The sequence below is a fragment of the Chiloscyllium plagiosum genome, unplaced genomic scaffold (assembly GCF_037043375.1).
Source record: "Chiloscyllium plagiosum isolate Xiang-an unplaced genomic scaffold, Cpla_swu_hap1 HiC_scaffold_30, whole genome shotgun sequence".
NCBI lineage: Eukaryota > Metazoa > Chordata > Chondrichthyes > Orectolobiformes > Hemiscylliidae > Chiloscyllium > Chiloscyllium plagiosum.
In genome coordinates, this window is record NW_028270168.1 from 35788736 (window position 1) to 35912901 (window position 124166).

At 41.7% G+C, this 124166-nt stretch overlaps 2 protein-coding genes across 4 annotated transcripts; both read right to left on the bottom strand.

The window, feature by feature from the left end:
* Positions 1-16170: 16170 nt before the first annotated feature.
* LOC122563717 (transmembrane protein 35B-like) lies at positions 16171-78223 on the bottom strand. Of its 2 annotated transcripts, none has more exons than XM_043717845.2 (3): positions 77999-78216; positions 44925-45105; positions 16171-18492 (listed from the first exon to the last, which is right to left on the bottom strand). In XM_043717845.2, exons 1-3 carry the CDS (start codon positions 78104-78106, stop codon positions 18362-18364), a joined length of 420 nt encoding a protein of 139 aa, XP_043573780.2. In that variant the 5' UTR covers positions 78107-78216; the 3' UTR covers positions 16171-18361. The 2 variants fall into 2 exon arrangements, with proteins under 2 accessions (XP_043573780.2, XP_043573779.2); XM_043717844.2 differs by lacking the exon at positions 16171-18492 and adding an exon at positions 21865-23490 and having other exon boundaries at positions 77999-78223.
* Positions 78224-98652: 20429 nt separating this feature from the next.
* On the bottom strand, positions 98653-115177 carry LOC122563718 (splicing factor, proline- and glutamine-rich-like). 2 transcript variants are annotated; one of them, XR_006315702.2, is made up of 11 exons: positions 114439-115177; positions 113078-113379; positions 112732-112827; positions 111241-111437; positions 110695-110779; positions 110448-110562; positions 109048-109084; positions 108755-108900; positions 99956-100006; positions 99305-99414; positions 98653-98753 (listed from the first exon to the last, which is right to left on the bottom strand). XR_006315702.2 is itself a non-coding variant. In XM_043717846.2 (9 exons), exons 1-9 carry the CDS (start codon positions 115048-115050, stop codon positions 106290-106292), a joined length of 1725 nt encoding a protein of 574 aa, XP_043573781.1. In that variant the 5' UTR covers positions 115051-115177; the 3' UTR covers positions 105896-106289. The 2 variants fall into 2 exon arrangements, 1 of the variants encoding a protein (XP_043573781.1); XM_043717846.2 differs by lacking the exons at positions 98653-98753; positions 99305-99414; positions 99956-100006 and adding an exon at positions 105896-106424.
* Between the last annotated feature and the right edge of the window lie 8989 nt (positions 115178-124166).

Consider the following 124166-nt stretch of genomic DNA (forward strand, 5'->3'; position numbering starts at 1 on the left):
AACATTTAAATAAGTGCATGAATAGGAAAGGTTTGGAGGGATATGGGCTAAATGCAGGCAAGTGGAACTAGATTAGTGTGGGGACACGGTCAGAATGGATTAGTTGGGCTGAAGGTTGTGTTTCCATGTTGTATGACTCTATCGCAGGGATGCAACAGTAGCAGAACAGAGATGAGTTCTCTTACTATTGCACCCCAGTTTTTGTGATTTCAACAGCTCCTTTCTCTGACTCTCAACTCCTGCAATTTGAGGGTTAGTGTTTAGCTCTACTAATTCTGCCAAAGTAAGGCTGGTCCGACATTGTAAAGTATCATTTCACTGAGTTGTGAATAGTATGTGCAAGGCAAGGGCAGCAGAGCTTGGCATATAATAGTGTAAAGAGGTACACATACTTTGTTTGAGATTTTCTGTTTTATGCTACAAGTTAATTTAAGAAGACAAGTCAGATCAAAACATATATTTTCCGTTTAGAAACCTTTCTAATTAGTAAGAACAAATAATCATCATGTTGGAGCTTAAATTTGGTACGTCTTGGTCAATAAACTAATGAAGATAATGATCATTATCTTCGATCATGTTGCACTGTTTCATAGATTTGTCTCTGATATCACTGCAGAGGGAACACTGACTGCAGCATTCAGTGAGTAGAAAAGCCTTTGTCAGACTGAGGCATAAGATTGGCTTGACCATTTAGCCACAGTCTCTTCATATCTGCTGATATAATGTGGTTTTTGTCCCACAGTCTTTTACCACATCCTGAAGGCTTTTATTTTATTGTCTTTTCAGAAGAGCACCCATCATTACAAAAAAAGGGTAATGCATTTAATCAGGCACCAAAAGAAGCTGAGAAATACTGATCTCGTACTTACGCCATTACCTCGTTGTGACTTTCATAAAAGTATTTTACCTTTTGGAAATATTTGTGCCAATACATGAACATTTCTACGGAGCGATTCTTGACATCAGATGCCCCAAGGCCCTTTTAGTATCACATGATATTGCTGGCACCAATTTGTAACAGAGAGGTGGATGGCATGCACGGAAAATGCAAATGATCATGCTGGCGCAATAGAGGGTGCCGTCCTGAGCAGGGGATGGTAGCACATTGTTGGCACAGAGTTGGTGATATTTACCAATGCCATATCGGGTGTGGCACTGTATAACTGAAATGGGAATTGCTTTATGCCCAGCATAAACATTCTTTACTTCAAAGATTAACAAAGCATGAAGAGATGGGTCAGGGTGATGGGTCTTCTTATTTAAAGTGATCCTCATTTCGAGGAAGACTCATTAATGTTTCAATGCAACAGCATTCTGCAGTAATTGTGACATGGAAGTGAAATTTCAGTAACCTAACAAAAGAATATTAAATCTACAAGTGAATGAAGGAATTGTGATAACTTCAACATCAGTTCAACAGTTCTTTCTGTTTATTTTTTAATCCAATTCCTTTGTAAAAAAAAATCACAGAATGCCTGTCTAAAAGATCTGTACCAGACGTAATAAAGGTTTGACACTATATGAAACTATAAAGCAGTCAGGACATTTAGGTGACATAATAAATTGTAGGAGCGATGCTTGAGTAGTTTATGAAAGTCATTTGGGTCCTGAATTGGTGCTGCATGCTCAACACACTGTAAACCAGCTCTGCTGATATATAGCTCAGATACTTCAGTGGTAATCAACCACAACTTGTGACTCAAGAAACTTGCAGTAATGTCGCAGCAATTGTTAAGGTTTCAGTGCACACATTAGCAAGCATCACTGATGCTGACAGCTACTGCCAACAGAGAAAAAAAAAATTCTATCAAGAACTACATGAAGCAAATCTTCTGCAAGAATTTATAAAGTATCCAATATGTTCCTGCTTATAACGCTCTCATCAAGAAAACGTGTTTGCTTATTCCCCAACTAGCCACATTTAAACAGTTGCTCACTAATTCAAGTAATTATGTGCAAATGCAGAAGAGATGCTGGGGGAGATTGTGCTGTAAGAGCGGGAGTATAGGAGTATTAGTGGGCTAATTGGATCATTGAGTCTGCTTCACATTCAACAAGTCCACACCGACCCACCGAAGCACAACCCACCCACACCTATTCCCCTATACCTAACACTATGGGCAATTTAGCATGGCCAATTCACCTGACCTGCACATTTTTGGACTGTGGGAGGAAACCCACACAGACACAGGGAGAATGTGCAAACTCCACACAGTCAGTTGCCTGAGGCGGGAATTGAACCCAGGTCCCTGGCGCTATGAGGCAGCAGTGCTAACCACTGTGCCATCCATTTTTTAAATGGATGCCCAGTTACCATTCCTAGACCTAGATAAGATGTAGATTTGAATGGCCAATTCACCTGACCTGCACAACTTTGGACTGTGGGAAGTAACCCACGCAGACATAGGGAGAATGTGCAAACTCCACAAAGGCAGTCGCCCAAGGCTGGGATCGAACCTGGGTCCCCGGCACTGTGAGGCAGCAGTGCTAACCACTGAACCACCATGCCGCTCAAATGTGGAATGAACTTCCTGACAAAGTGGTGGATGAGGGTAAAATTATAGCATTTAAAAAACATTTGGACAGATATATGAACAGGAAAGATTTGGAGGGATGCGGGCCAGGAGGATGCAGATGGGACCAGTTCAGTTTGGGATTATAATCAGCATGGACTGGTTGGACAGGAGGGTCTGTTTCCATACTGTATGACTCTATGCCTTGCCTGTGTTTATTCCATATCCCTCCAAATATTTCCAATTAATGTACTTATCCAAATGTAGGGTTGACCAAAAATCCCCATCATCCAAAATACTGAAGAAGACCCTAGACCTTTCTAACCTCTCAAATAAAATGACAGAATCCTGGGCTCAGAACACACAAAGCCAGAATGGTTTCTGTATGGGGCAACTGTACAGCCTGGAATTCCAAAATACACCTCCACTCTAAGAGAACATCCAACCAAACCTAACACTCTCGACTAAAACTAACTGTTACACCTTGGGCTACCCAGCACAGACAGTATGGGGCCTATAGAGATATCAGGCATTCAACTTCAATCAAAATCCATTCATACATACTCATAACCATCAGGAAACCAGAAATACAATCGCAAGAAATGATTTGGTGCAAAGATAAGGGAGCCTGCAATCAGTATAATTACAGGTCCCCACCTCACCTGAGGAAGCGATCCTCGAGAGCTATCTCCAGCCGGGTTCCAGGTAGCTATTCCTGAAGGACTGTTCCAAAGAGCTATCTCCAGAAGAAGAATTCTAACAGCTGATATTTCCAAGAGCTATTTCCAGAAGGGGGATCCCAACAGCAATTCCAAAAGCTACCGACACAGGCCTGTTCCAAACCAGGGGAATCAATGGCAATCCGACCTAAGAACCGACAAACTGCGAAACCACTGACCCAACCGACACCACAAGGTCTCAGACACATTCTGAGGTGAGAACCGGCCCTGCAAAAGCACCAGAAAGTAAGAAAAACCAAGTACTCACCCAATAAATCCACCACACGTCCTACCATTTCAGCAGACTCAACCCCAACTGAACTCAATCTACATTGTCCAAAGTCTTCATCCAGGTACGGCAAGCGGGAATAGCCAGCTGTATTTCAAAATTGTGTTTTTCTCCATTGGTGAGCTCAAACTCGAGATCCCCAAAATTTCCAACCTAGCTAGCAGGGAGGGGAAGGCAGATGGTGACAGGGCATGGAACCCCAAAGGTAGGAAGCCTGACTCAAGTTTCTCTGATTAAAACGGTTGTCTTTAGGTTCTAATAGTGTTTAATCTAGCTAATAGTGTATTTAATAGCATTACTGTCCACTGTATAAGTGATTGTGGTAATTTTGTTGTTTATTGCGTTTACCTTTATTTCTTGGATCATACTTACCTTTTATCTTGTACATAAACGCAGAAATTTTTTTGCCCTGAAACAGATGTTGACTGCCTTCTTCATTTCACCTTTCCTAAATAATAGTGTCTAGAACCAAGGATCTAGGGGTAATTCGAACCATTTAAAACCCAGAAAATTACTGATTGTAAACCAGAACCCTCCACAAATATCTTTTAAACATTGTAGCTGTACTTGCATCCATCACTTCCTCAGGCAGTACCTTCCACATGTGTACTATGCTCTGCATAAAAAAAAGTTGCCCCCATGGCCTTTTTAAATATTTCTCCTCTCAGCTTAAAAATATGCTCCCTAGGTTTGCACTCTCCCATCTTAGGGAAAAGACCTTTGCTATTCATCTTATCTATGCCCCTCGTGATTTTTAGATTAGATTACCTACAGTGTGGAAACTGGCGTTTCGGTCCAACAAGTCCACACCGACCCACCGAAGCGCAACTCATCCATACCCCTCCACTTACCCCTTCACCTAACACTACGGGCAATTTAGCATGGCCAATTCACCTGACCTGCACATCTTTGGACTGTGGGAGGAAACTGGAGCACCGGGAGGAAACCCACGCAGACACACAGGGAGAATGTGCAAACTCCACACAGTCAGTCGCATGAGGCAGGATATAATCATCTAAAAGATCACCCCTCATTTTTACACTCCAGTGAAAAATTCCAAGTCTATCCAGCTTTTAACTCAAACTTTCCTCAAAAAACTCAATCAAGTTTGTGAAACAGGATTTCCCTTGCACAAACCCATGCTCATTATCCCTAATCATTCCTTGCCTCTCAAATGCATGTAAATCCTATCTTTCAGAATCAACTTCAACAACTTACCCACCATCGCTTTCAGACTCATAGGTCTCTGGTTCCCCAACTTCTCCTTAGATCTTTTCTTAAATAAAGGCACAACATTAGCCATGCTCCAGTCCTCCAGCACCTCACCCATGAGTGTAGATGATACAAGTAACTCTGTTAGGGTCCTCACAATTTCTTCCCCAACTTGCCACAACATCGTGGGATACACTTGATCAGGTCCCAGAGATTTCTCCACCTTTATGTTTTCTAAGACCTCCAGCACTTCCTCTTGTGTAATGAAAACTGTTTTCAAAGCAGCAATATTTATTTCCTTGAGTTCTCTCGCTTCCATTTCTTTTGCTCCAGTAAAAACCAATGCAAAATATTCATTATCTCTCCTATCTCCTGAGGTACAACATGCAGATGACTCATTAATCTTTAAGGGGTCCCTACTCCCTCCCTAATTACTCTTTTGCTCGTAACGTACTTGTAGAATTTCTTCGGATTTTCTGTAACCTTACTGGCCAAACCTATCTCATATTCCCTTTTTCCTTTTGTGATTTCCCTCTTAAATATGCCCCTGTACCCCTTATACTCTTCAGGAGATTTATTTGATTCCAGTTGTTTATAGGAGAAAGTGAGGACTGCAGATGCTGGAGATCAGAGCTGAAAACGTGTTGCTGGAAAAGCGCAACAGGTCAGGCAGCATCCAAGGAGCAGGAGAATCGATGTTTCGGGCATGAGCCCTTCTTCAGGAACCTGAAGAAGGGCTCATGCCCGAAACGTCGATTCTCCTGCTCCTTGGATGCTGCCTGACCTGCTGCGCTTTTCCAGCAACACATTTTCAGCTCCAGTTGTTTATATCAAATATATAATTTTTTAAATATTCTTGACTAACTCCTCAATAACTTTATTCATCTATTGTTCCCTAATCTTACAGCCTTACCTTTCACTCTAACAGGAACATACTGCCTCTGAACTCTCGTTACCATACTTTTGAAAGCCTCCCACATCAGTCATCCCTTTACCTGTGAACAGTCTACTGCAATCAACTTTTGAAAGTTACTGTCTCTTACCATTAAAATTTGTCTTACTTCAATCAAGAACTTTAACTTTAATGGAAGGCCTATCCTTTTCCATAACTGTTTTATAATTCATAGAATTATGATCATTCGTCCTAAAGTGTTCTCCTACCAACATTTCAGTCGCTTGTCCTGCCTTATTCTTAAGAGAAGGTCAAATTTTGCCACTTCTCTGGTAGGTACGTTTACATATTGATGAAGAAAATTATCTTGAACATGTAATAAATCCATCACCATCCAAGTCCTTAGCATTATGGCAGTCTCAGTCAATGTTTGGAAAATTAAAATCCTCTACTATTACAACCCTATTATTCTTTCATATATCTGAGATCTCTCTACATATTTGAATCAGGCAGTTAATGCTTTTGAATCATTACCTGATTCTGTCTACAGATGGGAATAAGTTGTGCTCCTGGGTTCTCCTTACTACGGCCCCCAATTTCCTTCTAATTCCACTGTGGCTTTGAGGGGTGGAAATCAGTCGAATTCTCCCAGGTGGCATCTGTCTCAATATTCTTGGGACGTTGGAGGATCTCATCCAAGCATTGAAAGCTGACTGTTATATCCCCACATCAGTGATAATAGACAATAGACAATAGGTGCAGGAGTAGGCCATTCTGCCCTTCGAGCCAGCATCATCATTCATTATGAGTATGGCTGATCATCCTCAATCAGTATCATGTTCCTGCCTTATCTCCATAACCCTTGATTCCACTATCTTAAGAGCTTTATCCAACTTTTTCTTGAAAGTATCCAGAGACTTGGCCTCCACAGCCTTCTGGGGCAGAGCCTTCCATACACCCACCCACTCTCTGGGTGAAGAGGTTTCTCCTCAACTCTGTTCTAAGTGGCCTACCCATTAGTTTTAAACTGTGTCCTCTGGTTCGGGACTCACCCGAATGTCAGTTAAAAACTGAGGATGGTGTTGAGGATGTGAAGGAAGAATCATGCCAATGTCAATCAGGGCAAAAGAATGCCAGTGATTGAAGAGGAGTACCCGTTTGAACTGAGAGGAGAGGCAACATCTCACTGCCAACTGAAGGAAAGGAAATGGCAGCACATATTGGTAGGAGGGGGATGTTGTCTCCAAGAACAAGAGAAGAGGGGGAGAGTGCTAGACAGAGTGAGGAAAGTAAGAGAAAAACACCAAGAGGGTGAATAAGAGCTGATTGCCATTTTGAATTTAAAAATTTGAATTCTGTTTCATATTCTGAACAGTATGTCTGACATTGGAAAAAAGAATTATGATATTGTAAAATTACCAAGAGTATATATTACCTCCCATTATCATACCACTACATCACAGATGGTGGAGTTAATAAATGAAATATGAAGTGGTGAATAAAATGTGCGCTGGTATGATTTTCAAAAGCAAATTGTATATGCAGAAGAAAACCATTTGACTCACTGTGTCTGTGCCGTTCATGTTAATGTTTGTTCGAACTCCGAAATGTTACCTAAAACGTGTGCTTGAGTTTCAGTGCACATTTGGTGAAATATTTCTAAAATCACCCTTCCATAGAATAGAATCCCTACAGTATGGAAACAAACCATTCAATGCACACCAACCCCCCTCCAAAGAATATCCCACCCAGACCACCCATTCCTGTAACCCGACATTTCCCCACACAGACCACAGGGAGAATGTGCAAACTCCACACCAACAGTCACCCAAGGGTGGAATCAAACTCAGATCCCTGGCAGTGCGAGGCAGCAAACAGCTGAGCCACTGTGCTGTTCAGAAAATAAGATAAGAATTGAAAACAAAGCACTGTCTCAGCACTATTATAACCTTCTGCCATTTATGACAATAATTTTACTTCAAAGGTCTCCTTGGCAGCTGTGTTCAGCATCAATGTTCTCATTCCTAGCAGTTTTTCCAAAGAAAGTTAGAGTCTTCAATATTTATACACAGCAAGTGTTACTTCCCTACATTTCTTCCGCTAAGAGGTGAACTGAATAATGTTAGCTGCTAATATTCACTTCACTACGCATGATTTTACGAGCAAATAGAAATGTTTGCCTCGTAATTCCATGCCAAAGCTTTTATTGTGTGATTCTCTACTGCAGTAACCTGACACCTCAGTTCAACACAGTCGGACAGTGAAGGTTAAACATTACAAGGTTTCAGTTTTCTTTGGTTTGTAGTACTCTCAGTTTCACTGCCCATGATATATGCTATCATTTGCACCAATTGTGCACCAGATTTACCTGGACATCCTGCATAGTACCGTTTAGGTTTGAAGTACAGGACAAAATGATACTAACTCATTGACACATCTTAGCTGAATCTCAAATATCCTTCACTGCGCTACAGTATTGAGGCCAACGCAGGGTTGACAGCAAGTACAATAAGGAAGGAACACACAGGAGCCATAGAACAACAGGCTTGAGTGGACAGGTGTACGACCTGTGGACAGGCCCCATTGATTTAAGAGCACAGCTGTCATTGCACATGCCGCTGTGCGTGATGTGCACTTTCCCACAGGAGGTTTGCTGTTATTAATCCCTTGGAGCGAGGTGCAATCACAATAGGGAAAGTTTTGAAAGTACAAAGAAGTGATTGTTGGGAGCAGGCATTTGTGTCGATTGCAATCACATTAAATGCATGGAACTGGCAGTAGCCAACTCCTAAAGACAGGTGGTTTCTTAATTCAGGATTATTGCCGATGGATATGAAGGAGACTACGTTCAGACAAGAAAGCCTGAACAGACCATTTACTGTGCTTGAGGTACAAATCCTCCAAAATGCAATTATATTTTCTACCACTACACAATTCAAACTTTACTTTGGCATTGTGTATTGATTTCAGAAGCAGGCCGGCTTTCAGGAACGGCCTTAACTGTAACATTAATATTCCAGTCCAGAATTACCACCTGGTTAACAGATGGAAGCAGGAATTTAGAGGAAAGTCAGTCAGTATTGGGGGGAACTGGTCCAGAGGCAGTTGGGGTGGGGGTGAGCTGCCGCTGCAATTTGAGATCAGGGGAGCTGAGGACTGGTGGGGGTCGAGGCTGTTTCGAGGTATCGAACACAATGTGTGTTGACTTGTCAGCAGGCACCTCCTATCATGATGCTGCTGGTGGATTCCACATAGTAGAGACTGGCACTGAACTAATCGTGTCACCCCGCTAATGAATAGGCCTGTCCATGACTGCTGAATTTAAAATACGCTAGCTGCATACTCATAGTGGGGACCCAGGTGCTTGAAACCCAGCTAAGATAAGACCCTATCCAGTGAAAAGAGAATATCCTCAGGATAGTCAGTGGGTGCACCACCATCCTGACTGGGTGAGGAAAATTAAAATTAAACTAAAGATCTCATCATTACGTCTGAGGTACTCGAACTCTCCAGATTATAGAATCCCTACAGTATAGACAGAGGTCTGCATCAACTCTACAAAAAGTGTCTCCTCCTAGACAATCATCCACAGCTAGAATTAAACCCAGATCTCTGGTTCTATGAGGCAGCAGTGCTAACCATTATGCCACCGCATGACATTAAATATGCTGGCTGTCCAAAGAGATTTAAGGATTCAGATGTTCACATTTTTAAATGCCATAAGTAGGCACAGAAAATAATCAAGAAAGTTAATGGAATGCTGGCCTTTATATCTATAGGACTGGAGAACAAGTTATGCTGCAATTATACAAAACCCTGTATACTTGGAGAACTGTGAGCAGTTCTGGGTACCACACTTTAGGAATGACAGACTGGCACTGGAGGGAGTACAACATAGGTTTACAAGAATTATATCTGGACTTCAGGGGTTAATTTACGAGGAGAGATTATGTGTTCTCTAGAATTTAGAAGGTTAAGAGATGATCTGCTCAAAGTCTTCAAGATATTAACAGGGAAAGGCATGGTAGATAAAAAAATAAATTATTTCCACTGGTTGGGGTTTCTAGAACTAGGGGGCATACTCTGAGAATTACAGTCAGACTGGTCGGGAGAGATGATAGGACGCACTTTAATACACAAAGGGTGGAAGATGTTGGAATTCTCTTCCACAAACGACAGTGGATTAATGATCAGTTGCTAATTTTAAATTTAAAATTTGAGATGGATTTTCTTTGAAAACTAATAAATTGTTTTTTTTATTATTTATAAAGCATTAGTAACTAATTGCTGTGCAAATACATATCCAGAGGACCATATTTATTATTGCTATGTAGTTGTAGTTGCTGAGCAACGATGTATAAATATAAGGCATGTGGAAAACTCAATAAATTTGGCATCAGGAAGTGTGATTATCACGAAGTTCTAAGAACTAGAAGATTTAATAAATCAAAATTAGTGATTCATAAAGAATCACAATGCCTTATGAGTGTAGTGACTAAGATCATGAACTTATTCCCTTACGCAATTCATGTATTAAAGGGGAATCTTATATGTGTAAAGTATAAACTTCCATTTCTGAAATATTGATGTCGTCTCAATTTTTGTTGAATTATGGGCAGTTTAGTCACTCTCAATATTAGACAAGATCGCTCCAATTATTTTGTTTCAAACTTTCACAGCTATAAGAGAGATCATGTCCCCTCATTTGACTAAAACAAGACTCCAGGTGAGGGGGTCATCAAAGATCAGAGTTTGTTTTTAAAACTGGGATGAGCTCATGAGGCAACAGCAATTGTTATGATACCTAGAGTCAACAAGGTCAACAAAGGACAGACTGTTGCCGTATCAGGCAGAATGAAATGATTGAAGGAGGAAAAAGAAGTAGTCATCAGATGTGACCACACGGACTTATTTCTGTTACAGTTGATTAGCAAATCAGTAAAATCAAACTGAAAAGTGTGTGCGACAGCATGAAAATGACTAGATCAAGATAGATACGCAATTACTTTATTACACGTATACAACTTTGAAGGAAGTGATAAATTGTCTCAAACCTGAAAAGATTTTCTTTTGCGTGAGATACTGTCTTGTGTGTGAAATTTGCTACAAGCTATTTCCTGTGCAATCTATCTGGAGATCTGTGAGGACAAGTAGGTGCATTCCCAGCATGTGTTGGAAAACTTATTCAGTGCTATTCCAAAATTACATAGCTTAACTGACAGACATGGAGTCAGGATCCTGAATGATTAAGAAACAGAAGGATACAGCAAGACCATTCAGCCTGCCATTGCTTATGCTGGTTCTTTGCAAAAGTAATTCACCCCACAAACTTTTCCCCTCAGCCCTTCAACATGTTCTTCCCCAGAAAATGATCCAACTTCACTTTTAAAGTCCCAATTAAATCTGTGTCTACCACATCCTCAGGCAGTATATTCCAGATCCTAACAATTCACTCTATTAAAAGGTCTGTGCCCCGTCCTTCGTGGTGCTTCCACCAGTTTGGACTGAAGTCACATTCTTTTTTGCACTCAATCCAATCAATGTGTAAAAGATATTTCTAAAATTCGCAAATAGCACTCAAAGATTTCAATAAACAGCTGCAAGAGTTTGCAAGCATAACCCAGCAAAAATCTGAATCAAGGGAGATAGAGGAATAGAAAGAGATCTGGGCAAAACTTCTGGTCATGCAAAAATGTAGTAATTAGGATAGTTTGATTTTGAATCTTTCTTTTATTCAGCTGTCCACATGTTTAATGTATGTTGGCTTAGTTCAGGTTGCAACCAGATCCAGTTGTTAATATAAAAACTGAAAGAACTGCGGATACTGGAAATCAGAAACAAAAGCAGAAATTGCTGGAAATGCTCAGCAGGTCTGGCAACATTTGTGGAGAGAATTCAGAGTTAACATTTCGGGTCCATTTATTAATATATTGATATGGATGGAATGGTCTAATGTTTAGCACAGCACAGATCTGAAGTACCAAATGAAGAACCAGGGGACACCTAGGAAACTATGCAAGCAAGTTTGGCAGTTTTCATCAATACAACAAGAGTTAAGCTATAATTGGGTCCACTTAGCTGTGTGTGTGTAATGGATGTCTTAAGGAACAGACTCTGAAGCTGCTTAAAGGTCACATCTATGTCTAAATTACAGATGGCTGGAGGAGGAATTTAAGCAAGATTATCCAGCCATAGGCAGCTAGATGGTTAGCTATGTGGCTGGTTAACAGCCTCAAGATCAAGTAAAGCAGTGAGAATTTGCAGTTGGCCTCTGGATTGCCACAATTGGTGGAGACCAGCTTCAGTGTTTCCTGGCACCTGACTGAGTGGTAAGTGCTCCATGGACATGTCCAAAGGCCCTCCCTGACAGCTGGTTGCTGGTGCTGCCACTGCAACAACCCCCACCACCGCCCCCCCCAATTAAACTGGAGTGAAAATCTCCTTCGTTCTTTGTTACCTACCTTTAGAACCTACTGTACCTTCCAAGTTGCAAGGCATCTGATTGGCCCTCCAGCTTTGCGAACCCACTACCATCTTTCATTGCTCTGTGGCCAATAGTGGGCCACCTTGGAGAAGATCACAATAGTGACTGTTACCCCTGTAAGTCAGGGTTTCTGTCTCTTGGTTCAGCCTGACAACAGAGTTCAGAATGCCACAGGAGAAATCCTAAACTGGTACTTCAAAGTGAACAAAACATGTCTATTTTACATAATTACTCAATGTGTTCATTTTGGTCCCTGGCGGTGGGAGGCAATCACAAACCTCTAGAATGTCCTGAGAGGATAATCCTTTTCTGTTACTTCTCCTTGCCATGCGTGGCACAGTGGTTAGCACTGCTGCCTCACAGTGCCAGGGTCCCAGGTTCAATCCCAGCCTTGGGCATCTGTCTGTGTGGAGTTTGCACATTCTCCTCGTGTCTGTGTGGAGACACAGGTTGACTGGTTGATAGGGTTAGGGCTAGGGTTAGGTCGGTTGATTTGGCAGGTGAACTGAAAGTAACATTGTCAGACAGAGCAGAAAGAGATAATTTAGATACTATCATAGTACTTGGGCTCAGAGGAAATATAAAAGAGGCTGAGTACATCAGGCTGAGGCTGAGTGACAAGTCAGAATTGGGTGATACCCAGTTCCAACTGAAGTGTTTGGTCTATGAAAAGAGAAGGAAAATACTGGAGATGGAATTCCTAAATGAAGAAAAAGACCAAGGAAAGTGCAAAGGAAGAGAAGGAAAGGGGAATAGAGCCAAAAAAGAATGGAAATGAAAAAAACAAATTTGAATTAGAATTACAAAGATAAGAAAAAGCAAGAGAATTTAAGATAAATTTGAAATGATACAGCTAAAACAGGAGATGGAAGATACTGATGCAGGCTTTCATGGAGAGAATCAGAGTCATAATTTGAAATTCTGTTAGGAAATGTTTCAGTTTCCACAGGCCCGTCCACAATACATTATAACAGAAACTTGAACTGTAACCTTTTCAACAATTTCCTGATTCTAGCCAAAATAGAAATACTGTCTTTGATTATTTTATTGGAACTAATCTTACTCAAATCTTAATGAGGTGATTTTGTTCAACTTTTTCACAGGTGCTAGATTAAAAAATGATACTGCAGGCAAATTCATTTTATGCAAATAGCAATAAAATCTGCTAAATTAGGGCTAGTTGACAACTTGCCACAGATTCATTTTACTATGATACAATAACACTTGTAAACTCTTTGGTTAAATCTTCAATCTTGCATGCTTAATTTATCTTCAAAATGTTTTCACTTACCCCATGGCTCAGCATTAACAGTTTTAAACATGTGCGCTTTGAGTCAAATTGTGACTAGCAAGAAAATTGGGTAGGAATTGATTGATGTACCAGAGGATTCTGAAATGATATGAATTATGGGCTAATGGAGCCTATTTTGTCCAAATCAGTTTCATAATATGATGGCTATCTCTTCTCTCCAAGTATTCTAATGAAGGGTGCAAATAGAAATGTGAACTTGTGCTTCAATTTGCTCCGCTGACTGCGCTACTGTGTATTTCTAGCATCTTCCTACGTTTAATATTCTTCTTGTAACTGCTGTAAAATAAGCTAATTCCTCAAATATGTTAATCATTCAGTCCTGCTGTATGATTCATTCAAGGAACAAAGCTAGCAATTTTCATTAAGTAAAATAGCATAAGGCTACAGGTTTTTTTCACCAACTGCTGATTCAAATTCACATAATGTAGGTCATAAAATATGCCTGAGAGTGACTTTGCTGCTGGAGGAAATCCCCTTTGACAATCACTTCCTGTTCTCAGAGTCTACGATAATCACTATGGTAACCTTCCAGTAACAAGATGTTAAAGAGAGTTGATAATTATAATACAAAGACAGTGAACCATGTGAAGTACAGAATGAGCAACCTCAGCGCTGGTTATGTCACATATTAGGCTATCATTCAGCTTTCAGACAGTCAATGGTTTCTTGAAATACAAAAAAAAACAATAGTGGGGTTTGGGAGGAGGGAGATTCATTAAGTTTGAAATTGGTTTTACAGTAAGAAAGATGGTCCCTTTGCCAGTAAAGAAAATTCTGAAAAATGCAGTATAAAACATACATTTAAAATAGCCCTCGATCCTGAAACAAGAACATTGAAACCTCTGAAGATAGGTTCCAAAACTTTGGGGCTAGTTGAGTGGGTATGATGGTGTTAATTTAACATTTTGTCCAAATCAGTTTCATAATATGATGCAGATATAGGATGCTAAGGGTATGGAACCAAAAGCAATTAGGTGGGAAAATAAGTTACAGGTCAGCAAAGGTCAAATGGAACAGTTTAGCAAGCTTAAGTGTTTGAATGGTCTGCTCTAGTTACTATAAATTAGAGGACGTTGTCTTGAAATGATTCAGTGCTCTGGTTAGAGCAGTGCCAGGTTCAGTAAGTTCCATTTCACCCAAGTGGACATTTCTGAGTCAGGAAAATAACCTAGAGCCTAGATGATGTCAGCAGGTTCTTGGGTGTTTCCTGTTCTCCTGTCAGGAAACCCACCTCAGGGAGCAAGGAAAATCTCCACAACTAGGCACAGCTAGCATCCTAGCCAGCTGCCACCTTTTGAAGACAAGTATTGATTGAATTTTTAATTGTAACTTGGCCATATGGTGAACTATTGGGCCTATAAAATTTCAAAGCCCACCAACACAAAGCATAGCAACACTGCACTACAGAAGTGCTCATATTTGCATTTGTACAAATCCCCAGAGCAGAAGATGCTTTCCTGTCATTTACATTCCCTTTGTATACATCCACATATATTTGAGAAGATGCTTTCTTGCTCTTCCATTGAGGCTGAATAACATTAAAAGTTGTCTCTCCTTGTTCCAAATCATGAAAATGATACTTTGGTAGATGTTCCAATCTCATGCCTGCCCACATTTCCCTATCTGTTCATTTGTACACTGGATGGATAAATTCTACGGTTACATGATCCACAACACAACACAGGAATCACATATTTCTCATCCTTGAGCATACAGACAAGCAGTTCTGAGAAAGGTGAGTTTACACACACAGTTAGTGGTTTCCATTCAAAGTCAGGAAACATCTCTAAAATATGGCTATTGCTCCAAAGGTTGTGGCTGGATTTTACTCTAATACACAAAACAGTGTTTAAAAAACTTTTAGGAAGGCACTCCTCTCTTCAACATTCTTGCATTGAAGACTCTCAAGAACAGTATCCATCTAAGTAATAAGTAAAATCCAGGAATTTTATAAAATATTACCTCACAATAAACATAAGTCTGTCGAATTGATGACAGGGAAAAGGTTACTTGGTCTGTGCTAGTCTTTATGTTATGGACTCAATAAGCTGAATCGCCTCCTTCTATGCTGTAACGATTTATTCTACATTCTATAGACAGCTCCTCCCACCCTTCATAATTTACCCCTTCAATATATCCTGCTATTCCTTTCCCCCCTTGTGTAAGCTCCTGAAATGCACCAATGCTTGTGGCGTTGATTATTGTTATGATAGCAACCCATATATTCTAATTCCTCTCTGGAAAAAAAAAATCTCCTCAATTCCCTGCTGGATTTATTTATCTTCGTTTTGGCCCAATGGCCAAACATAAAGGACAACGGTTCCTTAACAGGAGACATATGTTCATACATACCTGATCGATTTCAATATCTGGTACAGTCTCTACAGTCTGTACATGACAAAAGCCTTTGTTGAAGAACTACGTTTTCAGATTTCCATAGAAAGGAACATGCAGCAGTAGCATCCTCCACATTACAACATGCAATGCTCTGACTGCAACTGATAATGAATTGGACTGTACTCACATTTGAGGACTCACAAGAGAGGAGAAATGGATGTGGATTATCAGCATTAATGATAAAGCTAAGACAGAGAAGTGAGCATATAATGATGGCTTCTAGTTCTGGTCTCCCTGTAAGTGGAAACATCCAATTCAGTTACAAGTGTCCAAGAGGGCCATTTAGAACAACATCATGCAAACCTTGTTGGGAATTTATTCCATTCAGAGATTCCTAATGTATTATCTTTTAAAACCATCTTATTTTATTTGATTCTGAAAATACAAATAATACTGTTTGCACAGATTCAGCAGGAGAAGGTTAACAGAAATGAAAAACATAAAAGAGATACACATTCATGACACAAGTCAGTGAATCACATAAAATAGAATGCTGCTTCCCTTCTTAAATTAGTATATTTGAAATTTAACAATGTATTCCATCTCTTAGCAAAATGAAATGCTATAAGTTTAGTTCAAAGCACCAGGAATATCAGCACAAAAATGAAAACTCCATAACATTCTTTGATATGGAATATTTAAAACACAAGCCATCGTTGTTACTATATCCGTGTTAGAATTAGTATAACATGATATCTGCTATAACATGATATCTCCGTTCTTGTGCAATCCCATGTTAAGAAAATCACATAATAGTAGCAACATTTAAACTAATGGGGGCCGGAATGGTGTTATAACCAATACACACTTTAAAACTTCGCACTTTAGAAAGAGTGTCCGCAATTCAGCAATCATGCTATAGCGAATTTGTATTAAAACACGTGTTACAACAGAACAACCTGTACTTGCTCAATCCCCTACCAGAGCTCTCAAGAAATTTTTATCACAGGTTAATATATTTCAAAAGGTGATGAACGTGTGATGAACAGGCAGAATTTACCTCTTCCACAGCCCTTACTAGTGAGGCAGGGGCTGTTAATCAGGCAGAAGGTAGGGTGGAGACCCATGGCCTTCCCACCTCCACCTAATTAAATTTAGGGCTGAAAAAGCCCATGAGTGACATTCCCAACAATTGAGGGCCTTAAAATGGGCAATTGGTTATCCCATCTCTCCGTCGCTGGCACTTAACAGCAGTGAGAGGGGAAGTCATCACGCAGGAATGCTGAAAAGCAAACTCTGTCAGGTTTATTTGTGGGATGCTGGGGAGTGTTGTCACCAGTTCAAAGGCACTGAATACTTTACCAAGGGGCCCAGTACTGGGAAGAAGGAGAGCGACAGGAGGCCATCCACTTTTCTTTCCTTAAAATACACCTCGCCCCATGTCCTGCGATCTCACCGCCTTTGCAATCTCTATCCCATCCACATTCACCTGTGGCTGCAGCCCCCACTTTGATCCTGGCCTCTAGTGGGTGCATTACAAGCAAGTGTCACTGCTTCTGAAGGGGGATGGGCACTGACAGCAACGGGCAGATGGCAGGCCCTGACTAATTGGTGACTCCAAATTAGTGGGATTTCTAGCCCTGCAATCCTGAATTCTGGGGAAGGTTTGATGCTGGCCATTTCAATGCCTGATGAGTATTTAATACAGCAGGCTTTTTTTCCAATAGAAACATTGCAGAGCTCCCACTCTAGCCAACAGACTAGATCTCTGTCACAAACATTCAACGCCACCATTTATGTTTTCCTGCATTAACACTTCCAAATACAAATGTTGTCCTACTTCTTGTCTGCCTGATAGCTTATTGTATTCTGTTTGATTAATGCGATGACACTTGAACAAAGTAAAATCTTATCAAAAGTGAACTATTATTAAAAATGTTGTACTTTTTCAGAAATACCTTTGGCTGACAGTTTCAAAACTTTTACCAGTATCACTATCCATTAGAATAATTGCAGAAAATTATTTTGCAAATGTTTTGTGTAAAGTACTCAATCTACCTCCTGAAATCTGCAAACATAAAACACATGCCAGACATGTTTACATCTACTGTCTCCATTCCTGTCTGTCAAGCCCAAACAGCCAAAAGAACTGCAGATGCTGTAAATCAGAAACAAAAACAGAAATTGCTGGAAACGCTCAGCAGGTCTAATAGCATCTGTGGAGTTAATCCAAAACGTTAACTCTGATGTCTCTCCACAGATGCTGCCAGATCTGCTGAGTTTCTCCAGCAAGTTCTGTTTTTGTTTCAGTCAATCTATAAACTTTGACATTGAGCTTCTGAACGTCTCTTCCTCTTCCAGACACCAATCTTGTGGCCACACATGTTACAAGAAAACTGTTTACCCCTTCATGATTACACTAAATATTCAATTGACAAAATTCCCGCCTTATTACCAGCTAACCTACTCAATTTTGATCAAAGCACTGTACTAAAGCCCTCGATTGTCATGTCGCACTTATTTTCCAAACGCTTTTAAACTACTGCAAGATCATGTAAGGTTCAAACTGGACCATAACTTCTGAGACTGGAATAGAGCGTTGTTTATTCTTCCTTTTGCTTCCCTTTGTCTCTTCTCCACACATAAAGGAGAAGCAGCAGTAAACCAAGGCAGACAGAAGCTGGAATGCACATGTAAAGGGGTTTCTTCAGCACCATGAGGGAATGAATGGCACCTGCAGTCAAACAAAGACAGTTAAATACTTTAGTGTCAACTTTTTACAAAGGTCACAGCTTCCCCTGAACAACAGCTCCAGATTTTTAATGTAGAAACCATTTTGATAGACTCAAGGGGGGGCAGATGTTCAACAGCCCCAAAGCAACATGTATTAGTTTATCTTTTGTAGTTTCCTCTCCTTTTGAAGGTGCTGCATCATATGGTCCACAGACGCAACAACTTTCTCATTACCTCTCACTCATCTTTCTTGCCTAAGACCAAACCATAGCTACCCAAGTGTGAGAGACACATACACTTTGAGGTAAGATTCACTGAAGAGCAATCAGAGGATGGAACCACAGGCTGAGATTTTCCTCATTGGTTCAGAGATTCAAAGTCAAATAGCATTCCGGCTGAGATAAACTAGCAGGTACAAAACAACAGCAACTTCAATGTGGCTTCACTGTCCCAAATGTGTTGAGGAAGAATTTGAGCAGACAGCCCAAAGCGTCTGGAAACAAAGTTCCCCAAAATATATCATTTTGCTTTCACTGTGTTTTTTGGTGTGAACGTTTCTACCTTAGAAGGTCAATTTGGTTTAACAAATACATTTTGAAAAACTGCATCCCTTGAATTGAATTTGTCTGACTCCATTCCAAGCTGTTCTTAATTGTAAAATGCAGCAGTTCCAAAGAGAAGATGTGTTCTGTGGAGTATAGAGCAGAAAGTGTTTTGTTCAAATGATGAAGTGCTTTGGTCAGACCACAGTCTGAGTCCGTGTTTAGTTTGATTAATGATGTACAAGAATAAGATTCACTGCGTGGAAGCGAGCAGGGTTAACAGGGATTTTCAACTCAGACTGAATCCTGAAGGATCTCAGGATGGATCAGAGTTCTGCCCACTTGGGTGGCTAATCTGATCCTGACCCTTACCTGGGTTCTGTGCCTATTCAGTAATCTTGACAGGCTCCTGCTCGAGTTCCAACATCTGCTGAGAAGCCCCACCTGAGGTAGTGTATAAATTACTGCAATGTGTCAACTGTAATGTATAAGGGCTAGTTGCCTTCCCCGAAAAAGAATGTATTTTCTTTTAAATTGTAGGTTGGTCCTATTTGGCCTTTACACTTTAAATGCTACTTTCGCGTACAATACCAACACTGGGCCCCAGGAATGCATTCCAAGCACCCAGAGCTGTCCTGGTACAGATGACAGTCTGAACCAAAAGTGATATATTCCCAATGTACATTTCATAGAACCTCTGAAGATACCCTTCATGCTAATCAATCACTTCCAGCCCAGAATGACTGAAAGTGGTAAGGCAAATGGATTGATGGGAAGTCTTTCCAAAGAATTCAGTGTTATGAAAGTCTACAGCACATAAATAATGCCCTTCAGCACACCAAAGCTGTGCCAACCAAAAACAAGAAGTTAATTATCTTAATTCCATTTCCAGCACTTGGACCATAGCCTTGCATGTCTTGGCTTCACAAGTCTAAATACTTCTTCAATATTATAAGGACTTTTTAAATGTTACAAGGACATTTTATCCCTGCCTCCTTGAGATACCCGTAGCACCGACAAAAATTCTGGCTCGTGTTGAGAAACTGAATAACAAAGAAATGTTCAAGAAACTTGTCCTCCTTAGCCTTCAGCAAAACAATGGGGTTTAAAAATATTTTAACTTAGTTTAGAAGTCAATCCAGAGTGGAGTTTAAAGTAAACCTTGAAAGCAGGACACCAGGAATAGGGGCAACATTGCAAATGGCTAAGGTGACAAAGTCTTCACAGGGAGTCAGGAAACTCATGCAGTAAACTTGACCTTGGATTATAAAGGCAAAAAGTAGAAGTAATTTAAGGTAAAGTTGGAGGCGTGAAGTCAGGATGAAGTGTCATCCTCCTATTTCTTGGCATCTACTTTGGGGGAGCCTTATAATGTTTTACACTCCTTAAACCTCAGCTGAGAATTCTGCCCCTTGCTTCTTCATGAAACACTGCTTTGTTTTGCAAAATGCAAATGCAGCCAATAATTGCCCCATAGCTAGATTTTTCATGATGGAACTGTATTGGAATACATAGGTTAGTGATGGAGTTCCCTTAAATCTAGATTTACACATCATTTTAGGAAACACACCATTTTACACTGTCAGTCATTTGTACAACTTTACCACAGAGAAAATAGCGTAGACTTGCAGACATGATTTCCTGATGGAACGACTGTCCATCTAATATGGAACTACAAAAGCAGCGCCCAATTTCCAATGCCTGCCTGGTGATGGATGGCAAACCTCAGCTCAGGTGAAGTTCTCTAACTCAGTGTTCCCAGGTTTGGGCTTTGAGGAGATCAGTATCTGGAAACTATTAAGTCTCTGGCACATTAACTGTCCATCAACTTCTCCTCAAAGTGCCAGAAGCCTGATGGCATTCATTCAGTCCCCCTGTATCTCCCCGGGAGACTAATCAGAAAGGACATGATCAAACTTTAGAAAGGAAAGAAAAATCTACAAAGTGGAGTTTATCCGGACTAGCCTCACCAAAAATGCTGTAATATAATACAGTGCTGATGGTTTCTGTGTGGCAGCTTTAATCTCAGCATAGCCATCAAGTTTATGTTGCAGTTTATGAGGATTCCCTTCCAATGAACAAAAGCCTGAAAACCAAACTGAGCTGTGATCACTTCTGCCACCAATTTTCTGAAACAAAATAAAAATTGTGGACGTCACAAATTTAAAAAGGCTAATTGTACTTTTTCTTTTAATTTGTATATTTTCAGCACCTCATGTTGCCATTCAGTTTGAGAATGAATACATCTAACTTCAAAAAGGAAAGAAGCTGGAACTCCAATCCTAAATCATGTTTTCCAGATGGAATCCGCGATTAATCAGATCTGTTTATGAATTCTTCTTTGAGTTTCAAGGAAGTTAGTAGAAATTCCACACTGGTCAGCCCTCAAGCAAAAAAGTGGGACTTGGCTTGTTGGCAAGCATATGAGATGAAAATTTAATTTCACGGGCCCTCCTCCTGAAATGGCAAAGGGTAAATAACTTCAAAGGCTATCTCTCCAACAGTGCGATGGAGAAGGCACCCAGTTCCCAATCACTTGGAGAGTGCAGGTACAACTCTCAATCACTAGAACACACCAGTTTATCTGCACCATGAGTGACATTGCTGCCAACACAGGAACTATTTGCAAACATGACCATCACTGACTCCACACATTGCTGATAGATTCCTCCGTAATATAAAAAGGAGAATACAATCCCCTCTGAGGCATTCTTCTGTTGCCTGACTACCAAAATAATCTTACTCTATAGAACTGTCTTCTAAAACTCAAGGTCACAATTAGGACTCGTCAAAAAGAATTAATTGCAGAGTTTTGTAGTGTGTTACTTTTTTTTAGTAAAACATTTTATTTGCTTTTCAAAAATGCAAAATAACACAGTAAATACAGCATGCAGCAGTAAGAGGTTTTTACAGAAGAATGGAATAAAACAAAGATGATTAAACTTAAGTCAATCTGTAGCATAGTAAAGCACATTAAAGTAAGTAAAATGGAGGTGCTGCTTCTCTCAGAGTATTTGTACTTTATAAGGTCTTAATGGGAAAAGAACCAGTGTTGGAAACATGGCTGAAAGTGACAGGAAAATCCATAAGATAATTAAGTCACAATAGCGAACTTGAAAAAAAGCTATGGTTTTAACATATGAACCATCACTGTTACTTCTCCAACTATATTAAAATTAACATCAAATACAATCTCGCCCTGTATAAAGTGGCGTGTTTGCAGTGAGTTACACATTCAATCCCTCTTGACACGTCCCAAGGATTTCTCAACATAGGTTTGACATGTCAGATAGTGAAGAAATCCCAGTGAATGATAGTTTACTTACACTAACACTTCAATAATGTGACCTACTTTTTCCACTCTCAGACTGCCCAATATTAAGCTGTTTGATAAATGAAAATATATTTCAACACAGTAAAACTTGTTTTCATTTAGCACCTTTTTCTCTACCTCAGAACTTCCAGAAGTATTTTACGCCCAATGTGATATTTTGCAAAGGGTATTCACTACCAAAACGGGGAGGCCAATTGACCTACAGAAAGCTCCTGCAAACTGCATTGTTAATAACGAGATAACTTGTTGTACTAATATTGCTAGAGTGATTAATATCAGCCAGGACAGCAGACAGAACTCCTTGACCTGTTCTTCAAACAGTCCCCTTGGATCTACTACCTCTACTTGTGACAACAAATGGAATCTGGCATTTTATGTGTAAGACAATGTTTCAGACAGCATGGGCACCCTCAGCGCCACATTGAAAGAACTCATGCTCAGTTCTTTAGTATGGGGCAATAAAAGGACAAACATCTCAGTCAGTGGCACAACTTTTACCAATTGAGCCATAGCTGACATCAATAAAATAACAAAAGTACACAAAGCAAAAATAGATCATACCCCAGAACATGATAATACCTGTAAATGCTTTCGGCTGTCCTCAGTTTACAAATTCTTACCAAGTTATTTCCACATTAAATAGTTCACTGAAAATTATTTAGAAATGTTTCACTCAACAACAATTGTATACCTACTGAAAGCTGGATAAATCATAGACCAACGGTGTCTACGATTGGTAATTTCAATTCTATCAGTCAAACTATTAGCAAAGACATTCAGAACCTGAACGTCCCTCTCTCTTCCAGACTCCCATCCCATTTATTTCTTCATTTCTACCAACTTATTCCCAGCTGACATTCTGAACTCACTGTATTAATCCCCTTCAGTAGGTATTTGGTACATATTCTCCTTTTACTTTGACAGTCGGCATGACTAAGAGACTAAGCATGGTCCAAGCTGGTCCTTCATGTTTAGAACTAGTTGAGTGTTGGTTACTGTTTCTTCTGTTTGTCTTTGTCTCTTTCCCAGATATAGAGGAGTGTCAGCAGTAAAAACAGGCAGCAGGCAGCTGGAAGACAAGCCTGGAATTCTTCCTTTAAGACTAAGAAGGAATACAGCTCACCTGCAGAGTCATAAACAAAAAGAAATTAACTAGACCACTGTTGCAGACCAGTCCAGAGCCCCTTACAGTGTTTGAAGAAGGTAGACGAGACTTTAACTTTTTCTTACTTTAAAGGAAAATGTAATGTGCTGTGTTCCAGAGCAATTACTCAATGTTAAGCAAAACACTATTTATTCAACACTATAGTTCAAATGCACCAAAAAAACTTAGAATAACAACGCTATTGGAAAACTTAGAAGAATAATAGGTAGAGTAACCTTTACTAATTAACTGTTCCAATATAGTAGCATCCCATCAACACACCCTTGAACAAAAAGAAAAATTCAGATTTTCTCACACGCATCTCCTGCAATAGGAAGAGAGACCCCAGCTTCTAGATGTGACCAGAAGGGAAAAAAAGCTTCGACTTCTTCAAAACACCAGCAGCTTCTGCTGAACCTAAAAGCTAAAACAAATCTATCAATCCTGGTGTGTGAGAGCTTGCCATACACATCCAGGCTGCTTCTACTTTTCCAACTTTAAAAACAAAACCCCAAGGCCTCACAAGCTGTTTACCTTACAACAGACAGTTCTGCGCCTCTTGTTTGATCTCTCTCTTGAAAGAAACCAGGACAAATTACACTTCTTAAAGCCACAGCATTGTCATAGCTACTGCCGATCTTTTACCTGGACAGAACTTTGGGCTTTAAACACCTATGGCAAAGAGGCTGCTCATTCAAGGAAGATCCCATCCAAAACCACACTCAACATTTTTAGGTATTTTTCCTCCATCGGAAGGTACATTGTGGGATATGAACATCAGTAGTGTCAAATTTCTTGTTACCTTATTTTTCTTTATGCTTAAGTGTAGATCAAAATTGGCAGCACGGTAGCTCAGTGGTTAGCACTACTTGTCTCACAGCACCAGGGACCCGGTGCGACTGCCTGTGTGGAGTTTGCACATTCTTGCTGTGTCTGCGTGTGTTTCCTCCGGGTGCTCCAGTTTCCTCACACAATCCAAAGATGTGCAGGTCAGGTGAATTGGCTATGCTAAGTTGCCCATAGCGTTAGGTGTGTTATTCAGGGGTAAATATGGGGTGGGGGAATAGGCTGGGTGGGTTACTCTTCAGAGGGCTGGTGTGGACTTGTTGGGCTGAAGGCCACGTTTCCATACTGTAGGGAATCTAATCTAATCTATAGGTGTTGGCCAACTACAGGAACTCCAATGAAAGACTATGCAACGAAGCCCAACTGCCTCCAGAATGACTGGATCGTGATCAGGGTTGATAACCGCAACTGGTATGCACAGCCTTGGTTGAGAAAAGATGCAATAGCAAAACAACTTTACTTACAGATGAACATAGCTTCACAGTCAGGCATCAAATCCAAGTATGGTTAAGAAGGAATGAGTTAGGGCTAATGCAAAGCTTTATTGAAAAGGTAAGTTATAGCATAAGCTGAAAATGGAAATTTCCTGGTGCATATGGTTCAGTATTAAACAAAGTTGTAAAGTCAAATTGCAAGAGGTAATGCATTTGTCACAATCACATAAATGACACAGTATAAAGTAATTTGATGAGGAATGTTTGCTCTGGATTGAAATTTGCCATTTTGGATATTGTAAGCAACCTTTTTATTAAATATTTGTATTGGAAGATAAACAAGATTTCACAAAATAATATTTCAATGGAAGTTGAAGCAGCAAAGTATTCTATGACAATGGCCAGTCTGCACTCCTTGCAAAGGGCAGCATTCTGGTTTACAGTGAGGAGATTAACATCATAACCTGGTGACAAACAAAGCACCTAGCCTTCCCTCTAGAGTCACCAGTAACTCAGTCATTCTGACAACTACTTTTCCTGTGCAGATAAAATTATGAAGAAATAAAGTATCAATGTCTACAAGATACTGGACCACAGCTTGTTGCATAGAGTCTGGAGTTCCCCTCCAAAAATCAGACTGCGTCCTGTGCAAAAAAAAACATAACTCTTAGGTTCTTTCATTGTGACTTAGTAGAAGCAGCCAGATTTAGAGAATATTATTAATAAGGTTTTTTTAACCAAGAAAACATCCAAATAGAAGATTGAGATTCGTGGCAAATCAATGATTAGTTGAAATCAGGGGACAGTTGAGAAATGGCACAGTACCAAAAAAAACCCTGTAACACCTCCTGACGATGGGACACCAATGTAGGATTAAATGGCATTTTCGAATGATTGTGATAAAACTGTCCTGAGAAGGCTTGACTGTGCAGCTTTAGAATATGAAGTAAATTTCAAACTGCGATATATTTTGGATTCTGAAATCTTGTCCAAAGCTGCTGTTCACAATTTGAAGAGCTAATTCCAACTCCTGAAATCATACCAACAACATTTTCTGTTTCTTCTATGCCAGATAATCAGAGTGAATTTATGAGTAGACCTCTTGGAGATAGATCTTCAGAGTTGTTCAATAAAGTAGCAAATAATCGACTTAATAGATAATTATTTATAACTTGCTAATAAAATAACTGATGCACAAATTCTTAAAAAGAAGCAATTTTACGCGATATAGTTCTGTTCCTCAGATTGGAAACAATAAAACAAAAATCAGCCAATCTTGTCATGACTGTAATAGTGATCCAACAAAATTTTACAAGCAGTTAACGTGCTACTCAACCTTAACCAACGCTAGCAAGCAGATTAAATATCATTCATCTCATTGTTATTCACAGGACACTGCCTGACTCAGGTTTGCCTGCTAACTTTGTCTACTAACTTGGAAACTTTTCATCAGCATGATCTGTTTTAATTACTGCCAAACAAAAACCTGTGCAGTGCTAAAATTTAATGACCATGATTTCCTGATGGAAAGTCATTTGTTGCTGTTGTGTGGACAAGAATTGCACACCGGGACCATGTGAAAGGCCCAACGCAAATGAGTCCACTGAAACTGCCTGCTAAATCCAAACTTCCAATGGGCAATTAACCAGAGTCCAAAAAAGTCATCAACTTTGAGTCAGACTTGAAGACTTCAGAGGGTTCACTTAAATAGTTAGTCAGGAAAAATTAGAGAGATTAACATCTGCTGCAATTTTGAACAACTTTTAAATTGACATCACCCCCACTTCCCCATTCCCCACTGCCCATTTGACACTTTCAAACCAACCTTCTACTGCCTCCACCCTGGCTCCCACCCCTCCATGGACCCCACCTCCAACCCAACCTCACCCAACTCTTCCCCTGCTCCCCAATGGACTCACTTGACTGCCCCAACTAACTATGAGATCCAACTGCACCGAATTTACACTATGCCTTCGCCCACTTACTTGACACTCTTAAGAATCCACCCTGACTCTCCTCCAGCCTCCTGGCGTCTATACCTTCCATCCATCTGGCATCCTAATCTATCATTCACCTCCCTCCTTCCCTCCTTAGTAAGCTTACACACTTTTTGTGGGCGGCACGGTGGCACAGTGGTTAGCACTGCTGCCTCACAGCGCCCGAGACCCGGGTTCAGTTCCTGCCTCAGGCGACTGACTGTGTGGAGTTTGCACATTCTCCCCGTGTCTGTGTGGGTTTCCTCCGGTTGCTCCGGTTTCCTCCCACAGTCACAAAGATGTGCAGGTTAGGTAAATTGGCCATGCTAAATTGTCTATAGTGTTAGGTAAGGGGTAAATGTAGGGGTATGGGTGGGTTGCGCTTCGGCGGGGCGGTGTGGACTTGTTGGGCCGAAGGACCTGTTTCCACACTGTAAGTAATCTAATCTAATCTAATCTAAAACCTTCTCCCAGTAGTTGTTGTAGTCACAGTATGCTTTGAACTTCTAAGCATGACGTAATGGCACCTTCTGCTACAGAAGGGGTGTTGTCTCAGCACTGATCCACTCTGCTGCAGCCTGTGCAGATTCCCAGACTCAAGTGCACTGTTTTAACTGCAAATGCTCCTGGTCTGCAAGTCTGCCACCAAACTCCTCCGAAGCTAAGTGGCCAACATTTTGTCAGATCTGGGTTGGAAACAGGGATTCCAAATCAGATGTAAAGATTCAGGCCAATGTTTAAAATGTTCCTTCAGGTTATTTTACTTTCTCTCTATCTTGCATTCTGCACAGACGTTAGGATTGATTCAACAGTTCCACTGTCTCAAGGAAATGTGAAACAGAGTTGTGCTGAAATTCTTCAGCATAACCACCTCCCCACCCCCCCACCCCGGTTCTTGAGCTCCCGGCTGAGGCTTGCAAGGTGTTGACAGTGGCACCTGATTTAAATGGGACAGGAAGGCACATGTAACACTCTTGCTCATCTCCAACCTCTGCCTTCCTGACACTCCAGAGAACGAAGAGGATAATGACATTGTCCAAGCCCTTAACACATGATCCCATCAATCCTTTCTCAGGGATTCAATCTTGGAAACAGCTTCCTTTTAATTCTTTATGTTTCCTACCTAGTCTTGACCACGTGGAAGACACTAATGCCTGAGAAGGCTGGCATGCTTCCTACCCTCAACATGCCAATATCCAGTACTGTACCAGATTCTCTTCTGAACTAAGTTATGATGGCAAAACTGCTAAAATGCCTGTGTATCCATAATACCATCTCAGATTGGAGATGTGAAATGCTTCAATTTGTTCAAAATGGAATTACAAGTGAGATCTATTAGGTTGCTAGTTTAGACACCATCACTGGTAGTCATTATATCTGAACAAATTAATGGCAGTAGTAGAGAAGCTATTCTTCCCGCACCTGACTGCACCGCTGTGATGACCTGCAGAAATCAGGATTAGTAACACAAACACAAAATACTGCAGATGCCAGAGATCTGAAATCAGAACAGAAAGTGCTGGAGAAACTCAGCAAGTTTGGCAGCATTTGTGGAGAAAGCCACACAGTCACTGTTTATGGTTGTAGCTCTATTAGCAGAACTAATGAAAAATCAATGACCTGAAAGCTTCATTCTGCTTCTCTCTTCACAGATGCTACAAAGAGCTGCAGGGTTTCTCCAGCACTTTGTTTTAATTTCAGATCAGGATCTGCTTCCTTTACTAAAACATTGACCGTGGTGTGGAAGATGCAAAGTGGGGTGTCAGCTTGATGGATTAGCTTCCCAACGTTCAAGTGTTCATATTCCTGTCACGTAATTCTTGTTTATTTGCAGTGTCAACTTTTTCAGAATGATATGATCACTTCTGCGATTTTGGTTAGTCAATTCACATCCATGTCAGAAGTTACGCTTCTCACGTACTTTCCACTCAAAATGGGTTTTTTACTTTGGTGGTAAGAATTGGTTAAAACCTGGCAGAACTTTTCAACCACATTAGCACATTTCAAACATTCTTTAAAAAAAGACTTCTGTTCACCAAGCCTCTCGAACTAGCTTATTACGAGAATGCTTGGAATCAGCGAGGTAAACAGCAATTTCCTTTACATGATAAATGAAACCACAAGCAAAATTCTGTGTACAGTAATAGGCATCATGTTGAAATGGGCAATCACATCAGCTTTCCTCTGTGACTTGACAAACTTCAAATCATTTCCCATCTAAAATGTATAGTGGATGAAAAATTACTTGACGTATACCATGTGGTTATATGTCTGGTCCCATTTCTTATCTGCTCTTGTTCACTTGAGTATTTGCAAAAGTTATTAAAATTAATGGCTACTTCAATTCTACCTCATTCTACATTAATTAACAACTTCAATATTCCGAGGACGAGTCACTCAACCAGAAACATTCTCTCTGATTTCTTTCCACAGATGCTGCCAGACCTGCTGAGCTTTTCCAGCACTTTCTATTTTTGTCTCTGATTTACAGTATCTGCAGTTTTTTCGGTTTTTATTAACCTTTAATATTGTATTGATAAGCTTTTAAATTTACTGTTTCCAATTTCCCTCAGAGTAACAGAACTGCAAGCACACTAAACTCCTTGCTTTGATCACTTGACATCTGTAGACGAATAAATCTAGAACATTAAATGTCAAAATAAGCTTAGCGAAGTTTGATAAAAAGTCATGCATTTTCTAATACACTTAATTTTCATTAAAAAAGTTGAATCAATCAGTCAGTTGATCCATGACAATCCTGTGATATTCGGTGGGGGAGGGGAACGGCGGAAATGCTTTAGTTCACTGGATTTACAATTACAACATTTAAAAGGAACCTGGAAGGGGGTATGAAAAGGAAGGCTTTAACGAGATATGGGCCAAGTGCTGGCAAATGGAACTAGGTCAGATTGGATGTCTGGTTGCCATGAACAAATTGGTCTGAAGGCTCTGTGCTGTGTGACTCTATGATTCTATGATTGCTGGGGCTGGACAAAATGAAGTGGAGTTACTCCAGTACAGCAAGTCCCATCAGCCTCTCAATTTCCCTACGGCAACGTTTGCACAATACTGTGGATGCTGGGAATCGGAAATTAAAGACTGAAAATGTTGGAAATGGTCAGCAGGTCTGACAGAAGCGATGGAGAGAGATAAAAAATTAATATTTCACTTCTTTTGATTGTAGTGGAATGTCATCGATGTGAAAACCATGTTACATGATATTTGAACACATTGATGGTCCCAACATCATGAAACAGGGATTCTTTATTCCACTGGCATCAGTTTACTACAAACATGAAGGGATTTACTTGGAATTAAACCTGTGGTCTCCTACATCTAGTTGAGGAATTTGTCTGGATGATCATTTTCCTCATGCTGCCTGCTTCCCTTTCCTCCATAAAGGGTCAATTCAAATGCTGCCGTGGCCCTGCTCAGTACGTCCTTCACCATTGCGACATGCTGCTTGAACTGCCCTGCTTGGTGTTCTCCCTCGCTGTCGGTGTCTGCTGCTCTAAGTTCTGTCCTACACAATTTCTCCAGTCTGCATTTACACAGCCAGCCAAAGTGTTCTTCCAAATTTGGCTGAAGACATGAAACTCATCAAAGAGTGTGGTGCTGGAAAAGCACAGCAGGCCAGGCAGCATCTGAGGAGCAGAAGCCCTTCACCAGGAACGGCTTATGCCCGGACCATTGATTTTCCTGCTCCTCAGATGCTGCCTGACCTGCTGTGCTTTTCCAGCGCCACACTCTTTGACTCTGATCTCCAGCATCTGCAGTCCTCACTTTCTCCTCCTTGAAGACATGAAACTACTTGCTTATCTCAGATATAAAGAATATGGCAACATTTCTACAATCCCTGTCAGTGAACATAACTTTTACTAGGCTACAGAACACATACCTTAGCTCTGATCCAACAACATCTGATCTGCAGCAAGCTGTACTTAAAGGCTCATAAAAACTGGGTTTTTAATTCAGCCTCACCTGACAGACAACTTATTTGTTGAAGGTGATGTGAACAACATTTGTGAATAGGGTAAATAGACAGAGGCAATTGCAGTCATATTATTCAATGTTTAGATAGGGAACAATCTCAAAGGTAAGCACAACATGGTTGAGAGAGAGAGAATGAGAGAGAGAGAATGTTTAAGGAGCTTTTATGTTGGCTAACAACCCGAGAGCTAAATCTGAGAAAGCACTGGAGCTGCAATGAGATCAATCCAGAAGACACCAGAGGAAGCAGCCACATCCCAGGGAGGAGGAGTTTGGAACTACAAAGGGACTGAGTCACTGAGTAGCTGGAGACAAGTCTTCGCCACATAATATCATGTGACTGCAACCAAATATAAGGACCTTAGTGTTCAATGTAACACTTGTAGAAAAACTCCAAAACAATACATCAAAAACCCGGGGCCGCTTTCATGCATCTGTGGTCAGCACTACAAACGTGGGACTTCATTTGAATATACAGGTCAGCCTGTCAGACCACAGCACAACCTCAACAAATGTTACCGTTTTCCTTTATGCACACTGGTCCTGGCTATGACCCTCAATAAATGGTCCCATTCCCACCAATAAACACAGCCATGACTCCATTCATTATATCATTCTGTGGGTCTCTCCCTCCGCAATACAGCCATGAACCCCCTCGACAATCAACAAATGTAGTAATGACACCCCCTTGATAAGCAGCCCGTGACCCCTCCATCTATAAACATGGTCATACACCCTTCAGTAAGCATGTTTGTGATTCTACCTAATAAATAATACTGCACCTCAATGAACACAGTTGTAGCCACTCTCCCCCTGACAAACACAGCCAGGAATCTTAGTCAGCTCTTTTAAAGTAGAGAAACCATTGAAATAACATAAAACTGGAACTGTGATTTAATCTTTTAATGTATTGATCCTGAGAACAGCTGAAATATTTCTGTAGCAAATCAAAACTGTAAGAGGTAAACTAGTGCTTGATTTACTTTGTTTCATTTGATTAATGCACACTGAAAATTTACAGATGTTTTGGGTGTTTAAAATGAAAGGCGGTTACATTCTGACAGCTGGAAATGTAAATGGATCACCTGCAGCTATGAGGGCAGAGATGGAAGATTTTGTCACACAAAGAGACACAGGACAGATTTGACAGTTAAATTATGACATGCAGGGGACAAAGTAGCTGGCCTGTTTGAGATTTTCCCCTTGTGCACCATCTGTTAATATGTAATTAATGCTTTGTCAAAGTTCCCTTGATGCAGTTGTTTAATGCAATACTTTAGTGTGAAAGTAGAAATCTTTCTGGTTTAATCCCTGACTGGGTTGAGTTTCCTGATCTCAGACTGAGCTCCTCAAATGCCTTCATTGTTGCCAGATTTTCTGCTCCTGATAGATAATCCCCAGCCCTACAATATTAATAATGTCCCCTTGGGCAAAGTCTCATAGGGTTGCATAGAAACATACATTAGTGCGAGTGTGCATCCTCCTGAGGGTTAGTTTGGGAAAATATTAAATATTTAATACCAAGGAGATCATTATGCTAATGTTGTCAATCAATAAATTTTGTGCTGAGGCGAGATGAAAGAAAAACAGATTCTTTTTAAGAACTGGTATTAATTGAAGGATAAATATTATAGACAACAGGTGCAGGAGTAGGCCATTCTGCCTTTCGAGCCTGCACCACCATTCAATATGATCATGGCTGATCATCCTCAATCAGTATCCTGTTCCTGCCTTATCTCCATAACCCTTGATTCCACAATCCTTGAGAGCTCTATCCAACTCTTTCTTAAATGAATCCAGAGACTGGGCCTCCACTGCCCTCTGGGGCAGAGCATTCCACACACCCACCACTCTCTGGGTGAAGACGTTTCTCCTCATCTCTGTCCTAAATGGTCTACCCCGTATTTTTAAGCTGTGTCCTCTGGTTCGGCACTCACCCATCAGCGGAAACATGTTTCCTGCCTCCAGAGTATCCAATCCTTTAATAATCTTATATGTCTCAATCAGATCCCCTCTCAGTCTTCTAAACTCAAGGGTATACAAGCCCAGTCGCTCCAGTCTTTCAGCGTAAGATAGTCCCGCCATTCCAGGAATTGACCTTGTGAACCTACGCTGCACTCCCTCAATAGCCAGAATGTCTTTCCTCAGATTTGGAGACCAGAATTGCACACAGTACTCCAGATGTGGTCTCACCAGGGCCCTGTACAGCTGCAGAAGAACCTCTTTGCTTCTATACTCAATCCCTCTTGTTATGAAGGCCAGCATGCTATTAGCCATCTTCACTACCTGCTGTACCTGCATGCTTACCTTCATTGACTGGTGTACAAGAACACCCAGATCTCTCTGTACTGCCCCTTTACCTAAATTGATTCCATTTAGGTAGTAATCTGCCTTCCTGTTCTTGCCACCAAAGTGGATAACCATACATTTATCCACATTAAACTGTATCTGCCATGCATCTGACCACTCACCTAACTTGTCCAGGTCACCCTGTAATCTCCTAACATCCTCCTCACATTTCACCCTGCCACCCAGCTTAATATCATCAGCAAATTTGCTAATGTTATTACTAATACCATCTTCTATATCATTAACATATATTTTAAAAAGCTGCGGTCCCAGTACTGTTAGCCGGGACAGTGTGGAAAACTGTCCTTCCCTTCTTCATTGTAAGCCATGGTATCTTTCATATTCTCACAAGAGGGCAAATGGAGCCGCAGTTTTAACATCTAACTTGAAAGACAGAACCGCCAACAGTGCAGCACTCCCACAGTATTGCATTGAAATGTCAGCCTGGACCTCATCCTCTAGCCTCTTGGACCAGGACACGTGTGTGAGTGGTGAGTGTGTTAGTATTGCAGCATGATGACATGCAGAAACAGAGTGGTGACAGTGCAGCAAAGTACAGCAACAGTATGGTATTGCTGCCTGTCCCCTCTCAGACAGAGAGGCTGTTTTCACAGCAGACAGCACCGAGAAGGCCTGGCTGAGTGAGGTGGGCTCTCTAACTTCAAGATGTACACAATACATTTAAGAACTATTGTCATTACAGGTCAACTATGGGGCAGTGTTGGTTTATTGCAACATCGAGAGTGTGGGTAGATGTCTGTCTGCTCTTTCAGTATTGAACCGTGCACAGTCTGCAAGTGCAGCATCATCAGTAGCTTCTCAGAGTATAGTTTTTTTTCACAGGAAGCACAGCACACAACGATTTGGGCTAACTGTTATCCTGTGGTCCAACCGAAAACCGTCACACAAATTGTCGTCATACATTTGCACGCAGAGTCTGCAATCCCATTCAGCAACCATCACTGCTTTCTCGTGCGGAGTGAGGGATAATTATTTTGCACACCTCTACATATGGCATTTGCATGATACAGTTTGTTCAAGGAGCCTGAGTCACTGTAGCATTTTATAAACACAAGTTATGGTCCGGAGCCATGGATGGTTATGGCAGAGGCTCCAACATTCCTGCAACCGAACTGTCAGACGGGAATCTTCCCCGCACTTACTACCTGCCATCAACAAGTGTCATAAGGATTGTCAGATTCATACTCAACTGGGTTGACCACACTATTTTGTAAACAAGCCCTGAGGTAGGTCTGAAACCCAAGCCCTAACTTAGGAACACCACAAAACCTCTTCCTGGAAGCCAGTATTGGAAAAAGGTCTATTTCCCACTTTTTTCAGATGATGTTCCATTTTTGGAGATCCTTTTAGCATTGGCTATTTGGTTTCATTGTCCTTGTACACTCACACGGACAACACCACCATAATACAGGGGGATGTGCCTTTAACCTGCTGAATATCTCAGTAATACGTTGGCACATGTGAAAATCCTTCACTGCGTGGCGGCATCCCAGTTTTTGGCCTCAGAAGGTAATAGAATAAACTGTGCAGTAGGGATGTCCATAGGGCTAAGAATTATTTAACAGATTCACTGAACACGAATGGGCAAGTGAACAGAAATGATAATACATTGGGCCTGATTTTCCAAGGAGAGCAGCAATCTCATGCATGTTACCACTGCGGCTCGTTTTTACAAATGAAGGGAGCACAAAATTCAGATAGGAAGTTCCACTCAGAGTTCCTGAGAAGGTACGGAGATGTCCTTCCATTCTGACGGTTCTTTTGTTGCTCGTAACTGCCAGGCAAAGGCAAACCATTCACCTTCCACCCCCTTCACAACAGTCAGCTGCTGTATTCTGACATTTAAAGGTGCTGACAGTCATTGGGTAAGTATTAAGTGTGAGAGATCTTGTGGTGCAATGACAGTGTCCCCACCTTTGAGCTAGAAGAGCTAGGCTCAAATCTCAAATATCTCTTGTAACATGTGTAAACAGGTTGATTTAAAATATCCAGGAAATTAATGATTGACCGGACTCTTTTTTTTGCATAACGGTAGTGTCCCTACCACTAAGCCAGAAGTTTTCAGTTCAAGTTCCATCTGCTCCAGAGGAGTGACAATTACAGATCAGAACAGGTTGATAAAAAATATCTATAAAGTGAATGTAACATTGAGTTGCTAGGAGAGTAGGGGCAAAGATGCCAGGTTAGGGATCTAGCTGGGAGGGTGGGGATACCAAGTGACAAGGAGGAAGGTGGGGGGGGAGCAGTGAGTGATGCAGTGTTTCCAACCCCAGAAATTGGGCCTGCCAGGAGCTGGTAAGTGGTGTTGGTTCTGGCAGGGGTTGGGGAGGGGGGGGGGGGGGGGGGGGGGGGTTGCTAGATATCAGATCTAGTGGAGGGGGGATAAATGGGGGTGAAGATTGAGTTAGGGTCTGGGGAGTTTTAGTCTCCTGGCAGAGGTCATCTTGGCGGGGGGGGGGTGAGATAAGCATGGCATCTGTTTAATAATTACTGAGGAATTACACTGTGTAACATATCTAGCTTTTACTGAGAAATTATTTAATCTCATTGCAACAATGCGAACTTGCCGGTTTAAATTGAGAATTCAGGGAGATCCTAGCTTAGTGAAAATTCCCAGCAGAAAATTCAATTTCCTGTGCAATTGCTTTGGAGTCTCTGCATGTACAATTAACAACTTCGTACAATTAACAGCTGTCTGGCCACTGGAAATTCTCCCACATTATATTTATAGTATTTGCACATCTAACCATCTGACCTCTGGTAATGGGTAAATTGCAAAACGAATCAGACATAAAGGTCCTAGTTTTAACTCCCGTGCCCAGTGATGAGAGAATGTCAATGATACTGGGATTGAAGAATAGGATTCCTCAATTCAGACTCTGCATGAGGCTTCTGCTAATATTCAGAAGTGGCAGCTTAATAATACCCTGGGTGCAAAGACTTACTTTCAACCTCATCACTCTGCAAGCCCCTGAGCAGCAGCATCATCATAGCAGCAGAAACCAACTGCCTCGAACAGGCCTAAAATATGGCCAGGAGACGCAGGAGTGCTGGGCTTACCTCAAATGCCTATCCTTCCAGCCAACTCTCATTTCTCCAGATTGCATTCCATCCCCTCTCCCTGACTCCTGCACATATTCCTGCAGACTCTACTGACTGTGGCCTCATGTCATTAACTTGAACTACTGCTCGTTGCCAGACTCTCAAATCTGGCCAGCTGTCAGTGGGAGTCTGCACTGATTATTAAATGAGGTCCTGCCATTGAGATCAGCTTTGTCTCCATGTTGTCAGTCTTGGCAGATTTGGAGTTCTCCCCCAAGTCTCCCACTCCACATTCCCCCGCCTATCCATTAATACTGGGACCAAAGTGCTTGAATATTAACCTTTCTGTACTTTATTTCAGACCATCCACAGATGTTCCCTCTGGCCTGTCTACCTTCTCTGGTGGGTTTTTTTTGCAAGGCAAATAGGCGCAGGATTTTTCTCAGCAAAAAAGGGACCAAGGAAATTCAACTTGATATCTTAAACTCATGTCATCCAAGATAATCAAACAAAAATCCACATGTTGCTTGAAGCTGAATTGAAAAGCTTGTTCCTTCTCTCTGACACATAGACTAATGTCAAACAAAGCTAAGCCAGCCAGTAAAAGTGACTGATGTCTGACTCTATACTCAATCAACCACAGGTAACATTAAATGTCAGTAACCTGAAGTAAACTGGCTGAGAAGGATATCTGACAATCATCCCTCATATATCGTCAATTACTAACTTTATAACCAGTGGGAGATGAATTATGCTTTTTCAGCACACCAGGTTAGGAACATACATGCTCAGAGTGATAGATTTTAGGACACTGGTTCAGACCTATGCTTTCTAATATGTCACAGACTGCAGGAGATGATGTTTACTCTCTGCTGAGTTGAAAAAGATTAGAGGGACTGGATTTCATTTTTGCGGAGTACAAGCTTTTGTAACCACATCAATTACATCTCATTAATGTGTCCACAACAGCAACATCAGAGGTTTGAAACTTGATCTCAGCCCAGTTAGCTGATCTAAATATCTTCAAAGGAGGTGATTTTGTGGAGACTGAGATAGTAATAGGCACTGTTAGGGAAAAGCATACAGTTTCATAGTGGAATCTAACTTGTTTTTAACTAGTTCATTGCCAATTCTACACAATCCCAGTATTCTATGAGCTTTTATGTTATTTAATGTCGACAATTCATTGTCAACACCCAATGTTTGCCCATCAATTAGATATTGCAATATTAAATGGAAAGTTTCATCTGAGCAGAGTACTATATTTTACAACATGTGAGATATTATTTCTGTGTCAACATCAAACACATATAATATCAGGGAAGTTCACTACAATAAATAGTTGTGTACATAAACTTGCACTATGCCGTGTCCTAGGACTGGATCTGACTTATTTCTCACTTTCACCTTTAAGGATGAGCCCTGGCCAGATCTGAAAGCCCACAGGGTTGAATGTGGTGATATGGGAACTGAACTCTCAATTTTGGAGATGGCACTCTATGCGTGCGCTGGCCTCATTATAACATATATGACAATATATTATAATAGGTCATACAACAAATGGAGAGGCAACAGTCTAGTGGTATTTTCACTGGACTATTAATCCAGAGACCCAGGTAAGGTGTTCAAATCCTGCCATGGCAGGTGGTGGAAACTGAATTCAATAAATACCTGAATTAAGAGTCTAATGATGATCATGAATCCATCGTTGATTGTCAGGAAAAACCCATTCTAGTCCACTAATGTCCTTCAGGGAAGGAAATTGCCATCCTTACCTGGTCTGGCATGTAGGTCTACCTTACCTACATGTGACTCCAGACCCACAGCAATGTGGTCGACTCTTAGCTGTCCTCTGGGCAATTAGGGATGGGCAATAAATGCTGGCTTAGCCAGAGATGGCCACATCCCATGAATCAATAAAAACACCTCCCTCGCTGCACTGCAGTACAGCTCACTGTTGGCTGTGAGTGCACGCTAAGCTGTGCCTGCTGCTGTTTTTTCACCATTATAAGCATGTTATTGGTGTACAGCTCAACAAATAAGGCACAAGAACTAGGAGCAGGCCCACTCTCCATAACCCTTCAACCTATTGCTAATTACAGATCTAACTAACCCCTCCTTAAAATTACTCAATGTCCCAGCATCCACCACACTCCCGGCTAGTGAATTCCATAGATTGATGACCAGTTGACAGGAATAATTTCTTCTCATCTGTTTTAAATCTGCTGCATCCGTACAGTCTTGCCATCAACTGTCAGCTTGAGCTGCAGTAAGGAATTAAGGTTTACGGTGAGTGGACGGCTAAGTGGAGCTGAGTCTGTGAAACGATCAGCCATGATCTTATTGAATGGCGGAGCAAGGGCGATGAGTCACATGGTCCACTCCTGCTCCATTTCTCATGTTCTTATGTACAATTACTCAGCATGCTCCTGTTAGAGACCTTGCCAGTGACTTGTGGATTTCGAGGATGGAGGGACACTCCTGAAGAGGAAAAAAGGGCAGTTCCACCTTGAAGTGACTACAGCCCTCTGCAAGGGGCCACACTTGTGACTTGAGTGAGACACAGTTACCTGGGCAAGTCAAAAGAGCCTATCCTTGCCATTAAGAGGGAGGCAAACACAGAGTTCGATCAGCTGCTGATGTCCTTAACATCAAAGACAAGGATAGTCTGCCTACTGACCCAGATCCTACAGCCTCCCGCAATAAAGAATTCCAAGATTCACCACCCTCTGGGAGAAGAAATTCCTCCTCATCCCTGTCTTAAACATGGATGACTCCTTACTCTGAGGTTATGTCCTCTGGTCGTAGACTGTACCACAAGGAAAAAAGCCTTTTTATATCCAACTTATCAAGCTCCTTAAAGATCTGGTAATGCTCCTGTAACTGTTCTGTCTCTTTAACCCCATTCACGCTTTATGGGTGAAACTATAACCTTCACTCCCACTAAAACGTTCCCAAGTAATAATTCAATTCCAACCAAAAGTAATTTCTAAATAAGTCCTGCTCCCACTGATCCAGTTAACAAGGCATACTCTTTCAATTTATTTTATACAATGGAACTGGGATGCACTCTCCACTTAATTAGCATTTTGGCTTTCATTTCACTCTCGAGAGGGAAAAAGAATTCCTTCTGTTGCAAAACAGTGATGAATAGCTCCAGTGCTCCCTTAATATAGTTATGATTTTAATGGTATCACCTGAAGTAAAAATAGTTATCTTCTCTTTTGATATAAACCCTTTATATCTTTCGTCTGCCCCTTTTCACCTCTGCTGCACTGAGCAACGTTTACCTCCTTTTCTCTGATTGTAATTCAATTTGGAATTTTATCCGTGGGATTTACATTTTGAGCACCTTTTTTTGACTCACTTCTGCAAACTCCAATAGGTCCCATCAGTGTTTCTTGCCATGTACAGCATTTCGAACAATGAAAATATCTAAACATTCTATGATTTTACCTCCACTTTCAACACCTTCCCTGTCCCCAATTTTGCTTCTTAATACATGCTATAGTGACAGTGCAGGATCTTTATCTTTTGATATTTGCAAGGACCTTTTCAGTGGAAGGAGCAAGTGTGAGGTGCCCCAGTTCTGCTGGATATGACTCTGCTAGCCATATACTAGTCATGCACTGGTCAGCTGCAGCTGTTCCCTACCTGACACTAGTCAGACCGACCAATAACCCTTTAAAAGTCCCTGTACTGCACAGTTTCTTGCTTCTCCACAACAAAACTCAAAGCTGCTTTAAGGACTCTAAACCATTCAGTTACCAAAAGAAAAGGAAACATTCATACTTCGTTTTCCCCTCTTGGTTATTCTTGATTTCTTTTAGTCTTCAACTTGTAATTTCTTTTAAGCTCTGAGCTGGTGACACCTCATTTCAGTCATGATCTACTTTTGCTTTTGCTGCCACCTAGTGGTCTATTCTAGAATATCAATGAGGCCCAACTCTGTCTTATTTCTCAGTGGAAGTTCATTAATCAAGTTTGGATGAGTCTGCACAGCCTTGAGAAAAGAAATATGAACCTGATATAGATTTAATCCTTCTCCAAGTGATTTAAAGCTACAAACTAATCCCAGATTTGACAACAGTAGAGAATAATTTTAAATGTGAACTGACATATTCTGTCAGACAGCAGATCATAGAATCCCTACAGCGTGGAAGCAGGCCATTCTGCCCATCCAGTCTTCACCAGCCCTCTGAAGAACATCCCACCCAGATCCACACGCCTACCCTATCCCTGTAACCGTGTATTTCCGATGGCTAACCCACCCAGACTGCACATCCCAAAACACTATGGGTAATTTAGCATAGCCAGTCCACCTAACCTGCACATCCTCTGACTGTGGGAGGAAACCCTCACAAACACGGGGGGAAAATGTACAAACTCCAAACAGACAGTCATCCAGAGCTGGAATTGAACCCGGATCCCTGACGTTGTGAGGCAGCAGTGCTAACCACTGAGTCACCATGCTGCTAGATCCTGGTGAAATATGATAATTTGGAATCGAGCAGATGTGGAGTGATGCTTGGGATAGGGATTTTTTGTATATGGCTAGCGGAGTCATCTGCACTGCCAGTCCTCTGCTGCCACATGTCTGGGTCTTTGTCAGATTTTCATTGCTTCCTGCTCTATTATTCCATGACAGCCATTTACAATTCTCTGCAGCCAGGTTTTAGACATCATTCTCATATTGATTTTCATCATCACACTTCGGTCATTTGCTCATACCCTCCTCATCCTGTCACAGTCTTATATGAGTCTTACACAAATGAAAAAATTCCACACAGGGAACAAATATGGTTATCCCTTACTCTTATAGTCCAACCTTTCAGCCTGTGTATGCACCATCTCATATAAGACAGAGTCAAAGACACCATCCTTCTCTTCCTTCTCCGTGCTAAGTTAATGGGTCTAAGCCAGAGTGGCAGTAAGATCTGCTCACTGATCCCAGCAGCCCAAACGTAGATGGGATGCCATATCACCCTCAATAATACAATAACTGGCTGTTCAATAAGCTCATCCAACTCATACTTATAAGGGCAGCACGGTGGCTCAGTGGTTAGCAGTGCTGCCTCACAGCACCAGGGTCCCAGGTTCAATTCCACCCTCAGGTGACTGTCTGTGTGGAGTTTGCAAATTCTCCCTGTGTCTGTGTGGGTTTACTCTGAGTGCTCTGGTTTCCTCCCACGGTCCAAAGATATGCAGGTCAGGTGAATTGGCCATGCTAAAATTGCCCATAGTGTCAGGTACATTAGTCAGAGGGAAATGGGTCTGGGTGGGTTACTCTTCGGAGGGTCGGTGTGGACTGGTTGGCCGAAGGGCCTGTTTCCACACTTAAGGTAATCTAATGTCACCTTTAACATAAAGAACATCCCAAGGTGGGTCTATAAAATAAACTCTTCATGTATTTCTTTTCTTAATACATTCATAGGATGTGGGCATTAGTTACCAGGTTATCATTTGATGGGTAGATAACAGCCAACCAAATTGCTGTGGATTTGGTGTCACATATAGGCCAGAACTTGTAAGGATGGCAGATTTCCTTCGTTCAAGCACATCTGTGATGTTAATGGACTTTTTTTAATCAACTGTTTCAATACCAGATTTTTCATTGAATACAGATTTCACCATCTGCCATGGTAGATTTTTAACTCATGTCCCTTGACCATTACCTTGGGATTCTGAATTAGGAGTCCTGTGACATTACAACCACATCACCGCCTCCTCCACTGGGTATCTCTTCAATTCAACAGCAAATGAAATAGAATACGTACGACAATTAACCAACTGGCTGACTGCATATAAAGACAATGAGTGAATGGAATTATTATCCAACAGGTTTGTACTGTCCGACATAGACTGTTGGCAAATTCGCCAGGAATGGTTATGGGCTGTCACACTGTGCCCGAGTTGGATTTTAATAAGCAGCTGTGGTTTTGCCTAGAGACAGTGAAATTTCCAGCAAGCAACAGGAGACAATGGTCATAAGGTGGAATGCTGCTTGATTATCTCCCCAGTCTCACCTCCAGACAGTAATGCAATGGGGTATTGAAGTCTGGAAGCAGATAAAAGGCAAAGTTAGGAAGCCTATTATCAGCTGGATATTCCTTCAAAAATGTGTTCATTTTCAAAACCACTGCCCTGACATTCAGCTTCCTGTTGTGTCCAATTGCAGAGAGTATCCTGAGTTCAGATCAGTCATGATCTTGTAAAAGGCAGAGCGGACTTGAAAGGCCAAATGGTCTACTTCAGCTCCTATTTCATACATTAGTAGGTTAGTTAACTCCAGCAGAGTTCCCAGTCTATGGGCATCACACCTGTATGGATCAATTAACACACATTAGTGGGCGGCACGGTGGCACAGTGGTTAGCACTGCTGCCTCACAGCGCCAGAGACCCGGGTTCAATTCCCGCCTCAGGCGACTGACTGTGTGGAGTTTGCACGTTCTCCCCGTGTCTGCGTGGGTTTCCTCCGGGTGCTCCGGTTTCCTCCCACATTCCAAAGATGTGCAGGTCAGGTGAATTGGCCATGCTAAATTGCCCGTAGTGTTAGGTAAGGGGTAAATGTAGGGGTGGGTTGCGCTTCGGCGGGGTGGTGTGGACTTGTTGGGCCGAAGGGCCTGTTTCCACACTGTAAGTAATCTAATCTAATCTAATTATTCTACTGCCTCCTGACAACTGTCAATAATAGCCAGATGATTCACCTCACTCACTTCCTCTCCAGTTGAAATCCTCATCTACAGCACCTCTACTCAGTGCTCTACTCACCAACTGCTCCACTCCTTTCCTCTCAATGCCCTTCAAACCCATCTGGCCTGAAGCATTAACTCCACTCATCCCTCCACCAAAGTTGCTCATAGTACACGGAAACAGACCCTTCGGTCCAACCTGTCCACACCATCATCCCAAACTAAACTAATTCCACCTGCCTGCTCCTGGCTAATATCACTCCAAACCTTTCCTACTCATGTATCCATCAAATGTCTTTTAAACATTGTAATTGTACCGGTATCCACCACTTCCTCGCAAAGTTCATTCCACATTCGATCCATTTTCCGTGCAAAGAATTTGCCTTGTGGTCTTTTTTAAATGTCTCCTCTCACCTTAAAAATGTACTTCCTTGTCTTGAAATGCCCCGTTATTTCTGTTTTAATTTCAGATTTACAGCTACACTTTGCTTTTGTTGCAGAGAACGTCCTGCCCTGTCTCCAAGACTGACTAGTTCACACTCTGAAGGCAAACCAATAAAGACACTGCAACACTCTTTCTGACTGGATGGCTGCAACGTGAAAGCACTATTCGGATTGGGTCAGTTCATCAGCTTTCTGTCGATCGGAGAAATCAAGGACTTGACTGCAGCAGAGGTTGTGAGAAATGGAGTGGAGAAGTCGATGAGTATGACAGAGACTGATTTGTGTCATGGTTGAGAGCTTCAACAGGAGTTTGGAATGAGATAAAGCACAGGAAAAGGCCAGCAGTAACAGTTGTCAGAAAGTGGTGGATTTCATTGATGTGCTGAAAATGAATAGGGTAAGATACAGAACATAACTGGTGCAGATTTCAACTGAATAGTTCACTCATTCAGTTAAATTGAAACCTGGATTTTTAACTAGCATACAGCTAGCAGTATCAGAGGTTACAAGTATACAATTTCCAGGTTACAGGCTATCAAAACCACTAACAGTTTTACAATTACAATTAAATAGAAGATAATAGAGTGAGGGTAGATGAGTTCACTTATTCTCTGTCCTTCCGCTCCAGCTCAGCACCATCCCAAACTACTGGCTTGAAAGAGGTTCACTTTAGATCCAGTTTCCCAGTGCACAAACTGTCCATTCCTCCTCATTTAGGAGTTTACAAGAAACCAAACTGGGTGTGATTTTTCCCTCTCTCTGGAGCCGGTGACAAAGCTGTCAAGCAAGTGAAATGTTAGGGCAAGTTGGCCCTGGACAGGAACTCACCCAGTTCTTGACACTTCATTAGCTTAGCTCTCAATATGGATGACCAGCTTGATCCACCACCAATTAATGCCCCTGAAGTGGTCAAGCGGGCAATCAGAGGCACAGATAAATGGCAAGGGGGTGGCCTGTGAAAGCCAACTCCTGCCCTTGCCACCAACCTCCCTGTGCCCCATCTCTCCCCATGTCACCAACCCGAGGAATGATATAAAAAGTAGTTGGCTTCTCGCAGTTGGATGCGCCAAGGGCTAGGCCTCAACTGATGGACCTTTGGATACAGACGCTGCTGGCCTCTGACTGGCTGGCAACTTGGGATGCCAGTGTTGAGACCTGTGATTCTCTGAGCTGATTGGTGGGTCAGTTGGAGGATCTTTTCAGCTGTTGGGGTGGCACGTTAGTCGTCACGTCTCACCTCCTGCTGCCCAGGACCCCGCCAACCCGAATCTCCCCAGACGCAAGAGTTAGGAAATTCCATCCACTGATACATTGCAAAGGTAGTCAGGAGAGACAGGGGTCGTATTTGCTGTGCTGTTTGATAATTTACTAGGACCTCATCGCTCACCTTTATTTGAGGATGAAGAGCCTTGTTTCTTCATTCAATTCTCACAGTTCACTTCACTGATTACTTTATCGTGTGGAGTTAGATGCACCTCAGCACTTGACTACCCTTACTTGTCAGTGATGTGGAGGAATAACAAGAGTTTCTGATTGATCAATGTGCTCACAGCAAGGGCCATGGTAATCACGAGTGAGTCTGACTGAAGTGCATTTTACTGGACTTTGAAATTTCTTACCCATCATAACGATTGAAAGGGCAATATCACTGACTTCCTGCATGAACTTCAACCCAAACGCCAGGAGAAAACCTCCAATCAATTCGATCCAGCCCACTGTCTTTAGGTAATTCATGGGATCGACCTCGATCCCCTCATCGATTAAAGGAAACACTCGAGCGAATTTCACAAACTCATCAACCTATGGAGAAACAACATATAAAGGGAATGAAAATCAGTAACATTGTGTGGCAAGACAATGTGATATGCTGGGGGAGGCTAAGTAAGCAAATAAGGACAGCTTATTTCTTTGTTCAACCCCAACAGCACAAGGTCACAATGAAATCTTCTTCATGTACCACTCTCCTCTTAAACCATCTGTACAGTTTTCATAATTGGCATCAACTAATCATTTATCCAAGGCTGGTATTGCAGTGCCAGGACTCAGTGCCCTGTCAGAGATGCCCACTTTCTGATGGGACATTAAACAGAGATCTCGTTAACCCCTTCATTTTGTTTAAAATAATGCCAAGTGATCTTTTACAAGAAAAGCAAGCGAGCTTTACCCCAGTGTGCTGAACAATATTTACCCCTCGTCCAATACCTAAAACAAATGATCTGATCATTTGCTTTTTGTTGTCTGTGAGACTGCCACACACAAACTGGCTGCAAGCTTTCTTACATTACAAAGCTTGCAAAGTACATAATTGGTGATAAAACTGTTGGAAATTGGAGATTGTGGAAGGTTCCAGAGAGATGTAAGTCTTCCTTTCTATAAAGAAGTTTAACTCAACATCACACCTCATATTCTCATTTGCCCCTTGGAAACTTTAATGTAGTGATCAATCTGCCACCGTTAAAATTGTACAATCCTCCAAATAGTCTTGTATCACAATGGACAGTGTTCCCACCTCTGAGCTCAATTCTCCAGGTTCCATCTCCATTTCAGGACTTAATAGCTACAGAAGACAAGGGCATAACGTAGCCAAACAGATTGATTTTTAATCTCAAATCTTTCCAAATCACCCTGGTACTGGTAAGAGTGGAAGAGTCTCCTGTTTCCCCATTTTCAATGTAGAGTGGTGCCCTCAAATCACAGTTCCTTGTGACAAGGTAGCAGGAAAATCTAGCAATGGAAACATATATATATATAAACATATGCCTTGATTGCTTCACAGGCCAGGAGGCATGGGAAGCAGAAATTTTCTTCAAATGCATTGTTGTGAATTCCCATTTGAACAAGAGGAAGATATGACTTATATTATGATTTCAGCTACGCCAATAGTGACAGGAATGGAATTTGGCTTGACAGATCCTAAATTTATTTTTGCAGATGGTTGCTGTTGTGGTTAGTCACTAAAGCATATTCACATGAGGCTGCAAATGTTCTTGAACGGAAGAGTATTAGACTATTACATAAAAGAAAGAAAAACAAAAGCTGTATATTTTACTATACATGAGACAGTTACAAAGATCTTAACACAAACAGCAGAAGTTTCAACAGGTTTCCCTGCACTACCCTTTCACAGACATTCACTCACAGAGAAATATCACTCCCATCTCAATTCTTATAATGCCTTATTTAACTGACTGTTCCCAATTATTTCCTTTAGATTGCTGAGAGTTTTAAGTCTGCTTTCATATTCTGTTGGAATGAACCTTTTTTCAATTCTAATGGCCTAAGCTTCTTTTCAGTTCACATAGTCGAACTCTTTACACATTCTCACAACCTGGATGCTTCACAAACTAAAACCAATTCTGCCATGGTGATTTTTTTTTCTGATTTGAAGACTCTAATTTGAGGTCAAAACAAAACTAGAGGTGCTGCATTATTTACCATGCCTGTCATAAACTCAGCAGTTTAAACATTTTGTCCATTAACACCATAGGTGTATGACTAGCACTTAACTGAGGTCACAAGCTTTCTTGGAAATACGTATTCAGGTCACTATTCAAAAGGATTGTCGGACCTCATAAGGAAAAACCTTCACAATACTGACTAAAATCCATCTGTCTCTAAGATCCAAATCCCAAATGATACTGATGTATCTACAAATATACATTTTATTACACCTACTCCTTTTCAATGAATTCCAACTACAACTTTAAAACACAGAGAAACTTGCATTGCAGAGAGAGAGATTACAGGGAGCCATGTCTGTTATGAAAGAAGTTTTATTTATTTTTTGCTTATTAAGGTGAATGATTTCCTTTTCTTCTCCAATTTGTAGCGATATCTTAAATGAGCATGTGAAGCTTTAGTTCTTAATAGCTAACAGGCAGGTTTTTACCTATTCTCACATACACACCCAATCATCCTATCCCTGTCAGAGTTCCTTCAATTAGCAATGCATCTCGACTTTTGATTTCTGTTCAAGGTTTTGTTTTCAAATGCAGTGTAGCAAATTCTCACATGAAGAGGAGGATAATTATGACAAAGAGTTATCACTTGACCAATGGTGCCCATCTCCCTGCAGCCAGCATGTCTGTATCATGGTGGTTGACAGCTTCCTTTCGAGGGCACACAGTCCAGAAGAAGGGCAGAATTGGATACTCATCAAGGAATAGGTTTGAATGTTAGACAATGCACTTCTTTTCCACCAGCCACTGTTATTGGGACAGGAATGGCTCCCATAATGGTACTGACCACCTTCGGAATTTTCACCATCGATGTGCCTGGCAGAATTTATCATTTTAATCATCAAGCTAAAGAGGGGACCTCTGGTGTCAATTCATTTACCATTATAATCATATATCACATTAGCAAACAGACACTGCGTATTGCAAACATCTCACTTCTAAAAAGCCCCCTTCTTATTCTTTGCCATGTCCCCTCCTCTCCTGATCAAGGCTTAGAAATCCGGGTTGGAATTACAGCTAGTCCATTACTAACTCACCAAGTGACAAATCACTATGCAAATACCTGCTTCTTTAAGAGCTACAAATCCTTGTGTAGTGTTTCTAGCGCCCTGGTTAATGCATTCAGATAAATTCCTGCGCGTCTCTGTTTGTGAAATGGTTACCAATTGATGCACACAAGCATTTGGATCAAATATGTCAAGAACTGTGCAAAAAAACAGCCAACAGAGAAATATCAATTCATAGCACTTATTTATTTTCTGATGCTGAAGGTGATAGCAGATACCAGTGTCCAGCACAAGTTACCAAGGAGAAAGCCAAGGACCGAGAATGCAATCCACATTGCAAGGAGTTAAGGCGTCTGCACATTGAATGCAGGTCACGTCCTTCGGGATAAACTGCTTTATAACATGAAGAGAGCACATTGAAATAAATTCAATCTGCTCCCAGCACCTAGTGCCTGACCTCACTTTGAAACCATTATGGAAGGAGACAGAGTAAAGATGCAACCTGGCAGCCCCACTGGGAAATGTTGGAGCACTTAAAGATACAGTGGCTGCACAAGCAGCAGTTTTGGAACAGAATTTCTCCTCCTCGATTTTCTAATATCTTTTAGGGCTTGACAGCGTTTTCAAATATAATATAATATCGAGGCACAAAACAAAGGATGTGGATGAGTAGTGGAACAATACAAACTCCAAGCTTAGTTTCTGACCGGGTTTACAGCAGACATGAAGCTGCAGACAGGATTGTAAAGAAGGCCTCTGTGAACATTCACATGAACATGATACTTAGGGCCACTCAGCTTCCCAAACCTACTGCACCATTCAATAAGATCATGGGTAAGTTATTACTCCACAGCCCACCCCCTATAACTTTTCACACACTTGTTTATTAAAAATCTAACTATGACTTTAAAATAGTCATAACCTCTGCTTTTTAAGAAAAAAGTTTCAAAGACTCACTACCCTGAGAAAGAAAATTGTCTTCATCGCCGTTTTAAATGAGTGACCCCTTCCTTATTTTTAAACACTGATCCTGAGCTCAAGATTCTCACACCTGTCAATACCATCTAGGATCTTGTACGATGCAATCAAACCATCTCCTCTTCTAAATTCCTGTGAACACAGGTCTAACTGGTTCAACTTTCCTCATAACAAAGCACAGATATTAAACTGAGTAAACCACCACTAAACAGCTTCCGATACATTTCAACCACAAAGAACTTCAACCACAACTTTGAACACAAGAGAAAATTTCACTGGAGAGAGAGAGATTACAGGGAGCCACAGCCCATTATGAAAGAAGTCTGATTCCTTTTTTTTTGCTTTTGGAATGTTAAGGGGAAGGATTTCCTCTTTTTCTCCTATTTTTAGCAAACCTTAAATGATCATATAAAAGTGTAGTTCTTAATAACTAACAGTCAAAGTTTTACCATTTCCCACATACCCACCCATTCATCCCTCTCTTGTCAGAATTCCTTTGATCAGAAAACGCAATAGGACACCCAGATCCCTCTGCATCTCAGATTTGGCAATCCCTCACCACTTAGATATTTGTTTTAAAATTATTCCTGCCAAAATGCACAATATTCCCACATTACACTCCATTTACCAGAAATTTTCCCAATCACCTACAGCTCTTTGTGGCCTCCTTACTTCCTCTTCATAACCTACTTCCCTAACTAACTTTATGTCATCAGTAAATTTAGCGATCATGCCTTCCATCCTTTGATCAAAGACACTTGTGAAAATAAGGCTCCAGCACTAATCCTGTGATACGTTTTTTGTTACATCTTGCCAACCACAAGGTGACCCATCTATATCTACGTAGCTAATCATCTATCTATGCCAAGATGTTTCCCCTGTATGATCAGATTTTATTTTCCGCAATAAACTTTGATGTGGTACCCTTATCAAAGGCCTTCTATAAATCTAATACAGTACATTCATCAGTTCTCCTTTATCCAGATGTTACTTCCTTGAAACATTCTTAAGAGAAGGATTAGTAGGGGGTGGCTCAGTGGTAACGTTGCTGCCTCACAGCACGAGGGACCTGGGTTCACTTCCACTCTCAGGCAACTGAGTGCAGTTTGTACATTCTCGCCGTAACTGCATGGGTTTCCTCCGGGTGTTCGGGTTTCCTCCCACAGTCCAAAGGTGTGCAGGCTAGGTGGATGGCCATGGGAAATGCAGGCAAAGGGTAAGGGATGGGTCTGGACGGGATGTGCTTCAGATGATCAGTGTGGAATCAATGGGACAAAAGGCCTGCTTTCACAGTACAAGGATTCTATGATTACAAATTGGTGAAACACGATTTTCCTTTCACAAAACCATTATGACTCTGCCTGATTATCTGGAACTTCTCTAAGTGCCCTGCTATAACAACTTTAATAATAGATTCTCACACCTTTGTAATGATATATATTAAGCTGACTATCCCGTAGTTTCTGTATCCTGTTCCTTTCCCTTCTTGAATGAAGGAGTTATATTCGCTATTTTCCAATCTAATGGAATCTTCCATGAATATAGAGGATTTTGGACAATTGAAGCAATGACTTATTTCACTGCCCATTTCTTCTAAGACTGTAGGATGAGTTCTATCAGGACGCAGGAACTTGTCAGCCATAGCTCCAACAGTTCATAACCTTTTCTTCTTTTGTTTTGCCAGGCATTCTGTTGCCTGTCTCTGTGCGATCAGTTCTCAAGTCCATACGGCTCCTATATAAGTAAGATTCCCTTGCCTGAACCTACGTGGCTTTCCCGAATTTCCTGCCCCCAGCCCCAGAGCATATATGATCCACTCTAACTTTGGTCCCAGCATGGTTAGTCCTGTGAACTTGCCTCAATGCAGCTTCTCCAGCACAGATCAGGCCTGATCTCCACAGGATTCCTTCAGCGCCTCCTGTCCCATGTACTCCTTCAGATTCTTTTAATACTCGACTGGATTGTTCCCAGGCTTACTGCACTAACTACCGGTGTTAAATAAAATATACTCATCACTTTGCAGTGCCTTTCTGATGATCTGATACAACTGTTTGTGAAGCCAATTGTTAGAGTAGATTACTTTACAAAATAATCTCAGGAGCCTTGAGGTACAGGTAGATGATCATTTATTGAGCTAATGTTGGGAGAAAAGGTTCTAAGGTAGCACTCTGACACAAGGATTCTTCAGAAATGTCTATGTTGTAAGTCATGTAGACAGTACATTGTGCATTCTGAAATGATCTGTTTGAGACAAATCTCTTGGTTTTCACACACTCCAGAAGTGGCAAGTTACTTGCTTCCCCCACCCCCACCAGTCTGACCCTCTCTTCCCCAGTGCCATCTCCTCTCCGAATCCTGTGCTTTGTTCTTGTCCTTTACTAAACCCCAGTGCTTTGTCTTTCTCGGCTTGGTGTGGGTTCATCCCCACAACCCATTTCCAAACAAGGCCTTGGGGTTAATGCCAATTCAGCCAACTTACAGTTTCACTGAAAATCTGTCTGCCTTATCCGCATCTGAGCATGTTCATGCAGTTTAGAGAAGTTTCTTTTTTTAACCTGACCACTTTCTTGAATAAAAATAAATGAAAAATGTCTCTTAAATGATTTATATGATTTAGCTTTCAAGTTAACTACAACACTCTACCTCACTAATCCCAGTTGGAATCTCATGTGGATTTCCTTAGAGTCATGCAGCGTGGAAACAGACCCTTCGGTCCAACTCGTTCATGTTCCCAAGTTTCCCAAACTAAAATAGCCCCGCTTGCCTGCATTTGGCCTCTATCCCTCTAAATCTTTCCTATTCACGTACCTACCTAAATGTCTATAAATGTTATAACTGTGCCTGCATCTAGGGTCAGTGTGGACTCGATGGGCCGAATGGCCTGCTTCCACACTATAGGGACTCTATGAATGTTAATTTATGCCATATGCAAATATCCCCCTAACACTTATTCTTATGTTTCATTGTAGAAGTGAAATCTGCAACATTGCGTGGTAACGTTTTAGTGAGTGCCTATGTTGTTGAAACCTATACAAAACAAAACATGATCTATCAAACCAGGTTTCAGTTTTGGTTCTAATTTGTCCAGTAATAATATCAGCTTGGGTCATAACACTTGCCCACAAAGTCCCACATATTCTTTATTGCACCTCTATATATATTAACCCCACTATGGAAGCGGGTGCTTAGTGATACTGTTGCTAGGTAAAAGCAATATTATCAAGATCTACGTAATGTTCTAGGGACTGGCTTTGAATCCCATCATGGCAGTTGCTGGTGTTTGGCTTCAACCAAATCTGGCATGATAAGTTTAATGATGACCATGAAACCATTGTTGAATGTTGTGAAAACTTACCTGGTTCACTTATGCCCTTTAGGGAAGAAATTTTGTCATACTTACCTTGATAGGCCTGCTTGTGACTCCAGACCCAGAGGAGTGGGGGTGACTTCGAAATGCCCTTTATAATGGCGGGTGTATCAAACCACTGAAAAGTCTCAAAAATAAGGAATGTAATCAGAAGTAACGGCAAAATCTGCCCTGTCAACACTGCAAAGTCATCCTTACCAATATCTGGGAGCTAATGACAACATTGGGAGAGCAGGCTCACAGATCAGTCAACAAATAGCCTGAAATAGTCATACTCACGGAATTAGACCTTACAGATATTGTCATTCCAGCAGAATGGTATAAATTTGAGCAGTTGGTGTTTTGGGAGTCTCCCATATTGACTCTAGAACCCATGACGTATCATGGCATCAGGTTAAATGTGGGCATAATCCTGCTCCTCGGATGCTGCCTGACCTGCTGTGCTTTTCCAGCACCACTCTAACCTTGACTCTGATCTCCAGCATCTGCAGTCCTCACTTTCGCCTATAAGTACCTCCTACTGATTATCACATACATTCCCACTCTCGGTTGTTGAACACAATTGGAGAAAGTACTAAGTGTGGTAAGCTCACAAAATGAACTGTCACTGGGGAACATCAATGTTTTCAGTGCATTAACACTACTGATTGAGCTGGTTGACTCTTGAAGGACATAGCTGCTGGACTAGGTCTGCAGCAGATGGTGACATAACCAACAAAAGGGAAAACATACTTGACCTCATCCTCATCAATCTGCCTATCACAGATGCAAGTATCCATGTCCAAATCAGTAGGAATGTCCACCAAACCCTCTTTGAGGAGACAAAGTCCTTTCTTTATATTGAAGATATCCTCAAATGTGTTGTGTGGCACTATAAATATACTAAATTGGATAGATTTTGAACAGATCTTGCAACTCAAACCAAACTGTACTCTAATACAATCTGCAACATCATGGCCTGGCATATTGCCCACTTTACTATTACCATCAAGCCAAGAAAATCAACACTGGTTTAAAGAAGGGTACAGATGAGCATGCCAGAAACAGACCAAATATACTTTAAAATGAGATGCTAACCTGGTACAGTTACAAGACCGGATTACTTGCATGCCAAACAACATGAACAGTAAGAGATAGAACTAAGCAATTCCATACAGACAAATCAGATCTAAGTTCTGCAGTCTTACTATATTCAATCATGAATGGTGGTAGACAATTAAACAACTCAGTGGCAGAGGAAGCTCAGAGATATCTCACCTCAATGGATGACCCAGTGTGAAAGCACCAGTGCATTCTTCAGAGTCCACTAGCCTTTAGAGCATTTCTTACAGGATTGGAAAAGCAGAAGTGCCTCTTCCAAACCTCAGGACAGTCTTTCACCTCCAATTTGTCAAATAGAGACATCTCTAGCATCTGTCATGATCACTGCTAACATTTCCACCCTGACCTGTTGGCTGTTCCCCGAGCATATCTGACCACCTTTCATGCACTGCCTTTCCCACCACTCCTCAATCTGCAGCCAGCCTTGCAGTCCCTCCACCTGAAATCTCTGCTGCTGACATGCCTTCCCAGCAGCTGGTTAGCCTATTGTTTTCACTGACACAATGTGAGAAACAAAAAATAATGGCAAAGGCCTGTTACTACATTTATCATTAGCTTCACCCCATAGCCTTTCCAGATTCCCCTTCTGCCTGTAAGCTCCCTGTGAATAACAGGGCCTATATTTAACCGGAGCACACAGTAAGCTGTTGTATTGTGTCTAACAGTCAGTATGCCTCAAAGTATCTTCACGGTCTCACCACTATATCATATGCACGTGACCTGAGAGTATAAACATCTCATATTCCACCTTATCTGGCTTGGAGCATGACAATCTACTGGAAAGATGCTGCTTGGTTGTAACCTAATAGTTTAACATTAGCCCAGACATCTGCGTGCCTGGGGAATATTATGTTTGTTCTTAGTTGTGATAAATGTCTGCTGGATTCTTCAACACCACTCTACAACATTCAGTTTTTTACGCTACAGGAGATAACAAAAGCATTGCTGGACTTAAGGGTCTGTTTCCGTGCTGTTAGACTTGATGACTCTGTAAAACCCCATGCCGAAAGTAAACTCATATCATAGTGGTAGCAGTGACAATCTATAGAAGGAACAATATCCTAGTGACAAATAGTTGTAAAACTAACTGAAGACCAACTGGACAACAGTTTTGGACAACAAAGATTTCAGGCAAAAGGAGAGTTCCTCAACATTAAGTGGCATTAGCTTCTGCAGCTGTTTCAGATCAGTAGATAGGGCATTAACCACCAAGGAGAAAGTAGAACTGCAGATGCTGGAGATCAGGGTTGAAGAGTGTGGTGCTGGAAAAGCACAGACAGTCGGGCAGCATCCGACGAGCAAGAGAATCGGCGTTTCGAGCATAAGCCCTTCATTAGGAATGAGGCTTGTGGGCGAAGAGGGCTGAGAGATAAATGGAAGGGGGGGTGTAACTGTATTTATACAGCTTGGCTAGGAAAGCGGCAAATTCTGGAGCACAAGTCTTCAGTACTGTTGCCGGAATGTTGTCAGGGCCCATTGCCTTTGCAGTATCCAGTGGCTCCAACCGTTTCTTGATATCGCATGGAGTGAATACAGTTGGCTGAAGACTGGTATCTAGGATGCTGGGAACCACTGCAGGAGGCCGAGATTGAGCACCCACCAGGCACTTCTGCCTGAAGATTGCTGTGAAAGCTTCAGTCTTGTCTTTTGCATTGATGAAGGAGGATCGCATTGAAACTTCAGAAACACTTGAAGATCTGGAAAGTTCTCAAGAATTAACTTCAAAATTAAAAGACTCAGGCATATATCATACAGATAGCAACTCCAAGAGTCTATTGACCAGTTTGTCAAAAGATGCCACAGCAAAGGCCACGAGTGTGACTTCTTTCCAAGAGAGACTGTCATCAAGACTCACTCAGTTAGTCATCACCCCCACAACAGTTAAAACCTTTAGGAAGGATCTTCTGAAATACAAAAAAAGGCCATATTGTTGGCACATTACTTGAGGATGGAATCAAGATTGAACGCACAGTTACTTTTGTTTTATTTCAAAAATATACTTTATTCATAAAATAATTTGATGGTCTGTACAATTGGTCATGCCATACATATGTAATCATGTACATACAGAGATCAGAATTTATCATTTTTATACAGGTCTGTACATTTTTCAATCATATGCCCATATAATTAGCTGAGGTGTCAGCAGAGCCCAAATGACTGCATGGGCCCCCTGTTCTTCGTTAGGCAGGCAGATGTTACACAGTGGTCTTTCCCCACCGCGCCTTAAGACAACAACAATGATTGCTCTAAATGCAGCCAACACTACAGTCTGCTAAAATCTGTGAGAGACGCCATTTGTCGCACACAACTGAATTAGTGTGACCTTTCTTTATACTAGCAAAACATGTGGCACCAAGGGAGATAGGGCAGAAAATCTTTTTTTTAAAAGGCCAAGCCAATCCCCAGAAAACAAACACAAGTGACGAACAAGCTGGAACACAACCACAAGACTGACAGCAAGGAAAGTGTAACACCACAGCGAATCAGAGTCAACCTAATGAAAAGGCAAATGTCGGAAGATGACCAAACTTCCTATGTTGTTCACCACACAGATCATGTTGATGTTACAGCCTTTAACATCAGGATGACACACTTAAACTGACACCGGAACTTTAACAACACATTACCAAGACGTATCTTGAAAGACATGCACTTTAGAAAGTGGCACTCCATGGTGCAACTGACGAGAAACCAGTTTACAACATATAATAGATCATCCATTCTATGCATTGCCATCGGAGGAAGCAGAGGTTACCTGACATACGCAGGGCAGCCAAAAGTGTGCCGAACCTGCGGGAGGTCAGGCCACATGGCAGCGGATTGCAAGGTGACCGTCTGCCGAAATTGCAAGCAGGAAGGCTACCCGACCAAGGAATGTAAGGAGGCCAAGAACTGTAATCTGTGCGGAGAGACGGGCCACATGTACAAGGCCTGCCCAAGCCGAGGGGCCGCCACCTACGCACAGATGGCCGGAGGTGGCAACACGAGCCGTGGACTGCCCAAGACCAGCAAGGTACCACAAAACAGCACGGGAAGGGTGTCTGGAGGCAACCAGAAGGAAGGGCAGGCTGTAGCGGAGCAGACGGCAGACAGTGGGGAGGTGCAGCAGCCGATCCAAGCTCCTTCAGGACAGACGGAGGAAATGGAAGAGAAGGGACCAAAGGAAGCAGAGGATTGGATTACCGTGAAAAGCAGGAAGAGGAAACCTCCCAAAGCCATCCAGCGAAGGGGGAAGCGACACCTACGCGATGAGGACACATGCAGCTCTTCCGACGGTGAGGATGGGCGCAAGGCGGGTCGTCACCAGAGGAAGAGACAGAGCGCCGTGGGGAAAAAGGAGGGCAGCACCACTCAAGCAGGAAAAGACAATCCCTCTGAGGGGACGGGTAAAGGCCGCCCCCCACCCGGTGAGAACCAAGAGGTACCCACCGGCCCACAGCTCCAGGTAACTGGGAGCAGCGGTCCTGTGACAGCCCCGCTGTCAGATGGAGAACTGGACCATGCGGACCCTGGGCCCGACCCGAAGACACCAGAGCGGGGAAATGGCTCCAGCGTGGAGCCGGACAGCTACCTCAGCCCTGGGAGGGTCCAGCAGTTTGCCATCACCACGGGAATGCACACAGCTACCCCAGAGGGGCAAGACCAGCAGCAAATGGACACTGTTAACCTTGTAAACTGTTAAAATGGGGATAAGAGTTGCCAGCATCAATGTGCGTAGCATCAAATCGGCGACGCGATGTGTTTCTACGATGGCCTTCCTGGCCAATGTTAACGCCGACGTCCTGTTCCTGCAGGAGTGTGGGATACTGCACCTCAGCAGCTACAGGAGATGGTCGAGCTTATGGGCCCATGAGCCGTCAGTTTGGTCGGGGGGCAACGATAGCTGCGCCTCCGGCCTGGGTATCCTGTTGAGAGGAGGCAACTTCACCATCTCCGAGGTTAAGGAGGTGGTGGCCGGGCGCCTCCTCGTCACTGACGTCATGTACAGGAATGCTCCCCTGAGACTGATTAATGTATACGCCCCAGTGGGTAAGAGTGAACGGTTGGCTGTCCTGCAGCAGCTTCCACTGTTGCTGGCTACGTCCAGGCCGGTCATTCTGGCCGGAGACTTCAACTGTATCATTGTTGCAGATGGATGATCCGGCGGGGGGGGACAGTAAACTGGACACCACGTCCAGAGCCCTGATGGACACGGTAAAAGATGCCAAGCTGCACGACGTCTTCAGCGCCCCTGCAGACGGAGCGCAGCGTAGATACACCTGGTCACGGGCAGACGGGTCTATCCGCTCAAGGATAGATTACCTGTTTGTGTCCCGAACGCTCTCGGTCAGATCCAACAACGTCAAGCCGGCGTTCTTCTCTGACCACTGCCTCCTGCTGGCCGACTGTCACCTACAGGACGAGCAGCAGGCTGGTAAGGGAACGTGGAAGCTGAACACCAAGCTGTTGACCCCGGGAAACATTGAGGAGCTCAAGAGGGACTAACCAGGTTGGAGAACCGTGAAGCCCCTCTTTGAGTCCCCAGCGGACTGGTGGGAAACAGTAAAAGGAAACATCAAGAAGTTCTTCATCCTCAAAGGTGTTCAGGAGGCGAGAGAGAGGCAGGGAAAACTGTCCCAGCTCCAGGAAGGTATGCAGAACCTGCTTCTGCTGCAGACGATGGGGGTGGATGTCACGGAGGACCTCAAGGAGGTGAAGGGCCAGCAAGCCTCGCTCTTTGCTTCGGAGGCCTCCAAGATAATCTTCCGGTCCAGGGTCCGCTCGGTGGAGCAGGACGAGACGTGCTCACGTTTCTTCTTCCAGAAAGTGCACAAAGAGAGCTCTGTGCTCAGCAGCCTGAAGGAAGAAGATGGCTCCATAACGTCATCTCAGGCTGACATCATGAGGATCAGTAAATCCTTCTACGCCAGTCTGTATGACGCTAAGCCAACCAACAGCGCGGCCTCCCAGTCGTTCCTGTCCTCTATCACGGAGGTCTTAGACGACAGAACACGGGAGCGGCTGCACCAGCCGCTATCTCTGGACGAGCTGACCAAGGCCCTCAAGTCCTTCGAAAAGAATAAAACTCCCGGAAGCGACGGCTTACCCGTCGAGCTCTATTCCGCTCTGTGGGACTTGATTGGCCAGGACCTGCTGGAGGTGTATGTCAGTATGCTTCGGGCAGGTACCATGAGTGAATCCATGAGGAAAGGCATCATCACCCTCGTCTACAAGCGGAAGGGGGAGAGGGAGGAACTCAAAAATTGGAGACCAATCTCACTGTTGAATGCGGATTACAAAATTCTGTCAAAGGTAATCGCCAACCGGGTCAGGTCTGCTCTAGGGTCGGTGATTCACCCTGACCAAACCTGTGCTGTGCCGGGCAGGAAGATCGCTGAGAGTCTCGCACTCCTCAGGGATACGATCGCCTACGTGCAGGACAGAGGGTTGGACACCTGCCTGATCAGCCTGGACCAGGAGAAAGCCTTTGACAGGATATCACACACGTATATGAGAGATGTTTTCTCCAAAATGGGCTTAGGGGAGGGAATCTGCAATTGGATCAGACTGCTCTACACCAACATTGTCAGTGCAGTCTCAATCAATGGGTGGGAATCAGATCGCTTCCCAGTCAGATCTGGAGTCAGGCAGGGCTGCCCTCTCTCTCCTGCCTTGTTTGTGTGCTGCATAGAGCCATTTGCCGAGTCCATCAGGAAGGATGCGAGCCTGAGAGGGGTGACTATTCCTGGCAGTGGGGGCCTGCAGGTTAAGGCCTCCCTGTACATGGATGACGTCGCCGTTTTCTGCTCGGATCCGCTGTCCGTGCGCAGACTCATGTGCATTTGTGACCGGTTCGATCGGGCCTCGGGGGCCAAGGTAAACCGAGGCAAGAGTGAGGCCATGCTCTTCGGGAACTGGGCCGACCAATCCTCGATCCCCTTCACCGTCAGGACCGACCACCTGACGGTGGTTCGGAGGGGCTGGGGCATGCGCCAAGTCTTGGGAGGAACGTATCAGCAAAGTGAGGCAGAAACTGGGCAGATGGAAGCTACGGTTGCTCTCCATCGCGGGAAAAAAACCTGGTCATCAGGTGTGAGGCACTGTCATTGCTATTATACGTGGCACAGGTCTGGCCTATTCCCAGAACCTATGCCGCTGCAGTCACCCGGGCCATCTTCCAGTTTATATGGAGGTCAAAGATGGACCGGGTCCGAAGGGACTCACTGTATAAAGATCTGGGCAACGGGGGAAAAAATACACCCAATGCCACCCTCGCCCTGATAGCCACCTTTGTGTGTGGCTGCATCAAGCTGTGCGTGGATCCCCGGTACGCAAACACCAAGTGTCACTACGTACTGAGGTTCTACCTGTCCCCGGTGTTGTGAAGGATGGGCCTGGCCTCACTGCCGCGGAACGCTCCGAGTAGTTGGACCGTTCCGTACCACCTGTCCTTCGTGGAGAAGTTTATGAAGAAAAACAGCTTTGACCACAAGTCCATCAGGAAGTGGTCAGCACGTAATGTCCTTGAGACCCTTCGGGAAAAGGAGAGGGCGGATCCTATCGAGCGGTTCCCTGAGCAGACTGTCAAAGCCATTTGGCAGAATGCCTCATCGCCAGAACTTTCCAACAAGCACCAAGACATGGCTTGGCTGGTGGTGAGAAGGGCTCTGCCTGTGAGATCCTTTATGCACGCCCGGACTCTCAGCCGCACCACACGCTGCCCTCGAAGCGGCTGCAGGGGGGACGAGACTGTCACACACCTCCTTCTGGAATGTGCCTATGCAGAGGAAGTCTGGAGAGGAATGCAGTGGTATTTGTCGAGGTTCGTCCCGAGCAGCGCCGTGACGCGGGACTCCGTGCTCTACGGTCTGTTCCCCGGGACGCACACCGAGACGAACATCAACTGTGCCTGGAGGATCATCAACTCGGTGAAGGACGCTCTCTGGGCGGTCCAAAACCTGCTGATCTTCCAGCTGAAGGAGTTGACCCCGACTGAGTGCTGCAGACTGGCACATTCCATGGTCCAGGACTACGTGTTGAGGGACGTGCTGAAGCTTGGGGCAGCTGCCGCCGAGGCGCGGTGGGGAAAGACCACTGTGTAAAGTCTGCCTGCCTAACGAAGAACAGGGGTCCCATGCAGTCATTTGGGCTCCGCTGACGCCTCAGCTAATTATATGGGCATATGATCAAAAAATGTACAAACCTATATAAAAATGATAAGTTTTGATCTCTGTATGTAAATGTTTACATACATATGGCATGACCAATTATACAGACCATCAAATTATTTATGAATAAAGTATATTTTTGAAAAAAAAAATCCATTCTATGCATTGGCAGAATAGCACTGCAGTTTAAATGCTCTAGCTCATCTTGACTTACTGAAATCTATCAACAGTCCAACAGCAGGAAGACTATATGCACAGATCTATGTATAGCGACAGTCCATGAGAATCAAACCATACCCACAGTGGGGTAAAGACCATATGATGTAATTGGATTAGTCTTCAATGATATGACTTTGAAGTAAGATATAAGCCAGATGTGTGAATCTGATAAAATAAGCAGATTATCCAACTCACACAATGATCATAACATTCTTCCTGATGTAGATGTTGATGCCTTAGATTACAAAGTTGAAGACATTTTCAAGTTTGAAGCCAGAGCCAGTGTGAACATGTTCAAACCTGTAACTGTTGAAGAAGAACAAGATTTACAAAAGATCATTATCTTGAGAAGGCCTGGATAGTATTAAAGAAGCATTCGAGAAGATTTGTTAATTTTGATAATACAAAAATGAACATATTACACAATGGATGTATGGACATTGAATACACAAGACAGCTCAAACATGAATCTGTGCACTGGCCAGCAATGAAACAAGGTTTTCTAATGACTCTTCAATACATATGAGGTATAAGAATGGGGGGATACAATGGAGGGAGCTTCGACATCCACATGTCATTCCATCAACCTCTTTGATGAAATTAGCAACAGACCCATTCACAGTTCATGGGGAAGGTTACACCTTTCTGGTGATTACTTCCCCAAATTTCCCAGTTTGACAACAGAGTGGAAGACAAGTGTGACAGTAGTTAGGTCAATTACACTTTATTAGATGTCCTAATCAGATAGTGACTGACAAAAGATTGCAGTTCCCCAGCAAACTGTTTTAAGACATATGCACTACATGGAGAGTGATCCATATCACATTATCACCACACAGCCCACTTTCAAATGGTCTGGAAAAATGTACGGTATATGCTGTCAAATCGCTGATCATTTAGTGTCAAACAAAGCAAGATTTTGAATGTACGTTGCTGCTTCTTGTGCAACTCCAGTGGGGGAAGGAATACCATCACTGGCACAATTTATATTTGGAAATCAAGTCCAATCTTGCCAGCAAGATTGTTTAGCCATTCCAAGATACAGGACCAAAAAAAAACAAAAGAACTGCAGTTGCTTGAAATTTGAAACAAAAACAAAAATTGCTGGAAACTCTCAGCAGGTCTGGCAGCATCCATTGAGAGAGATCAGAGTCCATGTTTAGGGTCCAGTGAAGAAGGAGAGATACCAAAACTGCACTATGGGCAGTAAATATGAATTAGAAACGCAAGTAAATATTTAGGAGAGAACAAAGGTTTCTCGAATATACAAGCAGCCGCAATCATGAAAAGTAATCATGGATCATGGTACTTCATTGTGAAGGAACAGAAACCAGTTCAATCTGATGTATGGCACACCATTTATGCACAAAGAAAGTGAACATAGAACAGTACAACAGCAATAGGCCCTTATGCCCACAAAGTTGGTGCCAAACATGATGCCAAATTAAACTAATCCTTTCTGCCTGCCCTTGGCGCACATCCCTCCATACCTTACATATTCATGTGCTTGTCTAAAAGTCTCTTAAATCCGCCTATCATATCTTCCTCCACCACCACCCCTGGCAGCGTATTTCACACACTCTGTGTAAAAAACCTTCCCCTCACATCTCCTTTGAACTTTCTTCCTCTCATCTTAAATGCATGTCCCTGGTATTAGACATTTCAACCCTGGGAAAAGATTCTGACCGTCAACCCTATCTATGCATCTCATAATTTTATACACTTCTATCAAGTCTCCCCTCAGCTTCTGCTGCTCTACAGAACACAACCTGGGCTTTACTAGCTTCTCCTTATAGTTCATACTCTCTAAACCAGGGAGCATTCTCATGAATGGAGCTCTCTTCTGCTCCCTCTTCAAAGCCTTCACAGCCTTCCTGTAATGTGCTGACCAGAACAGTATGGCCTAACCAAAGTCTTATAAAACTGCAACATGACATCCTGACTCCTGTACTCAATTCCCTGACCAATAAAGGTAAGCATGCCATATGCCTTCTTTACCACCCTATCTACTTGCGTGACCACTTTCAGGGAGCTATGGACTTAAACTCCAAGATCCATCTTTACATTAATGCTGTTCAGAGTCCTGCCATTAACTGTGTACTTTTCCTTAACATTTGATCTCCCAAAATGCAGCACCTCACACTTATTGGGAGTAAACTCCATCTGCCATTCTCCACCCATATCTGCAACTGATCTATATCCCACTGTATCCTTTGACAACCTTCTACGCTATCCACAACTCAACAATCTTTGTGTCATATGCAAAGAAGAGCTACAACCTGGAATAGGTTCTCCAAGTTATTACAAGATGGAATACCCCAAATTGTTGACTCCCTTTGTGAGGAGGGACGAACTAAGTCCTTTCCTTCATTCAGGCACACCCTTGGTTTGATCAAAACAAGTTTGGTAAACTAAGGATTCCCTTCCTCTGGGGATTTTTTCTCCCATATAAAATGAATTGATGTTTTAAAAAGGAGGGAATTTAATCAGGTTTTCCTGAGTTAACAAGAAGAGAGAATTTATTAGTTACTAACTGCAAGATAAAATAATGCAGCATATAAAGCACAGACTGAAGATGAGAAACAAGTTCAAAAGTTAAAAGATGTATGGATCAGTCTATGGGTCAATCATGAAAAGTAGGTGTGGACACTGGTAGTTCAGCAGTCGATTTCAAGATTCCTGGCTTTGCAATTTAGTTGAAATTCTTTTGTTCTGTGTTCTTTTATATGATTGGCTGGCAGCACTCAACAGTGCAGGAAGTGCTTCTTTTATCCTGTTTACTATTGTAAACTTCTTGTTTACAATAGCTTGTTGGCATCTAGTGTCTAGCAGTGAGAAAGGGAGAGTATCTTTTACCTGCAACACAGGGTGACGTGTGGGTGTTCTTTGACTGTGATCTTCTTAGTGCACCCAAGCTGATAAATAAGTACCTCAGCCCAAAAACACACGTGAGCACCTCAGCTCAGTATCCTCCTCTACCAAAGTTTAACCGACACTTAATCCATGCTCTTGTATTCTTGAAAGAGGAAGATACAAAACACACATCTCATCCAGACTGCTGTGTCTTCTCCCATAATGATGTAGAAAGGCCAGAGTTGGAATGCAGTGGACAAAGTTAAAAAGCACACAACACCAGGTTTATTTGGAAGTACAAGCTTTCAGAGTGCTGCTCATTCGTCAGTTAGTTAGGGCGGCAGGATCATGGAACACAGAATTTATCGTAAAAGATCAAAGTGTTATACAATAAAAACTGGGCAGCACAGTGGCTTAGTGATTAGCACTGCTGCCTCACAGCACCAGGGACCCAAGTTCAATTCCCACTTTGGGTGACTGTCTGTGTGGAGTTTGCACATTCTCCCTGTGTCTGCGTGCATTTCCTCGGGTGGTCTGGTTTCCTCCCATAATCCAAAAATGTACAGGCCAGGTGAATTGGCCATGCTAAATTGCCCATGGTGTTAGGTGCATTAGTTGAGGTAAATATTGGGAAGGGGAATGGGTCTGGGTGGGTTAATCTTCAGAGGGTCAGTGTGGACTAGTTGGGCTGAAGGGCCTGTTTTCATAGGTCAGTGCAAGAGAGAGAGAAAAAGAAACTTACATTGCTAACTGACAGAGTTAGCAGTTACTGTTGAATTCATCCATTGCTGGACATCGGAGTGCATCTGGGAAAATTTAAAAACAGTGAAATTCACAACTGATCTTGGAGGAACCTATTGGGTGAGGTCACAGCACAGCAACAGATAAGTGGATGTTTTAAGCGTGGCCTCAAAATAAGTCTGCAGTAGTGAGTACAGTGGGTTCTTTCTTGATTAAATGTTTTATTGAGCTATGCCTCTTGTTTAAACTTAAATTATAAGCCATATAATTTAATCTGGAGCAGTGTTTTATAGAGGAATAAAAAGGTGCTATTTTCTGGGTCTGTAGATTGAAAGAAGCAAAAATGGCCCTTAGTAGACTGATACGCTCTTCTTGTTGGATGTGGGAGTTTAGGGGAGAGGGAACGGGTTACTGAGGATTATATCTGCAATAAATGCTGTTGGTTGCGAATCCTATTAGATCGAATGGATTGGCTGGAGAGGAGGCAATGAGGAATTTACAAGAGCAAGGGGGTGTGATGGAAGGCAGTTATAGGAAGGGGGGGGGGAAAGTCTCAGATGCAGTCACATAGATGGGTTAACTCCAGGAAAGGTAAGAGAGGTAGGCAGGTAGTATAGGAGTCTTCTGTGGCTATCTCCATTTCAAACAAGTATGCTGTTTTGGAAAATATAGGGGGTGATGGATTCTCAGGGGAATGTAGCACGAACAGCCAAGTTTCTGGTATTGAGACTGGCTCTAATGAGATGTACATTGGGTTCCAAGCGATCGACTGTCTTAGGGGATTCTCTAGTCCGAGGTACAGACAGACATTTCTGGGGCCAGCAACGAAAAATCAGAATGGTGTGTTGCTTCCTTGGTGCCAGGATCAAGGATGTCTCAGAGAGGGTGCAGAATGTTCTCACAGGGGAGAGGGGCCAGCAGGAGGTCATTGTATACATTGGAACCAACGACATTGGAATGGAAAAGGATGAGATTCTGAAGGGAGATTACAGAGAGTTAGGCAGGAATTTAAAAAGGTCATCGAGAGTAGTAATATCTGGATTACTCCCAGTGCTACGAGCTAGTGAGGGCAACAATAGGAGGATAGCGCAGATGAATGCATGGCTGAGGAGCTAATGTATGGGACAAGGATTCACATTTTTGGATAATTGGAAGCTGTTTTGGGGTAGAAGTAACCTGTACAAGAAGGACAGATTGCACCTAAGTTGGAAGGGGTCTAATATACTGGCAGGGAGATTTGCTAGAGCTGCTCGGGAGGATTTAAACTAGTAAGGTGGAGGGGTGAGACCCAGGGAGATAGTGAGGAAAGATTTCTTTCAGAGACTAGTACAGTTGAGAACAAAGGCGAGTCAAATAGTCAGGGCAGGCAGGGACAAAGCACAGAACAAGGTAGGACTGATAAATTAAACTGCATTTATTTCAATACAAGACGCCTAACAGGGAAGGCAGATGAACTCAAGTCATGGTTAAGAACATGGGACTGGGGTATCATAGCAATTACAGAAACATGGCACAGGGATGGACAGGACTGGCAGCTTAATGTTCCAGGATACAAATGCTACAGGAAGGACAGAAAGGGAGGCAAGAGAGGAGGGGGAGTGGCGTTTTTGATAAAGGATAACATTACAGCTGTACTGAGGGAGGATATTCCCGGAAATACATCCAGGGAAGTTATTTAGGTGGAATTAAGAAATAAGAAAGGGATGATCATCTTTCTGGGATTATGTTATTGACCCCTTGATAATCCAAGGAAAATTGCGAAACAAATTTGTAAGGAGATCTCAGTTATGGTAGGGGATTTTAAGTTTCCAAACATAGACTGGGACTGCCAGTGTTAAGGGTTTAGATGGAGAGGAATTTGTTTAGTGTGTGCAAGAAAATTTTCTGATTCAGTATGTGGATGTACCTACCAGACAAGGTGCAAAACTTGACCTACTCTTGGGAAATAAGGCAGGGCAGGTAACTGGTCAGTGGGGGAGCCAGCGGACCAGCGACCATAATTCTACTGGTTTTAAAATAGTGATGGAAAAGGATAGACCAGATCTAAAAGTTGAAGCTCTAAATTGGAGGAAGGCCAAGTTTGACAGTATAAGTCAAGAACTTTTAAAGGCTGATTGAGCACAGACATTCGCAGGTAAAGGGACGGCTGGAAAATGGGAACCCTTCAGAAATGTGATAATGAGAGTCTAGAGAAAGTATATTCCTGTTAGGGTAAAAGGAAAGGCTGGTAGGTATAGGGAATGCTGGATGACGAAAGAAATTGAGGGTTTGGTTAAGAAAAAGAAGGAAGCATATGTCAGGTATAGACAGGATAGATCGAATGAATCCTTAGAAGAGTATAAAGGCAGTAGGAGTATACTTAAGAGAGAAAGCAGGAGGGCAAAAAGGGGACATGAAATAACTCTATTTGCCAAAGCTAAGGAGAATCCAAAGGGTTTTTACAAATACATTAAGGACAAAAGGGTAACGAGGGAGAGAATAGGGCCCTTCAAAGATCAGCAAGGCAGCCTTTGTGTGGAGCCACAGGAGATGAGGGAGATACTATACGAGTATTTTGCATCAGCATTTACTGTAGAAAAGGACATGGAAGATACAGAATGTAGGGAAATAGATGGTAACATCTTGAAAAATGTCCATATTACAGAGGAGGAAGTTCTGGATGTCTTGAAACGCATAAAAGTGGAAAATCTCCAGAACCTGATCAGGTATATCCTAGAACTCTGTGGGAAGCTAGGGAAGTGATTGTTGGGCCTCTTACTGAGATATGTATATCATCAATAGTCACAGGTGAGGTGCCCCAAGGCTGGAGGTTGGCTAACGTGGTGCCACTGTTTAAGAAGGGTGGAAAGGACAAGCCAGGGAACTATAGACCGGTGAGCGTGAACTCAGTGGTGGGCAATTTGTTGGAGAGAATCCTGAGGGACAGAATGTACATGTATTTGGAAAGGCAAGGACTGATTAGGGATGGTCAACATGGCTTTGTGCGTGGGAAATCATGTCTCACAAACTTGATTGAGTTTTTTGAAGAAGTAACAAAGAGAATTGATGAGGGCAGAACGGTGGTTGTGACCTATATGGACGTGAGTAAGGCATTCGACAAGGTTCCCCATGGGAGACTGGTTAGCAAGGTTAGATCTCATGGAATACAGGGAGATCTAGCCATTTGGATACAGAACTGGCTCAAAAGTAGAAGACTGAGAGTAGTGGTGGAGGGTTGTTTTTCAGACTGGAGGCCTGTGACCAGTGGAGTGCCACAAGGATCGGTGCTGGGTCCACTACTTTTCATAATTTATATAAATAATTTGGATGTGGGCATAAGAAGTATTGTTAGTAAGTTTGCAGGTGACACCAAAATTGGAAGTGTAGTGGACAGCGAAGACGGTTATCACAGATTACAAAGGGATCTTGATTAGATGGGTCAATGGACTGGGGGGTGGCAATTTAGGTAAATGTGAAGTCCTGCATTTTTGGAAAGCATATCTTAGCAGGACCTATACACTTAATGGTAAGGTCCTCGGGACTGCTGAAGAACAAAGACACCATCGAATGCAGGTTCATGGCTCCTTGAAAGTGGGGTCGCAGGTAAATAATATAGTGAAAAAGCTGTTTGGTATGCTTTCTTTTATCAATCAGAGTATTGAGTACAGGAGTTGGGAGGTCATGTTGTGGCTGTACAGGACATTGGTTAGGCCACTGTTGAAATATTGCATGCAATTCTGGTCTCCTTCCTATCGGAAAGATGTTGTGAAACTTGAAAGGGTTCAGAAAAGACTTACAAGGATATTGCCAGGGTTGGAGAATTTGAGCTACAGGGAGAGATTGAATATGTTAGGGCTGTTTTCCTTGGAATGTCAGAGGCTGAGAGATGACCTTATAGAGGTTTATAAAATCATGAGGGGCATGGATAGGATAAATAGACAAAGTCTTTTCCCTGGGGTGGGGAGTCCAGAACTAGAAGGAATAGATTTAGGGTGTGAGGGAAAAGATATAAAAGAGACCTAAGAGGCAAGATTTTCACAGAGGATGGTACGTGTATGGAATGAGCTGCTAGATTAAGTAGTGGAGGCTGGTACAATTGCAACATTTAAAAGACATCTGGATGGGTATATGAATAGGAAGGGTTTGGAGGGATATGGGCCGGGTGCTGGCAGGTGGGACTAGATTGGGTTGGGATATCTGGTCGGCATGGATGGGTTAGACCAAAGGGTCTGTTTCTGTGCTGTACATCTCTATGACTCTAACTGATGCAATATACTGAACCAACCTAGATTGCTGTTAAGTCTTTAATCACTTAGATTGGGTTGCAGGTTTCGATTCATTATATGTAAATCCCAGAACTTCTTTCAAGTCACATTCCTGAGATAACATATATTTAGAATCAGCTCATTCACCCAGAATCCTTTTTAGTCTAGTACCATAATACACTTAAAGTAAGTAAATTAATTACAAAGACTAAAAAGAAATAGTTACAGATAGTTTTCTATAACATGATGATTGCGTTCTTGTATGACTCTGTGTTATAGAAAAATCGTGTTTTATAACCGGGGCTTAAAGTGTTGACAATGTAATCACGTTACAACCAACACCTGTTTTAAAAGTTCGCGCTTTAGAAACAATTTCCCCAATTCGTCAATCGCGATACAGCGAATTCACGTTAACGGAACGCGCATTAACACAGAACGACATGCATTTAAAATTTCTCAAAGTAATAGATTTGTAATAGCAGTAATGCTATACTGAGAGAACTTCAGAAAAAAAATAACTTTTTGACACTTTAAAGATCTGATCTTTGCATCAGGTGTCTGTTGATTGCAGTCCAAGCAAAGGAAAAAGAGCAAAGCTGTATTATCGTGTCAAACATACCCAGAAAGATGCCTGAAAGCTGAGGCCTCGATGAGACTCACTCACAACTTGTGCCCAAGCTCTCAATGCCACAGCCCATTGTGAGACACGGTGAATGAGCACTTACACAGCTGTATTACGAAGGAATTGCAGCCACAGATGTTGATTGTCCTTTCACAATCCAAGGGCAGTTTTGCAGAAGTTCAGAACCTTAGACAGGATTAAATCTGCCCAGAATGCCCCAGAGACCATCACACCACAATAAAGTTTGTTCAAGTGAAAATTTATCTGGAAGTTTTTAAACAATGTACTGAATATTGCTGCAAAAATACACTCTTTGTCAATGCTTTTTGTCTTGGATTCATCAAGATATTTTGCAAGAACATAAATTCAAGAGGAAATCCAACTTTTTTTTTTCTTTTTCTCTTTTTTTTTAAAACTTACCCCCACACTACCGCCTAACTGCAGTAGTGCTTATATTTTCCAATAAATTCCAAACCCAGCACCTTAACGACATGGCCGCAACAGCAGTACCTGAAATCCAACATTAATACATAATGGAGGGGGTGGAGAAGGCTGATTGGTAGGCAAGTGAGTTCTTGGGTGTACTGGAAGCTTTAAGTATTAATGCATAGGGTCCTGATCTTTGCAAACAGAAAGAACATGTACACGCACTCCACGTGTTTCAAATCAACAAAATAATGAACGCCATTCAATGGTTCATGAGGGAAATGCCCTGACTAATCAGAGATAACCTGCCTGGTTTAAAAATTTAAACAAAGTCTGTCTGTTAATTGTCAATCAGCATTACTGGATGAATTGGCCATGGCAACACTTTTACCAAACAGATTTCATCTCCCCTCATGTAATATAAGTGTTGATTTCCCCCTTGAATTTGTTCTTGCAAAATGTCCTAATGGACACAAGATTAAAAGCCTCAACAAAAGTGTCTTTTTTCAGCAGTACTCAAATTCTGCACCATAAATATATCGAGAACAGGTAATCAATTCACAGAACGCATTTACGTCAAAGAAGTTCCTTCTCCCACTCCAACTCAGCAATAAATAACGCCCTAAAGTCTCCTTGATCCAGAGCCAACCAACTCTGTCAATCTCTCAGAAATGAAGTTCAAAAGCAAAATGTAATCAATAGTCACATCTCAGTTAAATGAACAGCTGCCAAGACCTCGGTCAGCACTCTTTGGTTAGAACTGCTGACAAAGAGAGCTATGAACAGACAAACCCTGAGCCCATCATGAGAGGCTTATACCCTCGTTGATCATTAATCGAGACTCAAGCTCTAAATTATGCCATCTGAATATATTAGTGGATCAATGCTTAGCGTGTTCAGATAAAAGATTGCCTTCTCTTTCAATGAAGAAAGAAATTTCATTCAACTAAGGTAAATATTTGAACAACAGACAACATATTTTTGAGGCCCTAGGCTTTTATAAACAACTCTCAGTACAGGGGCTGCTTCCATCACACTTGAATGCGTCTACATTTAAGTCTCACATGCAGAAATCGTGGCTCGTGAATGATTAGGCGTTTTCTTCATATGTCCGCAAACACCAGAATGAGGAGGCTATTTCAGAATTAGCAACCCAAATTATGATTAAGGCAAGGTGAACTACACAATATTTTTTAATAAAAAGGAAAATTCTGAACTGTAAGTAGCTTTAATAGGTAAAATATTCACCAAAGCTGGTTTTATACACTTTAAATGTATTTTGAATGAAACAACCTTTAGCAGCTATTTCACACAATGGGGAAAGCAGCACAAGAGCAAGCTCATGTCCCCAGATAATGTTGCTCATTGCTGATGCAATTGCATTTGTTCACTTGCAATACAGTGAGAGATATAATTGCAAACAGACTCAAAAATATGAACTGCTGTTCAAACAGGAGTCATATTCGCTTTTCGAGAGATAACTAAATTAAAAGGCTTTCCAGCTCTTGCAGGCTCACTGTCTCCATCTTTCTAGCAACAAAAGAATTCATTATTGAAAATGTACTGACAACGCACTGCACACTATACACAGATGGTGGAACTGTCATGGAAAATATCACAACTGATACAATATACTTGTCTGCTTACAGAATTTACAACCTCCAATGACTGAGTCCTGGAGAGACCCAATGTTGTGGGAGTCTTTTCATGTAGGGTCAAATGTTACCTTCTTGTTTAAGAAAAAATAACCTTTAATAAACTAAAAATAATCTTAATAAACTAAAAATAACCTTTAATAAACTAACAATAACCTTAATAAACTAACAATAACCTTTATAAACTAAAAATAACCTTTATAAACTAAAAATAACCTTTTATAAACTAAAAATAACCTTTAATAAACTAAAAATAACCTTAATAAACTAAGAATAACCTTTAATAAACTAAATACAGATTAAAATTGTGCCTCTGTCTCAAGGCTGCTGGGAGAAACACTCCTAATAGCCATGTGATTTTGCATCACTTCCCAATGATATAAATATTAACATTAATCGTTTACATCACATGAAATAGATTCGAATCACTACCCATTAATCTATGTTGAATTCAAAAACCTGGTGGCTGGGCCAGATGAACCTCCTACTCAATAAATAGATGAGAAAGTTTGGGATGGACTAATGACAAAGATTTACAAGGATGTTGCCAGGGTTGGAGGATTTGAGCTATAGGGAGAGGTTGAATAGGCTGGGACTGATGTCCCTGGTGCTTTGGAAACTGAGGGGTGATCTTATAGAGGTTTATAAAATCATGAAAGGATAACTAGACAAAGTCTTTCCCCTGGGGTGGGGAGTCCAGAACTAGAGGGCATAGGTTGAGGGTGAGTGAGGAAAGATATAAAAGGGACCTAAAGGGCAACGTTTTTACAGAGAGTGATATGTGTATAGAATGAGCTGCCTGAGGAAGTGGTGGAGGCTAGTACAATTGCAACATTTAAAAGGCACCTAGATGGGTATATGAATAGGAAGGGTTTGGAGGGATATGGGCCGGGTGCTGGCAGGTGGGACTAGTTTGGGTTGGGATATCTGGTCAGCATGTAAAAGTTGGACCAAATGGTCTGTTTCTGTGCTGTACATCTCTTTGACTCTAAGACAAAGAGCAAATACATGGACAAGAGGAGAACACATTGCTGCTTATATATGAAACAGCAAAGAGCCACCACTTAGTACTGAAAAAAAAGAAAGTAAAGCAAAGAAAACCTTCAAACAGATGGACTAATATCTCCTTCAGGATGTGCACAGCAGTGAATACCTAAGAAATAAAAAGAAACCTGTTGCAAAATCAATAGATCTCACAGGCTACCTGCCTTCCTTCTTTTCCAGTGGAAATCACAACCAATCGGGTTTTAAGTTTATATTAAGGGAAATAAATAAGACCTGGTGACATAACCAAGGAACGAAGGCCACGTCAGAGTTTATTTTGGCCAAACATTTATTCGATTGTTAATGATTGCGGAAAACATGTCTCAGCACTATACTCAGTAGTAATAATGACTGCAGTTCAGACACATTTTATAAAAGCAAGGCTAATATAAAAACTTTGAGGCCAGATGTCAATAAACATGCTTAGGTTCAAAGGGCCTAAAGGCTCTTGATCATGTGGTTACAATCACATTGGACAGATATGCAGAAACCATGAACCTGTAAAATTGGGTTATGCTCACTTTGATATTTAAACCTCTGGCAAATATGTCAACTTAAGTGCACAGGTACAGCTCAACTGAATTGCATGGGAAGCTGAAAGCATGAGAAAGAATAAGTGGCCCAGAAGCTGCTCACCAGCTGAGCAGTGTCTGCTGAGACCAGTTACTGAAAGTGGAGCTTTAATTTATGATGGGCCAGCATCAGAAACAACATGGGAACCCGCAGCAAAGGACAGCAAATCTTTGGTAGAAAACCAGATAAGATATCCTGATATTTAAAAAGGCATAAAAAGTAGCCTTTAAGAAATGTGGAATCCGTTGGGCAGGAGTTAACCTCTGGATACTGCATTGTGGAAATAAATATATGTATGGGCAGGCCATTACATGAATTCTACAAAATGCAACATCCAATGAGAAACTCTCCAGAAGGTGATTCTAATAAGTCAAGAATAAAGAAGCGATGCAATATTAGGAAATTTAAGAGCAGAAAACATAAGAATTGAGCGAAAAGTTCCTCCATATCGAAAACTCACAAAAATGCAAATAAGCTTTTCAAAATCTAAGGTAATGTCAATTACCCTGTAAGCTCCTGTAATATGAATTTATTAAACCAAATGACCAAATATAGACTCAATGTAAACACACAGGGAAATTCAGCTGGATAATAGCCCAAGTTGAGCAGTTCTCACAGAGCCAGTTATAAGACCCTGCTTACATTGCAGATTGCTGCAGTTCAGATTCGAGCACACATGCTTCCCAAATTGTCAGTCGTAAACCCACTGAGTTTTTGGGATCACAAGCTCAGAGACTGCCATGAAGCTCAGACTGAATATTGTAGGGGAATGGGTCTGGGTGGGTTGCTCTTCGGAGAGTCAGTGTGGACTTGTTGGGCCAAAGGGCCTGTTTCCACACTAAGTAATATAAACATCTAGACAGCTGCAAACTTCTTTAATCCTCACATCTTTTTCAAATATGACTATGAAATAAATGCACTCCATCCTGCACTTGAGAGCTTAACCCCCTCTCTGCCAACCGTTCAAGAACTAACTCTTGACCCGCCCCCCTCAAGAGTTTAAACACACACTTCCGCAAACACAAAGTTACACAAAGGCACATCAGGGAAAGGGTTAGGAAGCACCGTTGTAGGATACTAACCTGATCTATCCAAGGTGCCCTCTCAATTTGATATTTCAAGTGACTGGTCTTCCTGATGTAGGCTTGTATTAATTGGAACCATGGCCAGGTGGATCTCATTGGCCCAGCCCCAATCAAGGATCTCATAGTCAATCAGGGAGAGCTGGCTCACAAACATAAACAGGAGATTTGAGGTTTGTCCTCATTTCCCTGAAAACTGGTTAAATGGTGGGGTTTGGGGCCTGGCTTTGCTGCCCCTCCCCGCTGTAAGTTACTGTTTCTCTGTATACGGCTGTTAATGTTAATTGTTTACTTGTAAACTGTATTGTTTAATAAAACTGTTTAAAAAAACACAGAAAATTCAGAGTCTCCTCAGCCTAGAGACTGGCTTGGAACTGGCTGGTCAGAAGCAGAGTACAGGGCACATATAAACAAAGGGTGATTTGGGACACCAGCCTCTGTGCAGTTATTTCAAGAATGATAAGCCAGACAGTCATAGAGATGTACTGAAGACCATCATTTTTTCCCCCATATTTGGAATGTCCACAAACTGATCAGATAAAGAAACAATTGTTCATTTTCTGTTGTAGATCCACTTTCCCTTTTTGTAACTATAAAATTTCTTCTTATGGATTTTGATGTCCCTTGCAAGTTTCATTTCATAATCCCTTTTTGTATTTCTTCTAAGCTGACTTGTGGCCCTTTTCAGGTCTATCTTGGGGATGTCAGTGACCTTTGTGGCACATTAGAAATAGGGAAAATGGTAGAGTGGAATTATCAACTCTGGTGGTAAATAGGGCTCAATAATCCTTTGGGTATAATATATGGATAAAACAGTGATGCTCACTGTTGGGCTGGCACTAAGTCAACAATAGCTGTAATTTATATAGTGCCTTTAACACAAGAAGTCCAAAGAAACTTACCTTTGTTGAGTAATAAAGGTAAAATTTGAACAGTTTTACCAAAACCTTAGTCATGGGAATGGATTTTAAAGATGGTGGTAAAAGGAGAAAGAGGGATTTATGAATTTCAGATTACTGAGCCTGGACAGGAATTATGAAGCACAAAAAGGTTTTGGAGGAGTACACAGACTGAAATTATTCAAACAGTATCTGGGAGATGTGGGAGGGGCAGAGGAATGATGAGGTCATTTTGGGTGGCAAATACTCAGACAATAATTCCTTGTGTTCATGTGGTGCCTTTACCTTAGCAAAATACACCAAGACACTTAACCATATCAAATCTGAAATCAATTCAAAAACGTACATATTCAAAAACTCTCAAAGACTTTTGACAAATCCGTGCATTAATGAGAAATATAGCAAAAGCTGAAGGAACCACATCTTTAATATGGCAAGGCACTTTACATCTGTACAGCCCACAACTCTGCTTAACCATTTCTTGCCCAGATTTCTGTTTTATGCTCTGCTCTTGCCAAGAATTCCAATTCTGTGGATAGACAGCTAATGGTGAATTTAATCACATCTGGAAATGGGAAAGATCTCTGACATATGGTCTAGACCACAAATAAATCCCATTGTGCTCAAAGTGTGTAAGTCTACTTAACTTCCCATGTAAAAGTGACGGGTGGAATTTAAGCAGCAGTTCCAAGTCAAATTCAGCTAATTACATCTTACTGGCGAAGCACATACTCTTTCTATTAAAAAAAAATGAACAGAACACAGTGAACAAGGAATTTATGCATACTCTTACAATGTCAGTCCATCTGTACTTTATCTACTAGCTAATGGTTCCACTCAACCTTTCCTCTTCTGGTTTTGTTGAAGCATTGCTAATTTAATAACCTTAAATTCCATTTCATTGGCTGAAACCATCATTGGGTTAGCAAAGCCATAACAATAACATGAACACAGCTGTAGGAGCAAAGTATGGCTTTTTGAAAAGAACATACAGGTGTTCCCACAGGTAGGGAAATGTTTATACGCGGGGTCAGTTCCAGAACCAGGCTCTGCTGTTTCACTGCTGCTATCAGAGATGTTTCAGTCACATGGTCGCACCAGAACAAACACTCTCTTGCTCTGGTACAGATATGCAAGAGTAGTCGATGTGTTGTCGTCTCAAATTTTCCATGTTTTCATGTGAAACGTTTTTGCACATTGTTCTATCCTAGGATGGCATTGGCTTTGCTTATCTCTGTCAGAATGTCAGGTGGGATGCTTGATTTGCCACTTGCTCTTTTACGCCAATAAGTTTCTATACCTTATTGGTACCCAATGACCTTGCTGAGTTTATAGACATCCAATGAAAACAGGATTTAATTCATCTGCTTCTGCTACACAATCAAATTGCCACTGGCACTCATTTCTGTATGCACATGATAACTGGGCACAAAGGTACAAAATGATTACTGCCCAAAAGGAGCCAACATCCTCATATCCAAAGGGTAAATCTGGAATCTGCTTTGTGTCTGTGCTGAGGCAAGCCTGTGCAATGTCAAACTGAGGGCATGGTAAGCTGATGTGACAGATGAGGCTGTCAATTCAGAGACGGATATGCACTGTAGCATGGACACCTGCTCCAATGTATACAATAACTCCAGCCTTATGGTCAGCATGAAGAAAACTGAAACAACGCATCAACCTGTTCCAAGATAGCTATAACTCCAGACTATGACCAGAATCTATCAGCAGTGGTTAAGTTAACACCTCAGCAGCAGACCAGCTCAACTTGTCCAAATCAAAAAGACACGTGCAGGAATTGCTAATTTCGGAAAACTTTGAACATCAGTCTGGGAATGAAGAGGATTAAGTCTGCCTACCAAACAAAGCCTTCAAAGCAATAGCGTTCTCCATTCTGCTCTAATTGGACTGTGTCTACCAACATCGACCACTGTTACTTGAGCTACCTTCAGAAATTTTTAAAGGTCACGCGGTCTCACAAGACACTGAGGTGCTCACTTGAGCTGGTATCCAAAGCATCGATACCACAATCATGCAGTCAGAATTAAGTTGGGCTGGTCACCTAGCCAGAATGCCTGACATTCTCCAGTCTGGGCTGCAGTTTCATGGCAGTCAGAGGAAGATCATTCCGAAGACTTCATTTGGGGATTTTGGATACTGACCCCCCCAAGCCAGACAAGAAGCTCCTCAAGGATCACTGGACCTCATGCAACCAAAATAAGTAAAAATGGTGGCCACCTCCTTTGAAACTAAGCACGGTTCAGAGACAGGATAGGAAAAGGGTAATGGTTCACTGCACAAAAATCTGCTGTGAAAATTCCAGATCCTGACGATGAAATAGTGCAATCCTATTTACACTCTTGTGCCAAGTTGGGGCTTTATATTTTGGACCTTTCTCTTGCACTCTTCTTCAGTTTTAAGACCTTGTCCATGAGACCCACTTCTTTGTTTGTTAAATCCTGCCCAATATTTTTTTCCTATCATTCACATTTCCATACTAGTTGGCCTGGTAAATGCTTCCCCTTTTCTGTAGGTCACCTGCCCAATCATCACCTCACTTCCATCACTAAAAAATTGTTTAACCCTCTACAGTTGCCAATCTCCCACCTTCCTCTTCTCTTGAGGTTATTGAGTAGGATATTCCCTCCCAAATCTGTATTTACCTTAACTGCAATTAAAAGCCCGAACTGCTCCAATCTCCAAATGCGTCTCCTCTTTTAGTACAACATCATTTGAGCCCCTTTACAAGTTTGCTACAAGAACTTGAGAAACGTGAAAGCAACTTCAGTGACACCGGCTGGGCTGGTGGGGTTCATTCACATTGAATCACACCTTTCAGGGCTGCATTTTTAAAAATGACTTCTCATTCATGACAGAGCACGTCAAATGCCTGTTGCTTTAGGCCACATGTCAAAGTTTGGGTCTACTCGGTAGACAGGGTGCGGACCGAAAGAACGCGCAAATTCAGAACTGCAACGCATCTGGAAATATTAGAGTGGGAGCAAAAGTGCGTTTGGAGCGCAGTGGTTTTAAAATGTTAACACAAGCCTCGTCCTTTTTAATTCCTCGTGCCTGCTCTGGGTAGCAGATACTGATTTGGAAATGCGTGCCCACATGGGTGCGTGTTAAAGCAGCTAGATCTTCCCAAAATGTAGCAGCTCTTCCCCCTCCCCAGCCAGCAGCCCCTGGTATAACTTAGCACCAATGTGGATGGCTGTATCTGGTGTCTCCGGGCTGCAGGCAGCCTCCGGCGCTGATCCTGCTCATACCCACCGCCTCCGCATGCAACTCCGGGGAGATCCGATCCGTCAGCTTGATGGCTCCCGTCAGCATGAAGAACAGCCCCAACAAGACGCGAATAACCACGAACACAAGCGCCATGCTCGCCGGTTCACCCGAATTAAACTGGCAGCAAGGGCGCAACTGGCTTCTTAAAGGGACACACACACTCCTCTTCGGCAACCAAACACTGGCTCAGTGCCAACCACTCGTCTCACTTTCTTATGTTCATTTCAAAAAAGTGTACTTTACCCGTTTAAAACAAAAATGCCTTTGTATGCACGCATGGTCACTAAAGCAGTCTGTTTCTGTACAGGAGCCTATGAAGAAACTAAGATTGGAATAAAAACAGAAATAACTGCTGGAAACCAGAAACAAGAATTACTGGAAAGGCTCAGCAGGTCTGGCAACTTCAGTGAACAGAAATCAAAGTTAACATTTCGGGTTCAGTCGCCCTTCCTCAGAATAAACTCTCTAAACAAACATTGGAGTTTGACTCTATTGGGCAACTACAAACCGCAGGCATTTCTTACATATGCAAGAATATATTTACATGTGTTTGAGGCACGAGGAGCGTCCGAAAACTGAGTGGGTCCCCAAATAACTTGGGCAGACAGACCTCAAGACAGTGGCTGCTTGCCAAAGCCCCTTGGTGGCAGCTGCCCCAGGCTTCAGTGCGTCCCCCAGCACGTACTCCTGGACCTTGGAATGTGCCAAACTGCAACTCATTTAACTCCTTGCTCTGGAAATCCAAGAAGTTTCCGGCAGACCAAAGAGCATCTTTCACAGAGTTGATGGTCCTTTAAGCTCAGTCAATGTTTGTCTCAGTGTGTGTCTCGGGGTATAGCGTGTGAGGAAACAGAATTCTACTGTTAGTGTCCAAGGAGTATCACAGTCCCTGATTTACTCCAACTATCAACTCCAGCCTTTACACAGATGACAATGAAAGGCTCGCTTGGTCTGTAGCTCCTTGTTTTTTGTACTCTGTTATGGACTGTTCAGTTGTATTAGTGTGCTATGCAAAATATTAATTTGTAATATCATTGACTGGACTGGTACTTCAAAAGAACATTTTGCAAAGCAAAATACACTGCAAAAGCAGCAACAATGTTGCATTTATAAGCAACAACTGTTTGGTTGGAGACACCAGGTCTGCAACACTTGGTGAGAGAGGTCACATGATCCAGTTTGTGGTTGGAAATAAGATTGGATTTGAAGAGTCTGAGAACTTGCCTCAGGAGCAAAAGCCTTTGACAACTCTATTTCCTCTGAAATCCCAATCAAAAAATTGTAATTAGTAAATCCACTGGAAAATCTCATCACTACAAGTGGAAGGTGCTGAGAGGAGAATTGGAAATGTACCCCACTGTCAGTTCACTGCTCCTAACTGCATTATAACACTAATGCCATCTGAGCTCAACTGCGTCCCTCGGTAATCAGATCACATTCACACTTACTGCACTTTACTCAATGAACAGAGACTAACGACAGATGATGCAACCCCAACCCCTACCCTCTCACATCTTAGATGAAGAGGTATACATTAACTCCCCGGAAAGGACTCAAAGTTAAGGAATGAGATAAAAGTCAACAGGACATGCTCTTTGCAAGTTCTTGGGCCACACATCAACTGTCAGTGAAGTCAATCATCTAAACTTACATGATACACATCCCACTTCACAACAACCCATTCTAACCAACTCTTAGTATTTTAATGTGTTCAAGCTGGAAAATAAAACAGAGAAAGAAAGTGAACTAGATCCCTCTGCTTCTAATCCTACCAGCACTGATTTACATGTGCCATTACTCAGTGTTTCTACATGGTGCACTAACTCAGAAACATTCACTCAAGGGAAATTAAAGAGGAGCCGAAGGGGAATGCACTCAGAGCTGTACAGGGTAGGAGAAGCAGTTATGGGTGGAAAATGGGACAGAATGCATTGCTGATGGCAATGTCAACAATCCTTGTTTCAGTGATCAGATCTCAGGGGCTTTGCTTTTAAAAAAGATTCTAACACATAACTGAATACATTTGCAGGTATTGGTAAAGGTTCTCCATATTGTGCAGCAGATGCCAGGTTATTGAGAGAATCCACTGCCTGCAACCTGAGCATCTTAGGTCCACAACTGCAAAGTCCCTTAGATCTGATTCATTCTACTGCATCAGCCATAAAAACATTTAACTTCTGCCTTCAGTGCTCAGATTTCTGCTGTCGAGGGTTTACACCCAGACTGGAAATGGAGGTTTGTTTTGTCATCAATATATTTGCTAACCAACTCTCAAAATTTCTCAGAACTTATTGGTACCTCTAGGTTTTCTTTTCAATTCCTCAGTGTCATGCACTGACACGAAATGCAGTCTGCTGCAGATCCATCTCAGGAGATAATTTGCTTTCCAGTCAGAAATAATTCAATCTAACGAGAAGCTACCTTACATATTCCTATTGCACAAATGGCATTTGGATATTGAGTTTAAAAGTCATGTATCACACACTTTCACCAAAATAAGCTTAGTGGAAAAGCATAGGGTGCATACACAACATGGACATTGATTGAAATTGTAGTTGCTCTGAATTTGTGTCCATGGGAGCACTAACCCCAAACTTGTGATCAGTGGCAAAGAGGAGGCAAATGATTTAAAACTACATTCATACTTTTCTCACAGGCTGCAGCAGGAACGAGCTTTTCTATCACACCGTAGGTCCATTGATGGAGTTAATTAGGAAAGTTGACTGGTGATATGCAATTCAAGCAAGCCATGCTTGCTTTGATGTCAGAAGATGTAGATGTGTCCTTTGAAGTCTGCCTTAAGCCCAATGACAGATAAGTGTTTTAATTATTTTAAATGTTTTCTTTGTTTCGCTTTTAATTCTAGCATCTGGTTCATCTCTGACAGCAGTGCGACTCAAGGGCCAGTGTCACGGAAACACAGAAGGGTGAGGCATCTAAACATAACAATAATCATTTTAAATTGACAACCGATGGCCTTTGTAAGTCTGGGACAGGAACAATAAATGATTGAGACTTAGTGGGCAATAGAATACAAACTGCAGTTTTACATGAACTAAAGTTTAAAGATAATGATGAGAGACCAGCCAAAAGTGAGTTAAAATAGTTGAATTCTGAAAGCAGATCTGGTTGCTCATTTTAGATTTAGTGTGCTTGTGTTTACTGTTAGTCTAACAAAGCAAAGAGGTTAACTGTGTGTCACCCTGTGCCACTCAAATGCAATAACCACTAATATTATAAGTAGCAACCATGCACTTCAGATGATTGATCAGAAGAAGTACTTCAATTATGCTGCAACTGAAGAATAAGTCATTCATAATCAATAGCTAATAAAGACTTTTTAAATTAGTTTCTACCAATTACATTTACTGTTATGTTAAAACTATTGTTAGAACAGACTGTGGGAAAGTGTTGAGCAAGGCTCCTCCAGAATCGTATCAATAGTGCTGCCCTTGAATCTCACAACCATAAGGACACTGATGAATAAAAATTGTTCACTTTTAAGATTAAAGGAATACTCTTAAACCTAATTATCTTCAAATTTAAAGCAATGTGCACAGACAGATAAATCTAATCAAATTGACTATTACCACATTATTAGCATAATATATTTCAACAATAACTTTTAATAAAGGGAGGTTAATTCCAAACTGGATATAAACAGAGGGTTGTGAAAGGAATTACTTTTGAGTATTTCATTAATCCTGTAACAATTTGAATATATTCCTGCCTCAGATTGCATCTAGATTGAGCTCAGCTAATTTAGTTTTTGAGATATATTTCTCAAGGCAGATAACCTCTGACTGTGAGTTGCAATCCTGTCAGCATAAAAACTAAAGTGTTTTGCATCAAGGATGGAAGCGGTTTCCTGTTTGTGAGCTGGATTTTGGATATCCATTTTAAATTCCATCTTGTGTTTCTAATAAGCATATCTCATTATATCTGCTCATCTGTTAGTTAAATAGCCCCTAGTTCCTAGGTGAGTTTATTGTTTGATTGATTATACGTAATAAAATGTGATATTGTTCATTAGCACATTAATTTCCAAATCTTGCCTGATGGTATGTCTCTACTGAATTTGGGCAATCTAAATGAAACAGTTTAAAGGGGCTCATTCCAGACTTCTAATTAGATGAGATTAGCCAAATTGAACTCAAAGTTATTTAAACAGCCTTTCCAACTTTACATCTTGCAGTTGACAATGTTTGACAGATTCAGAAGCTTACATTTTAGGCGTGCTGGCAGCACAGATTATTATCCATATTCCGCCAACATTCTTACCAAACCAAGAATGACCTGCTAAAATGGTAAGTGTGGAAATGAAAACATTTAAATGGAAATAAACCAAAGATGGGTTTAAAAGATTTCAAATGTTGGGGTTTGACTATTTCTGTCAGGAGTTTTATGCATTGTTGAATGGCCCTTGGTGGGGGTGAAAGGATTGTAATTTTGAAACAAATTATGTTTATAGTTTGAATGATGAGGCAGAGGTGGGAACTGAGGCGGGCGATTGTCCAGATGTGAAAGTAAGTAGACAATGTTTTAAAGAGGATGCAGGGTCTAAGCTCAGTTCAGAGCCTGACAGCGTTTCAGGTGGGTGCTGAATGATTTCAACCTGAAACACTGTTTGGAAAAAGGAATGCAATCTTTGACAAGGATAAAGGGGTTTTTCTGAGACCACCAAAATTCATGGATGAAACCTTCAAAATCTTCAGTGAGTTGAATTCATCCATGATTGGCTATTGGACTAAACAGTCTGACAACATGGCAACATTGGAGTGATTGAGTGAGATATGGAGAGGTAAAGCAGGCTGCCTCAGCCGACAGATCTTCTTCATTCCATTCTCTTGATACAGGATATAAATGTATAATCAAGAGTGTGGAATGGAGAGTAGAATCTTGGAGATGCAGGAAAGGGAAATTATCACTTGAGATGATTTAGCTACAATTTTAAAAAAGCAAGGCACACCAATGATCTGGAGAATATGGAAGATACACGACAGAAGGATAGTATGACCAATCATGTCAAATCCTGCTGAGGTCAGAGTGATTAAAAAGTGCAGGACGTCTTGCCAGGAGGAGCATCACACATACCAAAAAATGAGGTGTCAACCTTGTGAAACCACATCACAGGACTGCTTGCATGTCAAACAACCAAAGCAGCATGCAATAGAGAGGGCTAAGCAATGCCATAACCAACAGATCACGTCAAAGTTCTGCAGTCCTACCACATCCACTTGAGAATGGGAGTAGACAATCAAACAATAAACTGAAGGATGAAGCTGAATAAATATCCTCATCCTCAATGATGGTGGAGGCCAGGACATCAATGCAAATTCACATCCATCAGGTTAGAACTGCCAAGTGGATGATCCAGCTCAGGCTCGTTCTAAGGTCCCCAGCATCATGGATGACAGTCTTCAAACAAGTAAATCAACTCGATGCTATATTACGAAATAGCTAAAGGCAGTTGCCATTGTAAAAGCTATGGGTCCTGACAAAATTCTGGACATAGTACTTAAGATTTCTGCTCCAGAATCTCTGAGCTCTGAACTAAGCTGTTATACCACACATTCAACACTGGCAACTACACAACAATGTTGAAAATTGCTCAATTGTTTCCTGTCCATGACAAGGTCAAACTCCAACCCAGCCAATTACTGAACCACCAGTGTCTTCTTGACTATCAGTGACATGATGGGAGGATTTGATAACAGTGCTACAAGTGGCACTTGCTCAGCAATAGCTTGCTTACTGATGTCCAGTCTGGGTTCTGCAGGGCCACCCAGCTCTTGACGTTTTGCAGCTTAGTCCTAACAATGACCAAAGAGCTGGACTCCTGGAATGAGGTGGAAGTGGTTGTCCCTTGAAATCAAAATAATATTTGACAGAATATGGAAACATGGAGACAAGCAAAACTGGAGGTAATGAACATCTCTCCACTGGTTGGAGTCATAGCTAGTACAAAGAAAGATGACTGTGGATCTTGGAGGTCAACCATCTCAATGCTAGGATTCAACCATGAGTTCCTCAGGGTAGTATCTTAGGCACAAATATTTTAGGGCCAACCATCTTCAGCTAATTCATCAATGACCTTCCCTCCATCATAAGGTCAGAAGTAGGGATGTTGGCTGATGCTTCTACAATCCTAAGCACCATTGATGATTTCTCAGACACTGAAGCAGTTTGTGTTCATTTGCAGAAAAACCTGGATAACATAAAAGGCTTGGGCTGATAAGTGGTAAGTAACATTTACACAACCTAAGTGGCAGACAATGACCATCTCCTCGTAAAGTTTAATGGCATTGCCATCACTGAAGTCCCCCACTATCAACATGTCTTTGGAGCTATCATTGACCAGAAACTGAACTGGACTTGCCACAAAAAACACAATAGCTATAAGGGAAAATAAGAAGCTAGAAAGTATGGGGTGAGGAATTCACCTTGTGTCCCCAATGCCTGATCACTATGTATAAGGCATAAGACAGGGCTGTGATGGAATACTTTCCACTTGCTGAGGTGAGTGCAGCTCCAACAACACTCAAGAAGCTCAACAAGATAAAGCAACCAACATGACTGCCAACCGTTTCACCACCATTCACATTCTGCCTCTTTTCACCACTGATGTGTATACCATTCACAAAATTTAATGCAGCATCTCACCCAGGTTCCTTTGACAGCATCTTCCAAACCCACCATCTGTATCACCTAGAAGGAAAAACAGGGCAGATGCATGATCGTATTGAATGGCTGAATGGCCTGCTGCTGCGCCTATTTCTCATGCTTTAAACTCTAGATTGTGAGACTCTATCACACAGGAATACCACCACCTGAAACTTTCCCACACAATCTTGACTTAAAAACATAGAAATAGGCACAGGAGCAGGCCATTCAATGTGTTCATGGCCAATCATCCAACTTGGTACCCTGTTCCATCTTTCTCCCCTTATTCTTTGGCTCATTTAGCCCTGAGAACTATATCTAACTCAATCTTGAAAACATTAAATCTTTTGGCATGAAACGTTTCCTGTGGCATAGAATTCCACAGGCTCACAACTCTCCAGGTGAAAGCATTTTTTCTTATCTCAGTCCTAAAATACCAACCCCACATCCTTCGATTGCGATCATTTCCAATGTCAGCTGATGTGTCAACCAGGAAGGAAATTTTGGTGGCCGGCAATGTAATGTACATAGGGTCCAAAGAATCAGAAGGTGGGTCTCATTGACAAAATGGCTTCAGAGAGGGCATGAAGGAAAATAAGTGAAATGAGAAAAGGTGTAAGATCAGAGCGAGAGGAGGGGAGTTTGGGAAGTTTGGCATGTTGGATGAGGTAAACTAAGGGAAGCATTAAACACAGATGAGCAGACATTCTCAATCATAGACACTATGATATTCTTGTTATTGAAGGGAGAATGGAGGGAGCTACAGAAAAGAAGAAAGCAATGTCACCTGCATGAGGTGCTCTCCTATTTATTTTCTCAAGTTGTCCTCAATCTTCCCTTTGGTCTTATGGGCAAGTGAGCCTAAAAAAAATCTGAAGTTAGATGAGAGATGCAGGATTGGGGCTAGAACTAGAATGTAATTGTCAGTGAGTTTATTCAAATCAGCATTTTTGTTACTGTCTTTCACACACATGAATACAGGGAGGGAAGATAGTCATTTATCATGTTCACATCATGTACAATTATAAAACACTAAAATAATCATGTGCAATATTAAAGTGCAAACAGTATTAATTTGCAATTATTTTATGCTAATTTTGCAGAGGCATTAAATATTTATTGCAAAATACATTAAAAGAATAATTTTCTAAATCAGCAGAGATTTTAAATGAACACATTAATAAATCAGACAAAGTATTACCTGCTGTCATGTCAGAGTCAGTACTTTTGTAACCAAGTATTATATTCTAATATGAAATGTACCATCATGGTTCAGTGTTTGGCAAACAAAGCAGGTACAAGGTTCAACCAAACTGTTTTGGACAGAGGCTGCACTCCATTTACCAATCCTGAGTCAATATTTTAGGATCAGTTCCAGAATGTTGTGATGGAAAAGAGGCAAGAGAGAGACACAAAGTTACACTCTCTCATGCTAACACTCAGGACAAAAAAACTTATGGTACAAACCAAGCATATTCCTGTAATGATAAAAAGTGGCATCTTTCAAAGCTTGAACTCCCTTGATTGCAATGCAAACACATTAATGGTGAAAATAAAAACAGAAAAAGATTTATGACAAATGCTCAGTATAAAACCACGCAAACAGAAGCTGAAAAGGCATGCAGGAATAACAAAGAGGAAACATAAGTGGAGCTGAATAGGTTACATAAAAGTAAATACTAAAAACATTTGATTAGGACAATTATTTTTACATAAATAACACTTACTTCAGTACAGGGAATGTAGTGTTCAAGTTTGTGGATGATACTAACATTTAGCAACATAAAAGTCTTACCGTTCATGAAGGTTTCATTCCTTGAAAACCACAAACTTAATTTCACAAACGGCAAAAATATGCATACATAGAGCATGACATATCCACAATGTGTATTTTCTACTCAAGGAAATAACTTGTCTTTCATCTGTTTCTTTAAACCCATAGATAAGTGAAAATTTGAACTGAAATGGGCAGAATGGTGTACAGCAAGTTTTGCACTGTTAATCAAATTTGTAAAAGATGGAGGTGCAAATGGCAGAACTTTACTGTAGTAAATAGTGATTAACATAGTAACAGACATTAGGAAAGCATTGACTGGTCAAATGGACAGACACATGGTTGATGCAATTTACTGTAAAAATATGCCCAGTGATATACTTTGGAAGAAACAACATGAAGAGGCAATGTAATGAAAATGGTACTAACTTGACAGCATTCAAAAGCAGAGGAGGCTGGGATGCACATTCACAAATTATTGAAGGTGGTAAGGAATTTTGATATGGCCCTTAAGAAACTGCATCTGAAACTTGAGCTTTGTAAGCAGAAACACCAAACATAAAATCAAGAAAGCCATGTTATATCTGGACAAATCACTAGTTAAGCCTAAGCTTGAGTATTGTCTACAAATTTAGGCACTGGAAGTTAGGAAGAATGCCAAGGCCATTGAGACAGTAGAAGACATTTGTCAGGATGACAGCAAGGGTGAGGGACTTCAACTCCATGAAGATATTGGAGAAGCTGAGATTGTTCTCCTTAGACCAGAGAATACGGGAGACCTAATGAATGTATTTAAAGCATGATTAGGTTTGATATCGCAATTAGATAGAAACATATTCCTCTGACAATTTTGTCAGTAACTGAAGGCCATAGACTTAAAATAATTGACGAAAGAACTAAAAGAGAAATGATTTCAAGCAAACAAATATTACAATCTGAAACACACTACTCAATAAGTGTTGAAATCAGATTCAAGAACTTTCAAAAGGCAATTGAACATGCAAATCTTTTCTCTTCAAGCACAAGATTATAGAAGAAAACAAAACTGGCATCTGGGCCTATCTTTGACAGCTCTTTCAAAGAACACCTGCAAGATAGCGCAATGGTATACGACAGTACCATAAGAGTCTATGTTTTAACCAGCAGCAGTTACACTATATCCTCCATGAATTGACTATTACAAAGGACAGTGACATCACTTTCTGTGCACCACACTCCAATCCCTGATCATTTCAGTTCATTTGCTTTCAACATGCGTGTTTCCATGGGAACTACATTATGTTCTTTGAGACTAGCCCTGGATCTCTCACCATCTGCTGGAGAATAAATTAGGGCTCTCCTCACACACACACACACTCACACATGAATGTATCTTGCAGCAATTCAAAACCAATTTTCAGAGATGGCAACTGCTTTCACTTGTTTCTGAAGAAACACTCAGTTCAGCTGAAGACAGCAAACCATTGATAAAGTGCAGAATCACACTGGTGCATAAAAAGTTCTTTCTTTTATTCTTAAATCCTGAAAGTGCAGACAATTAATACAGCCAAAAAACTACATGCCACATTTTACTCAGCCATCCTTTTACTTCTTTTCAAAGAATAAGATTATTGAAGCGAGATATTTCATGATTTTATTTTTTAAAAAAGGAAAAGACAGGAACCAACTATTTTGCTGTTGACTACACTTGCTAATTAAACCTTTTGCTATGATTTTCAGCTTTACCTCTGTAATATTAAAGAGGTTCACTCCAGAGCTTCCAGTTTCAGCAAAGCATAATGAGGTAAACGGAGCAGTAAAGTCAAAATGCAATCAATTCTTAATCTGTGTTGAGTTTGGCTGCCAGTAGACTATGCAGGTTGAAGCTGGGGTGGAGATTATGATTCGCCTCCATCATTAAGACTGCTAATCTTGTCATTAGAAAACAAAATATCCACCTGTTTCCTCCTCCTGAATGTCTTCCATTCGGTCCTGAAAAACATACATATTTTCAATTTTAATGAAGACAAGATCTTCCTTAGCTATGCTGGTGTTCACAGCCAACCATGCTATCAATGCACAATAAGTTTATTTGCTGGCATTTATTTGAGCAACCAGAGAGTTACTGTGCAATAGTACTTCAGACAAACCACAGCTGCCACAGTGTGGGTGAGTGTACTAAAGGAATGTTCCAACTTGGTGAATACAAATATTGAAAATTGGAATAAAAAATCAGTATGGCAATACAACTCCACAAAACTTTAAGTGATTCGTGAGATGAACTGGTATTACCTTTTTCAATAAAATGACAATACTTTTTAAGACAGAGTTTAGTGCCACACGGTTCATAACAAGCTAAAGATAGATGGAATACGTCTAAAAATTGAGAAATAGTGCTTCTATTAAATAAGACATCAAGAGACTCTTAAGGATATTTTAGAACAAAACTTCTTGCTCCTTCAAAATGCCAAAATTAACTGAACATGGCCTTCATCGTAATCAGCAGGATTAAACTGCAGGATAAGGGTGTTATTGGTGTTAGATGGAAGCACAGTTCCTTTTCCATACCACAAATAAATGGTTGAAAATGTTATCAGAAGGTCAGGACTGGCTGATCAACATCAGCTCCTGATCTGGTGATACCTCAATCTTAAAATCCCTCCTTAGCACCAATCCTTCTTATCTCTGTAACCTCATCCAACTCTACAACTTTTCAAGATCTCTGCACTCTTTACATTCGCCTGGTATTTTTCACTGCACCAAGCCTACACATGCTGAAGCCTTAAGTTATATAATTCCCTCCAGAAAACACTTAACCTCTTAACTACCCTCTTCTCCTTTATGATGCTCCTTAAAAATGACCTCTTCAACTAAACTTCTGGCCACTTCTCCCACTCTTTGTTTGTGGGTTGTGTCAAATTCTAACCAAGTGTTTTCCTGGAGTACCTCAAGATGTTTTACTGTGTTAAAGGTGCACTGGGATGCAAATTGTTGACATTCTAACTTCAGCAGAAATCACTTTCACATGAGGAGCTGTAACTTGATGCTAAGGAGGGATTTTAAGGTTGAGGTATCACCAGATCAGGAGCTGATGTTGATCAGCCAGTCCTGACCTTCTGATAACATTTTCAAACTGCACTGCAGCCTCTGCTCTGCACCAGCTAAATTGTTGGGCAGGGAGAGTAGAAGAGTCTGTACATGATTCCAGCAGTCACCTTGCAGCGACTTAACATTGGAGCAACTTGAATTGCTTCAAGATAATTCTCATACACCACTCTTGGGAGAAGTGTAATGAAAACGTCTCATATGAGACATAGATGGAGTAGGCCATTCAGCAATAAAGCCTGCTCTGTGACATAATAAGATCTTGATTGATTTGATTGTGGTTTCAGTTCTACTTTCCTGCCTACCCACTTTACCTTTGACCCCTTTGTAGATCAAAATCCCAACAAAACCTTGAATATAGTCAATAATTCAACATCTACTGTTTTTTGTGGAAAAGAATCCCAAGGACAAATAAGAACCTAAGATATAGCAGCAGAATTAGGCCCATTGAGTCTGCTCTGCCATTCAATCATGGCTAATATGTTTCTCAACCCCAAATCTATTGCCTTTTCCTCATAAACCTTGAACGCCTCACTAGTTAAGAGCCCATCTATCTCTGGCTTAAACATACTTAACGACAGAAGGCCTCCACAAACCTCGTGGCAATGAGTTCCACAGATTCACCGCCTTCTGGATGAAGAAAATCTGCCTCATCGCAGTTCTAAAGTGTTGTCTATTCACTGAGGCAGTGCCATTGGAACCTAATCTCTCCTACTAGTGGAAACATCTTCTCCATGTCCATTCTATCCAGGCTTCTTCATCAGATTCCCCTTCATCCTTCTAAACTCCATCAAATACAGATCCAGAGTCCTCAACCACTCCTCATATGACAAACTCTTCATCCCAGGGATCATTCTTGTAAACCACCTCTGGACCTCCTCCAACTCCAGCACATCCTTCCTGAGATATGGGGCCCACAATTGCTCACAACATTCCAAATACGGTCTACCAGAGCTTTATACAGCCTCAGCAGTACATCCCTGTTCTTGTATTCTAGTCCTCTTAAAAAGAATATGAGCATCACATTTCCCTTCCTAACTGCCAAATGAACCTGCGTGTTAACCTTAAGAGAATCGTGAACTAAGATTCCTCAATCCCTTGGTGCTTCAGATTTCCAAAGCCTTTCCTATACATAAAAGTATTTGAAAATGATCTTAGAAAATTATTGTTGAATAAAGAAATTCCCCTTCATCTCTTAGATAGCATCACATCACCAGCTTCTCAAGGACAACGAGGTTTCGACAGGAAATGCAGGTTTCAGTCAGCAGTATCCACATCTCATGAATGAATAAAAAACTGTATCACCTAGATATAGATTTCTCCATAATGGGAACATGCTCAGTATCCACCTCACGGAATCTTGTATCTTTCAATCTTGTATCCCTCATTCTTCTGAAGTCCAATGAATATAGGCTCAAACTTTGCTCATACAATACTTTCCTCCCAGGAAACAACCTAGTGAACTTCCTCTGAATTGCACTTCACAGGCATACTGACAGCATAACATCTGGCCACAGGGGAGATATGAGATCTGATGGCAAAGAGCTTGGTCAAAAAGGTGAAGAGAGGGCATTCCAGAGCTGGGTCCCTGGTAACTGAGGGTGCAGCCGGAGAAATTAGAACAGCAAATTAATCAACCATTCACAAAAGATTATTATAAGAAACCATTGGAGCAACTCTCCTCCTGTCAATTCTACCATCAAAAGACATATATGAATTATTGGACATTTCAGGAGTTTTCTACAAGCCAAGCAACACTTGCATCACCAGTCCTTTATCGAGTTAATATCCTCCCCATCTGAAACCACTGGGATAATGTCATCAGGATGAGCAGCTGCTGCAGGTCAGCATGATCTTTATGAATTTCAGTCGGGGGTTCGACAAGATTCCCCATGGAAGACTGATTAGCAAGGTTAGATCTCATGGAATACAGGGAGAACTAGCCATTTGGATATAGACTTGGCTCAAAGGTAGAAGACAGAGGGTGGTGGTGGTGGAGGGCTATTTTTCAGACTGGAGGCTTGTGACCAGTGGAATGCCACAAGGATTGGTCCACTACTTTCCATCACTTATATAAATGATTTGGATGTGAGCATAAGAGGTATAGTTAGTAAGTTTGCAGGTGACACCAAAATTGGAGGTGTAGTGGGCAGCGAAGGTTACCTCAGATTACAACAGGATCTTGATCAGATGAGCCAATGGGCTGAGAAATGGCATATGGAGTTTAATTTAGATAAATGCGAAGTGCTGCATTTTGGGAAAGCAAATCTTAGCAGGACTTATACACTTAATGGTAAGGTCCTAGGGAGTGTTGCTGAACAAAGACACCTTGGAGTGCAGGTTCATAGCTCCTTGAAAGTGGAGTCGCAGGTACATAGGATAGTTAAGGCGGCGTTTGGTATGCTTTCCTTTATTGGTCAGAGTATTGAGTACAGGAGTTGGGAGCTGATGTCGTGGCTGTACAGGACATTGGTTAGGCCACTGTTGGAAAATTGCATGCAATTCTGCTGTCCTTCCTATCGGAAAGATGTTGTGAAACTTGAAAGGGTTCAGAAAAGATTTACAAGGATGTTGCCAGGGAGGTGGGATTTGAGCTATAGGGAGAGGTTGAATAAGATTTCAAATTACACATGTGCCAGTATTATTAGCTATTCCCAGTGGGACGTGCACCAATTTCCCCAAGAGAAACAGAATTTTCAGATTATATAATTGAAAAGGTAGCTAGGCTGTTCTTAAAGTAGGAAATCTGTAGTTTGTTGAATACATTATTGCAGAAGCCAGAGGTTTGCAAAGATAAAAAGCATGTCTGAAGATATGAAACTGTGGAAGTTCCTAAAAAAGTGCAGACCGAAACAATAACCATTTTCTTCCTAGATATTTTCTAATCTGCTTATTTCCAACCTGATCTAATTCTACTTCATTTCAAATTGACTTAAAAAAAACATGCAGCACCTAATTTTCAACATCCTTGTGCCTTTTGCTTTTTAATAAAGACAATTAAAATAGAAGTGCAGTGGTGGTTTCCCAGCTTTGGGCTAGAAGGATCAAGTCCCGCTATTCCAGAGATGGATCATGACTGAACAGATTGATAAAAAGAAAATGGAATTCAGCACCCAATCCTGAAACTGGCACAAGGCCCCTTATTTGTATGTGGATTGATTCTAGCTCACTAGGCACTGGAAGAACTAATTGCATTCAAGATGGAAATACAGAGGTTACAATAGTATTTTGTAAAACAATGGATTAGCCAGACTGAAGTGCCACATTTCTCCTTATAATGTGAACAAGAAGAAATGAAGTAGCATTCTCCTCCATTTGTGTTGGATGCAACACATTAGGTATGATTAAAATGGACCAACTCAGTCAGAAGGATTAATTCCAAGAAAATACTGTCTCTCCTTGGATATAAAGTCTATTGTGAAGTTCAGCCTGTTTAGCGATCTGCACAGCTTATGGCAATGCAAAATCCTCTTTAGATTTTTTTTTAAAAACTGACACTGACAGTACTTCATCCAGTAACCCCACTGCAACATGATCATGTTTCCACATTGGCAATTAATCACGAGGCAGAATAAATTGTTAACAAAGGGGTCAATGGCATCCACTAACTTGTTTTTTAATTTGTTCATTGGACATTGGCATTGCAGCCTCTGCCAGCATTTATTTACCCATCTGCAAATTCCACAGAGGGGATAATAAACTCCGTCCAAAGATGCGCATGCTAGATGGATTGGCTTATGCTAAATCACACCCAAGTATCCAGGGAGGTGTAGGCAAAGTGGATTAGCTATGGTCAATGTAGGACTACAGGATGGTGGGGGCATGGATCTGATTAGGATGCTCTTCCAAAAATTGGTGCAGACCTGATTTGCCAAATGGCCTCTATCACCACTCTAGGGATTCTATGATTCTTGAACATCCAGCGTTGCTAGGAAGGAAAATCCATCATTTTAACTGAGTGATGGTAAGGAACAATAAGATAGCCTGAAGTGAGGATTGCATATTTGACAGGGAAATTTGCAAATAGCGCTTTCCAACCATCTGCTGTCCTGGTCCTTCTAGCGGGTACAGGCACTGATTTGGAGGGTGCTGTTGAAGCAGATGAATCAATTGCACCTTCAAGGTGAAACTTACAAGGTAATACATGGCTTGGAGAGGGTGGACGCTTGGAAATTGTTTCCGTGAGGCGAGGAGACTAGGACCCGTGGACGCAGCCTTAGAATTACAGAGGGTAAATTCAGAACAGAAATGCGGAGACATTTCTTCAGCCAGAGAGTGGTGGGCCTGTGGAATTCATTGCCACAGAGTGCAGTGGAGGCTGGGACGCTGAATGTCTTCAAGGCAGAAATTGATAAGTTCTTGATGTCACAAGGAATTAAGGGCTACGGGGAGAATGCGGGTAAGTGGAGTTGAAATGCCCATCAGCCATGATTGAATGGCGGAGTGGACTCAATGGGGCGAATGGCCTTACTTCCGCTCCTATGTCTTCTGGTCTTATGATACTGCTGCTATTGGGCACTGTAGGAAATGAACATTGAAGACAGTGGATGGGGTGCGAAACAAGCAGGCAACTTTATCCTGGATGGTATCAAGCTTCTTAAATGCTATCGCAGCTGCACCCACATAGGCAAGAGTCAGGTGTACAGCCCAGAAACAGACCCAATCTCGTCCCACCTGCCAGCACCTGGCCCGTATCCCTCCAAATTGTTTCTATTCATATACCCATCCAGTTGCCTTTTAAATGTTGCAATTGTACTAGTCTCCACCACTTCCTCTGGCAGTTCATTCCATACACATCAACACATACTGTGGTAAAGTTGCCCCTTAGGTCTCATATCTTTCCCCTCTCACCCTAAACCTATGCCCTCAGGTTCAAGACTCCCCCACACCAGGGCAAAATCTTTGTCTTATTTATCCTATCCCTGCCCCTTTTGATTTTCTAAACATCTATACAGTCACCCTTCAGCCTCAGATACTCCAGGGAAAACAGCTCCAGCTTGTTCGGCCTCTCCCTGTAGCTCAAATCCTCCAACCCTAGCAACATCCTTGTAAATCTTTTTGAACCCTTTCAAGTTTCACAACATCTTTCTGACAGGAAGGAGACCAGAACTGCACACACTATTCCAACAGTGGTCTAACCAATGTCCTGTACAACCACAACTTAACCTAATGCCTGTACTTAATACTCTGACCGATAAAGGAAAGCATGCCAAATGCCTCCATCTACCTGCAACGCCACTTTCAAGGAGCTATGAACCTGCACTCCAAGGTCTTTGTTCAACAACACTCCCTAGGACCTTAGCATTAAAGTGTATAAGTCCTGCTAACGATTTGCTTTCCCAAAATGCAGCACCACATTTATCTAAATTAACTCCATCTGCCACCTCTCAGCCCATCTCATCAAGATCCTGTTGTAATCTGAGATAACCTACTTCGCTGTCCACTACTCCAATTTTGGTGTCATCTGCAAACTTGCCAACTATACCTCTTATACTCACATCCAAATCACCTATGTAAATGATGAAAAATAGAGGACCCAACACAGATCCTGTGGCACTCCACTGGTCACAGGCCTCCAGTCTGAAAAACAACCCTCCACCACCACGGTCTATGTATAGTTCTCCCTGTATTCCTTGAGAACTAACCTTACAAACCAGTCTCCCATGGAGAATCTTGTCAAATGCCTTACTGAAGTTCATCTCGATCACATCTACCGCTCTGCCCTCAATCAAGTTTGAGACGTGATTTCCCACAAACAAAGCAATGTTGACTACCCCTAATCAGTCCTCGTCTTTCCAAATACATGTACATCCTGTCCCTCAGGATTCCCTTCAACAACTAGCCCACCACTGAAGTCAGGCTCACTGGTCTATAGTTCCCCGGTTGGTCCTTACCACCTTTCTAAAATAGTGGCACGTAAACCAACCCCCATTTTACAAGATGACACCATCTATTTCCCTATATTCTGTATCTTCCACATCCTTTTCCACAGTAACGACTAATGCAAAATACACATTTAGTATCTCCCTGATCTCCTGTGGCTCCACACAAGGGCACCTAGCTGATCTTTGAAGGGCCTAATTCTCTCCCCAGTTACTCTTTTGTCCTTGATGTACTTGTAAAAACCCTTTGGATTCTCGACTCTGTCAAAGCTACATCCTCTTTTTGCCCTCCCAATTTCTTCTTAAGTATACTCCTCTGGCCTTAAGGATTCATTCGATCTGTCTACACCTGACATATGCTTCCTGACTTATGCCTTGATGATAGGACAAGCAATGAGTTACTCAGGATGGAATTCCTAGCCTCTGACCTACATATGCGGTCACAGTACATAGAGTTCTTCAGCTTCTGATCAATTGTAAGCCCTAGTATATTAAGTGAGGATTTAGTAATTGCAATTCTATTGAATGGCAAGGGAAGGTGGTCATTGCTTGGCATTGATAGGGTTGAATAAAAAACAAAAAACCATCAACTTAGCATGGCGATTGTCTAGGTATTGCTGCACATTATCGTAGACTTCCCTATCAGTTGTAAGTAGTGCTAAATGCTAAACACAACTTAGTAAATTTAGTGGTCTCTGGGAAAGATCTGTAAGAAACCTATAGATTTTCCACCTGTAGAATGATAGGTAAATTTCATATACACAGAGACAACAGATAAAGGTGGCTGCCTAACCTGGTTTAACTTAGCAGAAAGCCATCTTTTACGAACTGTTTAGTCCTCCTAGGAACATAAGCAAATATTTTCAACTCAAAAGGAGAGCTCGTACACCAAAGTTTGGGCATACTAGAGTGGGTTCAAGCATATACTATTAGTCTGTCAAGGATGACAGTTGGGATAAGGGGTTATTATCAGAAATGGCAACTTGTATTCTGTGAAGTGCTAAGGATCAGGCTAGCATAATGTGACTATTACTAACAGGTGCCAAATGAATGCACTATTGCCAAGTTTGCAGCTAACAAAAAATAGATGAGGATGCAAGTAGCAAGGACAACAGCCAAGAGGTAAAGGCTGGTTAAGTGTTGACAAAATCTCAGCAGATAGCATGTGGAGAAACAAGTTTATGTAGATTGACAAAAAGAGCAAAATATAATTTAAACAGGAAATTCTGCAGAAAATGAGAAAAAAGGGACTTTGAGGTTTTTGTATGAGTAACATCCTAGTTTCTAGGTTAATAATGAAAGCAAGAAGATGGAAATAAAGGCCAACAAATATTGAAATATTAATGGACAGCTTGCTAAAACTATACAAGGAACTTCAGACCATAACTGAAATACTATGAAGTTTTTCCCCACAACCTAAGGTATCTGTAGACAGTCCAGGAGGTTCATTATATTGATCATGGATATGAAATTTTGAGGTTGATCTTGCATTTATTGCTGTTTAGAATAAGAGACCTTATTAAAACAAAGACTCCTTAGGATGAGAATCAACTCAATGGATTAAACAGCCAAAGTCTGCTCCAATACCTTATGGCCTTTTCAAGCAATGTGTATATGGGGACAGCAGCTTCATAAAGAGCAAACGTTATGGAAACAGCACCTTCAATCTATTTCAGAAAAAGTGTAAATTTGCATTGTTAATTCAGCATAAATGTAATGTTAAGAAATCTGCCTTCAAAATAAACCCTTCAGGTTGGTCGCCAGATGATATGCTGCAGATGCAGTATGTGGGAAGCTATGCACAGTGATCACACTTACATCAAGTGTTGGTTGCTTGAGAAATTTAGCTCTTAGTGGATAACATGATACTTCAGGGAGAGTTACCTTGACACGAAGAATGCAGTCACACCATTTACATTATCTATATAAAGTTTGCTTGTGGTTGCGATAACAAATTCAGCTGAAATAGGTACAGGGATCTAGAATTCAAGCCAGTGACCTTGCTCTAGTATGATTTACTGAGGTAGCAGTTTGATCATCGCATATTCACTGATTACAATTCCTCATTGATCATGCACTAAATGCAATCTTCAGTATTAAGACTGAAAAAAATCATATCAGTAAGAGATTACTGTTGTTGGCTCTGCAATTAAATGGAGGACAAGGTCAAAAGTCCCTAACAAAGTTATCGTCCAATAGGTTTATTTGAAATCACTAGCTTTCAGGGCACTGCTCCAAGTGTTAGTAAAGGAGCAGCACACTGAAAGCTCACATTCTCAAGTATACCCGTTGAACTGTAACCTGGTATGAGATTTTTGACCTTGTCAAACCCAGTCCAACACTGGTACCTCCAATTCAAAATGGAGAAAGCGGAGATATTTAAGATACCACAAACAGATGTAGAAAATCAAAGCTAACAGAACACTGGCATTTACATCCAGTGGACTGAAGTACAGGATGCACAAGTTATGCTGCAGCTGTATACAAAGCCTAGGTTTGACCCCACTTGGTATCGACAGCATATCTGGGCAGCACACCTCGAAGGAAAAATTGGCCTTGGTGGGAGCACAACACATGATTAAACAGTGATGATATCAAGACTTCAGCAGTTAAATTTGAGGAGCAATAATATAAACTAAACCTATTTTCTCTTCTAGAGAAGTGATCTGATCAAAGTCATCAAGACATTAACAGGAATGGGTAAAACATTTCCACTGGCGTTATTAGAACCAGGGCTGACTGTCTGAGAATTAGGACTCGGCCACTCAGAAAAGATGTTAGGAAGCACTTCTACACAACAGGTGAGGGGGGGCTTGGAACTCTTCCAAGATTGTTGATACATGATCATTGGAAAATTAATTTTTCGTTCAAAGATATTAAAGGATTAGCTACAAGTTTGCTCACTGAGCCCAGCAAGCAAACATACATCCAAAACCTCCTCAGCTACAAACCTGAAAACTCATTAATATTAAGGGATATGAGCCAGAGGCAGGCATGTGGAATTAGGCCACATCAGCCATGACATCAATAAATGGTGCATACAGCTCAAAGGACTGAATGACAGACTGCATGCATGTTCCTAAGCTGCTACTTTATTAAGATTGTGGTAGCACATATTAATATTCAAGCTTTGCTGGAATAATATTCCAGCGATAACCAAATCCTAAGTATCCTGGGTGATCAAAGAAAGATTGAGGCAATTGTTTAATATCTCAGTAGTGCAAATAAGAGCAAAGTTGGGTCAAAATGAATTTTATTTTAAAGAATCAAATCAATTACATCGATGTTGCATCCAAGGTTGACAAATATTCATGGTTCTCCTCCTTCAAAGACGATCCTAATGAGAGAATGAAAAACATCAGGTCTGAGGATTTATTTTAAACAGTCCATCACAGACATATGCCTGCCACAGTAGATTCATCTGTGCAATGCAGCAGATAGTCAGTGACTAAAAAAAAATCTACCTTTTGCTATGAAAAGATCAACGATCAGGCTAGAATATAGAATGACTTGCTTTGACCTTGGTAGCAAACATGGTAGATGAGTACAAAAGGCATTCAGCTCTCCAGCTGGAGGCTTTCAAAGCCTTATTATGACTTCTGCATACTGCTGAATGTTTTGTAATAAAACAATTTTAGAAATTAATTGCTGATATGGAGATAATATTTAGGAAGCCGTAAAGAGTAAACCAACAGAAGTTAGAGCTTGTTATAACATACTGTATCAAGTGAACCATTCACACAAGTGGTGCCTAGATTCCACCCAAGACCCCAATTTAGTTTTGGCTAGGTAGCTAATCTCTCCAAATATTGGTATAGTCAAACCTGCATGATGCACTTACAAATGCAAGATTGGAGCAAAACTCCAATTTAAAGTCAGAAAACCTACCTTTTCAGAGATACTATCCATTCATGTCCTTCAGTTTCACTCTTATGCACCCCACTCATTTCTGGTGACTGAGCAATGTGAAATATTCTGGTTATATCATTTCACAGAAGCTGCAAGTGAGGAACAAGAATCATTTTAGGAAACATCCCCTTATTCCCACCTGAAAAGGCTCCATATATTGATTATTCACAAGGCTGGGAATCATTTATCGTTTGACACCTAGTTTAACAATGAACTCAGCAACAGTGAATAGAAACGATACTGTCAGGATCCTTTAACAGGGCAAAAAAGGTCCAATGATCCCAATTTGAGGATGATCAGCTGTAATCACTTGCAGGGACCATATGAGAAACACCTCAAATTGCTGACATTACTCGGAATCTCACTTATGAAGGAAAACTGAGCATTCTATGAAATGGAAGACACGATACCTTTATGCCAGCATGCATCTGATTTGACTAAACACACCATTCTAGGAGTGGAGATTGTGCCAGTGGAATCACGAGTGTCAAAGCCACAACTCAAAAATACTTGAGTATCTACAGCAATACACAGGCACTTAGAAACTACACGACAGCTTAGTCAAGCAATATGATTTATCACTGTTTCAGATGGATACTCTGGCACAGAACTGATCAAATAGCTACTTACTTGCATCTTTCCTGCATCAGAGTTTCAACATGCATCAAGCCCTTTCCATGCCTAAAGAAAATACATCAAGTTAGTAAACACTTATCACTTCCATACACAGCAATTCAGAACTCAGTTCTACAATAACCCAGAAGGTCAAGTTACTTCAAAATATGTCATGCAAATCTATCCCAGATGTAGACCCGGAATAGAAAGGCTGACTGAATCCCTAACAGCCTGTGTGGTGCTGTAACTATTAATATTTTATGGGGCCAGAATAAAAGAGTTGAAGGCAGGGGTTAAGGGTATATACAATTCATCCAAACTGAAACATTTCAGTGGTTAGCCAGAAAAGTACAGTATATTTTTACTGACTAGTCTGACAACCCTACAGAAAGGATGCAATATATGTGCTTTAGGCCCAACTTTTCCTAGGCTAGTACAGCAGTGAAAAATTCTCAGCACAGAGGATTAAACATTCAGTTAATTCTAAAGCTTTGGACAGGCCAATTAAGAGTTGACCAAGTTGGCACAAAAATGCCCAGAAGTGATTGCATAGAAGGGAAACTGCACCCACATCTTGGAACACAATATTGTAGCCTATTTTGCAACACTGGAAGAACATGTACCACATATCCCTATTATGTTCTGGCATCACTTTTCTGAACAGAGACATTCTAGTCAAAAATTGAAGCCAATTGAACTGGGAAAGCTCAGTCACATTCAACAAAATTTAGATGGAATACAGTGTAGACACTTGGCTACTAAGTTTTAATCCCACTTGCAAGTCCAGTGCAACAAGATGAAACATCACTTCTGCTCCAGGGACAAGTCACTGATACTTACACAAGAAAAAACATTTAATTGCTCGCTCTATAGATTTGCTAAAATTTGACCTAACAGGCCAGTTATGTCTCCCATAAAAGGAATACACAATAATAAATGTTACAGGGTCAAGACCTGGAGCAAGACCAATCTTGCAGTCAGACCTGTGTAACAAGCTGCAGATTTTAAAGACAGTGCCAAAATCCCAGCATTGCAGTAAGACAGAGAACTCAAGTGGCACAGGACTGGAAAACAGATTAGCCCTGGACCATTTTTTGCCACATCTGTACCACTCCAGGACTAAAAATTCACAGCATATCATTCCATCCAAAGCAGATCAACAACTAAGCAGTCAAAAGCAAGACCAATATTCTGGATTTTAATAACCATCTCTAGGCAATTTCAGGGATAAGTGGCACAAAATTCTTAATCAGCTTGTTCAGTCATGTCACCTTTGGAGCTGGTGGGACTTCAACTCAGACCTCAAATTTACATGACGAATGCCTTCATCACGCTTTACACCGATACTGATGGTGAATCATTGTGCCTGTTAATATACAGGTCAACTTTATGCTCTGATTGAAATCAAGCCTTTGATTAAAATCAAAAACAAATAATTTAGCAAATGAAGCCCAAAGCAATACAATTAGGCTATGGCCTAATTCAATTGCACATATACAAAGTGAAATTTTAAATCATGAGATGCATGAACAGGCAAATGGACAGCAGAAAGCCTAAGGACTTGGTTTCTACTGAGGATTCCATTGTATTTGTTCTTATTAGAATCCTAGAAACATTTGAAACCTAAGCAGTGAAAGTGCATCACATTTACAGTATTTCAATTTTCACTACATGTTAAATCTGCCATACTGCTCTACAGTAAATATCTTACACGTCGGTACACAAGGTCTGATCTTAGGGATTTCAGGTCAGATGAGAACGGCCAAGATTAATGGCAGTTACAGTCATTGCAAGCTGGCTTGGTTAAAAAAAACTAAGTAATTCCTCTGGTCTCCAAACTACACCAAAATTACAAGAGTAACATCAAATACAGTAAGTCACTATGTAATAGTTATGCATTTGAGGGGTAGGGTGCCTGGAGGTTCAAGAGGAATGAAAGTTTTTCTCAAGCCCAGCACAATTCCCCCAAACGCAAGCAGGCATGCCAAGTTACCATTTTGTTGATACAATGCAGGCATCTGCCCAAATAGTCAATGCCTTTTAGTTTGGCAAGTATAATCTATGGTGCTAAATGGCCTATAGTACATTTATTCATTATATACAAGTAAATCACATTGCTGCTTTGTAGAAGTTCTGGCAAAGCTTGAAAGTACAGAGTACATAAAAAGACAAGGTAAAACTAAACCACAACCTTCCTATTCACAGTCTTAGTCACAGCTTTGTTGAGCTCAAAAAAGTACAGGCAGAAAGCGCAACTACCCACTGTTGATAATTCAAGGTGCCAGTGAAATGTCAATGTTGTGAATGCAGTACTCAAACTGCACACTAGCTGTACATCATTTGGGCCATTATATTCTGATACCAATCAGTATTCACCAGTAACAGCCCAACTATAAGTGGTACACTGTATTTCCAGAGTCAGAAAGGTGATGCCTGAACCATTATACTCATTGTTTAAGAAATTACGAAAGACATGTTAACAAGTTATTTGTACATACCTGTATGCAGTCTTTAGTGTACCGCAGAACAAGCAGGAATACTATTCTCCAGGTCTTACTGCCCAATCCCATTTGCAGTACTACAGATCCTCAATGCAATGTATTGCAGACAAGCTGACTGTATTTATTCACTGTAGAGCGGCATTACTTGCAAGGATGCAGCACAATTGGCTGCCAGCAGCCGCTTGCTGGCTTGTAACTCAGATGCGTTGCCATGTAACCTGAGAATCTGAAACTGTTATAACTGCCACTGAAGAATACTGGGGAAGACAAGTTATTTCAAGTTGTGCCCAAACTTAGTGGGCATTGCAAATTCAGCACCTAAATGCCTAAACAACAACAGCTAAATCTTTGTATTCAGCCAATACCATAAATCAAATTCAAAAATGCGAAGTGTTTTAAAAGGAGGGACGCAGGTCGATAGATGGTGACATTGATGAAATTATACTGCAGGCATCTCATGCAGTATTTTGATTTAAGTTGAAATTCAGTATTATATAGAAGGGGCATTTCATAAAAATAGTTCAAGTACTGCTTCCACAGCCTAGATTACTGTTAAAACAGCGGAAACAATGGACTAATTTAGTAAAAATTCAGGTCTCTAGCTGCAAGTACCATCACAAAACTAGTTTTTCAAATTTAAGGTGAACCCTTCGGCTTTCACTCAGCTGAAAAAGCCAAACCAACTTGATTTATCATGGAATCCATGTTCAAATACAGGAACGCTGCCAAGGAATGGCAATGAAAATTACTGAAAGTTTGCAAAGAATATCCAACAGGAAATCAGAGCAGCTGCTCATTCAAAACCCCAACAGCTCATATTGAATAATTTAAGTTGCACACATTTTGCCAGAAGTAAATTTGATGGACCAATACCAGATTCTGTACTGAAACATTTAAACAAAAAGGATTTATGGAATGTAAGATGAAAATTAAGCCTTGCTCCAATTAAGAAACTGCACTCAAAGAAACTTAAAACCCACCATCCCAGAATTTAGAACATCTGATCTTGGACTACAATACTTGCTCGGTATATTAATTCTTAAAAGATTGAAATTAGTGGAAAACAGCATCCAAAGGCACGATTTGTTTCTACGTCCAAACCCCCATCCCCACACACAAATAAGTTTTAACACTTACCATTATCACAATCCTAAAGCAGCAATTATTTGTTGGCATTGCATGCTACTGCTTGGTTTCCAGTTACCCATTGAAGCTGTTCAGCTTCGCTAGGCAGAGGGTACAGAAGTCACGTTCTGGTAGTCCGGGTATCCTGATGCAAATTCATTCCTACTGAGTACATCTGCAGCTCATATCTTGCTACTTGTTTCCAATTGTGACTTTCCAAATCAGCATCCCCATTCACAAACGCAGAATGGCAAAATTTTCCAAAACCCAAGGTTAACTTCCACAAGTTATTGGTTGGGGAGGCCCCCCAAGTTGGGTCGGAAGGTTTAAATGAAAGCATTGTGGACCATTAACTCCAAGTCTTTAAGTGATCATTGCACTGGGTATGAAGTTCATTTATAAAAGTTAAAACTGTTTCCTGTTCCAGTTTTCCAGCAAACCTGCCCAATAGAACTGAAAGACCCTATACAGCTAAGTTACTTAAAAGAACTCCCAACTCCAGCTCAGATCCCATAAGTGACGTGTTAATGCAATAAAACCATGCACTGATCAGCAGTAGAAGATTCATGATAAAGTATTTGTCCTCCTGAGTGCGTAACTTTTGCACACCTTACTATATTGTATAGCCCAAAGACATCACTTTCATTAGGATTACTCAATTTGCTGAGTTGCTATTTGTAACTGGGATATTGCCATTGCAGATTTCTTGCTGTTAATCTGAAAAGACTCTATTGGTGTACAAACCTAGCATTTAAACACATTCATTTGGATGCAATAGTGACTAACTTTACTGGTTAATAGCTGCCATACTCAACTACTCAGTGGCACTTCAAGCCATATGAGCAATGCAGTTTTTAATAAACCACATAGGAATTCAATACACTAAACAATAGAGTGCAAGATTTGTTACAAATCAAGGCTTTAATAGGCTTGAACTTATGGCAACAGGTGAAGGTCCAAATTCTGCCACTCTGCCCACCAACATCAAATTTCAGTAATTTAAAATGGATCGAATAATGAAGCGGAACATGCTATTTTGGGATTCCATGCATTCTGTAAAGATATTGTAGCAATTAAATTGAATCAAGATAAGCATTCATTTTAGAAACTTCTTTACAATACACAGTGAGGATTATACAATCACCTGAGAGGCCTGACTGACATTTGAACACTAATCAGATGTGCCACTGCCATGAAGACAAATTCAAGTAAGCCGTTAAACTTACTCTATTCACAAAACCCGAAATGGACAACTTCACCCTCTTCCAAACACAAAGCGGGGAACAAATATCTGATTGTCCATCGTAAGTCTAAAGACATCCTTGGACTATGGATCAAGTGAAACAAGGATACATGTCAGGCTGTGCCAACGAAAGCAGTCAACAGTACAGCACTGCAATGGTCGATTCCATGGATGGTAAAGTCAAGGGAAAACTAAGCCAAAGCTGATCTAGTAAACCTTAATTATGCAAAAAATATTGTGCAGGAAAAATCAGGCTTGGCTCCAAATTAAAAGTTTCACCACAATCTAAGTTCATATGAGTCACTTGGAATTGTTGCCCAGGGCACAGTTGATAATCAAAAGCTTCTCAGCACGAAAGACCTCCTGAAGAGAGAGTTGCAGTAAGTTGTGAACAGAGGAGGAAGAAAATTTTGATATACAGGTGTGCTTTGCATAATCAGTCAAAACACTTAACATGTTTTGTAGTACTAGCTACAATAACCTTCCTTGTCCCAATATCTATTTCAGAACATGCAAACCAAGACAGAATCTCCAAAACGTGAGTAGCATTGTCAATAGACTTCATCCCACCCCAGCATAGACTGGATTTGACTGCCACAAAACACAAGCTTTAGAACAATCCAGCCTATTTCTGGAACCAAAGCCACACAAAATTGAAATAAAAACAAAATCTTCCAGTTAACACAACCAAATTAGGTGGCAATTTAAATATAAGTGGGTCCAGACATGTCAGGACTGCCATTTTAAAATTTAGGAAGATCTTTGCAGACCTAGACTTCCCTTCCATTGTGTGGCATTAAGACACTGTACGAAGCTAGCCAAAGTTAAAAAAAAGGGTTTAAAACTCAAAGTTGAGCCTAAAATTGGTACAACTTAAAATATAAAATAAATAACCATGACTAAATGCTTTGTTTTCAGTGCACTTAGTTTCCATTGGAATCTTACCTTATTTTATTAAACAACTCCAATAAGTGATACGCAAGAGTTCGCGAACATTAGTAAATGCAACACTTGGTCTCACTTAAAGCAGAAGTTGACAACTATACTGTTACTTTGCCCACAGTTAAAAAATCATTTCAAATCATGAACACTATGAATGGGTTTTAATTTAAAAAGACGCACCAAAATACAGAATGCCACCATTTCAAAACAGGCTTTTAGCCTACACAATTTAACATGCTTCTAGAACAATTCAGAACAAAAAATACATGGAGCATACTTTCTAGAGGTTTAATGGCACGTCAGCGTACACAGTCAAAAGTACTGGGAAAAGATGCCTATGTGCACTATCACTGTTGTTTGACATAATTCAACATTCACAATGTGCCAGCGTGACTTGTTACAGTTTACAAAGTTTTATCAATACACAAATCTATATAGGCATAAAATGCAACTTTGCCACCAACTAAAAAAACGCAAGAATGAAGAGTTCAAGTCTAAATGAAAGACTAATCTGGAATGCACTACTACACTATGAATTCTAAAATCTAGGCTTCTTTCCACCTGCTTCATATTCTTCTCTCCCTCTACTAAAACTAGGCCCAGTCGGCCCCATAGGACGGGGAGGCTGAGCATTCATTGGACCTGGGGCTCCCTGTCCAAAGCGGTCATTACGCTATTGGGAGAGATTTTAAAGTTCATCATACATGGTAGCATTCAATGTCCATATAAGTTGCACGTGACAAAGTGAGTAAAATGTGTAACATTAGGTCAGGGAAGACATCCGCAGTCAATGTTCGTCGATTACAACCAGGAATAGGGCGATCCACAGGTACCAGGCACATAAAAAGAAAAAAAGAGGGCAAGTTGTTCATTAGTTTACTGACCGGTACATGGAGGAATCCAAGGTGGGTATAATCCTCCCATGACGACTTGTGATAACTTAAGAACAGTGGCTATTCTGCTTGTAGTGCAAGCAAACCACTATTACCAACACAGGAATGCATTCAAATATGCATAAGTCTGATCTGGGTCAACAGATATATTTGCGTTATCATTACAATCTCCACATCATAGTTTTCTCAGAGATGCAGAGCTTTAACACTTCAAGTTAAATAGCCTCTGCCCTTAATGAAAGTCACAAGTAACCGACATATCCCAACCCACCTTTCCCCCCATTTTAAATGCAAGCTGACCATTGATCCAGTATTGTAGTACATGCTCTGCAAACTTTCAAAAAGTAATGCATCAGCTGCTGAGTATAAGGATTTGACATTACAAAACTAAACTTTAAACAACTTCCACCAGTTAAAGCATGATGGGCCAGGAGAATTTGCATATCCCCCTATATTAGGGAGTCAATCTTTGATGTTGGTTTGGAATAATAAGAAACTTAACTACACTGATTTTTATTTCAGCAGGCAAGCCAAAATTCACAGTTACAGTACAGCACAAGTATGACAACACTGGATCAGCATTACCATTCAAGTTTAACTGGGTAAAAATGTATATTTTATAAAACATTACTCATTTAGTGCAAAAAGGTAAAAGGACATTCCCTCAATTATCAATTTAAAATGCCTAATGTAATTTTACCACTTGCACAATACACCTCAAAAGCTGAGGTTGAGCAACTGGGTTTGCCATGACCAATGGCACACTGATGTGCTACGGGAGGGCACTCTATAATCCCTCCCTCAAATCACTCAAAAGCAGTTTTCATGTGGCAAGACAGCCAAACTAAGACTGGCAAACACTCAGAAGGCCAGAGGATTTTAACAAGTAGCGATGTGTTAATGTGTCAGCATTAGTACTAATCATCCCATTCACAAATCAGAACATTAAACCTAGTGACCGTTATGGATAATCTAAAGCGATCTGTGCTCATTTCCCTCTTATGCCACCCAAAGTGTGCCACATAATCAAACTATAAAATCAAACTGACTGCATCACTTCACTGTACTAAACCAGAAGGTCAGAATCAGATTTTGATGCAAGGAAATGAGATTAGACAGCAAGGTGAATAGCTTAACAATTGCAGATGTAATAGGACAACTGGCTTTTTGTTTATGCTGCAATATGCAAAACTATGCGGCTGCCCACCTCAAAAGAACGAACATCTGCAATTCAGAATAGAGTTACTATCGTTACAACACTGCCTCATTTTGGAGGAAAGTTCCACTTTTGTGCAAACACCAACACATGGTTTTCGATTTAGTTTATACTAGCAGCTGCAAATGCTAGCCTTCGGATTGAAAACTGGAATTTTACTGCAATGTCCTGTAGAACTGAAATTGGTAACTTATGAATCAATGTTCTATCATGCAGACCTTTCTTCCTTATTACTCAAGTGATCAGTTTCAATCCGGATTGACATGCCAGTCAGACCAGTCATCACCAACCCATAACGGTTTGGGAAGTTTAACTTAAAATAATCACGTTTCTGATCTGCCTACCTCAAGCACACAAACTTTGCACTGAGACTGTAAAAACATTTTTGATTGGCTATCCAGGTTAGGCAAGTCATTATTTCAATAGTTTTAAACATGCAGTTCTGCAAATTGTTGCAGTATATGCATGTTCTTGATCATTTCACTTGTAATAACCATTGTAACTAATGTTGATACAGCTAAACTTCAGGAGTAATATAACAATTAGACCATAGCAATCAGATGGCATGACGTAAAGCATCTGATTAGTCTGTCTGCAATGGTTCTCAGATTAACATGTCACAACTAAGTGCACATTCCTGAAACTTAATCCTCAAAATCCATGCTGAAACAGCATTGCTTACAGTAGCTTATTCAAGCTGCCCTACAATTGGATATTTTGGTACTTTACTTCAGTGAGTAATTAAGCTTTCACTAAACCAAATGGCACCCCTCACCCTCCAAGTTCTTCCAAGATCCCCACAAGACTTTCCTTCAAACAATACACGCACATTCATTTAACTTTACAATCCAACCATACATCCAAGCATTCACTCCAAACCACAGTACACTTTACCCCTGCTATGTCGCTTGTGTTTCCACTGTTGCTCATCATCTGCCCCGTCATTGCACTTGGTCCTCCAGGGCTATTCATTGCACTGTGACCTTCATAGCCCATTGCTGCCATTGGTGGAAAGCTTTGGTTTGTAGCAGCATATTGTTCTGAAATGTAAAGCATGCATTCAAGTTTTTCTATGAGTGAAAATGGAACAGGCACAAGTATAGATTGCCCTGTTTCCAATCAAAAGGTATTGGAATATTAAAATAGTATATTCAAATTTCTGATCTACAATTCAGATTGCATCTTACCTGCCATTCCTCCAGCCATGCGCAAGTCACGTTCTCTCTGGAGAGAGAAATTTCAGTAATGAACATCAAGGCAAATATTTCATTTTACATTGAATTATAGTTCAGTCAATGAAGAGCTGACCAAGTCTTGTTCAGTTGTTACTACTAGTGGCTGAATACTCAAACCGAAGTTAACTTCAATCATTTCTTAAAAACTGACCAAATTTGGAACAAGTGAAACATTATAGATCCCATTTGAAGCTATTTTGTTGCAATGCAAATTCATTTCTTGCAAACTGCTTGGATTGCAAAGGGAATTAATTTCATCATTTGAATCCCAAATGAAGTATCGTTTCAGAATTCAGTGGCCAAGCTATCCATTCTCATTTGATACAGAAATACAGAATGCAAGCAAAAAAGAATAAACCTCAAGATGACACTACTCAGTCAAGGAGGCTTGGATATATTCAAGATTCCTCACCACCACTGAACTGAACAGCAATTTCAGAAACATAACTGAAAGTTAAATTCTCAGTAAGCACGATTGCCATCCCTAAAAAATTAAAATGGTGGCTGACTTAAAATCAATTACAAATAGTATTTCCACAGGGCTTGCAGCAAAATGTCTAGTGTATAATCTGCAAAGAAGTTCAAGACGAAGACTCACTCTGATCCAGTAACCTCAACTTCTGTTACTTTTATGCCCAAAACCAGGTACCTCTGAAACAGCAAAGCACAACACACCTCAACTATCAACAAAACTACTGAACAGATTAAGTCATCTTAAGTCTCAAAGGCTGAAATCAATGGCAATTTTCATAACATCGAATCTGTCAGTTCTGTCTTTGGCCAATCACCAGCATGAGGACTCAAATCCAAACCGGAGACTAAGGTTATGACCTATCAGGCAGCAGTAACCTTCAGGCCACCAGACAATCAAGCTATAGCAAGCACCTGATAGCACTGCAGCAGTACCCATCAGCGCCATCACTAGATGCTTTTCGAATGTGGTGCAAAAAAAAGCCTTCCGAATTCCCAGACCAGCCTACTCAATACCCAGGTATTAACTCAAAACCACATTCTGCTGGATAGGATTCTTCAATCGTAAGCCCCCAGATTCCTAAAGCTACTCAAGTTGATGGGAAACTTGCAAAAAATACATTAGAAATTTTTTGTGAATACTGAAGCATCCCTGAAAAGTTCAATGTGGCTGCTGAAAATGGAGGAGACATTAACTCACCAAAAACAGAAAACTCATTCAAGTCACCATACAAATCAGGTCATGCAAAGAAAAAGGCAGTGAAGGGCGCACACAAACTTGCATTCTACTCTATGAATGGAACTAAAAGAATTTGCCTGCTCACTATTTTGACTCAGTTTTACTAATCTAAGCACAGCTGTAATTTAATGATCAAGCTCACTGGATCCATGTATCCCATTCGGAAATTCTCCTCCCTTTGGCGCCTCATCATTTCCTCTTTCTCCCGCTGACGCATCAACATCTCCTCCTCTCTTCTACGGCGCTCTTCTTCTTGCCTGGCAAAGAGTTCAAACCAAGCCTTAATTTGATTTCAATTTAAGTTAAGTCAAGCTACACTAAAACAAGCAGGATAACTGCAAAAACAAACCAAATCCATGGAAAAGCACTTGTTCAAAAAGCATTCTTACCTCAATTCCAACTGTTTACGTTTCTGAACCTCTTGACTATGAAGCTCTTCCATGCGGCGAAGCTCTTCTTGACGACGCATAAGATCTGTATAAAAACAAAATTAGAACTTCCTGAAGCACGTATCCAATAAGAGATACAGTTGCAGCACTGAATAATTCATGGTAAATATCCTCACTTGAAATTTTTAAAAATCAACTTCAGATGTTTTTATGGACTCTAGGAAGAGATGGGACCTGAGCCCAGGCCTCTTGGCCCAGAGTGATGTACACAACCACAGCACGTCAAGATCTCCTTTGTATAGTATAATGAGTTTTCTCCAACTGCTTTCTCCTCTTCCTCGCAACCAGAAGCAAGATGCACAATCAAAAGGCAAAAGGACAGCTGAAAATTGCACGTATAAATATGGCTGCATGCCACTTCCACACTCATCTTTTCCGTTAGTATGAATTGATGCTCCTCAGCACACACGGTCAGAAGTGAGAAGTGTGAGCTGTACATACTTTATACTAAGTATAAAGTTCTGTCATCATTTATTTTAAGCTTACCCTGTCTCAGTAACATTGCTTGATGCTCATGGTATGCATCTTCCATTTCATTTTCCAGCTTATCTCTGGCCTCTCTCATATTTTTCTCCACTTGTTCTCTTTGCTGTTTTTCCATTTCATCAAGAGACTTCCATCGTTGGGAATATTCAAACTCAAATGTTCCATGCTGGGCAAAGCGAGGAGGATGCTCCCGTTCCCTAAAAAAACCAAAAGGCTCCTATTTGGCAGATACCATTTAAATATATTGAAATGATCTGGAACTTACTGTATTGCAACAAATGATGTCCACTACAAAATGAAACTCAAGTAAAACTGAGATTCAGGCAAATAGGGCAACATGGTTACTCAGTAGCTAGCACTGCTGTCTCATAGCACCAGGGACCTGGATTTGATTGCGTCCTTGATCCTCTGGTCAGGCCACATTTGGAGTATTGTGCAGAGTTTTGGGTCCCATATCTCAGAAGGATGTACTGGCCCTGGAGCTTGCTCACAGGAGATTCATGAGAACAGTCCTAGGAATAAATAATTTAACACGAGGCACATTTCAGGACTCCGGGTTTCTACTCACTTGAAGGAGGGGGGGGGGCCTAATTGAAACTGAAGAGTAAAACAGAAGACCTTTCAGAATGGAGACAAGGAGAAACTTCTTCAGATGAAGTGTGGTGAATCTATGGAATTCGTTGGCACAGAGGCTGCAGAGGCCAGGTCATTGAGCATTAGATTAGATTCCCTACCATGTGGAAACAGGCCCTTCAACCAGTCCACACCAACCCTCTGAAGAATAACCCACCCAGACCCATTTCCCGCTGACTAATGCAACTAACACTATGGGCAATTTAGTATGGCCAATTTACCTGGCCTGCACATCTTTGGACTGCGGGAGGAAACCGAAGGACACCCAAGCAGACACAGGGAGAATGTGCAGACTCCACACAGATAGCCACCAGAGGCTGGAATCGAACCTGGGACCCTGATGCTGAGAGGCTGCAGTGCTAACCACTGAGCCACCATGCCGCCCCATATATTTAAGACGGAGACAAATTGGTTCGTGATTGTGAAGAGCATTAAGGGTTACAGGGAGAAAGCAAGAGAAAGGGGTTGAGAAACTTATCAGCCATGATTGAATGGTGGAGCAGCCTCGATGGGCTGAATGGTCCAATTTCTGCTCAAGTCTTATGGCTGTTGCTGGAGTTTGCACATCCAAAGATGTGCAGTTTAGGTGGATTGGCCATGGCAAATTGCCCAGTGTCCAGGGATGCGTTAGTTATGGGAAATGTAGGGTTATGGAGAAGGTCTGAGTGGGATATTCAGAGGGTTGGGTGTGAACTGTACAGACCAAAGGGCCTGTCTCCACACAAGGGATTCTATTCTACAATTCTAACTGGACAACTATGATCAACTTCCACTCCAAATCAGCTTTAAATGCAGAAAATCAAAGATCAACCATTTGAAAACTATCAGACATTGAAAACCACAAATTATAAAACTCACTTCTGATACATTGGATTTCTCTGGGCAAGCTTCTCTGGAAGACCATCCTCATCATCATACTGTTCCATTGGTTCCACAATCACAGGCCGTGGAGAGCTACAAATTAGTTTTTGAAGAAAAAAATGGACAAATTTGCACTTACAAAGCATATTTAGAGCCTCATGAGCAACTGGCAGAAAATAATGCATTATAGTTTAAAAATTGAAAAAAATTAAAACTGCACAGATTTCAAAGTCAACATTTCTCCTGCAAATCACACAGCTAATTTGCTTCAGGATAATGCATTTTAAAAGGGGAACAACAATGAATCACTGACATAAGCCAACAAAAAATGCATATTACTTACGCAGTTAGGAGGAATACTCCTTCATTGCAACGCTCAAGGGCCTTTCTCGCAGCTGGCTTTGTTGCAAATTCAACTATGCCTTTGCCTGTTGATCTCCCACGATCATCCACTATTACAATGGCCCTTTCCACCTGACCAAATTGGGAGAATGCTTCCTCAAGTAGTTCATTTGACACATAAGGAGAAAGATTACGGACAGTCAGAGCTGCAGAGTGTGTGGCAAAACGAATGCGAAGAGGTCGACCCCTCATGGGTGTATCATCAAGTTCAGCTTTGGCTATTTCAGCCAAAGTTCGACTTTCCTTTGAAAGACAAAATTGATATACAAACTAAACATTCAGTCCATAGGTTTTTCATGAACAGAACTCAATGTAACCAGCATCTTAAATTTAAAGCTTTGCCACACTGACATTTTTCAGTTTTAGACAAGGTTTCAATTCTAAAACAGCAGGCAGAGTGTTGAGAACCAAAAAAATGGCATGAGTCAGGCAAATACTTTGCCCTCGCCATACAGCCACAACTCAACGTTTTGCCAAGAACAGGATTGGACAATTCTACATGAACTCAGGAGTTTAAGCAACAAAAACAAACTGCTCGAAAATCTCAGGTAGTCTGGCAATGACCAAGAAATTTAGATTTGAATGCTTTGGTCCGGTGTGCCAAAGGCTCACTAACTGATTTCTCGTCACAAAAATTGCCAGACTTAGCGATTTTCCGATTTTTGCCTTTGTTTCAGATTCCCGGCACCCTTTCCAGACGTTGAGGCAGCGTGGTTAGGGACAGCCAAGAACTTGGATAAACTGCGATTCGGAATTAGTGGTGCTGGCAGAGCACAGCAGTTCAGGCAGCATCCAAGGAGCTTCGAAATCGACGTTTCGGGCAAAAGCCCTTCTTCAGGAATAAAGAGTCTATCCATCAAGAAAGAGGCGGGCGGGACGAAGGACAAGACGGGAGCACTGGAGGGGAGGATAACGGAGAGATGGAACTACAGGATGGGCCTGGAACGAGGTTTTCAAACAAAACAAAGGGAACGGAGACTGGGTAGTGAAGGGGGAGACAGGGAAGGCGCGGCGCCCATTGTCAACACAAAATGGAGAGAGAGAGAGACAGAAACTGACATGGAGGCGAGGAACAGAAAGGAAACAAAATGGCAGCCGTAGACTCGCGCCCATCTCTTGGCGCGTGCGCGCAGCGGGCAGACGGTTGGGGCCATCCGCGCGTTCGCGGCAGGAGGCTGGCGCGCTCACCTCGGGCTTGGGGTGGGGGTGGGTGAGGAGTTTACCGTCCGGGGCCGCTAGAGAGGCAAACCCCCATCTCATCCCCCCCCCCCACCACCACCACCACCACACACACACACTCACCAGGCGGATGAAGCCGAACCCTTTGCCTTTGTTGATGAAAACCTCGCCGGGCTCGCCGTACTTGTCGAAGAGCCGCTTGAAGTCGTCCTCGGTGATGTCGGCCGGCAGGTTGCCGACGAACAGGCGGCAACGCTGCGTGTAGGTCTTCTCGCCGGGCTTGCGGAGCAGCGAGAGCTGGGCCCGCAGCACCGCCTGCTCGCGCTCCGCCTCCTTGACCTCGCGCGCCTGCCGGCTCTCCGAGGCGCCCGAGCCCGCCGAGCCGCCCCCCTGCGACGACGCCTGCTGTTGCTTGCCCCCCTCGCCGCTGGCGCCGCCGCGCCCGGCCGAGGCGCCCTGAGAGGCCGCCGCCTCGCCATTCTTCTTGTCGGTCTCGGCGGATTTCTGCGAGCCCGGCGCCATTGATTTCGGAGGTGGGGTCTGCTGAGAGGCCGCGACCTGGTTAGAGGCAGAGGCCGCCGGCTGCTGCTTGAGGGCGTCGGCCGGGGCTCCCGCTCCGTTCGGGCGGTTGGGAGCGTTGTTGCGGTTGCTACCGCCGCCGCCTCCCCGGAACGGAGGGCTCATACCACCCCGCCTCTGAAATCCTGTGCGGTTCCTGAAGCGATCCCGAGACATTTTGTTTCTTGGGAATGTATTTGCTGGCGGTTCAGGTTTTATTTTTCCTTCCTTTTTTTCGATCTCTCGTTTGTCCCGATCAAACCGACTGCAAAGGTCAACGTGGAAGAATAACACAAAATGGCGCTGGGTAGCGGCAGGGGCGGGCACTGCCTGTTTATATACCGCCCGCGAGCCTCGCCTCTGCTCACAGACGATTGGCCAACCCTGTGTATCACGTGACAGCTGCCGGTCACCGATTGGCTTCAATAGCTATCAATCGCTGCAAGTGCTCCATTATTGGACGATACGCAACCAATCAGATCTAGGTCTTCTCCAGACAAAGGATTGCCTCTTGTGGAAGAGGGGGAAGTCCTGATCACAGATTTGTTTCTTTGAGATATGGATGGTCTTGGCCTTTCCCACTTGAATATAACGTTATTTGGATCTCTTCGCTCTTTCTTTATTCTCTTTCACTGTAGTACCCAGTTTGATTTTGAAGGCCTTTCCATTTCCTTCCTCGTAAGTTATTCATCACATTATTGTTTAAGTAAATAAAAATCGAATGTGGATGCTGTGAATCAGAAACAAAAACAAATTGCTCGAAAAGCTCAGCAGGTCTGGCAGCATCTATGCAGAGAAATCAGAGCTAACGTTTCGGGTCCGGCGACCCATCCTCAGGATAATTGTTTGAGTAACTCCTCACCAATAGTTCTACCGTTTCTCAAAGAAAGGTCACGTTTTTAACACCTATTAATGCACCTGCGTGTAGCCTGTGAGGAGAAAGCAGCTCTTGAATTCAGTGAGAACACCATCACTGCAATTTCCCCCTGTGTGCCACACGTCCATTTTGAGTTAGATATACTTCACTGTCACTGGGTCAAAATCCTGGAACACTCTTAAAAGTATTGTAGGTGGATTAATGTTGTAGAGAAGGCAGCTCACCACCATGCAACCTTCTCAAGGACAATGAGGGATGGACAATAAGTGCTGGCCTGGCCAACAAAGTCTACATCCCCTCGATGAATAAAAATAATTCCATACACAGTCTTTTACTGACTCTATGAAGGTAAAGTCACCAAAGTCCTGTTGGCCTATAGAGCTGCTCTCATTAGAGAAAGAGACATACACCACACCTCACACAAGGGGAGAGGTTGAAAAGGAGAGCCCTTTAATATAACCATATGCACTTTCAGCTAATTTGAATTTATATTACCTGACCTTACTCTTCTGGTTTATATTTTGACAATTTGGAGTTCTTGAGAAATATTCATTTCAAAATATTTTCAATACTTCATTGACTTCCTTCCCTATTAGTCTTCTTTCCAATTAGAACAGCTTAACTTTAGGTAATTTTTCTTTATAGTTGGTCTGCTTTTCCCTTGGGACCAGCATTGTTGCATCTTTGTAATGCATTTTTGTTATGTTGCAGGTACTGAAGCTGAATATATTATTCTAAGTGCAATCTCACAACTTCAGACTTAAAACATGAGAGTAAGTTCTGTAGTGTGGTTGTGTACCTCGCAACACTGGAATAGGCCATTTAGTGCATTGTGTCTTTGCAGGCTCTTTGAAAGAAGGATTTAATTCGTCCAATTCCCTTACTTTTTCCCAATGCCCTTGCATTATCATGTTTTATTTTGAAACTTTCCATTAAGTCTTCTTCCACTACCCTTCCAAGGGAATGTGTTCCATTTGTAGAACTGTAACTTGAGATGTTAAAAAAAACTCTGCAATTGTGCTGTAGCTCTTTTACCACTAACTAAAAAATCTGCATTCACAGGCTACTGATTCTTTGACCTGTGGTAACAGTTTCTCCTTACTTATGCTGTTAAAATGAATTTGAATTTTTATCTTATCAATTAAATATTCCCTATGTTTCTGTTTTTCCTGTCCCTTTGCATAACTGCTGTCTGGATACGTTTCTAGTAAACCTATGTATACTCTTCAAAACCTTTACATTCTACCTTAAAATGTGATGCCCAAATTTGGAAACAATACTGCACCTGAGACCTAACCAGTGATTTATAAATGCTTTACCAATGCCTTGCCTTTGTACTCTCTACATTGATTAGGCCAATGTATTTTTAAAATAGCATTATGAACGTCGTTATCACTCTACCGTTTTAAAATACTTTTCTCCATTGTTCCTTCAAAAAGTCTTCACTGACTCAAATGACAATTGACTGTCTACATTTCTTAATGATATATAGCTATATAAGCTGTAAGGATGATCTAGAGGCGAGAAAATGATTTACATGGATTAAGTGAGTGGTGGAAACTGGTATTTGGAATATAGGTGTGAGGTTATCCATTTTGGTTGATTAATGAAAGCAGAATGCTTTTGAAATGTGAAAGATTGGGAAACATTAGTTTCAGAGGTAGTGCAATAAAAGTTTACTTCGGTGACTTTTGGGTTGAAGGAATTAAGAAATGGTTTTGCACACTAGGCCTGTCCTCCACAGAACTTATGAGAATAAGAGATCTTCTTGAAACATGGAGCATTCTTTGGGGACTTGACAGTGTAGCTTGCAAGTTGGGGATCCTAGAACTAAGGGGTTAGAACGTCAGAATAATAAGGGATCAGCTATTTATGACTGAGATGCAGACAAATTTCTTCACTCAAATACTTTTAAATATCTGGAAATATTTACAGTGGACGGTTGTGGATGCTCTATTGGTGTATACATTTCAAGTTAAGAGTTTGATTTAGTTTTGGATATTAAGTAAATCAAAGCATAAAGTGCTTGAGTAGGAAAGTAGAGTTGTGGTAAATGATTTTATCAAATGGCAGAGCAAACTAGAAGAACAGAGTGGTCAACTCCTACTCCAATTTCTTGTGTTAAAAATTCTCTGTTACATTTTATATGCCAATTTCATTAGTCCCTGTGTCCTAAGGTCTACTACTTTTGCAGACTTAATTATGGGAGCTATGTTGCATTCTAACACTGAGATCCTTGGGAAGCCACTATTTGATAATGTCTTTTTAAAGCACAGTTAAATTAATATAATTCTTTGCGTTAAATTCACATGACAGCAGATTTCAGTGAGAATACTGACTGGTGAGCAAGTTTTAACTCAGAACATGAATTCAGGCCAGGAGGGGGAGGCTTACTCTTGATTGGCCAATGTGAAACTCTGGATTAGTGGTGCTGGAAGAGCACAGCAGTTAACACCTGAATCTCATAACCATAGCAGAGACCAGCTTCCATCCAGAGATAGCTCATTAGGCAAATGAAGTTGTGAATGGTTTGGGCGAGCATACTGAAAAGGATGCTTTACATTGCACATTTCACACCACATCTCAATGTATAATTGCTTAAATCTGATCCACAGCGTTTAAGTCATGACTTTGTGAAGTTGAAAAAGATCTTGTTGTCAGGATGGATCACTCTGGATTGACCCTTCAGGCAATTTATGTCTTTTTGCACATGACACATGATATAATTAGCATTAAGAGAATCACAGAGAATGTGCCTTAAGTGTAGAACAGTTCGTTTAGTTCTCAGTTGAGTAATGCACTTACTTGGACTCCTTCAAACATGCCATGTTCCAGTTTATTTTTGAGTAAGTTAGGTGGTGGGAACTTGTTGAAATTAACATGGAAACATACTGGCTTTGTTAGGCACTTACAGTCGTGTCTAAGTAGTCCATAAGGTCTCTAACTGAAACTTCTCCGAGCTTAAACTTGGAAATTATATCAGGGTTGAATGTTTGGGGAAGTAGGGCCTGACCTGGCAATGATTGAGGTGAGGGTGTCAGCAGGTGCATGATGTCATATGAATGCCTGGTACAAAGGAATTCTGAGGGTTGACTATTGCCCAGAGAATCACTCCTTTTTTTTTATGTGGCTCACTCTAAAATGATAACATTAAATGCATTTTGTGATCCTCTTGACCATCTTCTGGACTTGCAGTAGGTTTCCCTGCCACATCTAACAATGGGCATCCAGTGCACAATAAAAGTGAATCAGAGTCTGAATTATGTTGTTGGATGCAGAGATTTCCATTTTAATGAGACCCCTGGGTTGCATGGGATTTATCATTAGATTCTGTGGAAAGCCAGGAGTAACGCTAGAAGACTGGAGGATAGCAAATGTTGTTCCCTTGTTTAAGAAGAGGAGTCAAGACACCCTGGTAATTATAGGCCAGTGAGCCTTACTTCGGCTGTGGGTAAGATGTTGGAAAGGTTATAAGAGATAGGATTAATAATCACTTAAAAAGGAATAATTTGATTAAGGATGGTCAACATGATTTTGTGAAGGGAAGTTCGTGCCTCACTAACCTTATTGAGTTCTTCGAGAAGGTGACAAAACAGGTGGATGAAGGTAAAGTAGTTGATGTGGTGTATATGGACTTCAGTAAGGCGTTTCATAAGGTCCCACACGGTAGGCTATTGTACAAAATATGAGTTTTGGAATTGAAGGTGATTTAGTGGTTTGATTCAGAAATTAGCTAGTTGAAAGAAGATGGAGAATGGTAGTTGATGGGAAATGTTCATCCTGGAGCTTAGTTACCAGTGGTGTGCTGCAAGGATCTGTTTTGGGGCCATTGCTGTTTGTCATTTTATAAATGATCTGGATGTGGGTATAGAAGGATGGGTTAGTAAATTTGCGGATGACACTAAGAAAGGCAGAGTTGTGGATAGCGCCAAAGCATGTTGTGGGTTACAGAGTTATAGATAAGAGTTATAGTCGGTTTTGGATAAGATGCAGAGCTGGGCTGAGAAGTGGCAAATGGAGTTTGTGGCAAAGTGTGAGGTGGTTCACTTTGGAAGAAGTTACAGGAATGCAGAGTACTGGGCTAATGGTAAAATTCTTGGCAGTATAGATGAACAAATGACATCTTGGTGTCCCTGAAAGTTGTAAGATAGGGTTGTAAAGAATGCATATAGTGTGTTGGCATTTATTGGTACGGGAACTGCATTTTGGAGCCAAAAGGTCATGCTTCAGCTGTACAGGACACTGTTAAGGCTGCAACTGGAGTATTGCGTACAGTTCTGGTCACCGAATTATAGGATGGATTTGGAAGCTTTGGAAAGGGATCAGAGGAGATTTACTAGAATGTTGCCTGGTATGGAAGGAAGGTCTTTTGAGGAAAGACCGACGGAACTGAGGCTGTTGTCTTTGGAGAGAAGAAGGTTGAGAGGTGACTTAATCGAGACATATAAGATAATCAGTAGGTTAGATAGGGTGGACAGTGAGAGTCTTTTTCCTCAGATGGTGATGGCTAGCACAAGGGGACATAGCTTTAAATTGAGGGGTGATAGATTTAAGACAGATATCAGGGGTTGTTTCTTTACTCAGAGTGGTAGGGGCACAGAATGGCCTGCCTGCAACAGTAGTAGACGCGCCGACGTTAAGGGCATTTAAATGGGTATTGAACATACATATGGATAATAATGGAATGGTGTAGGTTAGATGGGCATCAGATTGGTTTCACAGGTCGTCGCAACATTGAGGGCTGAAGGGCCTGTACTACGCTGTAACGTTCTATGTTCTATGTTCTTTGTAGACTTGGTCAAGGGCCTCCCACTAAAATTCACTTGGGGCAGCACAGTGACTTAGTGGTTAGCATAGCTGCCATACAGTACCAAGGATGATTTCAGCCTCAGGCAACTGTCTGTGGGAAGTTTGTGTGTTCTCCCGTATCTGTGTGGGTTTCCATTGAGTGCTCCAATTTCCTGCCATAAAGGGAGGAAAGATGTGTGGTTTAGGTGGAATAGCCACCTGGAAGACCCCCCTTGCCTCCTTAATGTTCAGCTTTCTATCTCACTGAACACATCAAATCAATCCCTGTATTGAGAAAGCTCAACATGGCAGCCTGCCCCCATACCTGACAGATTCAGATTTCAGCTTGCTCTGAAGGATCTCTTAGCTGAGTACATCCAATGGGCATCTTGGGGCATGATCCATGACCCCAGCAGCTCACATCCCACATCCACCATTTGCCAAATCTGTCAAGGCTATCATGGCACTTATACGACTAGAATGACACTCAGGAAGCACAGACTTGCATTGTGGAATATAAGCATTGAAAGACTGCACTGGGAACACTTTGCATTCAGCTTGCAGAATGGACGAGGCTGCATCTCAGGGCTGTTCACTTGTTTTCTTAGCACTTGCTCTCTTAGCACCTGTCTGCACATTCACATCATCCATGCATTGCTGTACTGTATCAATTAGCAGAGTCAAACAGCAGACAGCTTGCCTTACTGGTCAGTAGTCCTCAGTTTTGCGGTATGGCAGTGTGGTGCATCAAACAAGCAAGCAGCCACATTTCAAAGTCTTAGGGGAGGAGCAGACCTCTGTGAAGTCCACGGAAGGACCTATCAGGCTGCAGGCCCCAAAACAGTAGGTTATGGACATACTAGTTTAGGGGAATGGCCACATCCTAAGGCATCTAGTTACGATAATCTCAGTCAAGGTTCCATGCCTTTTTAGTCTGGGGAGTTGGTTACGGTCAAGCCTGTAGCTCCATAGCATAGGGTTTGGGCAGCTGGAGAAACTGAGCAAGACATTCTTTGGGATTGGGAACTGTAGTCTGGGGGAACGGGAGATGAGAATTGTAAAGGGGGAGCAACAGTGTATACAAGGGGGTGTACGGCACAGTATGAAAGTGAAGGGGGTTCATGCAGGTGGAAGGTTAGTCCATGGCGAGAATGACACTGGCTTCAAGGGGAGATTGGCAATGCGTGACTGCAATTTGTGTAGTCAACTCATATGCCAGGGGCTCAGGTGGAATATGGCCAGGTGAAGGTTCATGGAGATGGTTTGGGTGGGGGCCTGGAGAGTTTTGAAACCATTGCAATTTATGTGAAAAGTTAGCTTGAAAGAGATGTTCTGAGGTTTGTCAACCCATTGAGGCAGGGGCTGCAAACCCAAGGCCAACGACAGAACTCACTGTCGTCTGCTACCATTGCTGGAAAATGAAAGTACACAGTAGGGAAGAGAATGTGTGCAGCCATACTTGGGCAGGCACAGTTATTTGGCCAGTGAAGAAAGAGGCTGCAGGTGTTAGGGCTTTTAAAAAGGGAGAACATTACATGCAGACCCTTATATGATACAAAGATCGAAGAAAATTACAGCACAAGAACAGGTCTTTCGGCCTTCCAAGCCTGCACCAATCCAGATTCTCTATCTAAACCTGTCACCTATTTTCTAAGGATCTGTATCCCTCTCGCTGCACATTCATGTATCTATCTAGATACATCTTAAATGCCGCTATCGTGCCCTCCTCTACCACCTCCACTGGCAACGCATTCCAGGCACCCACCAGACATAGCGTTGTAAGGTCCCTATTTCCTGACCATCTTAATGCGTTGACCCCTCTTTATGTTGTGCCTTCCTACCACAGACATTGCTGACCAACTCTTTCACATCTATGTTTGTGGTCACAGAGGCCATGAATGAATGGGGATGATATACAAGGAGGATCAAAGGTATCAGCAGCACATACAGTACTTTACATGCTGTATTCATTTAGCTCCCACCTGCTGCAATAGGCTGACAATATAGACCTCCAGTGATGGAACATCTTCTGCGGCCATGACGTTATGCCTCATTCTGGAGCAACAACATTTGCGGTGACACAGAGAGATGGACAATGTAAAGTGAAACCAGTGAAATTTATTTTTAAACAGTGCAAAATGACAGTCTGCATTATCACCCGTGCCACCAAAGTGTCCTCAATAAGTTTTATTCTTCCTGTCCCTCCTACTATATTTCAGTGTAGTCCTTCATACTGTAGCTGTGGTGGATGGACCCTACTCAGCTGTGGAGCCCATTAGCTTTGGAGGTTTAGTTGGGACCCAAGGGCCCTTATATTTAGACATGCCAAGGGTTTTCTTGCCACAGGCATGTTCACCTGCTTGAACAGGAACTTCTAAGGGTCAGAGGGGACAGGCATGGTGGAGATGGAGGATAGACCACCTCTGGAGTGTCCTGAGGGGAGTAGTCTCAGGAGGCTGTGTATGATTCCTCCTCCGGCTAAGTGCCCCAGGCCCAGTTGTGAGGAAAGGGCACACTGAGTGTATGCCAGATTCTTCAACCCCTGTTTCTACACCTTCACTCCTCAGTTCCAAGACCTGGGGCACTGGAGTGCAGCTGTGTATACCTCTGAGGGTGCTAGACCTGGTTTTCCATGGCAGCTGCCAACCTGTCCATAGAAAAAACCAGATTGTTGCATGATTTGCTGCATTGCTGTAAATTTTGTGCAATGAAGACCATTGCATCCCACATAGTTGTTTGCAGCACATGTTCATCCTCGTCTATGTGGATGAAGTCGTCTATGTGGATGAAGTCCCTGTGCAGGATCCTCCTGCCTAAGATAAGATTAGGGAACCCTAACCCATATTCTAACCCTAACCCTAATGTTGGGGCTGTGCAGGTGCTTGGTATCCAGACTGCTCCAAGTGCTAGTGGCCCAGAGCATTTCTTCCTTGGCCAGCTGTGGTGCTGCTGCAGCTCATCAGATTGTGCTCCCACCCTCTCTCAGCCTAACATACCCATTGAGATGTTCCGAGGTAGTGAGGAGGTAGTGTGGAGGCCATGTGGGTTATTGGTTTGGATGGTTCAGTGCATTGGAGAATGTGAGTGAGGGAAGATGTTGCACGCAGTAGTGAGAGTGACAGAGCATCAGCCCTGGTGGGAAATTGGTGCAATAGCAGAGAGAGATTGAATGTGAGGAGTGTGGCATTTATTCTGGTACAACAGAGAAGGTCATTGATCTTGTTGTGGCACACTGTCATTCCTCTGGACCATGGGGATGGCATTTGAAGTGGGTGGTGACCTTGGATCAGGCTGCTCGAGTCTGACAGCATGACCTCCTCTGCTGGTCCTCCAGGAAGAGGATGACTGGTCTCTACATCATGGCCTCCTTCAGGACATCCATCATGAGAATCATGGTGTCATGTTGCCTTCTCCAACATGTTCAGACCCCATCCTTGAACAAGCAGGGCAACTTCGGAATTCCAGTGCTTGTTCCCTCAGTGGATATCCGCTGATTGGTCAGTTGTTCTGTGAATGGTATATGGGAAGCTGGAGCTGTTACTAGATGTGAGAAATGCCTTAGGGCCTTGTGGGTAGTTGACGTGAGTTTGATAATGTTCGGTGAGAAAACTTGCCAGGAAATCCAAAT

Excerpts from the sequence above, each read along its gene's own strand:
- LOC122563717 (XM_043717845.2), bottom strand. The coding sequence starts at position 78,106 with ATGGCGCTTGTGTTCGTGGTTATTCGCGTCTTGTTGGGGCTGTTCTTC. Across the intron at positions 45,106-77,998 it reads CGGAGTTGCATGCGGAGGCG|GTTGATGAGTTTGTGAAATT; the intron begins GTGGGTATGAGC and ends GTTTCTCCATAG. Across the intron at positions 18,493-44,924 it reads CCTTTCAATCGTTATGATGG|GTGCCATTCATTCCCTCATG; the intron begins GTAAGAAATTTC and ends GTTTGACTGCAG.
- LOC122563718 (XM_043717846.2), bottom strand. The coding sequence starts at position 115,050 with ATGTCTCGGGATCGCTTCAGGAACCGCACAGGATTTCAGAGGCGGGGT. Across the intron at positions 112,828-113,077 it reads GGAGTATTCCTCCTAACTGC|CTCTCCACGGCCTGTGATTG; the intron begins GTAAGTAATATG and ends ACTAATTTGTAG. Across the intron at positions 111,438-112,731 it reads AGAAATCCAATGTATCAGAA|GGAACGGGAGCATCCTCCTC; the intron begins GTGAGTTTTATA and ends TGGTTTTTTTAG.